The sequence below is a fragment of the Sarcophilus harrisii genome, chromosome 4, assembly GCF_902635505.1.
Source record: "Sarcophilus harrisii chromosome 4, mSarHar1.11, whole genome shotgun sequence".
In the NCBI taxonomy this organism is placed as follows: domain Eukaryota; kingdom Metazoa; phylum Chordata; class Mammalia; order Dasyuromorphia; family Dasyuridae; genus Sarcophilus; species Sarcophilus harrisii.
Genome location: NC_045429.1, coordinates 372,718,912 through 372,863,090, shown reverse-complemented (window position 1 = coordinate 372,863,090; position 144,179 = coordinate 372,718,912). Strand labels below are relative to the sequence as shown.

The window sequence follows — 144,179 nt, the reverse complement described above, 5'->3', positions numbered from 1 at the left end:
TCTGCTGGTGGTTTGTGAGCCTTACTCTACAATTTCACTATGGATTTTTCAAAATTCCTTAGAAGCTGTCCCTTTTTGTAATTTCACAATAATATTCCAATACTTTCACAGGCAGTGAGGTGGATGTATTAAACTTGGAGACAAGAAGGGAAGAAAAAAGAAACAGGTGTTAAGTACCTACTATGTGCCAGGAACTGTGTTAAGTGAATAATGAATAGTATTTCATTGGATCCACACAACGTCTGCCAGATAAATGCTCTCTATTTATGGTTGAAGAAATAGAAGCAAGGAGAGGTTAAATGATTTTCCCAGTAAGTGTCTGAGGTCAAATTTGAACTCAGGACTTCCTGATTCCCTCTCTTCCGTACTCTATCCACCGCCACTTAGCTGACAAACACAAAGCTAAGACTAGAGTACTATACCCAGTTAGGAAGACCTGAGTTCAAGTCCAGCCTCAAATACTTACTAGCTGTGTGACCCTGGGCAAATCACTTAATCTTATTTGTCTTAATTTCCTCATCTGTAAAATGGACTAGAGAAAAAAATGGCAAATCACTCCAGCATCTTTGGCAAGAAAACCCCAAATGGAATGATGGAAAGTCAGACAAAACTAAAGTGACTGAACAACAACAAATGATCCCAGAATCCAAGTCAAAGGATCACATGTTAATATCTAGAAGACACCTTACGGATCATCTAATTCAATCCTTTCATATTTTTTTCTCATAATTTATTTATTTTTATGTTAGTATTTTTATTTTATTTTGTTTCCAAATACATACAACATTCACTTTTGCAAAACCTTTTGTTCCAGATTTTTCTCCCTCTCCTCCCTGCTCCTCTTCTCCAAGACAGCAAGCAATCCCATATAGGTTAAACATGTGCAATTCATCTAAACATATTTCTATATTCATTATGCTGTGTAAGATTCATATGAAAAGGGGGAAAAACATGAAAGAAGAAAAAAAGCAACAACGAGAACAAAAAAGATGAATAAATTATACTTTGATCCACCTTCAGTTCCTATAGTTCTCTCTCTGGATGCAGATGGCTCTCTCCATTATAAGTCTATTGGAATTGGCTTGAATCACCTCACTGTTGAAAAGAGCCATGATCATCACATAATGTCATTACTTTGTGCAATTCAACCTTCTCATCTTAAGATGGATAAACTGAGGTTCAGTCAGATGAAAGGACTTGCTAAAGGTCATAAGTAGCAAGCATCAGAGCTGGGATGGGAAGCCAGCTCTCCCAGGTCCTCTGCAAATCCACCCCATCATAGCACAGAGCAAGCACTCACTCCATACCTACTGAGTGATTCAGATTATACATGTCACATTCAGCTTTTTACAGTGGTCTCATTAATCAGTCATACTTAACATTAAAAAGGAAGACAAGACCAGTTAACTGGCATGAGGCCAGTCTAAAGAACTGTGGTATGTTTGCTGCAACCCAACTCCATTGCCCAGGATTTATGGGAAGAATGGATAATAACACGATACCCAGGCAGCTGTCATATGGGGAGGCAGAGGAGACAATTGCAGAGAGGGAAGAAAAAATCTCTTTAAAGAGACATGGAAACACCACTTTAAATGGTGCTCCATGGATGTATGGACAGATGAGAAACAGGCAGACCAGGTCTTGCCAGTTCAGAACAAAGATCTAGAGACCAGGACTGGAAAAGGCAGGCCTTAGGGACAGATTCAAAAAATGTCTAAAACTGAAAACAAGGGACAGCTATAAAAGACAAACTATAAGAGACCGGAAGTTGAATTGATGTTTTACAGAATTTTATATCTCACTTAGCTTGACCCCCTATCGCTGTGTACTTGATAAATGCTTATTGAATTGGATTTAATTTACAAGTTAGTTTCTTCCATATTTTTCAATCATATTCACCAACAGGATAGTAATCATCATCAATTGTGTTATCCTCTATTATTATTATTATTATTTATAAGGCAAAAAAAGCCTCACGATCATTATTTGGGTGTTGACAAGTTCAGAGTGAGTGTAAATAGCAATTGTTTCTGTTTTAGTGAGAAATCCTGGGGGTCTTCCCCTCTCAGATGTGGAGATAGGTAGATAGATAGATAGATAGACAGGCAGGTATATGGATAGATATATAGAGAGATTTATTTATTTTTGTTTTTCCTCTAAAGAATGCATGACTTTAAGCTATTTTTTTCTTTTTTGTTTTTGCTTTATAAAGAAGCAAAGAACAGAAAAGGTGGCTAGTCAGCTGGCAAAAGAAAGTTTGCAAAGTTTCTCACAGCTGGGATTATATGGAGCACAAATGGGACTGGCAGTCTGATCTGCTATACTTTGCTTGGGTTCAAAGTTATAACACAGCCCAAAGATCTTGTAAATGTTCCCTTCTCACCAGCATACCTTGTGCTTATTTTACCTTATGGTTTTAAAGTTTTAACAGTCTTTTATGGAATCTGATAGAAAGAAATGGTCTTTCAGCTCTTCCTTCAAGTTTTTCTTGGCAAAGATATTGGAATGATTTGCCATTTCTTTCTCCAGCTCATTTTACAGATGAAGAAATTGAGCAAACTGAGTTAAATTATTTTTCTGGAGTGTTTGAAGGCAGATTTGAAATCATTTCTTCCTGACTCCAGGCCAGGGACTCTATCCACTGCATTACCTGATTATTGAATAGGAAGAGAACAGGGAAATGGATATGGGATGTAGAATCCCTGTAATGTGGTCTGCTGGAAATCTCTAAAAACAGTTGTATGCTAGGAAAAGAGTATTATACTGGAAAATAGAATGTAAACCATTTGAAGGCAGAGATTGTTTCACTTTTATTTTGGCACTTAACTCAGTGTGTGGCCCACACATAACATTTAATATATCCTTATTGATTGCACTAACAATAGACCTGGATTCTTGTCCTAGATAAGCCCTAAGTCCAGGGGTCCTCAAACTACGGCCCATGGGCCAGATGCAGCAGCTGAGGACATTTATCCCCCTCACTCAGGGCTATGAAGTTTCTTTATTTAAAGGCCCACAAAACAAAGTTTTTGTTTTTACTATAGTCCAGCCCTCCAACAGTCTGAGGGACAGTGAACTGGCCTCCTATTTAAAAAGTTTGAGGACCCCTGCAAGCTTTCTGAATAATCTTTTTATTTCTCTGGGTCTCAGTTTATTTGTCTGCAAAATGAGGAAATTAGGTTAGATGATGTCTAAGTCCTCTCTAGCTTTAAAACACGATGCTATATACTTTCCACCTCCTGACAGAGAGGTGATGGTGATGGACCTAGAAAGCAGGTTCTTTGGAAGGGCAGAGAAAGAGACAAATGTAGGAATTTGTTTTATTTGACTATGCATAATTGTAAGGCTTCTATTATTTTTTTCTTTTTCAAAGCAGCATTTTAAAATTTGCATTTCCTTAAAATAGTATAATAAAAAAGATGATGGCACATGAAAGTGCAAATCTATTATATACAATTTGCTAGTCCTTTTAAATATATAGTAAATTTATCAGGTAAATTTCTTTTGTTCCTATTTTTCTTTCCTCCCTTACTTCTTACCCTGCTAGAGATATCTATATGGAAAATTATTCTACACATACTTCTATTTATCAGTTCTTTCTCTGACAGTGTCTTTCTTCACACAGCCTTTATTTTTAATTTGTGTATTTATAATAGTCAAAACAATCAAAATTCAAAATTATTAATTTCTTATTTCTTTTCTTTATTTCAAACCTAAAATAGAAAAAAAGAAAACTGGCCATGTGCACAGTGTAGCATGGGAGAGGATTCAAAATACAAAACAATAAGTTTCCATTTCAAGAAAATCTGTGTAATAAATACTACACAATGTATTTATTCAAAGCTGTCCTTTTTTTTTTCTTTGCTTCCTTGTAGGTTTTCCTTTGCTCTGTACTGCACACTTTTTGCTTTACTCATTTTCCCTCTTCTTTCTCCTCCATACCCACAGGCTACAATTAGCATGGATATATTTATATACACAAATAATACCTACATATATAAATATACATATACATATAAATATATACAAATACATAAACATAGCTAACTGTAATCATCCACATATATACAGGTATACATTCACATACATTTATGTAAGACCATAAAGTTATTCTTAAAACAATATAGATAGGAGGGAGAGAAGATGGATTTTTGTCCATTTAAAAAAAATTCTGCATTGTACAATAGCACTGAATTTATTCCAAGTAGATGCAACTTCATTATTATCCTCCTCCCCTTTCTTCCTTACTAAAAGGGACTGGTTTCCATGCCTTAATGTTTCTCACAAATGCTAATGAGTAATTCTTTTGGAGATCTATAAACAAAATAGAGTAACAAAAGAACTTACTGCATATACAATTGAACCCTTAGTCCTTTTTAAACTTTATAATCTGGAATGATAATTTCGGGGTGTTCTTGCAACAGGAAGTCTAGAAACAATGTTGCAATCATAGAAACAAACTCTATTTGAAGTCACAAAAACAGGTTTATAATCTCCAGTTTGGTCACTTAGTATCTAACTTTGGCAAATTACTTCACCTTCTCTACTCTGGGCTGTTCTTTTCCCCAAGATTAGTTTGAATTCCACTTATTCTGTTTTCTGGGACTAGATCCTGAATCTCCCTTACCTACTAATTCTCTGACTGCCCTTTTTGCTTATAAATCTGATAATAATAATAATAACTAGACAAATCTTTATGTAGTTTCATATATGTATATATATAGATTAAGTTTTGCAAAGTACTTTCTGTCTATTATCTTATTTGATCACTACAACAATCTCTTGAAGTAAATTCTACAGATATTGTTCCCTTTTTTGATGAAAAACTGTGTAAATTAAATGACTTGCCCATAGTCACAGGTCCAGCACTCTTTCCACTTGGTCATGTATTCTTTTTAGAGCATGACTTGGAGACATAAGAGCCCAGAAGGTTATTGCTAATGACTGATCTGATGAATGAATTATTTCAGCTGTACAGTACAGTTGTACTAAATGGCATACTGTGCATTACAAGGCATCCTCACGTTGCAGTTGTGGCAGATGGTCCCAGATATTACTTTCAAAACTCAGTCAGCTATTCCTGCCAAGAAGGAAGACAGTATAGAGTGTCTCTGTAATGAAGACAATGCTCCTGTTTTATAGACATTGAGATATTTAATAAGCAACTGAACCATAAAAATATGTTACATTTAAAGTATTATTGTTCAGTTGTGACACTTTTCAAGACCCCATTTGGGGTTTTCTTAGCAGAGATACTGGAGTGATTTGCCATTTCCTTCTCCAGCTCATTTTACAGGTGAGGGAAACTGAGGCAAATGGGATTAAGTGACTTGCCCGTGGTCATACAGCTAGTAAATGTTTGAGGCTAAATTTGAACTCAGGAAAATGGGTCTTCAAAGCAGGTACTCTATCTGCTATCCCTTGTAGCTGCCCTATCTTTAAAGTAAGTTCAGCTTTAAAATAATCTTGGAATTGTCTAAGATAGTGAAAAGTTCATCTTTGCATATGAACTCCTTAAGCAAGAACAGTAGAGAAAGCTAGAGTAGAAACTTTAAGTTTTCAAATCTATCCTTGACTATTATCACAAAATTGCCAGGCAATTATAACTAACCCACTTACATGCCTTTACAAATTCCCTGATTCCATTAGTAAAAGAGGTTCTCCTCCTTGCATTGCTCCCAAACAGAAGGCTCTCCCGGCTACCCATGGTCACTTTAATTAAGGTAATTTTCTACTTCATGACTCATTCTTAATGAAGATATGTTGTCTCTTTGCCAATCACTGCTTCTTTTTCTAGCCATTTACAGACTTTTAACTATACAATCTAATATTTTGTCAATCTTATTCAAGCTAATTGTCCCACAGTTTACAAATCTATCCTCTTCTACTTTTTGGAATCAGGATGGCATTTGTTCAATTTATTCTACACCTATAGTAATTTTTCTATAACCTTTTAAAGCTTTTTGATAACAGCTCAATTATCACTTCTGCCAGTTGGCTTGGTGCATAGGATGTAATTCATTTAACTGGACCAAGTTTCTTGAGCACATTAAAGCATAGAGTGATTTCTTGCTATTTTCCTACTTTACTTGGGTATTGCTATTTTAAGCCATTTTTGTTCTGTTCTTTCTAGACCATTTTTTCTTCTTAGAAGAGAACAAAGAAAAATAAAAGTTGGGTAGCTCTTATTTCTCTCCACCGTTAGTTATCAGTTTTATCAATTTTTTTTAGCAGTTCTATTCCTTCTTAAATCTTCTTCTTTTCCCCACTATATAAAAATAGTAAAACAAAAATCCTTCTTTTTTGTTGTTTTCACCTTCCCTCTCTAATTTTGGCTTATTCTAAACTATAGCATTCTTGATACTAGTCTTAGAACTCCAATACAACTATGCTGTTGTATTTGTCCTATTGGCTAACCATGCTCTCATCTCCCATTCATGTCTTTTAAAAATTTAATTGGTTAATGAGCTCCCTATGCATCCACACCAATCTTTCAACTATTCTTCTTTTCTTTATGAGAAATATTTTTGTCTTCAAAATATCATGCTTAAGAACTTTCTGTCTCTCTGAGTTGATTTTTGTCATATAATTTTAGTCCATGATAACTTATCTAACTTTTCTCTGACAGCTTTGAAATAGGCTTATTTAAAATCTAAGGTGCAAGTCAGATTATGTGCGACTTTGTTTTTCCTTCACAAACTCCAGAGGGAACTATGGCTTGCCTCCCATCATTTCTTCTATAGCAATAATCTGATTCTTCCTAAGTGTTGAAAGGAATGAGGTCCAGAATAGTACTTCCTCTTAATGATTTCTCCAAATTTTGGAGGATGAAATTATCATTAAGGAAAGTTTTTAAAAATTAGCTATTCTTCTTTTGATAGAAATAGAACCTCAATGTTGTCTGGAGAAATGGAGTTCTCCATTATTATTTGGGCCCAGTGTAGAATATATTTCATAAACACTTAATCTATTTCCAGTTTTCAAACTGTGAAAACAACCAGCAAAACTCCCAAAGTTGGATCAGATTAAAATTTATTGGAAAATGTTTAACAAAATAAAAATAGAACACAAAATAGTTAAGTTGGTGTTTCTTAATATGTATCCCCCATTTCTATTTGAGTTTGATACTGTTTTATTAAGTTGACTTGGCTCTGCCACTACTTTTTTGTGAACTACAAATGGGGAAAAATTTTTTTAAAAGTAGATCTAAAATTGAATTGCCAAACTGTTCTCACCTCAACAAATTCTACTTTCTTTAGTAAATAAAAATTGAGTTTTAGTCAAATAGCATGTAAAGAAAAGGAAAAAAATCCCACAAAATTGCTGAGACTACATAACTACACAAGCAAAACATTTGAGCATTCCAAGCCAAGATTTGAATAATTCAGTAAAATCAGTGGATCTCCATAATGTTTCATCTTCAGTAGTCTGGGACACATTTCTTGTAGCACTCTTCTAGCTCGTCCCTGGATTTCACCCTTTTGCTTCTCAGGTCTGGTTTATACTCCATTGGGAAGCACTATGAAACAATAAATAAATAGAACCAGGGAGATGTGAGTTCAAATTTTGTCTCTAACAATTCATAGAGTGTATGATCTTAGGTAAAACATTTAACTTCTCTGGGTCTCGTTTCCTTATTTGTAAAATGGAAATAATACTTGCAGTGCCTACTTCATGGGGTTGTTGAGAAGTTCAAATGGAAATAATCTATTCCTAAGACTTGTGGAATCTTGTCTGACTTTGTGATTTCATTTGGTATTTCTTGGCAAAGATACTGGATTTGCCATTTCCTTCTCTAGTTCACTTTACAGATGAGAAAAACTGAGGCAAACAGAGTTAATTTGGGAAGAAGATTGAGTCCAAGTCCAGCACTCCATCCACTGTGTCACCTGGCCATCCAAAGGTGCTACACATTTGTGTAGTAATTACAATTATCTTTGGGTCTCACATTTATACCAGTTCTGTAGACTGTTTCTGTTTCTCCTATAGAAATTTGCCTTGGGAACACTGTTGTTCTTACTTATACCCACCAATTTGGTCTTGCCATACAGATAGATAAATAGATGAAAGCCATGTTATAGACAGTGAACCTAGAGTGTAATATCCCCCAAATCAACCTATTCCTCTTATACTTTTAGATCAAATAACTAGTTAGCTAGATTTTTTTTTCATATTTTGTCCAATTGTTTTGACATCATGTATCTCTAGTGTAAACATGAGGTGATGGAGGTTGAGGGAAGATTTTTTTTTTCTTATTTTCCGAGCCCTTCTTTTCATCTGACACTTTCCATCTGCCCTACTCACATACACTCCCACTCTCTCTTCACATTTGTAAACATGACATTTTCTTCCCCCAAGAGAGAACGAGGAAATGTGTCTTGTATAGAGTTGGCATATGGCAAACCTATCAGTGCTATGTGACAGCCCCACAGTATTTGTGCTCTGGACTGAAAAGCAAAACCATATTTGGAAAGAAATCAGTGGGTAGCCGATTGTTTTGGTTTCAGATTTTCTAAATGGAACAAGCTACATTAGATCTGTGTAGTCCCTGGGTCAGCAAGAATAAATAGTTAGACAAAGGACTTCTGCCAGTTTCTGAATCTGTAGAGCTTCATGGCAAAAAGGAAATTCACACATTTCACACAGAGTTCTGTGTCTTAAATTGGAGTTGCATTATTCAGCTCTGTCAGCATTTTTCAGCAGCCTTCTTCCAGAAAACAATTTTTTTGAACAAGATTCATGCTTTAGGGGGTTTTAGAAATCATTTATTAACCTACAAAAATATTATATTCAGTTTTGCAGAAAAATACATTACCGAATGCATTCAAAATGTAGCTTCCCTCATTGTCTTCCACAGTAAAATGGAACCATTTCTGTGCACACCTCCTTCCATCATCCAACAATCAACAAGCACTTATTAAGCCCTTATTATGCATCAGGAGCATGGCTAGATAGTTCAAGGGGTAGAGTGCCAGGTCAATTAAGAAGACTCACTTTCTTGAGTTCAAATCTGGTCTCAGACACCTCCTAGGATGTGACCCTGGACAAGTCACTTCAACCTGTTTGCCTTAGTTTCCTCATCTGTAAAATGAGCTGGAGAAGGAAATGGCAAATCACTCCAGTATCTTTGTCAAGCAAACCCTAAACGGGTTCAGGAGGAATCGACATGACTGAAATGATTGAACAACAAAACAAGAAGACAACCTCAAGGATTAACACTATAATTGAGCAAATGAAAATTCCATTATAGTCTAAATTAGGATGATTGTTGAGAACAATCTTATATACATGTTTCCCCCCAATTACTATTACTCTTCTGTAAGAAATCACTGTACTATATAGTTCAGTGTGTAGAAGGATGCATCTGGAGTCAAGAAGACTTGCGTTCAAATCCATCCCCAGATATATACTAATTATGTGATCCTGAACAAATTACTCTACCTCTGCCTCAATTTTCTTAAATCTAAAATGGAAATAATAATAATAGTAGTAGTATCTATCTCCCAAAGTTGTTATGATGATTAAATGAGATAATATTTATAAAGCATTTTAAAAATCTTAAAATCATATATAAATACTACCTACTATTTTTATTGTTATTATGTATTTTGTATTTAGTTTTCTGTGTATATTCTTTCTTCCAAAATAATATAAGCTCTCTGAAGACAAAAGTAGTTTTCCTTTTTATTTTTATATCCTCAATAACTAGCACAAGGCTTCTTATATAATAGATGCTTTAAAATACTTATTGAATAAATACAATGCTAAATATCTCCTCTGTGTTTGTTGTCAGGGAATAAATAAGCAGCTATTTATAAAGCATTTATCATATGTCAGGTACTATGCTAAGCAATTTACAAATATTGTTTCATTTGATCCTATTATTATTATTATCCCCATTTTATAGTCGAGGATACTGAGACAAATAGATCTTAAGTAATTTTCCCAGAGTCAAAGCCAATAAGTGTTTGAAATAAATTTAAACTTAATTCTTTCTTCCTTACTTCAGATCTAGAACTTTATCTGTTGGGTCAACTTGTTTTCTCTAAGCAGTAATAGGAAGGGTGATAGGAAGAAGGAGGAATGTGATAAGGGAATGTTTCTTAGAGAGTCTGAATCTTTGGCTAAGTCTTAAAAGACTAGTGATATCCAAATAAAATGAAAAGAAGGGGAAAAGAGTCATATATGCCATTTAAAAAAATTCATATTCCATGCTTTGTCGCTATACAATCTGATATAAAGAAATCATCCTTGGGTTGGGGTCCTAAAAATCAAACTTTGATATACTACTATTCATCTACAATAAGAAGTAGGTAATGATGTTTTCTGGTGATAAAGTGATTATCTCATTTGATATATACATACATATATATATATATATATATATATATATATATATCACCAAGGGATATCTCTATCACCAAGGGATATATATATATCACCAAGAGATATCTCTATTTATGCAAGGACATATAAACTCACATAAGCTACTCTGGACTCAGTTAAGTCCATATTCACTCAAAATCACAGTTCATGATTCCAAGCTCCCATCAATATATTTATTTTAACTAGTCACCCAAAGAACACAATTAGTATAATGCAAAGGCATTTCTTAAATTAGCCTAATATGCAAAGTGGCAATAGAACATTTTCCCCATAACCTTATGGCACAAATTAATAAGACATCAATGAGAAGAGTAGAAATGCAATGCTAACAGACATAAAAGGGCAGGCATATAGGAAATAATTATGACCAAAGTGCATATAAGGAGGAAAAGGTTTGTGTTTGGCCAGGACAGTTCATATCATTGATGCTGTACATCTACTATTGAGAGCTAGTGAAGTCATAGGAAGACCAACTCTATCTGCTGAACTAGGGTCCTTTGCTATACTATTCTCTCTGTATCACTACTGGCTGTTTCCACTGTTGTGGACATTTCCATATTTGCTGAATATCCATCCATTTTGATACTATCCTCTGCTGGATGGGTATCTCTACCAATTATGCCCTACTACCTTCTGGTCTTTAGCTGGGGAAAGGGGAGGGTCAGTCATCTCTTCCATGGATAGATGAATGGACCATCATTACCTCTTTTGTGATACAATCCTTTCACCCAGCTATAAGTCCTTAGTCTGTCTTTTAAATTGAATTTCTCTTACTAAGCTAGAGCTCTCTGATTCCAGTCTCTTAGCTGACTTCAGAATAGAAATTTCATACCAGAGCCTGATTTACTCTAGGCATTAGTCTATATTCTTTCAAAATTCCCAATTTCAAAACTGGGAATGACCCTTAGCAAAATAATACCTCTGAATGCCATGCAGATCAACTTGCAGCATATAGAGTCATATGCAGCAAGCATGAACATATGCATAAACACAATATATATATATATATATACATATTATACATATATATGTATATCACATAAAGCAATAGTATAAGTATAATGAAGTTACATCCTTTAAATTCAATAGATCTCATTTAATATAGAAAATGTAGCCTGGTGGGGAGGAGGAAAGCTTAGGAAATGACCAGACATGTTAGAGCATGTCTAAAAATACTTGCTATTGAGAAGGCTGAGACTGCTGGATCTCTTCTTCTCAGGAGTTCTAAGCCTCAGTAGGGGCAAAGCTGAATCTGGCACAGGCTATTTAAAAAACATTTCCCAATAGTGGACCAATTTAAAGTTTCTGTACTTCCCAGTGTTGCGATCAAGTTGGTAAGTAGTCATTGTATTTTCAGACTGGGTAACAGAAGGAAATCCAAAAGAAAAAATGAATGAAAAGAAGGAGGGAGAGAAGGAAGAAGAGAAGGAAGAAGGGAAGAGAAGCAGGAAGGAGTATGAAAAGGCAGAGGGAAGGAAAATTGTGGTAAAGGAGAAAAGAAAGTGAGGAAAGAATGGTCTAAAGAGGGGAGGGAAGAAGGAAAGGAAAGATAATAGAGGGAAGGGGAAAAGGAAGGAAGGGAGGAGAGAAAGGAAGAAAGGAAGAGAGAAAATAAAGGAGGAAAGAGAAGGAAGAGGGAAGTATGATAGGAAGGAAAGGAGAGAAAGAAGAGACTTCGGTACTTTTCTTTGACTGAACTTTTCACCAGGTTCTCTCTCTTGGTATCTTCCAGCCTATGTTCATTATTGTACCTGACTTTCTCCTTCCCGTGTTCATTAATTCTGCCTTGTGCCTTTCCCATTCCCTTCAATTCTCCTATTAGTTATATTGTCTCCTGTAATTTTGTTCTTTTAATTCTGATACCTCTTTATAATTTAGTAATAAAAAGGATGCATATTTTAAAAAGAAAAAAGAAGAGAGAAGAGAGAAAGGAGTAAAGGAAAAGAGAAAAAAGAAAAAGGGAGAGAAGGAAAAAAGGAGAAAAAGAAAATGAGAAAAAGAAAGAGATGAGGAAATGACTATGGTATAAAAACTAAAGGCATCAATACTTTTTTTTAAAAAGGTATAATATATACATACATACATACATATGTGTATATGTGTTTATATAAATATGTATATGTCTATATAAATATATATTTAAATGATTCTTGTTTTAAAGGCCCATACTAAAAGATCATTACTCTTTTGTGGCTTCTATGTATTGAGGAAAATCACTTCTATTACTAATACTCAGTATTCAGGAACCATTCTATAAATAGAAGAGAAATGAGATTTCCATCTTTCACTACAAAGCATTAGTACAAAAGCAGTTTTTCCACTACTCACTTCAGCCCATGTCTGAGCATTCTCATCTAATCTTGGCTCCAAAGAGAATGTTTCTGGGCCCAAATTTTTAATTGAATATTCCCATAGATTGTTGTTTGTATTGGCAGGATTAAAAACAAATCTATTCTGTAAGCTAGAATATTTAACAGTACAACTCTTAACCCGTTCAGCTCTTGATGCTGCACTTTTTGTCGTAGAGAAGAGACCAGGAAACACATGCATCCTCTTCCTCTTCACAAAATTACTGGTTTTTTTCCCCTTTTCCTCTCCAGGCAAACGCTAATTTTCCCCTCCTCCTTTAGGGGTTCAGAAGAATGTTTACTAAAACATTTTATTTGCCAGTCTTTCTAAAACCAGTTGCTATATTTCTAATAGGATATCCTTTGTGTTTTTCTATTTAAGATGTATAAGTATGATATGCAACACAGCCCAACAGTGGAATTTCAAAAGAAGCAAAGATTCTTCTAACTTCCTCTGCTCTACCTTTGATTTCTATGAGCTAGCAATTAGTATTTCAATTTGAAAATTACTTTAAAGCATAGATAGATAGATAAACAGTGGAAAGATAGATAAATAAAACATTTATTAAATGTTTATTACATCCTAAGAACTAGGAATATAGATATAAGTAAACAAGACAGGTCTTCTCAAGTAGCTTTTGTTCTAATGGAACCACTAGAGGTCTAGCAGTCAGATCCAGTAAGAATTACCATGAAAATCAGCCTGACAAATCAACCCTGAGATGCCATTGTTCTTCAGCAAGGAAGCAATTTTTTTAGAAGGTGCAAATAGTGGGGTGGGTAGAAGATGAATGCCAAAGAATGGTGTGGAGATGATAAAGTGGCCCAAAGCCTGGTGTCTGGCAAGATTATATGAAAGTTCATCTATTCAATCTTAGCTTCCAAGGTTCAGAGCCCAAGATTCTGGTGATATTAACATCAACTACTTTTTTATTTATTTATTTTTTTGCTAAGGCTTTTGGGGTTGTGACTGGCCCAGAGTTACACAGCTAGTAAGTGTTAAGTGTCTGAGGCTGGATTTGAACTTAGTTCCTCCTGACTTCAGAGTTAGTGTTCTATCCACGGTATCATCTAGCTGCCCCATCAAATCCTTTTTTACAAAAGGATATTTATTCAGAAGACTTCTATATAGACACATCTTCTCCTATTCCTCAAATAGGGCACACTCTTCCCTTTATTATCTCAATTCTGAGGGGATTGAGCTGAAAATTAAAGCAGTTGCTACAAAGCATGTGCCCCATCAAATCAAATCATAGCTGCTAAGTCTAAATGTGAAAAATCTCTAGATCTGGCAGCTGTTCATCAGGGCTGCACTCCTCCCTCAGTGGACCAGTTTGCTCCTGATAAATGCTACCATCATCTCCAAGTCCTGGATCTCTACTGGTCCTTTCAAAGTTCACAAGGTTTTATACTGGTCCTTCCATCCTCAACACTCATTTTTGTAAGAGCAGGAAACACAACAGACACACAAACCTAGCCATGGCACATGCCAGGGACCTCATGATAGCCCATCTGGAGGCATATCAGTGGTCTTTCACCATCAGGAAAAAAAGGATGATTTATTCTTTGGTACGCTCACTCAGTTCTGTCTCTCAGCGCTGTTTTCCTTATCACAGAGTAAATGCACTGGAAACAACCACTGCTCAATTTATCTGCTCATACTTTGAAGTAGAAGTCAACATTCTCAAGTCTCCTTTTTGGGAATTGGGCTCCCCAAGTCATCCACATGAGCTGCCACAGGGCAGAATAAATTAAGCACAATCCCCCATCACAAAGAAACCAATAAATGTTCTATAGTACAACCTGAGGTCCTTTCTTCCTTTCTGCTCAGCAAATGAATGGTGATTAACTGAATGTATATCTGGTAACTGAGTGACAGAGACTGAAGGGACAAACAGAAATAAAAAGTCGAAGTGCATCCTGGAACTTGGTGGTACCAGAGTAAAAGGAACACTAAAGATGTGGCTTTTGTGTTACATAGGATAAGATGGCACTGAAAGATAGAGAATTCAGAAGCTCTAGAAATTTTTTTTAATTTGAGAAATTCCATGGAGCAGGAAGACATAGAACTGAAAATGTATTGAGGAATGGTAAAAACTGAAAAGCAAGAGGAAAAATAAATTATACTTTCTGCTCTCTTGTCTTCATCTGCACAAGGAAAACCCAAAATTTGTATGGATCTTTTCTCCCAGAGGAGACTTTATATTTGAGAGTATAAATGCCACTGAAGAGTTATCAAAATCTTGGAACCAATTCATTGAGGTAACCAATGGTTACTCTCTGCATGGTTTTTTTCTTGTCAATAATGACTTCTAAGCCAAGGAGCATGTCATTCTTAGAGTTTCTGAAGTTGTGTGTATATAAAAGAAAAAATCTCAACCCTCAAAGTGTATCATGGATGACTGGTCAAGGGTTATGTGACTTTTTTATGTGATTGCTTACTTGTAATTAATTTGTTGAATGAATTACTGTGAAAATACTGATAGGGAAAAACTAGATAGATAGTTGGGAAAGAAACACACTTGAGTTAGATAAGGTATTATAATGGGTCTAATGAAACTAGTTATAGAGTGAGGGGAAATGAACCTTATAATAAATTACAACACAAATAAATATTAAGTATATAAGAAAGTTACAAGCAAATGTGTTAGGTAAGGAGGTCAAGAAAAGCTGAGTAGACAAATTGACTTTTGAATTGCCACTGAAAAATAGGATAGTGTGATAATGACTAACTAGCACAATAAGTAGCCAATGATAGATATATAGGGGCCTAGAGAAAAGCCCAGCAGAGCATGATGCTGTTCATCAGCAAACTTTTTACAACTTTCTCTGCCTTCTAGTGATGTACCAAGATATGGAGATGAATTTAGAAATATTAATTTTCATTGGAGTATTTATTAAAGTTGATTTTGACCACAAAAAAAGTACATAGGGCTTTTTATAGGGTCTAAAGAAACCAGCAAACAGGTTAGCCTGTTTCCTTATCTGACATATTTGCAACTGTTTGTTAAAGGAATACATAAAATACAGGGACAGGGAGACAGAAGTCGTGCATGAGATTTCCTCTACTAATGTTGTACAGGAGAGAAGACGACAAGGTGCAAAAAGCATTTGGGATTGCTGGGTCATTTTAAGTTCTCAAACCCAGTTTTCCTTGGGGGGTTGGGGCTATAGTTGTAAAACTAGAACCCCTCCCTTCCTGTAAGGTCAAACTGGAGAACCATCTTTTTTATAAGATATCTTTCTTGATTTCTCAGGTTTATTGATTTATTCCTCAGGTTATCTATTAGTCAGCTAATAAACATTTATTTAGCACCTACTATGTCCCCAGCACTATGCTATCTTCTGGTTATACAAATAATAAGAAGAAATTTCCTGCCCATAAGGAGCTTACAATCTAATGGGGGAAAACCACACACACACACAAAAACTTAAAGGGGGTCAGGAAGGATCAGGAAAGGTGCCCGTAAATAGAAAAGTTAGGAGTGCAGCCTTGTGAGAAATAAAGAGATGCCTGAAATGGTCACTTTTCTTAAATGGAGTTCTAGGAGGAGTTCTCCATTTTACCCTCTATTCTCCCCAGATTATTTATTTTTGAAATTAATTCTGCATACAAAACTTAGAAGGAAGCACAAAAAAAAGGAAGATAGCTTTGAAAACAATGTATAGTATTCTCCACATAATTTTTTTTAAAAATGAATATTCTGAAATAGAAATTCGTGGTTATATGCTAAATCCTCTGTGTTGTCCTGTGTATAGGGATGGGCAGGTGGGAGGACAATAAAATGTGTAGAGCAGAAAATAAAAGAAAATTTAGAAAGAATACATAAAGCAGAATAGCTTTGAAAATGATGTGTAGTATTTACATGGTTTTTCAAAAAAAATAAACTATATGAAATATAAATTCTTGATTTTATAATGAATCTTTTTATGTTATGCTGTGTATGTAAAAATGTTCCTTTTTGTCTGTATATATTTAAGTTCAAATTGAATAAAAATAAAATAAAGTAATTTTTTTGTACAGTCTTTTATTTACTTAATTTTGCACATATTTCTCTAAAGCATAATGTTAAGATCCTTGAAGGTAGAGAATTTTTTGATTCTTAATATCCTTGGACCATTAGTAGTAATTCTTAATAAACATTGTGAATTCAATTAAATTGAAGGTCTTTTCCTGGAAGGCTATAATAGATGCTTCTCTTCATCCAATTTCACTTATGTTTGAGAGGGAGTGCTATCTAACAGTCAGAGAGTTGACTCCAGAATTAGGAAGGTTCTGGCTTCCTACTGTTTGGCTGTGAAATTTCGGCCAAGTCACTTAACTAATCTCTTTTTGCCTCAAATAATTCCCTAAGATTATAAATCACAAAGCAGATGTTTATCTATATTGATATAGGACGATCCTTGAAGGAGAGTTACCTATACAAATAAAATTGGAGGTCCAGTTTAAGGGGAAAAAAAGTCAGGAGTTAGAATAGGTTGGACCCTAAATTATTATTCTCCCTGGAATCTGTACCTCCCTAAATATTTGCAAATGTTTCAGATATGTCTGATTCTTTTTGACCCGATTTGGATTTTCTTGGCAGAGGCATTAGAGTGATCTGCCATTTATTTCTCTAGCTCATTTTTACAAATGAAGGAACTAAAGAAAATAGGGTTAACTGACTTGCCCAGGGTCACGCAGCTAGTAAGTGTCTGAGGCTGAATTTGAATTCAGAACTTCCTGACTTAGGGCCAGTTCTCTATCCTTTGTGTTATCCTTAAAAGACATACCTGACCATAAAGCAATTATCTTCTTAAATGATGGTCTGACTGAGTCATTCCCCTATTCAATAAACTCTTGTGACTCCTTATTACCTCCAAGATCAAATATAAAAATCCTCTGTTTGGATTTTAAAGCCTTCCTAACCTGACCTCTTCCTATTTATACCTTATCTCCTTGTGATTTCTCAACAAGATATTCTATCTCCATACATTCTCCCATGTCTAAATCATCTCCACCTCCTGCCTTCCTTCAAGTCCTAGTTAAAACTTCACCTTCTACAGGAAACTTTTGCTGATTCACTTTAGTGCCCATCTTGTCCCTCTGTTGATTATCTTCAGTTCATCCTGTATCTATCTGGTTTCTACAATTATTTTCATGTGTTCATTGTGAACTGCTTGAGATCCCAGGGATTGTATTGATTGGCATCTAATAAGCACTTAAAAAATGCTGGCTAACTTGGCTTTCTCTCAAAGAATTTATAGTCTGAATAGGGAAAGAAAATAGACACATTGAAAAGAAAGTAAGGAAATATATAAGTAAATGCTGAGATGAATGATATAGCCATAAAATGCTGTAGGAGTTCACCGGGGCAGAGGTCACTGGAAACTGGAATGTTGGAAACCTTGCTCAGTGGGCAAAAGGGGAAAATCCAAATAAATCCAGTTACGTGAGTCTTGGGATTAGCTGCATTTCACTGTGCTACTCACTGTAGGACTCTCATTTCTGTTTAATTAAGCAGGTTACCAGTTTTTTCTTGATAAGACTCAGTCAAGACTAAGAAAGGAATTTTTAAATAACATTTTTGTGGTTGACTCTCCAAGGAAATCGGTAAATTTTTACACTTTCCCCTGAATTTCCTCTTCCACATAGAAAATTACTTTTAAATTCTCACTAGATCAAATATAATAATAATAGTGAGAGAACTTTATAATAAACAATATTTTGTGTTTCTGCAGCAATTTATACTTTAGAAAACCCTTTGACAATCTCTCATTTGACCCTCACAGCAACCCTGGAAAAAAAAAAGGGTAGAATAGCATCTACCCCATTTTACAAATGAGGAAACTGAAGACCAAGGAAATTAAATCACAAGGCCTGTTGGTTTTAAGAACTAGAACCAGAAATCATGTCTGTTGCTTCCTCCTCTTTCTGTCACAGTAGGACAGTCCTAAAAATAATTTTCTCTAATCAACATGGCAAAGACAGAGAACAAAGGTCTTTTTCCTTTATCTGTCTCCATTGCTTAGTTTTGAGATTGGTTTAACTTTTAAGTTTTAGATTACTTTGTACTTAAGGACACTCAATTTGTAATCAGTGTTTGAGTTGAGTTAGCATAGGAATTCTTTTACTTGGGACTGAACGATCCTGTATGCTGTTGGTTTTAAAGGCCCAATTCTGATAGGTAGAAGCTTTCTCCAGTTATTAGAAAATAAGCTCCTTTAACTTAGTTGGAGTTACCTGAGTATGCCACCATAATTTATAGAATGACAGAAAATTAAAGCTTTCAGAACTCTTAGGAATCAATCAATCAATCAATATTTACTAAATACCTATCCTGTGGGGGTGTATATTCTAGGTATTAGGGATATAAATATAATAATCATAATCAAATATCAATAACATTTATTGAGTGCCTACTATGTGCCAAGGACTATTCTAAACACTGGAAGAATGAAACAATTCTTAATCAAGATGAGTTCAAATTCTAATGGAAAGACAAGTATATATAAAAAATATATAGCATCCATAAGATGCTATAAATACATTCATAAATAATACACACACACACATATATATATATATATAAATACATACACATATTAATATATACACACAGAGAGAAAGGGATTAAATACAAGGCTGTTTGGGAGGGAAGGCATTAGCATTTGAAAAAATAAGGAAAGGCAACCTGAAAAGGACAGTGATTAAGCTACATTTTAAAGAAGAGAGACTTTCTAATACCTTCCCCACAAGATAATCTGCAATTTGCCTTTATATATTTTGTATGTATAGAATTGTATATTTTCTTCTTCAATGAGGGCAAGGCTTTCTTTGTATGTCCAGTGCTTAGCACAGTTCCTGGCACATTGTAAACCCTTATTAACATAATACCTTATATATAGTTTGTACTTAATAAATGTCCATTGATTAATAAATGCTTGTTAATTGATTGACTCTGAGGATAAGGTGAGAAGGGAGTGCATTCTAAGTACAGAGAAAGAATTCATTCATTAAAAGGCACAGAAAGGTCATTTTTACTTGATCGCAGAATTAGGAAGAGGTAATAACATCCAACAATCTAGAAAGCTGTGTAATGCTTTAAAAGCTAAACAGAGGAATTTATATTGTAACCTAGAGACAATAGAAAGACATTGGAGATTGACCAGGAGAGTCAGATCTGCATTTAAGAAAAATTACTTTGGCAGCAGTGCCATGGAGAAAAACTTGAAGTAGGGACACTAATTAGAAACTTGTTGCAATAATCCAAATTAAGGTAATATCTGTGTGAGTAGAGAGATAGGGCAAAGAAATCTTGTAGAAGAGAAATGGCAGCTAATTGTTCTGTGGGGTAAGGGAGGGAGAAGAATTCAATATGCTGCTCTATGAAGCTGGGAGAAGGGAAGAAGGGTGCCTCCGACAAAAATATGAAAATCTGGCAGAAGGAAGTTTTGGAGTGGAAAATAATTGAGTTGAATTTAGGACACGATGAGTTTGAAATGAGGAAAATTAGATCCAGATAAATTAGATGACTTGCCCAATGTCACAGATGTGACAGAATGTGGCAGAATTGAACTCAAACTCAAGTCTTTTGATTATACAATATATTTCCTTCTAAGAAAGGAGAAGATAGAGAAATCAGTTTTATTTAATGTGAAAAAATTCTTTTTAACTATTTCTCATCTATCCACAAAAGTTCATATTCCTATTCCAATCCATTTGATTCTTGCAGTGATACCATCTTATCTTTCCAGCCTTTTCTCAATAGCATAACCTTCCTCTGTATCCTATGCCAGTGCTCTCCAAACTTTTTTTGATCTGGAAGGCTTATCTAGAATGTATATATATATATATATATATATATATATATATTTACTTATTTATAAATTATAAACATGTATATAATTAATTATATTAATTGATCTATTAATATAATAATTAAACACATATATCAGTATTTGACAGTATCTATATGTATGAGTAGACATTGTCAAAATTAAAATATATAAAATGTCATTATAAATCAGCATTCATAGATGAACATTACAAACAATTTTGGTGATAGCAAACACTGACTTTGGACTCCAATTAAGTGAAATGTTGCTTATCTCAAAAAAGAATTCCATTCTGAACTGTATTACAAAAAATTATACTATATTATTATATTCTGAAATTCATCAATTAAAAATTGTGAAAATTAAACAAAAATAATTATGTGTGATGACCACATATTTTAAAATCATCCAGAGTCAGGAATTCAGGTTAAGGGAAAATCTTCAATCTTTATTCTTTGTGGATGTGAAGGGGGATCGGAGGTGAAGGGGGATTGGAGGTGAAGGGGGATCAGAGGTGAAGGGGGATCGTGATAGCAAAGTGAGCAGTTGCGACAAGACGCCAACCAGCAGTCTCTCTCTGCCTCTCTTCCTGTCCTTCTGCCTCCACCCATCCAAATCATCATTTCCTATACAACACATCAAGACTTGCACAAAGAGTGGCAGGGGCCATTCTTTATCCAAGCATATGTATTAATAGAGTATGGTCCAATTACTATTTAGCCTCACGTGCTTGGGACCTCAGTGCATCAACTTGAGCTTCAGCCCATTACATCTCCTGCTTTCTTTTGTTTTAGAATACAGGTTGTCATGCCATCCCTGATTCCTCAGGGAGGTCAGAGCCCCCAAGGGGAGGTGATCACACCCTTCTTGACTTCTCAGGAAAGGAGGTGAAAGTACCAAAAAGGAGGTGATCATGACCCCCCTGAGTTCTCAGGAAGGGAGGTGAAAGCACTAAAAAGGAGATGATCACGCCCTCCCTGACATCTCAGGAAAGGAGATGAAAAGCACCAAAGGGAAGTGAGACTTGCTAGCGGGTTTCTGGGTTGAAAGGTCTTATTATGCACAAACCCATCAGCATGGGAGGTATTACACAAGCACATAGCAATAATGCAGAGGTTATTAGTGATAACCCTCCCCTCAGTCAGTGTAGGCTCGATGTGGTGTAACAAACATGAATTGTACACACAAGTAGCGGTATAACAAACAATATAAATCAACATGGTGTTTAAAAGATTGCCAGAAGTCCTAGAAGGAGGGTATGTAAATAACAGTCACACATACACCTTCTTCAGCAGCCAAGAGATAGTCCAAAACCAATCTATTGTCCATTGCTTCATGTGTCAGGGAATCCAATGATCCCTGCAAGTTTTTGAAGTCCTGCAACAGACTTTTTATGTGGTAGGGAATCCAGTGATTCCTGCAGATTTTGAAGTCCTGCAACAGTCTTGTCATTTCTCAGAGAATCCAATGATTCCTCAGGGCTTTCAAGTCCTACAACACTCTTATGTCTCTGAGAATCCAATGATTCCTGAGGGTTTTCAAGTCCTACAACAATCTTATCATGTCTCAGAGCATCCAACGATTCCTGAGGGTTTTGAAGTCCAACAGTTTTCGATGTCCATGAGTCAAACGCCATAACTGCCATGCTCTTTCGATGGTGAGCACAACCAGCAACAGAACCATTTGATATTTCTTGGGTCTTCTTCATTTCAAGGGTCTCTCTGTCTCTCTGAGATGGACAAGGCGAATATGGCTTGTTGGCACCCATCTGATTCCTTCTCCACCTGTAGAGATACAAGCAAACCCTCTCCCCCAAGCAGTTAGCCTATCTGGTCCCTTCCATTCACCACTTTTTGGGTCTCTCCACATCACCTGGCAATTATCTAAAGATAGTGGAGCTGCTCTCACTGGACAATGACCTTCCGGTGGGTTATAAAACCTGTCTGCGGAGCCAGTGCATCTTTGTCAAAAATCAAGAAGTTAATAGTATAAAGGATTAGATTTAGAAATTCTCTAGGGTTACCTGTGGCTCCCCCTTTCTTTTGTTTTTGGAGGAGCATCTTAATGTCTCTGTTTCTCCTCTCTACTATTGCTTGTCCTTGGGGATTAAAAAGGTATTCCAGTGGTGTGTAAAATCTTATACTGTGCACAAAAGTGTGCAAAATGTTTGGCAGTATATGCAGGACCATTGTCTGTTTTTATTGCTTGTGGCACACCCATAATGGCAAATGCTTGTGTGAGGAATTCTCTTTTGCTGTCTCTTTTGCTGCTGGTATTGCAAAAGTGAATCCTGAAAAGGTGTTTACCACAATGTGAATAAGACAGGTGACCAAAAGATTTATAACGGGTCACATCCATTTGCCAGATTTCACTGGGTCTCAAACCATGAGGGTTCTTCCCTGAAGTCAGTGTAGGAGCGTGCAAAGGAAAGCAAGCCGTACAGTCTTTTACTATGCTCCTAGCTTCCTCTCTTGTTATTTCAAATTGTAAACGTAAAACTTGAGCAGCCTGATGATATTGAGAATGAGATTCTTGGGTTGCCTGAAATAAAGGAGTATTGACCAACATAGTTAGAAGGCTATCTGCCTTTGAATTACCATCAAAAATAGGACCTGGAAGTCCACTATGAGAGTGGACATGCAAGCTATAAATCTTCTTGGATGCTTTCTCACTTGCTCTTGAAGTTTCTTAAAGAGCTGATATATATATATATATATATATATATATATATATATATATATATATATTAAAGGCTGCAAATTTTATTTGGGCTGTGACAATTCTTTGTATCACACCTACTGAATAGGCTGAATCAGATATTATATTTATGTCTCCTGGATAATAAATAAGAGCTAGAATGATCACATACAATTCATTCTGCTGAGTGGACTGAAAAGGAGTTCTGACTACTCTCTTTATAGTTAAGTCATGAGAGTATGCAGCACAAATATTATGTTTGGATGCATCTGTAAAGATAATTGGTCCTTTAAGAGGAAGTTTACAAACTTTTTCTTCAAGAATCCAATGCCAATTATGTAATAGTCTGGTTATCTTTAATGGAGACCCATGTGTAAAATTTGTAGCCATGGCTAATAAAATTTGCCACTCTGGGATGGTCTCACAACACACATTAATTTGTGTATTGGTATAAAAGGTGTATATCTTGTCAGGTCTTGTCCCAGATAATTGTACTGCTTGCTTAATGGCCTTTAATAAAATTCTAGCCACAAGCACTGGGTAAGGAGTAAGGCTTTGTTCTGGTTGTGCTGGGAGGTTCACCAACTTTATCACACTGTCTCCTTGATGAAGGACTGCTGTGAGTGCCTCTTGTGTGGCAAAAGCTGATATTTCCAAGGGTTTTTGAGTGACTCTTTCAACCACATTGGATAAAGCCGGTGGCTGATTGGTCATGTCTGGGTACTGGACTTCTAGGCACTCTCTGGGTTCACCATTGGCTGTCATTATGCCCCAAGTGTTTTTTGCCTGGGGCCTGGGGCTTGCCCCTCATCCTGTTTCCCTGAATCTGTCTACCTTCTGAGGCCCAATGGAAGCCTCTGTTGCATTTTGGACATGGGATATTGGGTCTTGTTTTCCCACCCTGTTTTCTCATTCTGTCTCTATAGCAACATTGAGCTTTCAGATGCCCTACTTTACCACATTGAAAGCATTGACAAGTCTCTCTGGAAGTCCCTTACCAAAAGGGACCCTGTCTTCCCATGTTGGGATCTTGGGATGTCTGCATCATAGCCTGGTTATAAAAGGCATTTGTGCCCATTGTGGCACAGCGTCTTATGAGCTCCTCTAAAGGAGCATCCTTGCACAGTCCTAGTATAATTCTTCTGCAAACCTCATTAGCATTTTCCTTAGCAAGTTGCCATATCAAAAGGTCTATTACTGCATTTTCACCATTAGTTCTTCTGAAAGCTATCTGCAAATGTCCCACAAAGTCAGCAAAAGGGTTCATTTGGCCCTTGTGTTATTTTTGTGAAGACCTCACCCTTGTTGTCTTTATTGTGGAGAGAAGTCCATGCTTTGATAGCATTAGCAGCAATTTGCTCATATGCTGTTATGGAATAATTAATCTGTACTATGACGTATGCATAGGAACCTACACCTGTTAGTAGGTCATAGGTGATTGCAGCATGGACTGAACTTTGACTATTTTGTTGGGCTTGTATCCTACAGAGCTCACTATATTCAGAAAGCCACAAGTAGTTTTGTCCAGGTTCTAGGCATACCCTTGCTATGGATTTCCAGTCATTAGGGGTCAAGATTTCAAAAGCCAAATTCTGTAATAACATCTTAACACAAGCTGATGTAGTCCCATAAAGAGTGCAAGTCTTTTCAGATCTTTGAGGATTTCTATATCAAAAGGAGTGTATTTTCTACTTTCTTGACCTGAAGAGTTAAACTGTTGAATCACAGGAAAAATGTGAGCTTGAAGTTCAGTTACATCTCTCCCTTCTGCCTTGGCCTTAATTAGTCCCTTTTACAATCTAGTCATAGGAGTGGTTGGATGCTGGGGGGGGAGGTGCTGGTGCTATTACTGCCTCCCCCCACTACCCCTCCTTCCTCCATCCCGGAGGGTAGAGTTGATAGAGGAGAGTAAATTACCTGCTCCTTAGGTGGGGCTTAAGCTGCCTCAGATTCACCACATCCTTGAGCCTCACTTAAGTCTCCATGCCCTGTGGGGATATAGTCATTAATTGGTTCATTGTCTTCCTCCTTTTCCTCAGGCTTCCTCATTTGGCTGTTCCTAGAACTTTTCTTTTTTCTATAACTTATATGATTTTTTAAGGCCAACTGTATTATATTATATACATAGAATGCCTCAGTGGAAATTGAATGAGGACCGTTTTCGTTGTAATATGCGGAGATTTGTTGCCCAATTAATGTCCAATTATCTGGAGAGATTTGCTCTTCCTCTAAGAACCAAGAGGAGGTGCGTTTTAATGTACCCAGAAGTCTAGCTATCTGTTCCCAAGTTATAAGTAGCCCTTGGTCTTCTATCAGCTTAAGCATGCTTTCTATAGCAACACTCCTGGGTGGGAGTAGGGGGGTTGGGGGGAGAGAATGGAGAATCTTTAGCTAGCTACTGTCCCATTTCAGCCAAAAAAGGTTACCAGTTTAGTCTTTAAGAAAATAAGTTCCCTGTTTGTCTATTACAATACTCACCTAAGTTCCTGGTCACTGGAGACTTCTTCAGTGAAAGTAGGGTCCTTGGGCCCCATGTTGGGTGCCAAATGTGATGACCACATATTTTAAAATCATCCGGAGTCAGGAATTCAGGTTAAGGGAAAATCTTCAATCTTTATTCTTTGTGGATGTAAAGGGGGATCGGAGGTGAAGGGGGATCGTGATAACAATGTGAGCAGCTGCGACGAGACACCAGCCAGCAGTCCCTCTCTGCCTCTTTTCCTGCCCTTCTGCCTCCACCCACCAAAATCGTCATTTCCTATACAACACATCAGGACTTGCATAAAGAGTGGGTGGGGGCCATTCTTTCTCCAGGCATATATATTAATAGAGTATGGTCCAATTACTTTTTAGCCTCATGTGCTTGGGACCTCAGTGCATCAACTCAAGCTTCAGTCCATTACAATTGTGTAATTATGAAACTTATACAAGACTAGATATTTTTTAAAAGAATGGGGAAAAGGTGAAATAATATTTGATCTTTCAATAAGGAGCCACTGGACTTTACTGAATAGGGGAGTAAACTGTATAGACCTGCACTTTGGACATATTATATACCCTTAGATTCAGGAGTATCTCTACTGGATCTGTATTCCAAAGAGATTATCAAAAAGAGGAAAGGACTCCTATCTTCAAAGATGTTTGTTGTAGCTCTTTTTGTGGTAACAAGGAACCGGAAATTGAGGAGATGTCTGTCCATCAATTGAGGAATGGTTGAATAAGTTGCGGTCTATATAATGGAATATTATTGTTCTATAAGAAATGATGAGCAGGCTGATTTCAGAAAAGTTTGGGAAAAACCTATGTTGATGCCGAGTCAAGTGTCAAATCCAGCTTCAAACACTTATTAGCTGTACGACCTTGGGAAACCATTTAACCTCTGTTTGCTTGGTTTTCTCAACTGTTAAATGGGGATAATAGTAACAGCCACCTCCCAGGATTTGTAAAACTGCTTAGCCCAAACCTTGGCACATAATAGGCACTAAATAAATGCTTATTCCTTCTCTTCCATCTCCTGTTCAATGAAGATTATATCTCATTCAAGTCTGCTCCTCTAGTGTGACTCTCTTGGTCCCAAGTAAAATGAAAAAGGGCTGGGAGTGAAAGGCTATTACTCACTATTACTGCCCAGGAGTGAATAACTCATCTTTTCAAGTCTCCTATTGTACCCCAAGGTGATCTAGAAAGAGTGTAAGAGAAAGAAGTTCTCTCCTAGGGCACCCAGACAACTCCTGTTATAGGTACTGTGGTAGAAACTGCCTTTTAGGGGCCAGTGCCCAGTTCAGAGTTGGGATCTTTTGAGTTGGAGAATATTAGAAGTTAAGGATGGGTGTGAGTGTCTAACAGGCAAGACCAACAATTGCTTATCAAAGGGAGCATTGGGATGTTACCTGTGTTACTACTTTTCTTTCCATTTGCTAATTGTTTGAATCCTAGGATCATACCATGACCCCTCTCTGGGACTGAGAGCTCACTTTGAAGGCCAGTGCTCTATGCTAAATCAAATCAAACTGTTTGCCTTCTCCTGGATATGCCCGTATCTACTTCACTCTCTGAGTCTTTGTTTAAGCAATTTCCTATACCTAAAATCCTCTCCCCTCAATCTTATTCCCTAATTTCTATCTGCTGAATGTTCATGCTTCTTTAAAAAATAGAACTTGAATTTTATCTTCTCCAGGAAGCCTTCTTGGATCCACTCTAGTTGATTTTTTTATTCCTTTGACTTCATAGATCATTTCACTTACCTTACACCCACTATACTGCTCAAGGTCTCTATTGTTGCTCAGGTTAAGTACAAATTCCTCCATTTGGCATTTAAACTCCATCACAATCTGACTCTGACTTATCTTTCCAGACTGGTTTCACATTATTCCTTCTCAAACACTTTACATTCCATCCAGATTGGCTGTTCCCTTAAAACAAAGCTTCTTTAACTGTGGGTTGTGGCATAACTGGATGTGAGAAGTCACAGAATTATGATTTACTATCAATAAATGTTTGATTTATATATCTATTCTATATATCTATATATCTGGGGCCATGTAAAAATTTCTCAGGCAAAAAGGGGTCAACAGTAGAAAAGAAACCCTACCTTATGAAAAATTATCTGTGCTTATGTTTTGAAAATAAAAAGCTTAAAAAAACAAACAAACAAACAAACAAAAAAGAAGCCCTGCCTTAGATAGCAATCCATCCCTATCTCCTGTCACTGTGGGCTAAGCTCCAGGATACCTGGATTCTTCAACTTATTTAGTTCTATCTCTTGGATTTTCCAGTTCTTTTCAAGGTTTAATCATTATCACTATACACTGTTTCCTGATCTGCTCAAGTTGTTTACATTCCCTACAGACATTGCCTCATATTTACTTTTTATACAGTATTACTTAATTGAGCACATGCTACATCTTTCCTGTTAAAACATAAACTACAGGAAAGGGACTGGCTTTTTGCTTTGTATTTCTGGCACCTTTCATAGTATTATGCACAGAGTAGGCACTTAATAAATGCTTGTTGAATTGAACTGAATTTTGACGTTTTCATCATGAATTACTTTGGAATATAATTTTCTACGTATAACACCTCCCTCTAGTCCTTCCTCCATTCAGCTGTCAAACTGAAAAATCTTCCTACAGCCCACATCAGAGCATATCAACCCCTGTTTAATGATCTCTAGTGGCTCCCTATTACCTTTTGAATTAAACAGAAAATCCTGTGTTATTCAAAGCCCTTTATAACCTGGCCTTGTCTTACTTATCCAGTATTCTTATACTTTATTTCTCTCCTTCACTACTCTCTGATACAACGATTCTAGTCTATTCCTTGTTATTCCAGCTATATAGAATTCCAGTAGTTCTGAGGAAGGTGGACCCCTTTTCCTCAACGATTTCTCCCCTCAGTGATGGCTGTGGAGACTGAACTATAGTCAAGTCTCATGGTTTGGAGGACACTGTTATTCCCAAGGCCACTGAGTGCAGGATCCTAGATTATTTTCATCAGCATTTAAGGGAAATAGTAGTCAAGGAGGAAGAAGATTTGAATTAGCTGGCACATGCTTCCTCCTATTTCTTACTCTGTGTGTGTGTGAAAGAGAGATAGAGAGGGACAGAGACAGAGACAAAGACAGAGAAACAGAGACAGACAGAGAGAGAGAGAGACAGATAGAGAGACAGAAACAGATTCAGAGAAAGGAAGAGAGACAGAGAGACTAAGAAAAAAAGAGACACAGAGAGACAGAGGAGAGAAAGAAATTGAGAAAGACAAAGATAGAGAGACAGAGAAGGAGACACACAAAGAGAGAACAGAGACATATTTATACAATTATTTTGCTGTATAAGAAAAATCAGATCAAAAAGGAAAGAAAATGAGAAAGAAAACAAAATACAAGTGAACAACAACAAAAAGAGTGAAGAGCTATGTTGTGATCCATACTCAGTTCCCACAGTACTCTCTCTTGGTGTGGATGGATCTCTTTATCACAAGACCATTGGAACTGGCCTGAATCATCTCATTTTTGAAAAGAACCATGTCCATCAGAATTGATCATAGTATAATCTTGCTGTTGCCATGTACAATGATCTTGAAAGAAGAAATAGACAACAAAACTATAATAGTGGGAGATCTCAATATTGCACTCTCAGAATTAGGTAAATCAAACCACAAAACAAATAAGAAAGAAATTAAAGAAGTAAACATAATCTTAGAAAAATTAGTTATGATAGATCTTTGGAGAAAACTGAATGATGACTAAAAGGAGTATACTTTCTTCTCAGTAGTTCATGGAACCAACACAAAAATTGACCATATATTAGGACATAAAGACCTCAAAAGTAAATGCAGGAAGGCAGAAATAGTAAATGCTTTTTTTTCAGATCACAATGCAATAGAAACTACATTCAACAAAAAGTTAGGGGTAAATAAACTAAAAAGTAATTGGAAACTAAATAATCTCATCTTAAAGAATGATTGGATGAAACAGCAAATTATAGACACAATTAATAATTTCACTCAGGATAATGACAACCATGAGACATCATACCAAAATTTGTGGGATGCCGCCAAAGCGGTAATAATGGGAAATTTGTTATCCTTAGAGGCTTACTTGAATAAAATAGAGAAAGAGAAAATCAAGTGAATTGGGCTTGCAACTTAAAAAGCTAGAAAAAGATCAAATTAAAACCCCCCAATCAATTACTAAATTTGAAATTCTAAAATTAAAAGGAGAAATTAATAATATTGAAAGTAAAAAAAAAAAACTATTGAACTAATAAATAAAACTAAGAGTTGGTTTTATGAAAAAAATAAAATTGATAAACTTTTGATAAATCTGATTAGAAAAAAGAGAGAAGAAAATCAAATTAGTAGTCTTAAAAATGAAAAGGGAGAACTTTCCACCAATGAAGAGGAAATTAAAGAAATAATAAGGGGTTATTTTGCTCAACTTTATGCCAATAAATTTGATAACCTAAGTGAAATGGATGACTACCTCCAAAAATATAGGGTTCCCAGATTAGCAGAGGAGAAAGTAAATTGCTTAAATAGTCCCATTTCAGAAAAAGAAATAAAACAAGTATTAAACAACTCCCTAAGAAAAAATCCCCAGGACCAGATGGATTTACATGTGAATTTTACCAAACATTTAAAGAACAATTGGCCCCAATGCTATATAAATTATTTGATAAAATAGGGAATGAAGGAGTCCTACCAAATTCCTTCTCTGACACAGACATGGTACTGATACCTAAACCAGGTAGGCTGAAAACAGAGAAAGAAAATTATAGACCAATCTCCCTAATGAATATTGATGCTAAAATCTTAAATAAGATATTAGCAAAAAGACTACAGAAAATCATCTCCAAGATAATACACTATGATCAAGTAGGATTTATACCAGGAATGCAGGGCTGGTTCAATATTAGGAAAACTATCAATATAATTGGCCATGTTAATAACCAAATTAACAAAAACCATATGATCATCTCAATAGATGCAGAAAAAGCATTTGATAAAATCCAACATCCATTCCTATTAAAAAACATTTAAAGAATATAGGAATAAATGGAATTTTCCTTAAAATAATCAGTAGCCTCTATTTAAAACCATCAGTAAACATCATATGTAATGGGGACAAACTGCAACCATTTCCAGTAAGATCAGGAGTGAAACAAGGTTGCCCACTATAACCGTTACTATTCAATATTGTATTAGAAATGCTAGCTTTGCCAATAAGAGTTGAGAAAGAGATTAAAGGAATTAGAGTAGGCAATGAGGAAACCAAATTATCACTTTTGCTGATGATATGATGGTATACTTTAGAGAACCCCAGAGATTCTACTAAAAAGTTATTAGAAACAGTCCACACTTTTAGCAAAGTTGCAGGATACAAGATAAACCCATATAAGTCATCAGTGTTCTTGTATATTACTAACAAAATCCAACAGTTAGAGTTACAAAGAGAAATTCCATTTAAAGGAACTACTGATAGTATAAAATATTTAGGAATCTATCTGCCTAGGGAAAATCAGAAACTTTATGAGCAAAACTACAAAATACTAAATATTAAATGCTTTTGGATTGGGCGAGCAAATATAATAAAGATGACAATACTACCTAAACTAATCTATTTATTTAGTGCTATACCAGTCAGATTCCCAAAAAACTATTTTAATGACCTAGAAAAAATAACAACAAAGTTCATATGGAAAAACAAAAGGTCAAAAATTTCAAGGGAATTAATGAAAAAAAAAAATCAAATGAAGGTGGCCTAGCTGTACCAGATCTAAAATTATATTATAAAGCAGCGGTTACCAAAACCATTTGGTACTGGCTAAGAAATAGACTAGTTGATCAATGGAATAGGTTAGGTTCAAAGGACAAAACAGCCAATAACTATACAATAATCTAGTGTTTGACAAACCCAAAGACCCCAATTTTTGGGATAAGAACTCACTAGTTGACAAAAATTGCTAGGAAAATTGGAAACTAATATGGCAGAAACTAGGCATTGACTCACACTTAACACCATACACCAAGATAAGGTCAAAATGGGTTCATGACCTAGGCATAAAGAATGAGATTATAAATAAATTGGAAGAGCATAGGATAGTTTACCTCTCAGACCTGTGGAAGAGGAAGGAATTTATGACCAAAGAAGAACTAGAGATCATTATTGATTGCAAAATAGAAATTTTTGATTATATCAAATTGAAAAGTTTTTGTACAAATAAAACTAATGCAGACAATATTAGAAGGGAAGCAATAAACTGGGAAAACATTTTTACAGTCAAAGGTTCTGATAAAGGCCTCATTTCCAAAATATACAGAGAATTGACTCTAATATATAAGAAATCAAGCCATTCTCCAATTGATAAATGGTCAAAGGATATGAACAGACAATTCTCAGATGAAGAAATTAAAACTATTTCTAGCCATATGAAAAGATGCTCCAAGTCATTGTTAATCAGAGAAATGCAAATTAAGACAACTCTGAGATACCACTACACACCTGTCAGATTGGCTAGAAGGACAGGGAAAGATAATGTGGAATGTTGGAGAGGATGTGGGAAAACTGGGACACTGATACATTATTGGTGGAATTGTACCAGGAGAATACAATGGTGTTACAGCATTCTAAGAGTACCTGCAGCAATGTACTTTAATAATATAATCATTTTATGTACCAGGCATTTTGCTATGTAATGGTGATACAAATATAATTAAATAGAAAGGTAGTTTTTGCCTTTGAGTACCATATTTTAAAGGGAGAAGATAATACACTTCAAAAAAAAGAAAGTTGAAAAAATGTGAATATGTTGGAAAGAAGAAAATTAATTCACTTGACATTATGGCAGTGAAGTTGCACAATAAAGAGTGGTAAATCTGGGGTTCTCCTCAAAATGGAGGATGAAGGAATGAATGGAGAAGGCAGCTAAACAATAATTCTTTTCTTTTCATCTCTACATAAATTCTACATACATTCACATAAAAATGAGTCAGCTTAAAAATACTCACTGCTCTAAACATTCAGCCAGGGTTTTCAAGAATTATTTCATTATCTTTCCTCTAATCTGTTCTTAGCCTCTTCCATCTATTCCCCTCAGGCAAATTTATTGGATAAGCTGGAGTATATATTATATAATGTTATTGTATTTTTAAATGAAATAAGTTGTACATAATAGCCGTGCAGTTCATGTATACTTTTAAAATTACATTGTTATTGAAATGTTTGTAATTATAGTATGTAAGTCCCATAAATTAAAATTCATTAGCATGGCATTCAAAGTTCCAAAGGACTTTCCAGTCTTGATTCCTTCTGTTTTCCTTGAAATTCCTCCATGCTTCAGTCTAAACAGATTACATATTCTTCCCTGTCTTCTTCTGTCTTTTTCTCCTAGCATGTTGTTAGCCTTGATCTAGTAGACTCTTTCTTACTCCTAATGTCTAATTGTTAAAAGTTTTTCCTCTCTTTCAATAACTGTTACCAATTAACCTTTCTTGAGCTTTCCCCTTTAGTGAGAAATCCTTCCCTTCTCGAATTTCTCAGACAATTCTTTTCTCCCTTTCCTTCACACTTAAGGAATTTCTAACTTATATTAACAGCTATCTGTGTCTATGACAAAGATCCTTATAAGGACCTCAAGGACAAGAATGTTATATCCCTAATATTTAGAATAGAGCCTTGCACATAAAATTCACTTAATAAATCCTGGTTGAAATGAATTAAATTTAAATGACTATTAAGATTCCCCACCTTTCCAAATAGATTATAAAATTTTGGAAAGCAAGCAGGCAGACAACAAGTATATATTGAACAGTTACAATGCACCAGACACTATGTTAAGTGCTACAAATACAAAAAAGAGCAAAAATTACCTGTCCCTAACCTGAAAAAGTATTCATTCTAATGTGGGAAACAATATATAAACTAGGTACAGACTTAGTAACTGGACAACTGGGGAAAACCTCTTATAGAAGGTACATTTTGAGCTTGAAGAAGCAAGGAAGAGTAGGAAGAAAGCCAAAAATCAAGAAACAGAGATGAGGGGATATAACATTCCAAGCAGAGGGGAGACAGAAGGTTGTCTTTATGGAACTTAAAATAGGCTAGTGTATCTGGATCAGAGAGAATGTGTGCCTTTAAGAAGGCTGGAAAGGTAGAAAAGAGGCTGGGTTAAGAAGAACTTTACATATCAAACAAAAGATTTTATATTTTATTCTAAAGGTAATAGGAAGCTTTGGCAGCTCATTTAGCATTATGATATAAGCAGACCTACACTTTAGAAAAGTCACATTGCCAGCTGAGTGGAGGGTGATTGGAAAACAATGAGAGATTTGAGGCAAGAAGGGATACTAATTAGAAATCTACAGCAATCTTACAAACAAGAGATAATGAACTAAACTTATATGAGAACAGAGAAATATTGTGAAGTAGAAAAAGCAAGATCTGGCTACAGATGGGACATGTGAGGTTAAATTGAGGACATAAAGACAACACTTGTGAGCCTGGATAACTAAGAGGATGGCTGTGCTCTCAAAAATAAAAGTGAATCATGGAATTTAGAATATAATGTTGTTGGGCAGAGAAGAAGAGATAATGAGTTTTAATTCTGGACATTCTAAGTTTCAGAGATCTATACAATTCCATTTGAACTTGCAAGAGACAGCTGAAAGCAGGCAATTAATTTGAGAGATTAGAACAGGATATGAAAATCTGGGCATCATCTCCATAGAAATATTAATTGATCCCAAGGAAATTGAAGAGGTTATCAAGTTAGATGTAAGTTAGGTAGAGGGAAAAGGGAAGAGGGCAGAGACCTTACATCACATGGATTCATGCCAAAACTGAACACAGGCTGGACAAATGGTAGCATATAGAGTTTAAAGTGGTGTAAAAAATACTGGATTTGGATCAGATTACCTCTTTTACTTTCCATCTCTGAGAAGTTCTGGAAGCCAGGTAACCACATTGAACTTCCTCTATAAAATAAAAATCTTCCAGCTCTATATTCTGGGATAGCAGTTTCTGTTTTGACAGAAACCTTGAGGATCTTCCACTCCCAAACTTATCTATTTATTTTTTGACTAGGTGAAAAAGGCCATTCTTTTCCTCAATTTCTATTTATCCTAAATCACTAAATGGATGTGGCCTCGGTCAAACTGAGACCTGTTGAAGACCTTAGCTTAAAAAGGCCAAGGGCTCCCACTGCATCATCGCCGATTATCCCGATCTATATCTGGCTACGGGATCCAGATGGCTTTAGAGGGGAAAGTGAGGCACCTTGCACAACTCTCCCTCAAATTCAGTTCACAGCCCTGTTTGAAGGAAGAACAAACAACAACAGTATTCTAGAATAACTTCACACAGAAGATGCTTAGGTGATAAAAAGAACATTGTCCTGGCCGTTCCTTTTCAGACTACTAGCAGGAGATAGCACCTCGGAACTGCAACTGTTTAAAAAGTCTAACCTCGGAACTAGCAACTGTTTTAAGTCTACAGCTCCCGAGGCAATGGATATATGCAAGGGGTTGATGGAGTTTTATAAAGGAACCCTATTTGAAAACCAAAGAGAGTTCTACTTTGAAAAATAAAATCAATAGCCAAGCCAATTGAGGATTTGATAAAAAGTAAAACTTTTATCCAGGTCCAGAGATAAATCCTTGCGGGAGGGAACATTCATTTGCCTCCAGAAAATTTTAAGTCCCGTAATATCATGATGAACAGTAATGGGGTTCAATGACGAACGCTAGGGGAAAAAATGGGGAGAAAAAACTAGAAAAAGTATACAAGGAAGGGTCCCAAAGTTCTTTACTTCAGAACAGCTGCTGGACATGGGGAGGGGTCGGAGGAGTGACCCTTCCTTTCTCATTCCTATTGGTTCTTGCTCCTCTGAGGTTGATTGGGTAGATAGTCCTTTCCCCTCCTCTCTCCATGCCCCCTTTGGCTCCCTTCCTTTCCCGGTTTGGAAATTTCTAAACTGGAGGCGTGTAGGGGCTGTTGAGGGGCTTCTGATTACAGCTCGGCCGCGGGCGTCACCCTTCCTTTCGCCCGCTGCGGACCGGTTGAGCTTCTAGGGCTCCGAAAAGTTTGGATTTGGGGGGCGCCTTCACTGGGACATGTTGTCCCCCAGGGATCTTAAGAGGAAAAGGGGCAAGATGAGTGCCTGGACGCGGGTTGTGCTAGTACTGTCCTTGGCGCTACTTCTGCCCGCCGTGCCCGGGGGATGTCTGAGCCGGCAAGAACTCTTCCCTTTCGGACCCGAACAGGGGGACCAGGAGCTGGAAGCTGGGGATGACTCCATCTCCCCAGCCCTGGAGCTCCGCTTGAAGATCCACTTCTATGACAAATACGACGTCTCCTCGGTCTATGTGAGTGCAGCTCGTGTGTGTGTGTGTGTGTGTGTGTGTGTGTGTGTGTGTGTGTGTGTGTGTTGGGTCGGTGTGTAAGGGAAGATGGGGAGTTGGGGGAGAGATGATTGGGGGATACTCTAGCCAGAGGAAAAGAATGTTTGGAGAGATGAGACTCGACGTAAGGGACGTGTAGACCCAGACACTAGATGAAGGGCTCCTGAGGCAATCTCACGGTCTAGTGTAAGGGGAATTTTAGGGATCTCCCTTACATCCCTCGGGTTTCTATTTTCCGCGCCTCCACTGCCTCTTGTGCGCCGGTCCCATTCAACTCCGGCTTTGCCTCCCTCTCCACTTCTCCCAAAGCGTATCTTTGGGAGTTGCCCTTCAGTTGGTTTCCGCCGTCCAAGGAAGAAAGGAACTTGGGGAGCCACACTTTTCTCCCCTTTGGTATCCCTATCTTATGTTGCCCTTGCAATTCCAAGTCGGAGTTTGCCTCTCCTCCAGAAGAAAGGGCCTAATGTAAGGGAGACTTAGAGCCTGGGAACTTTGCTTGTAATTTTTCCATTGTGCTGTTAGTTTGGAGGAGGGAGCACACGACCTTCACTGTACAGCTTGTACACTGTACCAGCCCAGGATTAAATCACCCTCATCCGACTGCACGGCTGAGAGCTGAGAACCCAGGGCCATACTCAAATGCTCCCTGGTGCCCAACTCATATGAAGTCAAGAATGATTCCGCAAAGGGGTTAAGATTGATTCCTTGCCCCTGGGTAATTAACTTGCAGAAATCTCCTTGTACTTCCTAGCGCTGATTACGGAGGCATTTTGTGTGTGGCTTTCAAGGTATCTTTTGGCAATGATTTACCTCCCTAAGTAGGCTTATTTGAGAGTCCAGACTGCCGTATAATGGACTGAGAGAACCCTTGTGATCTAATTTCCTGTTGCATTGTATTGTCACTATTGAAGGTCCCAAAAGAAGATTGAAAGCTGCAGACCTTTAGAGTTCTAATGAACTTCATGTCTGATGATAGAAAATCTGTTCAGACTTCTAGTAAATTCTTTCTATATATTAAACTCTGGTAAACTTCTTACCGCTTCCCCTGTGAAGTGTTACTGATCCCAACCCAATCTCATCACTTTCCTCTCCCCTTCCTGTATATTTTATATTTATTGCATGCGTTCCAGAAGTGAGGAAAATAAAACAAAACACACATACCATTGTATCCTGCCTGTTAAATGGAAGTGATTTGTAAGAGGGCTGGTTGAACTCTGCCTTTGACAACGCCCACGTGTAGCCTGTCTCCTTTCCATAAGAATGCCTTAAGTCAGAAACTCTGAGAGAATGGACTCTTAGCCGGCTTTATTGCTGAACCCTCCAAGGATTTTCTCTAGCTATTATACTGCTGTCTGGTCTCTAAAATAAGCCTACTCCGGGAGGTGAATCATTGCCAAGAGATCTCTTGAAAGTCACACACCAGATGTTCTTGGAAACAGAGTTAGAAAGGGACTTTAGAGGTCACAGCATGACCCAGCAGATAGAGAGGTAAGTCTGGAGTTAGGAAAACCTGAATTCAAATTTGACCTCAGATACTTATTGACTGTGTGAATCATGAGTTACTTAATCTCTGCTTCAATTTCCTCAACTTCAAAATGAGGATAATAATAGCATTACTTACCCCTGGGTTGTTTCGAGGATTAAATGAGACAATATTTGTAAAACACCTGGCACACAGTAGCTGCTTAATAAATACTTATTTCCTTCTTCCTATAACAGAAACACAGTTTTAAATCTGGAAGGGATCTTAGAAGTTATCCAGTCCAACTTTCTCATTTTATATATGATAAAACTAAATCTCTGAGAAATTATTTGACTTGCCCAAAGTGATCAAATCCAGGTCTTCTGATTCCAGATCCACAATACTGGGCATCTTGTCTAACTCTTTCCGTTACAGATGAGAAAACTGAGGTTCAGATAGTCCCACAGATGACATAAAAGCTTTAATCGTTGTAAAGCATTCTAGATCTATACCTTCATTTGATCTTCACAGTAATCCCGGTTAACAATTACTATCAACATAATTATCCCCATTTTACAGAAAAGGAAATCAAGGCAGTTAGAGGTGAAACAGTTTACCTAAAGTCACAGTCTGAACCCACTTACTGCAGGATTTTTTCTGTGGTTCTTTCCTATGGCATTAATCTAAATATCTGGGGATGTTAAGATTTGGAAAAAGCTCTGGGATTTGATTCTCCAAAAGAAATTGCTATCGTCCAATTGCCTAAATGATCAAGAAGGTTTTTATTTCTTGTGTGTATATATATATATATATATATACATGAGAATTCCAAGTCCCTTTTTTGTATATTGAATAGTATATGTATAATAATATATTTATATTTTATGATAAGTGCTGGTAATCTTTTGGTATCTTAAGAGAGCAAAGTATGAGGTTGATCATTTATTCTCTGCTCTGTGTTGAGATCTCTTCTAGGAATGAGAGTCAAGGTCATCCAATTTACAATGTAGTATCAGAGGAAGGAAGTCTTTATGCTCAGGAAGTTAACAATTTGGTTGAGAAGACATGACTAAAACACTACTCATTTATATTGGTCCCAAGTACAGTAAGAAGTCATTGTGAGAGTTGATAGGGATTTGAGAAGTTAAGGAAGGCTTCATGTAGGAAGAAAAATTTAAGCGGGATCTTGACAATAAGACTAGATTTGAAGTATCATGGAAAGGGCAGGAGATTCTAAGTAGGGAGATCAGCATAAACAAAAGCATGAAAGCAGAAATATGTATGTCATATTGTGGGGATCAGTGATGATTGATTGTTCTTTTAAGGAATGTCAGAGATCATCTAATTGAACTCCTTCACTCTAAGGCAATCTGTCCAAAGTCACTCATATAACAGAGCAGAATTTGAACCTAGATCTTCTGATCTCTGATCCATAGTACTTTCTATACATGTTAGGGAGATATCAGGATATGAGATTAGATAGTTAAGATGGAGTCACTTGATGAAAGGGTTTGAAAGTCAGTTAGAGGAATTTGTGCTTGTGGGATAGGTTGTAAAGGAAGTTTGTTAGGTCCTAAAGACAAAATAAAAGCAGTGTTTTGGGAAGATTAATTTGGACGGGGTATCTGGAGGTGGGCAGACAGTAGGAAACTAGATGGAGACTATTGAAATAATCTGGGCCTAGGTCTGGGAAGTGGTAATAAGGAAAGAAAGGAATGTGAATCCTATATACATTTCAAAGAAAGAATGACACAACATAGTGACAAATTAGGTTTAGGAAGTGAGTCTAAAATAATCTCATTTGGGGGGATGTGAGGGGAAAATGGTGATACTTCCAGAAAGGGAGGAATGGGAAAGGAGTTCTGATTTCAGAAGAAAGATAAAGTCTTGTTTAGACTTGCATTTAAGGTCATGTATGACCTTAAGGTCTGCAGAAAAAGATATGAGAATTAAAACAATCATATTTAATGTTATTAATAAAATTACTTTCTACATGCTAGGTAGAACATCTTAGGTTTAGTATAATGAAAACATAAATCAAGGAAAATTTAACGCTTATGAATTAGGCAGGAGGCATGACTTGGTAACATATATGACGTCAGAGGACATAGTTTAGGATCTTGGTTTTGTTATTTAGCACCTGTGTGAACTTGGGAAAGTTATTTAACTTTGGGTTTCATTTACTGATCTTTAAAATGGAGAAATCGGGATAGATGAATCCTAAGGTCCCTTTCATCTCCAAATCTATGATCTTCTGTAATAGATAGGAGTGATTAGCCATTTTTACATTCAGCATTTTCTCCCTGAAGGCTTGTTCAATAGGCCCCTACATTATATTGTTCTAGTGTCTTCATATTATCCCATTCTATGAAAATGGAAGGTCTAAGTTCAATCTCCCTAGTGCTTGCTCAGCAGATGTGACCAGCTGTTCTTTGGATACAAGCCTATGTACTAAGAAAAAGAGGTTACGCCTGGATACTCATTCCTGAGCCAGATCACTGAGTCACTGAAAATGTCATATGGGATCTGCCACATTGATCAATGGTCAGTGATAATAGGTCAGTGAGCTTGTTTTTGTTTCCTAGGAAAACTCTAGATTGGATCACTAACTATCAAAAAGATAATCAGTGAACATCTAGAAAATGAAGTATTAATTACAAACAGCCAAGATAGCCTTATCCAGAAAAGGTCATACTAGACTTATCTTCTTTCCTTTTTTTCATAGAGCTGTAAAATGAGAGGGAATACTGTGAATATAATTTATCTAGATTACAGAAATGTTATCATAAAGTGTCTGGTGAAAAACATAGGGGCTGGATGATAATATACATATATGAATTTGAAACTAATTGAATAATCAGATTCAAAGAATATGTATGAAATTAATGACTTAATATCAACTTGGTCTGAGGTTCCAATGGAATGCCTCAGGCTTGAGTTTGTGTTAACTTGGATAAATCATCAATATTTATTGAAATATATATATCTATGTTGTCATTTAGTCATCTTTCTGTCCTGTCTGTCTCTTTGTCACTCTCTTTGGGGTTTTCTTGGTAAAGATACTATAGTGGTTGGCCATTTCCTTCTCCAGCTCATTTTACAGAATACAAAACTGAGCAAACAAGGTTCAGTGACTTGCTCAGGATCATACATCTAGTATCTGATTTCAGATTTGAACTTTTTTAGATGATGCTTCCTATCTCCAGGGCCGGCATTCTATCCACTGCACATGGAATCAAATCTTGCCTCTAACTCCAAGCCAGGCACTCTATTCATCCCACCTAGTTGTCCTTACAAAAATCCATCCATCCATCCATCCATCCATCCATCTAGATATCTGTCTATCTCAGATTTACAGATGATACAAAAATGGGTCAGATAGCACATTTTATCAAGGAGTTGAAAGTCAGAAGGACTGGGTCAAGTTTAACATAATGAAATTTAATAGGAATACATGTAAATTCTCTGAATTGGGTACCAGTCTAAGTCAGTGATTCTGTGGGATGAATGCTCCTCCAGAAATCATCTTTAAAAGGCTGAAATCTATTGGCTACTTATTCCTTACCCTCCTTTCCCTACTTCTGACCACTATAATTCAAAAGATAAACATTCTATTCCTCTGAGGTATCATAACAAGACAGATTGTCTTCATTTCGCTGTAAGTCATTTTCCACATATTTCACCTGTCAGCCACATCTATTCTAACATCAGCTTTTATTTATTTGTTTATTTATGGCTGGGGCAATTGGGATTAAGTAACTTGTCCAGGGTTACACAGTTAGGAAGTATTAAGTGTCTGAGGCTAGATTTGAACTCAGGTTCTCCTGGCTTCAGGACTAGTGTTCTATCCATTGCACCATTTAGCTGCCCCAACATCAGCTTTTATAGATTTTGGTGTATGACGTTTTTCAGATTAATTTTTTTTAGATTATCACAGTCATTTCCTAAATTTAAGATCTCATTATATATTTCCTACTTTGCATATAATAGTGTGGCAGAATTGTTCTACTACCTTGTCCAAGGTGACACAGGTTATAAGTACCGGAGTAGAGATTTGAATCTAGGCTTTCTGTCACTAATATTTTCTACTGTAATAGATTAATAGCTCACTTTGATGTATTGTTTTAAGATTTGCAAAGTTTTTTTTTACTTACCTTACTTCATTTGATCCAGGATACAACACTGTGAGCTAAGTGCTATTACTATCTCTATTTTACAGATAAGGAGACTAAGGCTACTAAGGTCAATAAATATTTGTTAAGCACCTTCTATATACAATTCACTGTGCTAAGTGTAGGGGATAAGAAGAAAGACAAAAGACATCCTTACTCCAAGGAGCTTCCAGTTTAATGGAAGAAAGATCATACAAACAAGGAAGTCAAAAAGGAAGGAAAAGTACAGGTTATAGAAGTATGATGAAGTCCAGAGGAGTGCCACCAGATAAGAAATAATGTAATAAATGGATTGCTCTGAGTGTTCTCATTAAATGGAGAATCCGGGAGCAACTTCCTAATAGCTATCCTCCACTCAGAGGGAGGGAAGGTGCAAGGGGCCTGGAAGGCAGAGATATTGAGGTGTTGACTACAATTATTTTGACTCCAGATCCAGCAGTCTTATCTATGGTAACATCCAGCTGCTTCCTAATTAGTATCTCTCCTACTGTTTTTCCTTGCTTCGATCCATCTTTCTACACAATTGCTAGAAACATCATTCAGCTACTTATCACCTCTCAATTAAACTATTGTTCTAGTAGTAGAACTACTATTCCCTAATCGGTCTTTCTGCCTTCATCTTGTCAAATTGATATTCCTTATTACTGTTCTGTAAGAAATGACCAACAGGATGATTTCAGAAAGGCCTGGAGAGACTTACACGAACTGATGCTGAGTGAAATGAGCAGGACCAGGAGATCATTATATACTTCAACAACAATACTAGATGATGACCAGTTCTGATGGATCAGGCCATCTTCAGCAACGAGATCAACCAAATCATTTTTAATGGAGCAGTAATGAACTGAGCTAGCTATGCCCAGAAAAATAACTCTGGGAGATGACTAAAAACTATTACATTAAATTCCCAATCCCTATATTTATGCACACATGCATTTTTGATTTCCTTCACAAGCTAATTGTACAATAATTCAGAGTCTGATTCTTTTTGTACAGCAAAATAATGTTTTGGTCATGTATACTTATTGTGTATCTAAGTTATATTTTAATATATTTAACATCTACTGGTCATCCTGCCATCTAGGGGAGGGGGTGGGGGGAGGTAAGAGGTGAAAAATTGGAACAAGAGGTTTGGCAATTGTTAATGCTGTAAAGTTACCCATGTATAAATCCTGTAAATAAAAGGCTATTAAAAAAAAAACAAATTGATATTCCTAAAGCACAAATCTGACCATGATTCTAGCCTGGTCAAGAAACATCAGGGGTTCCCCATTACCTCTAGAACAAAACAGAAATTTCTTTGTTTGATATTGGCACTAACCTTTCTTTACAAATTGGTTTAACATTAAATTCTTCAAACATTCTATGTTTTGAATAGATGACTAATGAACATATTGAAAGGGAAATGGTGATTACAAAAACTATCCAGAACACATCATGCCATACTAATCTCATTTCCATTTTTGACAGGATTATTAAACTAGTAGATAAGGGGAATGCTTGCATATAATTTACTTAGAAGTTAGCAGAATTTCTGACAAAATATATCTTTTTTGTGAGGACGATAGAGAGAAGGGAATAGACAATAATCAATTAGTTGGAATCAGATTTAGATAGATGTTTGGACTCGGAATTATTGTTAATGATTTGGTGTTATTGGGCAAGGAGTCCTTTAGTAGAGTATACCAAGTAATTTGTCCTTGGACCTGTGCTATTTAATGTTTTTTTTTTAAATGATTTGGATAAAGACATAGATGAATGTTCATCAATTTTGCAAGTGATACAACATTAAGAGGACATGATTTGGGGCAGCTAGGTGGTGCAGTGGATAGAACACCAGCCCTGAAATCAGAAGGACCTCAGTTCAAATCTGGCCTCGAACACTTAACACTTCCTGGGCAAGTCACTTAACTCCAATTGCGAGAGAGAGAGAGAGAGAGAGAGAGAGAGAGAGAGAGAGAGAGAGAGAGAGAGAGACAACATGATAGTTGTTCTCAATTCCTAATGGAAAGTACACTGATTTTGGAGTCCATAGATCTGAGTTCTCATCCTGGTTATAAAATTTACTGTCTCAAAAAATAAACCATTCAAATATTGTGGAACCACAGTTAGGATGACATACAATTTAACCGATTTTACATTAAAGGATCAGAGGGCCTGGGATATGATATTTCAGATGGAATAAAAGAATTAGTATTACAACCAAGAATCACCTATCCAGTGAAACTGAATATGAAGGATTGTTCAGGAGAAAAAAATGAATATTTAATGAAATAAAGGATTTTTAAGGAAAAAATGATTACAGTCTGTGGTGGCCCTTAAGTTAAGCCACTTAACCTGGTGGGGCCTCCATTTTCTCATCTGCAAAATTTTGAGGTTGGACTAGTTAATCTCAAAGGTCCTTTCTAGAATTGTCTTTAATTCTATTTAAAAAATTTTTTTTAAGATTGATTAAACTTGATAGGACTTGCTCCTGGCTTTGCCCATTTTCACAAATGGTGGAAGTTGCAAAGAAGTGAATTTAGTTTTGATATGAGGGATAACTTCATAATTAAAGTTGCTCAAACACAAAAAGGGCTGCTTCATGGGGTAGCAAAGTCTCCTTCATTGGAGATCATCAAGTAAAGGATTCATTATTATTTATCAGATTTTTGTAGAAGTGCTTCTTGTTCAGGGTTGACATCTGAAAGCCCACTCTGAGAATCTGTAATATAACACACGCTTCACTTGAGGAATTAAAAACCTAATTGTGGCTTGAAGATTAAAAAGCAACTATATAAACCTTTAGAATATATTAAGTGTTGGAAGAAAGGTATAAAATACTGTAGTTTGGTTTAACCTCTTTCCCTCTTCCCTTTCTCCCTTCTCTCCTTATCTACCCAAATGACACATTAGATTTATAGCTGAAAGGAATCATATAATCTTATTCATTTTCAGGAAGAAAATTGATAATAAGAATAATAAGGTGCTATCTAAATGCACCTATTATATGTCAGACACTATAATACTTTACAAATATTATCTCATTTGCCCCCCACAATAACCTGGAAGAGGGATACTGTAACACCCCCATTTTAAGGAAACTGAGGCAGAGATAAAGTGATTTGCTCAGAGTCATGCGCTTTCCAAATGTGAGCTCTTTGAGGGAAGGAATCACCTTTTTGTCTTTTTTTCTACAGTATTTATAGAACTTAGCAGACTGCCTCTCAATACAGTAAATGTTACGTTTGTTGATGCCGATAAAATAAATATGAGAGTCAGAATTCAAACCTAGGACTTCTTATTCCAAATGCAATTCTTCCCTGTCCCTCCCCCATAGAATCCCAGATTTCATTGCCTGTTCTCTACAAACCTGTCATATGCAATTTCTATGATCTTGTTTGGTCCACTCTGGGTAATCTCAGTTATTTATTTTATTTTTTTTTGATGAGTGAGTAGGGAGTTGGGGAAATATTGAGTTATTGCAGCTTCATTTCCATTTTGGGTTTGCCATCAAGCTAAATATATTTGCTTCATTAACCATTAAATTGATTGAAACTGAAGAATACAAAATCTCATTTAAAAAATTCACATATAAGGACCCACATGTGCAAAAATATTTGCAGCAGCTCTGTTTATGGTGGCAAAGAATTGGAAATTGTGTGAGCACTCATCTATTGGGGAATGGCTGAATAGATTATGGTATATGAAAGCAATGAAATATTATTGTTCTATAAGAAATGATGAACAGAAATAGATTCAGAAAAGCCTGGAAAGATTTACATGAGCTGAATGAAATGAGCAGAACCAGGAAAATACTGTACATGGCAACAGCAAAATTTGTAATGATCAATTATGAAAGAAGTAGCTCTTCTCAAAAATTCAATGATCCAAAGCAATGCCATCTGCATCCAGAGAAAGAAATAAGGAGACTGAATGTGAATCAAAGTATATTGTTTTCACCTTCTTTTCTGCTTTTCTTTTCTTTTTTGTGGTTTTTTTCCCTTTTGTTCTGATTTTTCACTTTGAGCATGATATGGAAATATGTTTAAAAAATGAATATGCATGCATAACTGAAAATAAACTAATTTTTAAAAGAATTTGTATGGCTATATTTATATTTAAAGAAAAAAAAACTTGAGACCAGAAGTCATCCAACTTCTTAGTGGTGGTCAGTTGGGTTTAAACAATTTTTAAAATAAGTGACTGCAGCTGTTACCCATTAGAAACATTTTTAGCTTTTAGTTTCTTGACCTGTGTGAATAGGATGAAGGATAAATATTATTTAAAGGTGTTTTAGGATTGTTTATGCATGTTTAGTAAAATCTCATTAATTCTGATAACTTAGACAAGATAAAGTTTAATTTTGCTAAGAAAATATGGTTTTTGTGGTATAAATTAATAAAGTGCTAAGAGAACAAGTTATTTTCAAATATGTTGGAACAATCCATTTCAGGTAACTACTATTTTAAAATCATTCTTTACTCAATATAATAAACCTAGGATCTTTACTAGATAATCTCAACTTCCTGGATGCTTAATGTTTCTTGAGATGAATAGTGTAGTAGAAAGAACACTGATTTGAGTCAGAAACTGTGAATTTGAAGCCCATGCCTGATACTTGCTAGGTGCAAGTTAACTTCACAACCCCAAACAAGTCACTTTGTCTCTCTTAGACTCTTTCCCCATCTCTAAAGGGGGGGGGGTTACATTTTATACTATAGTATTTCACTAAGAGGCAGCAGGATACCATAGATAGAGCGCCAGCTTGAAAACAAGTAGATCTTTATTGATTGTGTAGAGACAGGATGAATTTCTTTACTATAACTGAGGTATGGTATAAGGATAGTTTTACCTACTCTCCTCCTGGGCTCCCAGAAATCTCTCCCCATGCCAGTCCATCCTTCACTCAGTTGTCAAATTGATCTTCCTAAAACACGTTGGACAGTGGTATCCTTCTGTATAATAAACTCCAGTGGCTTCTCATCAGTCCAGATCAAATATAAAATTCTCTTTTTATTACTCAAAGTATTTCATAACATGGACCCTTCTTATTTTTCAGGATTCTAAGACTAGGCTCATCCCTATGCACTCTTCAAAGCAGTGATAGTAATCTCTTTGCTTCAAATAAGACTCTCCATCCTCTGGCTCCAGGCATTTTCATTGGCACTTCCCCATGCCTGGAATTCTATCACCATGCCATGGCTTTGTTGGTCCTTCAAGTCACAACTAAAATCTCATGTTCTACAAGAAGTCTTTCCCGGTTTTCCCATAATGCTAGTGCCTTTCTTCAGTTGATTATCTCCAATTTATTCCATTTATAGTTTCTTTGTGTATAGTCATTTGTATGTTGTCTTTCCCTTTACACTGTGAACTTCTTAAAAGTGGATATTTTTTAAAAATCCAAAACTTTTCTTTTTATCCCCAATGCTTAGCACAGTTCCCAGAACATAGAAAGTACTTAATAAAATTTTATTAAACAACTGATTATAAATCATCAATAATAAGAGAAATACAAATTAAAACATCTCTGAGGGTCCATTTCACATCTATTTGGTTGGCAAAAAAAATGAAAACATAAATTGTTAGAGAGACTATGAGAGGACAGACATAATGGTACATGCTGGTGGTGCTGTGGATTAATCCAAGCATTCTGGAAAATGATTTAGAACTAAACCCAAAAGTCACTATTTTGTGCAAAGTTTTTGACCTAACAGACACATATCTCCAAAGAGATCAGAGACAGAGGAAAAGTATTCATAGGTATAAAAGCATTTATAGTAGCATTTTTTTAATATTACGAAGAAATGCTATTTAATTGTAATGGAATTTTATTAAGAAACACTGAAGGTTCTATATTCAAAGAAACATGGGAAAACTTTTATGAATTCATACCAAGTGAAGTGAACAGATCCAGGACAATAATATAAAGAAAAACAACTTTGAAAGACTTAAGAACTCTGATCAATGCAAAGACCAATCATGATTTTAGAAGATTGGTGATAAAACATACTACTTTCCTCTTGGCAAAACATTGATGGATTAGAGGTGCAGAACAAGGAATACATTTTTAGATAAAATTAACATGTAGATTTTTGTGCTTACCTTTATTATTTATTACTAGGGAGGTCTTCTTTTTGAGAGGAGGGTAATATGTGGCTATTGAAAATTCTTTCATCACCTCCCAAAGAAAAAGAAAATAATATGGGGCTGTGGGATCACTGATTTTGAGACAAAATGGAACTTGAAATCCATGTAATCCAAACCTAGAATTTTGCAGATGGAGTAGCTGAGCCCAAAGATTGATTTGTCCAGTATCACACACCAAATGGCAGAGTCTGAATTTGAACCCAGATCCTCAGATTCTATATCTAGCATGCTTTCCTAGAGAGACAGCATGGCATAGTGGAAAAGGCTCAAAGCAATAAACAAGTGGAAAAAAAGACTTATGAAACTTTTTTTTAATTGAAGAGAGGAAAAGAAAGTTTAGAATGAGATACAGATAAAGAGATGAGTTTTATTATTACTATGTTCAATTTAATGTAAGGATTGGGATCAAGTAAAAAATATATATAACATATATATTATATTATATAATTTTATTCTCATAACCATCCTATGAAGTAGGTAGAGCAGTTATTAACTCCATTTTCTGGATGAGAGAACTGAGACTCAGAAATTTAATATGCACTTTAAAATGTTATAAAAGTTCATAGTTCCACATACAGCCTTCTTTTTTCAGATCTTAGTCACTTGAAATGTTCATGTTTGCTGATAATAAAAAAAAATTCTGAGAAAACAGAAAGCAAAGATGAGAAGGGAGAGGATTCTACACATTGAGAATAGCCAGTAAAAAAAAAAGTATGGATTTGAGAGGAGGATGGTCTTGTACAAGGAACAGCAAGGAGACAAGTTTCACTGAATTTCAGAGCAGAAAGAGGAGTGGGGTAGGGGAGTAAGATATCAGAAGACTGGAAAAGTAGAAGAAAGAGAATTATATCACTGGTAATTTTGGAGAGAGTAGCTTCAGTTGAATGATGGTGTCAGAAGCCATACTGAAGTCAGTTAAGAAGAGAGTGAGATGATAGAAAGTGGAAATATTTTTTTTCATATGGTTGTTGATAGTTTACATTTCTTCTTTTGAAAACTACCTATTCATATCTTTTGGTCATTTTTCAATTTGTGACTGCTTCTGATCTTATGTATTTCAATTAATTCTCTATATGTCTTGTATACAAGACCTTTAAATTTCATCTTATTAGTTATGATTGCTATTTCTGTCTGTGGAGATATTCTGTCATCCAGCTTTGTACTTCCATGTACCTATAACCTTTTTCATTTTTTTTTTTATTTTTTTAAAAGTTTATTAGGATCAGTAAGGGTATCTCTAGTTTTTTTTTTTAATAGCCTTTTATTTACAGGTTATATGCATGGGTAACTTTACAGCATTAGCAATTGCCAAACCTCTTGTTCCAATTTTTCACCTCTTACCCTCCACCCCCTCCCCTAGATGGCAGGATGACCAGTAGATGTTAAATACATTAAAATATAAATTAGATACACAATAAGTATACATGACCAAAACGTATAACCTTTTTCATGTAGGTACTACTTCAAACAGTACTAATCACTATATATATATATCCCTATGTGGTTCTTGTCCATGGTCTCCCTTAAAAGTCCATAAAGATCTACTTAACATGCAGAAGACTTTTGACATTTTCTTGATCTTTATAGGCAATCCACCATCTCTTCTTTAGATTCAGTGTTGGTCACAGTTCATGAAGTTCATTGCTTGTCCAAAATATATGGATTGATATCTTACCTTGATGGAGTGCTTTTCAAGTGCATATTGTAGTCTGAAGAATAGATATTCTTCATCTCTTTGATTCTTCCAATGTGACTTGTTAATTTCCCCTTAAGTTGCTTTTACTATTTATACACGCACAATTGTGTGACTTATAACCAACATTGTTTGTTGCAGAAAATTGTGCATGAATCTCCTTATTTTCTTCCCATCAAGAATAAAATTGATAAATGTGTAGGTCATTCTTATGAAGAGTTTATAGAGATGAAAAGATAATTACATGAGTTAGAGGTTATTATGTCTCATCAATCACTATTTTGGGCTAATATTAAATGTCTTTTCCCCAATCATTCAATATCTACCCTTCTTTAAAATATCTTGAAAATATATTTCTCAATACTTTTAAAACAGGTTCATTTCTAATAGTTTTCTTCTATGTGTATTTGGCCTGATTCAACCATTCTTTTTATTTCAACTTATTAAATGCTATTTCCATTTTCTCCATGAGATAATATTTGTAAAGTGCTTTGTAATTCCTCAAATTTAGTCAGCTATTATTACTTTAGAACATATTTGGTTCTGAGGTGTTAGAAAGTCCATTGTCATCAATAAGGAGAATAGATTGTCTTAGAGACTGGTAACATTTTTCTATTTTCAATTTTGGGGAGAGGAACAAGGAGAAAGGGATAAGTATATAGCACCTACTCCATAAGAGTCACAATGCTAAGTACTTTGTAGATATTATCTCATTGATTCTCAAAACAACTTTGAAAAATACGTACCCATTTAATTGTTGAACGAACTGAGGCTAACAGAAGTTATGATTTGTCCAGAAACACAGAGTTATTTCATGTCAGAGGTCAGATTTAAATCCATAACTTTTAAACTCCAGGCCTAATACTCTAATCTACAACATCACTACCAATTGTCATACCATCTATAGCTTAGCTTCATGACTTAGGAAAGTTTGATAATCATCAATCTATCTTGTCCCCATCTAAGTCATTGATTATAAATGTTTATCATAATACAGAAGATGGCAAAATAAATATCTAGGCCTTTTATTAGAGATGTGCCCTTTCTGGAATCAGTTGGTCAGTCACTTATGAATCCATATAACTGTTTATATTTCTCCATATTGACAAATTGTGAGAAATTTTTATCAAAATGCCATGCTGAAGTCTGGGCCACATTATATCTAGGACATTTCCCTGTTCAATCAGGTTACTAAACTCTTTAAATAAGAAAATGAAATATAGGTTACATGAGTGATATCTACCTCCAATAGAAGTAGATTCCAGCAACTTCATAATGACTTAGAAAACCACAACTAAACACAGTCTATATTGCATTGTGTCTTTAATTATTTTGTTAAATATTTCCCAATTGCATTCTAATCTAGTTTGGCTGAGGAACTTTTAGGCTCACAATTTATTGCCCCCAGGGTACATAATATGATCCATTCCACAATTGTAAAACCTATGACCAAGGAACCAAAAAACTTGTTCAATGGAACATTAAAAAAGATAATATAGGTAAATTTCATTGCAAACCTTAAAGTGCTATGTAAATGTTAGCTGATGTTTCTTTTTCTCTTTTTCTTTTTCCTCTTCCTTTTCTATCTTCTCTTCCTTCTCTTCCTCTGTCTTTCTCTTCTCCCTCCCCCCCTCCTCCATTTTTTCCTGCTCCTTCCCTTCTTCTCCACCACAACCTTATGATATAGATAGTTCATTTAGTTTTATTCTTATTGTACAGATGAAGAAACTGAAGTTAATTAGATTAAATGACTTAACTTTAGTTTATACAACTGGTAAATGTCAGAGCCATAACTCTGACCAGGACTTTTGTGATTGCATATCTAGTACTTGCCCAATATGCCACACATTTCCATACTCTTCCTCCAAGGAGTTTGTAATACTTTATAAATAATTATTTGAAAATAAAATTGATCTTCCCAGCATCCCAATGAGGAAAGCACATTTCAAGGTTGATGATTCATGTCTTGAGATTGCTACTCCTGAATCTTAGTTTCCTGGAGGCCTTAGAAGTATTTTTCAAAGTTACTGCACTGATTTAAACTCCATTCGGAAATGGCCATTTAAATGAAAACCCATGTGGTCCCTAGAAGCATATGCTACAATTACCTATGAGCAGCTTGTAGCTGCCAAATCCTTGTGCTTTAAGAAAGTGAGTTCCTTTCCCACACTCCCACATGTAACTTTAATTGCTGTTTATGCAACACTATATCTTTGGGAGGAAAGAGAGAAGGGCAAATGTGAGAGTGTCTGTGTGAAATTCCTTCCTTCACTTCCTTCTCCATAGCCTGTCCATTTGCATCTGGAAAATAATGTCTGTACCACTTAATTCTGGGAAACTGCCACCCGAAATTTGGTCAGGGAAAGTTTTTTTTCTAACCATCTTTGTTTCATAGGTTGCAAAAAATTTTTTTTCTACTTTGGAACAAACTTTGAGGCAGTTCAGATAAATTCAAATACTTCAAAGTTCTCAAACTCTTCCCACAAGTTCTGCCAAAATCACCCATTTTTTCCTCATCTTTTTTAAGGTCTCTAAGACCATTAAGCCTTTTTCAAGGCAAGTTTGTAATCTTGCCTTATTTCAGCTACCCTTCTTTTTCCTTCCTCCCATTATGAGCATAGAAGTTTTCAGAAGCTAAAGCCCACAGATGATAAAAAGAAAAGACAAATCTCTCAAATGTACAAACTTGCCGATCAACCCTGAAATAGAGTTGACTATTTAGATTTATGGTCTTGGTATTTATGTTATTGCCCTTTGAAGTGTGCATGGAATGTTAATTTTGATTCCATATGTTAGGGGAGGTCTAGAAAAATTAATTTTAAAAAATTATGGTCCATAGAGATTAAAAGAAAAAGACTATAAAAATGGGAGTTCTATTGCAATAATGGAATTTGTCACCATCTGTGAATCTGAAAGAACAGTGAATTGTTAGTTTGCAAACAAAATACTGGGGACACAAATAATGTAATGGGGGATTGCCAAGGCCTTTTTAGCTACTTTCTTACAAACTCAAGGAAACTAGTAATTTGTAGCACAAAGGAGAATGCTGAAATATGCTAACACATATAAAGGGCTACAGAGCTGTTTATACCCATTGACCACCCACAGAATTATTTCTTAAAGCTGTTACTAAAAGGAGAAAGAGGTTTATGTGTACAAACATATTCATGGTAGCTTTATTTTCAATAAGAAAAAATCTGACAGCAGTCTATATGTCCAGTGATTTAAGAATACTTGAATAAATCAAGGCATATCAGTGGAATGGAGTATAATTAACAAATTAATGAAGATGCAGGGAGATAGAGAAAGATTTTTCAAAAAATTATATAGAATAAAGAATCAAAACAACAACATTCATACTGACAACAATGATATTTTAAAAACAATAAAATCAATTAACTACCAAGCATTTTTATTAAAGCACTTCTATATATCAGACATTGCTAAATGCTAGAGATATAGAGAGCTAAGAAAAGATTCATGTAACAAACAAGTCAGATGTAACAAACAGCAAATACTTTGGAGTTTGTGATTTTATGTATGATTTTGTTCATTTTGTTATTGTGTTTGTTCATTTTTATTGAGATAGTATATAACCAAAAAATTATTTAAAGAAAAAAAATCCTTATTTCATTCATCTTACTGTGGATTCATCAAGTGGAAAACAAGTTGCTAAAAATCTTTCTAGTTAAGTAATTTTAAAAATATAGACATAAATTCTGAAGAAATTTGATAATAAGTTATCAAAGTCCTTTAGTATTCATATAAGTTGTTTTCTATCAACCCTGCTCTCTCTGATCAGTGGTCTTCAAAGTGTCTTACATTCAATGAGTACAGTTTTTCCCCCCATGAGTTTATGTGAGATGGAGAGAAGGCTCATTAGTGGCAGAACAACAGAGATTGCAATCCTCCTCAACTTCATAATAAAGTCTTCTTCTGCTTCAATAATTAAAGTTGCCTTGAATGTTATCTTTGAAGGACTCACCTCATTAATTATGTCAAATAAGATACTGTATTTAAAGTATTTTGCATATTCTAAGTGCTATATAAATGTCAATTGTAAGCATTATGTCATTTACATTCTGTGGGATGGCTGTCATGAATATTCAATGAGTTTTATGAGAAAAAAATGTCATACTCATTTTAAATTGCTTTTCACTTTTTTGTACAGATCACTACAAATGGCATCATTGCCATGAGTGAACCTCCTCTTGAAGAAGCCAGTCCTGGTCGCTTTCCAACTTCCTTTGGAGCTGTTGCACCCTTCCTGGCTGATCTTGATACGACAAATGGTGGAAAGGTTTATTATCGGGAAGATTCTTCCCCTGCTGTTGTTCAGCTAGCTGCAGAGTGTGTCCAAAAAGGTTTTCCTGAGGTCTCTTTCCAACCTAAGAGTGTGGTGGTGGTCACCTGGGACTCCATGGCTCCTTACCAAGGATCAGAAAGGGATCCTACCCAGGAAGGCAAGGTGAATATTCTGTTGGGTTCTAACACAAATTATCTTAACATACTGATCAGTTCCTTTAAGTTGTGAAAATGTGATCCCAAAAGATCTCATATATAATGAGGGAGATAATATGCAGATATCTAGATAAATAGAAGGTTTATACAAACATATGTACAATATTTATAAAGGCAATTTGAAAGAGGAAAATACTAGCTGCAGATACCACAACTAAGGAGAAAATTAATGAGGTTAAACAGAAAGTTTTCTTTAGTGAAAATTTATCTTTCATTGTGTCATCAGCCTTAGCATATTAGCTGACATAATAAATAATTAATATCTGTTGGTTGACACCAGCTTGTTCTTCAGTTGTCAATGAAAATAGTGAGTACATAAAATAAGTTTGAATATGATTGCCCATGGTGTAGTACTATCTCATGAATAAAATTGTTGTAGTGAAATTACTTTTTTTCCCTAAATTACTCTCCAAGAATGGAATCCAAGACAGAACTGCCTGGATCTGAATTCAGTGCTATCCTTTTTGAGAGTATTTCTACCTATACTCCTTTGTTAATTAAGCAGCATAGCTATACAAATTATCACTAGTCCCAAATTTTAATTAAAAATGATCTCAACACATCGGCAAAATGTTTAACCCATATAGAATTGATTGGTGGTCATGCTTGCTGGCCTGAATTTTTTTTTGGAGGGGGGGGTTACTTTATCTGAAAGACTGCATAAATTTATGATAACTATCTAGCTATAAACAAAATTTATATTTGATGAACATATTACTCAAATGGATCTGTGATTTCATTAATTTTTTCCATGAATATAGATTCCTATTCATCCTTGCCTGCCTATTGTGTTTTACTCTTATTTATCTCCACTCAAAGGTTCAGTGTAGCAGGTCCATTTCTTGTTACTTAACAAAAATGTGGCTGCTAAAAGCTTAAATAGTTTATTACCATCTAATTATACTTATAGATGTATAGAACATCTTTAGTGGTTTTCTATTAAAATATCAGATCAAAACCAAAGCTTAAAATACAGAAACTTCTGTTTTAATTTAGCTAATTTCATTCTTATAAAGAGAATAATAGTTATTCTCATTTAATTAGCATTTAATAAAGGTTTTTTCTACAAAAAGTGTGAGTATATATATTTTTTTCTATTCAATTTATTAAGTATTTATTAACTATTTATAATGTGACAGATACTGTAAGCGCTGGTGATATAAATAAGAAAAATATCAATCCGTCAACAAATATGTATTGAACTTTTATGCTTTGACCAGTACTGTTAAGCACTGAGGGAAATATAAAGATGTATGAGGCAAGGACTCAGACCTCCAGAAATTTACAGTATAATTATGAAAAACAACACACATACAATTTAAACAATATAATGTGATGAGTGAAATGACTGACGCAGACAAAGTGCTAAGAAAGGTAAGAGGAAGAAAACTGATACTAGAAGGGTGAGGTCAACTTTTTTTAGAGGAATTAGGACTTGAACTTGCCATTAAAAGATTTAACTAACGCCAATATTAGGTCTATATCCCAAAAAGAGAATAAGGACAAAGGAAAAGGACCTTAATGTACAACAGTATTTATAACAGTTCTTTTTGTGGTGGCAAAGAATTGGAAATTGAGGGGATGTCCATCACTTGGGAAACAGCTGAACAAATTGTAATTTATGCTTATAAGAAAATATTATTGTAGTATAAGAAATGTTTTGGGAAATGTTTTCTGAAAAACCTGAAGAGACATATGAATTGATAAAAAATAAAGTGAGCAGAACCAAGAAAACACCATACATAATAGCAGCTCTATTGTGACATTGATCAATTGTGAAAGATTTAGCTGCTCTGAATGATATAATGGTCCAAAAAAAATTCTAAAGAACTCATGAAGAAAAATACTATCTATTTTGAGAGAGAGAGAGAGACAAAGAGAGAGAGAGAGAGAGAGAGAGAGAGAGAGAGAGAGAGAGAGAGAGAACTGATGAAGCATGTTATTTTTCACTTTATTTTCTTGCTTTTTTTTTTTTTTTTTTTGCAACTTTAGCTTTTACAACCTACACCTAATGTTTTTCATAGTTTCACATGTAGAATGGGTATCATGTAGCTTGTCATCTTAATCAGTGAGAGAAGGGCTAGAGAGAAGGAGAGGATTTGAACTCAAAACATTAAAAAACAAATGTCAAAAATAGATTAAAAAAAAAGATCTTGTGAAGAGAAGAAAACCTTATTAGGTTTTGTTTTGTTAGGGTAAGATCCATGTCTTCATTGGTTCAAGAAGTTCTCAGTAAAGAACTTCTTCCATCAATAAAGATCGGCATACTTCTCTGCAAGAGTTTCCCGGGGAGCTAAGAGACTAAATGACTTGTGCAGGGTGACATAATTAAGATGTGTCAGGAAGGGACTTGAATCCAGGTCATCCTCTATCCTTTTGGAACATTGACATTCGTGTTTATTGTAAATAATTTTGGAGACAGGCTCAGTTCATCTTTGAGAAAAAAAATACATTTTTTTACTTGTTGATTTTGTAGGATTGTAGAGCTGAAAGGATTCTTGTGAAAAAATCTAGTTTATTTCCATGGCTTCAAAGACTTCATTTGTATTTAGAATGTCTGAGGCCTTCATGTAAGATGATTTTGATCTTTTCATGTTCTGTTTTGCCAATTTGTCAGCTTTTTGATGTTATATTGTTGACTGCTTGTTCCTGGAGAACACAGAATCATGTAGTACTTCCCTGGTCACCCTTTCAGTCTAAGGAATAAGAGGTTTTTAATAGCAAGGTCTTGTATCACATTCTAGAGGTTCCATCACTGCAATTGTGTGTAACTTTAGTATTATCAGGTATACAGAACTAACTGTGTGTGTATGTGTCTGTATGTTTTACTGTCTCTATCTTTCTGTCTCTCTCTTTCTCTGTCTCTCTGTGTCTCTTTGTTTTTATTTCTCTGTCTATCTCTCATACACACGAAGAGAGAGAGAGAGAAGGATTAATGTTAGCATAATCTTAGACAAAGTTTCAGTTTGGAATATAATGGAAGATGTGTAAATCACTATCTCTTCATTTGACAAAGATAAAAGTTTATGTTGAAATGAGGATTGTGAAACAAAATCAGTTTGCTGTTCCCTCACTATATACATGAGGTGCAGCCTGTTGAAGATTATAGGATTGAAGTTGGTTGGTTTGAACATTTGGGGGGTGTTTTTCTAGGTATTAAATTGAATTTTAACTTTTCTCCACAGAGAAACACATTCCAGGCTGTCTTAGCTTCCTCCGAATCCAGTTCATATGCCATTTTCCTTTACCCAGAAGATGGTTTGCAATTCTACACCACGCACTCTAAAAAGGATGAAAACCAAATTTCTGCTGTGGTTGCATTTAGTCAAGGCTTAGTGGGTTTCTTATGGAAAAGTGATGGTGCCTACAACATATTTGCCAGTGACAGAGAATCCATTGAAAATCTGGTCAAGTATGTTTTATTTGTTCTTGAGTAGACCGTTCTCTTCCTGCCATTGTCTGTCCCTTTAATTAATAAACCACCTTGGTTCTTCTCATTTTGGCGTGTATCATCAATGGCATGTAATGCCATTACACTTGAAATGTGCTACTTGAGATTGTCTGCCTCCTATGGATTACTTTTATAAATACTATAAATTAAAATTTTTATTGATATTGTTTTTATATCAGCTTTGTTTCTATTTATAGCCCTCTTCTTCCACTATCCACTGAGTCATTCCTTGTGTCAAAGAATAAAACAGAAAGAAAAAAAGAAGTTAAAAAAAAATCAGTTTCCTAAAACTGACCAATGCTTAGGATTATAGTTTTATAGCTGAAAGAAATCTTAGAGACCTTCTATTTCAACCCCTTATTAAATGTCACAGGCAAGAATTGAACCTAATTCCTCTAACCTTAGAACGAGTTCAGTGCTCTTTCCACTGAATCTGATATCTACAGTATTCTACACCATGAGCCTATTACTTACTTTTTAGATTTCTATATGCCCTATGTTTATAGGATTGTCTTGACTATTAGTAATATATTAGTGGCCCAAGGAATGTGAAGCACCAAACTCTTCTCTTACTATGAACCCAGGCTCTGAGAAAACAGCAACAACAACAACAAAACTTTCTACTAGTAATGGGTTGGGTTTTTTTTTTTTTTTAGGGTAGGAAGGAGCAGAGCCAACATGTTTCCTTGAAAAAGAATAGTGAATTGGAATTCAGAGAACCTGAATTCAAATGTTGATTCACTCACAACTTTTATAATCCTGAGTAAGGCTTTTAATCTCTTAGGGTGTCAGTTTCTTCATCTTTAAAATAAGAGTATTGGGTTAGATGGCTTAAGGTCCCTACTAGCTCAAAAATCTGGGGTCCTATTTTGCTGTTTAGAATAGGGCAAAAGGAAAAGATATTTAGAATAGAGTTTTCTGGAACCAAATTGGCTCTATCCTTCTGATTTCCTTTTTTATAATGGACTAGGCAAAGGGAAACCCTACCCAGTTTTCATGTAGCAAGTTCTGACTTATCCTTCACTTATCCCAGGAGACTTTTGTTGCTTGAGCTAAGGAATTTGGGTTGATCAGACACCCTATTCTAGACTAAAGTAAAGATCATCTTGTTTTTTCCAGTTTTTTCTTACTGTGCCTCTAAAACCTTCCTGATGGCATGTTCTCCATTTCTAATATGTCTGGCCTATGTATAAATAAAATCTGTGTTGAGCATTTTAAAAAATATCTATTTTTATAAGCAAAGTAATAAAGCTTTGGGGATTACTAAGTGAAATGAGCAGTACCAGGAAATCATTGTACATGACAACAAGAAGATTATACAATGATCAATTCTGACAGACTTGGCTTTTTTCAATGTTAAGATGATTCAGGCCAGTTTAAATGATCTTGTGATGATATCCAGAGAGAGGACTGTAGGAGTTGAGGGTGTATCATAACACAGTATTTTCACTCTTTTTGTGGTGTTTTCTTGAATTTTTATTTTCTTTCTCATTTTTTCCTTTTTGATCTGATTTTTCTTGTGCATCAAGATAATTGTATAAATATGTTAGCCTATATTGGATGTAACATATTTTTACCATGTTTAACATATATTGGATTACTTGCCATCTGGGGAGGGGGTGGAGAGAAGGGGGAAAAATGGAACACAAAGTTTTTTTAAGGATCAGTGTTGAAAAATTATCCTGACATATGTTTTGAAAACAAAAAACTTCAATAAAAAAAGAAAATGTAACCTTAAAAAAGTGAGGATTAAAGAGAAAGTAATCAAGAATAATCTAGAGTAATCAAGAAAAAAGGTTGGGTTTAAATAGAAGGGAGGATGAAATATTTTTAGTAATTGGCATTAATCATTAAGAAGCTAATTATATGTCAAGGATTTTCACCTATAATATGGGAATCAGGAAAATTTCATGGTAAAAGAACTTTTCTTAACTCCACATTCCAATTATTTCAAAGAAGATTTGTTTAATTAGGAAAACCTCTAACATTTGTGAGCAAAGAATTTTCTGTGCTCCTTACTACATAGCATAGCACATCACAGTAGCCTTGCAAATTCCTGGTCCTGTAGCAGGTTCAATATGCATCCATTTGAACCTATTCTCTCAGTCCCTGCCACTTTTGATAAGCGTACTATTTTGGTACACTATAGAAGATTTCAGACACAAGGGTCTCAATGGGGAGGGAAGAGTCTGTTTTATATCTCCATGGGCTATTTGTGATTTGTTTACTTATTTTGGATAGGAATGCTATCTGAGAATTACTGTCCTATTTTTGTCCCTAGGAACAGTAATGCAGGACGTCAGGGGGTCTGGGTTTTTGAGATTGGGAGTCCTTCCACTGCCAGTGGTGTAGTGCCAGCTGATGGCAGCCTTGGATCCGATGGCGGAGAATATGAAGATGAAGAAGATGAAGACTATGACCTGGTGAGCGTATCTGAGAGGTCTCTGGGCTTGGAAGATGTGAGCACCACAATTGACCCCTATGATGTCCCCAGGAGGGGTGATGAAGACACATATGAATTGTTAAATCCCATTTCCCCACGTCATGCGAAAACCGAGAGACCACCTCTGGAAGAACCCATCGTGGTGGATCAGTATCCGGATCCTTCTACTAGGGAAACCAAGTCACTCCTGTACCCAGCTGAGGGATTTCCCCAGCAGCATCCACAGGTCATAGATGTGGATGAAGTAGAGGAAACAGGGATTGGTAAGGTCGTTTAACTTGATATGGGTGCATGTTTAAGGACTTTAGTTTGAAAGGGGGAGATTAATGTTTGAGTTACCAATGGTATAAAATGTAGATAATTCTAGTGGAATTCATAGAATTTAGAATTGGAAGAGATTCAAGTGATTTTATAATTTAAATCTTTAATCTAAATCCAAGGGTTTAATCTTAGATCCAAGGGTTCCCCAAAGAGTCTGGCTAGATTTCAAGGGGTCTATGAATTGAGATTTTTTTAAAAGCACATCTTTATTTCCATTTACCTCTAACTGAAATTTAGCTTTTCTTTCAATTATTTAAAAATATTCTTTTGAAAAGGGGTCAATAGACTTTACCAGAATTTGAAAGGGGGCCATGACCAAAAAAAAAAAGTTTTGAACCCATGATGTAGCCTCCTCATTTGACTGACAAGGAGAATTGGGTAGAGCAGCAGTGTATGGTTAAATGTCTTAACAATTGACTCTCCAAAAACCCAAAAAGTGTATATACAACATGCTCTTAAGGTTAATCTACATAATTAACATATCCTCTCTCACTTTCTTAAATCTAAAAAAAATCAGCAAAACTATAAATCAAGTCCTGAATTGTAAAATTTGCTGATATTTAAGGTGTAAATGCTCAGATGAAAAAACTTAAAAATTGACTTTCTCTTATGAATCTACTTGAACTGGCTTTAACATATCCCTGTGATAGGACATGGACTTGGAAGAGAGCATGTGGTTTGATAGTTTGTAAAATCTACCATTAGAGAAAAATGATTTAGGTCCATCCCATTTAAATCTATTTTGTTGAATGAAACAAAAATAGATTTAAGTAGGATGGACCTAAGTCTTTTTTATATTATTTCTTTTAAATGATGGTAATTCATGACTACATAGTACCATATGAAGAGAGTGCTGTACATGGTATCAAAAGGACCTGGGTTTAAATTCTGCTTTAGACATGAGAAGTATGACTCTACACAAATCATTTAACCACTCAATGCCTCAGTTTTCTCATCTGTAAAATTAAGATGTTGGGCTCAATGATCTCTAAATTCCCATCTGACACTAAGTCTATACTCCTATGATCCAAAGTTATACAAAATGCTTTATTCATGATACTCCCATAGAAAGTTAAGACAATTATCTCCATTTTAGAGCTGAAGGACTAAGGTTTGGCTGAAATGACTTGCTTGTAGTTCCATAGCCAGTCTGTGTCAGATACTACCTCTTCTGACTTCTAGGCAAGGTTCTTTGTATTGTCTCACCCTAGCTTGCTAGTGGTGTTTGCATAGTCTTATCCTATAAAATTATGATAAGGCTTTGAAGAAGTTTTATTGTTCCATTTTCATCTACTTATTGTGATTTACTACATGGCCAACAAAGGCAGTCATGTCATATTTTGTGCTTGAACCTCATTTGAAATTCCCAAAGAAAGCAATAGGCAAGACGTGAAGACGTGATATTCTGAAGCTGGCAGAGGCAGAGAAAGGTGGTGATTTACTCCAGCTCACATAACAGATCAGTGTCAGGATGAGGAAAGACTGCATTGTTTTGCCTCCTCACTGAAAGCTCAAGGCATCAATGCCTTTCCTTTAAACATTTCAACATTGGTGTCTTACATGATACTAAAAGTTCTTAGGAACATGGCAATCTGCCTCTGAAAACTCTGTTTTCAGTTAATCTTCCCAGATGTTTTGGATGCATTTCCCTAAGATGTACTTATTCACTTGCAGATGTCTAGTTTGATTCTCATTTTATTTCCTGCTATGTTTCCACCCTATGTAGGTATGTCTGAATTTCTCATTTGTGAAACAATCCTATTTTAAGTAAGACCATCTCCACCTCTCCTAACTTATGGTGGGATAGTTTATATTTGTTGAAAGGAGATTTATACTAGTAAAACTGAAAACCAAAATCTGATCTAAAATCAGGGGTTATTCTTTCTCATGCACCTTCTCAGCTATTTTACTGTTTTCATTAGCAAGTGAAAAATTACTTTACCCAAGCCTTTAATATATTCATGATGTTATCCATGAAGGCCCCCACTGACAGACAACTGAGAAACTACTTGAAAGGTTGGGGCACAGTTGGAGATTGGATAATCAATAGCATTTACAAGTGTGTTTGTTCAGTTAAAGGTCTTGATTTCCTTTCTTCCCAGTTCCCTCTTTATTCCCCTATGTCCCTTATGTGACTACATTCCTGGAGGATTAATAGAAATTACATGTGATTAAATTTCTTTTGCTTTTGACTTCACTCGTGTGTTAGCTTCTAATTATACACAAGATTGTTATCACAGCCAGAAACATACCCCCTGTTGCGCTCAAATAGACCACATACAAAATTAATTTGCTCTGGATTGTTCAGTTAAATGAGCTCGTTCATAGTTGTGGTAAGAAGGAACCTAAAAGATGAGATCTTTAAATAGGAAGCTTATGTTTTTTTCCTTTTTCTTTGATCAGAGGTTTTTAAGCCTGGTATAACGATGTTTGTGAAAAACAACGGGGAGTGCCTTACCTAGGTGCTGACTTCTGATTACTGATTATGGTTGATGATCAAGGCTTTTATGTTGCCTATTGTGAGATGTTGTGGCTGTCCCCACCTGTCTGACTCTACCTTTAGATTTATTCTCTTAAATCTGGCATTTTAAGATTGATTTTAAGTGTGACATCTTTAATATCAACCCACAGAATGAATTTCTTTTTCAGTGATATTAAGTACCCCATATAACTGTAGTCCTCAACCTAAGCTTTATTATAAACTAGTAAAGAGCTAAATTCTTTATAGTGTACCACCTGCTCTCTCTTCTCAAGTAATATGTAGGGGTAAAGAGGAAGGAGTCATTAGGTTTGTTAAACTTCTTTAAGAAATAAATATCTTTAATCATAAAAGTCTTCCAAGTTGATAAAAATTACTGCACTTTAGAATTTGGAGAAAATATAACATTATAGGGTAGGTCTTATTTTAAGTTAGGGCATTTCAGATGGAGAGTTGATTTAGTCAAGATGTGTGGGGTTCAAGAACTGTCTCTGATACAGAGTGAGCAAGTCATTTAGCACCCCAAGCAACTCATTGATTGAGGGATCTTTTTTTCCTTGAAAGTTCTTTATGCCAATGAAATCACAGGTCAGGACCACTCTGTAGGTCCCCCCCCCAAAAAAAAAAATTGTTAATTACATTGTGAATTTCTCAAACTTTCCTATCTTCTTTGGTTATTTGATCAATGGTTCCATTCTCATTTCAGTGAATTCCTATTTTGTTTAATCTATGTCTAATTTTATTTTTTATGATTATGTTTAATCTCTTCTCTAGTAAGTGATTACAAATTCCTCTAAGTTAGAGATTCTTTACCTTTTTTTGTTTGTTCAGAGAGACTCATTTTGGCAGTCTGCTGAACTCTATGAACCTCTTCTTAGAATAATATTTATTGCTTACATTCATAATTGAAAAGAATGTTAAGTTTCAGTTAGAGGTTAGTGAAATAAAGGATGTAATTTTTTCCCCATCCAATTCGTAGACTCCTTAAAATCCAGTGTTTAAAACCCCACATTCAGAACCCTTGCTCTGATGAAATACTATTGTGCTATACAAAATGACAAAGGGAAGGATTTCAAAAAAAACTTAGGAAGACTTACAAGAATTATTGCAGAATAAAGTAAGCAGAAGTGAGTAGTGAGGGGGTTATTGTATACAGTAATAGCAATATTTTTGCTACTTATTTACTATGAAAGATTTACCTACTCTAATCAAGACAGTGATACAAGCCAATTCCAGAGGACTCATGATGAAAATGGCATCTACTTCCAGAAAGAAAACTGATGAAATCTGAGAACAGATTGAAGTATTTTGTTTTTCTTGGATCTTTTTTTTGGTGATATGGCCTAATATGGAAAAAATGTTTTATATGATTTTACATATATAATTGATATGTTGCTTGTCTTCTCAATAATTAGGAGTGGGACTGGAGAGAGAGAATTTGGAACTCAAAAGTTTTTTAAAAGGAATGATAAAAATAAATAATAAATTTAAAAAAAAACCTGTACTCTAGATGTGGTGTAGGGAAAGACCTCCCAAAGTATAACCAGAAGTAATACTCACAGAGGCCCTCACTGGAGTGTTTTTTTCCTCCCTTTAAATAGTTTTCAGATACAACACTGATTCTCGACAGACTTGTGCCAATAACAGATACCAGTGCTCCATTCATGCACAATGTACAGACTATCCAACTGGTTTTTGTTGTCGCTGTGTTGCTGGTTACACTGGGAATGGTAGACAGTGTGTTGCAGAAGGTAAGTAATTCACTTCCTTATAATGGATTTGATAGAGAATGAGGATTGGGAGATGGGAAGGAAGGGAATATTTCCTTTTAAATTGCTGCCTTCACCCAAGAGGCTGGAGACATTTAACACATAAAAAATTTTTTTTGCATTTATTAATAATAGCAAAGATAGTTTTCAACATTCGCTCTTACAAAACCTTGTGCTCCAAATTTTCCTCCTTTTCTCCCACACCCTCCCCTAAACAGCAAATAATCCAATATATGTATTTAACACTTTTAAAAGTGGGATGAAGGGACTTTGAACACCAGAAAGAAGGTTGGTCAGCAAGTGACGGAACTTTTAATTATGGGGCTTAATGAAGTATATCTCCTGAAGAGTGGAAGGGTTGTAATCTGCATTTACTCAGAATCATTGAAATCACAGATCCTTTAAGTACTAAAAAAAAAAATCTAAAATATGTCCAAATGATACAAGTGATTTTTGAATCTCCCACTATCGTTTGTATTTTGTTAGTGAGTTAACTTTAGATCTCTTTATTTTGGTTTTAGTAGCACCATTTCTTTCTCGTACTGTTTTTTTTTAACCTTAGATGCTTTGACCCTTAGGGTAGGTAAGCCTAATGCAAAGGCATTGGCAGAAATAATGAAATTAGGTAACTGGGGGTTGGAATCATTAATATCTTTTCATTTCCCCTGCTTTCTACCCTTCCTTACCATCCTGTAAACTCAATCGAGTTCTATTTGAATCTGCTAACAAAGCAATATGTTTCACAAATATCTTTTGGTAAACCTAATAAGTTGTTAGATTCTGGGACTGTTTTTTAAAATTGTGTGAGTTTATGTTTAACCTTGCTTACTGTCTGTGGGAAAAAGGAGGGAGAAAAATTTGGAACACAAAGTTTTGCAAGGTGAATGTTGAAAACTATCTTTGCATGTATTTTGAAAAATAAAAAAGTTATTATAAAAATTAATAATCCTGGGGAAAATCAGATGAAAATAGAAAAAAAAAGGAAGTAAGAAAAAAATAATGTTGTAAATTTAGCAGTCTGTTAAAACATACCTCTTTCTCTAGCTTCACATTTCAGTTCCTTTTGCCAGGTGCCCTTGAATCAAATAAAACAAATCCTGGGAGTATGGAATAGAAGGGGTTCTACACAAAATATTAGACTCCTAGATCAACCCCACTAGTATATGACAAGTGACTGATATCTGCTTTAGCTGTGTCCTGCCCCAGAAAGATGTGGTTTGGTTTTTGATTGGCCAATCATCAGAGGTAACACTCACAGAGGCCCTCATTGGAGTGATTTTTTTTTTTTTTTTTTTTTTTGGATAATAAAAAGGTTCCTGATTGATTGTATTGGTATCAGCCTCCCTAGCTCTCTGAAATACACTGGGGGCCCTAGAACCAGCTCAGCATTCTATGGCAGCCAAAATAGCTTCTGTGAATTAATAGCTTTAAGAGAGGTATTATGCCCCCCAAAATAAAAAGGTTGTAGTCCTCTGTATTCTGACAGTAACTGATCCTATCTTTATTCAGCTTTGATAGCAACATTCTAGGGAGGACATGGACCAGCAGATTTTCCTGCTTGAGGAGGATTAGAGATCATGCAAATGATGAACTGAGCAGAGGAGACTAAAGGGGACCAAGCTGCATGTCTTTAATTATATGAAGGGCTGTCATATAAAAAGGGCATTAGGCTTGTCTTTTTGGTAGGGCTAGTTTGATATAAAGTAAAACTTCTCAATAATTAGAACTATCTAAAAGTGGAAAGAGCTACTCTGAGATGTGATGGATTCTTTCTTACTGCAAGTCTTCAAATTAAGGCTATATGACTTTTTGAATATTTTGTGGAAGGGAGGATCCCTATTTAGATACAGATTGAACTAGATGACCTCTGTAGTATCTTTGAATTCCATGCTTTTGTAAGGAACCCTCAGATATAGAATAATTTTTTTTCAGTTTCCTACAATTCACTTCTTTTCCTTATTTTAAAAGTTGCCATCTTTCATTTTATATCCCAGTCATTTCTGAATGTAAGTATTCATTTCATTATGACTTTTAATTAAATATATAATTATATTCTCATATTATTTTTTTCTGTATAAGAGGTTTCTCAACAACAAAGAAAAAATAGTTAAATGACCCATTAACACACCAATGCAGGAATAGAAAGCTACTAATAAATCTTCAGGAAAAAAATCAACCTTATCAATGTTAGAGGTGAAAAAGACTTTTCTGTTTTATAGTAAGTTCAGAAATTAAACCCTCTGTAATTTATTTTTAAATTGCGCATACACATATACCCACACTTGTGCCAAAATAGTTTTGTGACTTAAATGTTTCTTGGCTTTCCTCTTATTTTTAAAAACTTAATTTTTTGGTTGAAAATTTGACATTTCATTTCTTCACCCTCCCTTTATTAGCTTAGCTTGGCTCAACTTTTTATTGTAATTGTTCCTAGAATACATTTTTTTGGTATTAGTCTACTGAATTCATAACATTCTCCAGTGTAATGAAAAATTTGTATGGAAAACTATGCCAAGCTCAAAAAGCTATACAGAATATTGTCTGCTACTTAGATATGGAAAACAACTAAATAATTGTGGAGATTTGGAATCCACCTAGGTGTAAATTTAATTATTTTATGCTTATTTATTCAGTTGTTTCTCTAATAAATTTTCATGAGGCAGCTACCATATTCAAGATATCACAATATTTCAGAGTTGGAAGAGGATTCTAAGATCATTTAGTCCAACCCATACCTGAACTCATACCTTAACAAGTTGCCCATCAGTCTTCCATTTGAACATCTCTAACTGTTTTCTATTTTAAAAAAATGTTATCTGATGTTGTTAAATCATTTTTTATTTCCAAAAATATCCCCCTCCCTCCTCTACCTAGCGAGCCAATTAATTTTTGGAACAAAGAATACAAGAGAAGTTAAAAAAATCAGTTTATCAAAACTAACCAAGTGAAGAAGATGCATGAAGATATGTGATATTCCACACTCAGAATCTTCAGCCTCTGCAAATAAGAGAGTAGTGTTTCTTCATTTCTTTTCTGAGGCTGGGCTTGGTTAACTAATTACACGGAATTCAGTTTTACTCCCCCTCCTACTTTCTGTTTACATTGTTGTAGTTCTTGTGCATATTGTTTTCTTGGTTATGATCATTTCACTTTACATTAGTTCATATTAATCTTATGTCACTTCTCACAGTTTAGCTAGCCATTAAAATTCATGCACTAAAATTTGTTTATCCATTACTAAATCTGGAAATTTGAACAGTATTATGGGGAAAGTGGGAGCTTTGGATGATAGGTCTAACTGTTTAGAGTCATTTAGAGATTAACTTGTCCAGGGAAAACTAAATTTATCATATTTCATTGTGTCAGACCACAGAATTCTTTGAATCCAGGACCAAGACAGAGAATCAAATGGAATGGAATGAACAGAAACATATTTAAGGGCTTTTTGTGTGCCAAGAACTCTGTTGTATTCTGGACATATAAATAGGAAATCAAGACAACCCCTGTTCATGAAGAGCTAATACTCTAATTGGGGCAGACAATACATGTAGAACAATTCAGCTATAGGATGTGTGGACAGTCCAAGTCGTCCTGAGAGTGCAGTCACAGGACTGATGGCAAGGTCCAGAGATCTTTGGGGTGTACTCTTGGGAAGGGGGGCCGGAAGAAGGGGTTCCAGTGCCAGGACTTTGGGGTTATTTCTGAGAGGGCAAGACTCCATCTGGGGACATTTTAGGATGAATGAATCCTCTTCCATTCAGAAGTAATGATGGATTAGGTGTGTCACAGGCCTTCCATTAATTTTCTGGATGACAGTGATAAATTTTGTTGTTGTTGTTGTTCAGAGACTTATTATAGGTGTGTTCCAAACTACCAACTGTGCTGTACACAAAGGAATTTCCCTGATCTCATAATAAATAGTTAAAGCCCCAATTGCGTAATGATGCTTTATATCATAGTTTTCATTTTGTTATCAACTTTTTCTTAAATTTAGTCTTGGAAAAGGACAAATTTCTTAGCTTATCCTAATGTAATACATTCTAGGACTGTTATCCTGGTTTGGGTTCTCCAAAAACAAGAACTTATGATAACAGATATTGTTTAACTCCCTTTTATCCCCTTCCCCTTTTTTTGAAACTACCTTGAAACAAAAATCTATGCCTATGTGTTGGGTTTTTTTCTTTTAATCTTTTGTTTTCTGCCAACAGGTTCCCCCCAACGAGTTAATGGTAAAGTTCGAGGAAGGATCTTTGTAGGGAATAGCCAAACTCCCATTGTCTTTGAGAATACCGACCTCCATTCTTACGTTGTGATGAATCATGGGAGATCTTACACAGCCATCAGCACCATTCCTGAGTCTCTGGGCTATTCTTTGGTACCTCTGGCTCCAGTAGGAGGGATCATTGGATGGATGTTTGCCGTGGAGCAGGAAGGATTCAAGAATGGATTCAGCATCACTGGTAATTTCCTTATATCATAATCTATGGATCAACTGGCCTTTTTCTAGAGTGCTTGTGGAGGGTGGAGATGGGGGTGGATATTGAAACATATTCCCTGCAGTGGGAAACATTTTGAGGATCATTTTGGTATTTGTAGGCAGAGCACTTTATTAAGTATATTTTTTATAATAGTATGAAGGCCAAAGGTACTCTCAATTTTCAATGAGGAATTCTGACAATGTCTTGATCTAGAGGTAGAGTAACTGGTAATATGAAATTTTTTGGCAACACAAGTGATTTCCATCAATGCTTACATAACAACATAATCCTCAGCCTGAGTTTATATAGACTGCCACATTTTGTAGGCTATTAGGTCTCAGGTTCAAAATTTAAGCAGCATTTCCATATATATAAAGAGGGAAAACCAATATTTATTCTTTTTTTTTTAATCTCTGGACTTCAGTTTCCTTAGATTCAAAATGAGTAGATTGGCCTAGATGATTTCTAAAGTTTTTTCTAGTTCTAGATCTTATGTTCAAAAAAAATAATTAAGCAGTAGCTAATTCTTGACTTTGTGAATAAAGAAAGCTCTTTTATAACTAAATCATTGTCTTTCAAAATCTCCATTAATCATTCAAAGCATAGAGAATAGTATGTGCACAGAGCTTCTGCTTGTTCCCTCCCAGATGAATGTAAATGGGTAAATCCCACATAAATTCAAAAAACTTGTCTTCAAGTCTCCTCCAACTTTAAGTGCTCAATGCCCCATACTTATTTTTTCCCTTTCCTTTTCTATCTACCAAAACAATAAAGTATTGGAAATCAATCTATAGATGTATCAATTAGATAATTGTCAAATAGATTATTTTCACTATGTTACCTCATCTAGCATCTGTATGTTGTTGTGTTTTCATCTCTAATTGTGGAATAAAAAATTTCTCTTCTTGTCTTCTTTCCTATCTATGCAAAAGGCAGGTTCTTTCCTCCCCTCACATTATCCCAGTGACTCTCCTTTCCCTCCTTCCCTTTTATTCTGCTCTTAAACTCCAAGTTACATACATCATGTTTCCTACCATTTCTGGCATTATTTTAGTTCCTACTTAATAATACTTTCCTGTTGGAACCTCCTGGGATACATCCTTACACTACCTGGATTACATTTCTCCTAGTACCAATCTTTCTTATGAAGAAATAGATCATTGAAATTCATCCTGGTTGTTAATGGAGCAATTCTTGAGTGTGGAATTAAAATTCTTCCTCTACCTCATTATATTATATCTGCTGAGTCTTCACCTCCCATAAATATTTGTCGATTAATTAGGACATGTCTTGAAACATAGTGCATCTTTCTTAAACATCCTCCCTAATTATCATCACAGATGTTCATTTAATAAACATTTATTAAGTGCTTGCTGTGTACATTTCATTTCAGGATACAAATGAAGCAGAAAACAGGATTTTCCCCCTTAGGTTGTTTATAATCTAGGAAGCAAGACATACCAGAAACAACTAGAGAATATAAACAAATTAAAGATAACATTACATTACTTCCTTAACTGTGACCATGTTTGTGAGGGGTCACTATGTGTTTTTTAAACCAACCATTTGGTTGGTGGTCCAACCATTAAGATATTCTAATTTCTAAATGTTAACATTATCTCTTCTAGGCTTAATCATAGTCCAAGAGTTATGTGATGATCTTATAATAGTTTAATAGTAGGAACTGATATTTTTGTTGTTTTTTAAGATTTATATGGATTTTTATGTATATTATCTCATTGGAACTTCACAATAGCCATGTGAGACAGTTACTACAAATTTTACTATCTCCATTTTTCAGATAAGAAAACTGAGGAATCATAGATTTTAGAATTTGGAAGGGGACCTTATGGTCATTTAATCTACCCCCTCATTTTACAGATGAGGAAACTGAGACCCAGAGAGATTAAGTGGCTTGCTCAAAGTCCCCTTGATGTAAGTACTAGTCAGAATTTGAACTCAGATCCTCTAATTTCAAAGGGAAAACTTTTTATTCTGTACTGCCCTAATAAAATTCTTATTGTTTGGTAGCACAGGATGAAAATTTGAATTCTCACTTCTCAAGAAAACTATATATTTTTTCCTCTTTGGGGTGATCAGAGTACAGCCTTACATGTTTTCTTTGTAGCCAAAGGTTTAGCATGTCTATCATGAAGTCCAAACCATATCCCTTTTCAAATGACTTTTGATGATTGCAAAATATTTCAGGGTAAACACAGAAACCTGAAATTGAGTCTTGTGTTTTTCCAACATGATATTTTGGAGAATGATTTTGTTACCCTGTTTTAAGCTAGTCTCCCAGCTTCACTGTCTTCTTCCCAAATGTCCAGCATATCAAAGGGTTGAGATATCATTTCAACTCAAATTTTTAACCTCCACTGAGGGCTCATTCAGATTTAGTCTCTTTTTAATAGTTAAATGTCAATCAGCTTTTTTTGGAAACACGTTATTGATTTTATTTTTTAGATTACTTTAATGACAATCATCTTTTATTGGAAATGTGTCATTGATTTTATTTTTTAGATAACTTTTTTTTTCCTACAAACTACCCTCCTACAAAGCTCTCCCTTGAAACAAAGAAATACTTTCAAGCAAGGCAAATTGATATGTTGACCATGCTTGACAATATACAACTTATTCCATATTAGTAGCTCAGCACCTCTCTGCCGAGATGAGGAAAGCATTCCATCCTCAAAGGTCAAGATTTCAATCATCCTGTCTCATCCCATTATTCTTTCTGTGCTGATCCCTCTGCCTCACGCAGTTCTGCATTTCAAAATTAAATATACCACCATCATATGACTTTAGTTTGCAGGCAAACATTAAACAGAACTTGTTTTATCTGAAGACATTTTTGGCTTGAAGAAGAACCTACAAATTAGGAATAGCAAAAGTACTTATAAGATGCCACATTGTGTGTGTGTTGGCTCTACCCATGTAGCTTCCAAATTTCACAACTTCCTTTGACTTTGAGTCATTGTATAGGCAGAACATGATGTTTTCTATTATATTATAACTAACAAATTATGCACCAAAAATTTTCATCTAGCCCTGTGTGTCCTATAATTTGAATGCTTTAAGAGCTGAATCTGAGGCAAAGTTTAACACATGAGAGTCAATAACTTTGGAATCTGAGTAAATTTAAGAAGATAGCTTATATATTCCCATCCATGGACTTTTTTGCCAGTCCAATTTGGTAGACAAAAAGAGTCTTTTATATTCACTAACAATATTTGTTCACTCTTATATTTCTATTCTCATTACTTCTCATCCTTCTCTATAGCCCCTGGACCTTAGCCTTATGGGTGGAGCTTAGGTAACAGTATAATGGGAATAGACAAATGTGGGAAAGACAAAGATAGGGGTAGATAGGAAAATTCTAATTTTAGTTTATTTTAAATTAACGTCACTCTCATATCTGAGAGGAAACTCTTCACCACCTCCTCCACCTCAACTCCAGATTGAATTCTCTTTGAAACAAAGAAAAACATTAGGGAAAAAATATTATATACAGCAACCACATCTAATGATAAATTCCTCCTTTTTCTCTAATAGTCCCCTGCCTCTTTTCCAGGAGGAGAAAGGTATGAGAAATTCATTTTTCAGGAATGGATGTTTCATCCTCCCTCCATCAAGGAATGTGATGTGGCTGGACCACTTTCAGAAGTAGTATGCTTTTTAGAAAAGTTCTGATAGTGGTGGTAGATTGTACTAAGCCATTATCTTGCTTTATCAGCTTCTGCTGATTATGCGTTAACATGCTTTTTGTAAAATCACTAGAGAGCAGGCAACTAGTAGCCATGTAGCAGAAGGTCAATTGGCTCTAGGAGAGTTAAACTCATGATTCCAGTCACTTTTATATGTGGTCTCTGACCAAATTAAAGGAGCCAACATAGACTCTTTTTTATTTTTAATTCCACAGCATATTAAACATCTATTAGACGTAAGAATGGACAAGATATGATAATGGCTCAAATTTCTATAATGTTTTAAGGTTTGTAAAATATTTTATATATGCTGTCTTATTCGATCCCAGAACAATCCTGGAAGGAAGGCATTAATTACCACTATGCATTTTTTTTAAACAAATGAGGAAACTAAGTCATATAAGAGTCCAAGTGAGTTGCCTTAGATCACAAAGCCTTTAAGTGCAACACAGACTTTTATAAATATATCAAGGTCTGATTTTTCTTATGCAGCAAGAGAATTGTGTGAATATGTTTACATATGTTGGATTTAACATATATTTTAACATGTATAACATATATTGTTATCACTTGCCATCTGGGGAGGAAGTGGGGGAAAGGAGAAAAAAATCTGAAACAGAAGGCTCTGCAAGGGTCATTGTTGAAAAATTATCCATGCATTTGTTTTGAAAATAAAAAGCTTTAATAAAAATAAAATATATTCAAGGAAAGTTCAAAACTCCCAGAAGATCACAAAGCCATTAAGTGCAACACAAACTTTTATAAATATATTCAAGGAAAGTTCAAACCTCCCAGAGGCTCAATGTGATAACTTTTTTGTTTGTCATTTGGAATTAAGCATGAGTTTATTGCTGCCTCAGTAATGGGATGCACAAGCTGATTACTCTGCAGTAATCATACTGGCTTGATTTTGCAGGAGGAGAGTTCACCCGTCAAGCTGAAGTGACTTTTGTTGGGTACCCGGACAAGTTGGTTATAAAACAGAAATTCAATGGCATTGATGAGCATGGCCACTTGACCATCACTACAGAACTGGATGGACATGTCCCTGAGATCCCATTTGGCTCCACTGTCCAGATAGAACCTTACACTGAGCTCTACCATTATGCCAACTCTGGTACGTCCATGTGTCTAAATGCAGTGATCTGTGAACCATACACTACTTAATTAAAAATCACACTTATCCTAAATTCAATGCAGGTTTATTAAGTGCTACTATGGGGAGAGAAAGCTATAATTCTTACCTTAGTAAGGGAAATAATATAGAGGTAAAATTATCTTGCCTATTAGAATTCAAGCACCTAGGCAAAGTAAGTCTAGAAAGCAATAATGTACTAAAAAAATCGGAGAAAGAAGGAATATGTAGAGGCAAAAATATCGATCTTCATAAAGGAAAAGTAGTTTTATTTCTCCTATTCCAATCTTTTAGCTGCAAGGATTATAAGCAGAAAGTATTTGGTCTGCTAAAGTCTTAGGATATCATTTCTCAAATCTCCTTCAAGATTTCCTTCCTTACTGTTAATACTTGTTATCTCTCTTCCTTTTACAGTTATCACATCTTCCTCCACCCGGGAGTATAAAGTGACTGAACCTGCTCAAGATGGTATCAGTTCTACAAAGACCTATACTTATCAATGGAGGCAGACCATTACCTTCCAGGAATGCACTCACGAGCAACAGTCTCTTCCTCCCACTCAGCAACTTTCTGTGGATAGTGTATTTGTCTTATACAATACGGATGAGAAGATCTTGAGATATGCTTTGAGTAATTCAATTGGTCCTATTGGGGGTACGTAAAGCAGTAGTTTTGTTTGTGTGTGTGTGTTTTAAATTCATGCTTTGATTTTCCTTACCCTTTCTTTGACTCTCAGTGTCTAGCATGATTTTGCAAGGTGGAATGAGGAGGGGAAGGATGTGCAAATACATCCTTTTGCCCAAAGACTAAAATACAGTGCTTAATCTAAAATGTGGGTCACCTGTTATCCTGTTCCATATCTAAGAGATAGTTAAGTGCTGTCTTAAGCAGAAATGAAGAGCTCATGTAGAACTTACCATCCTTCTTTTTCAAAGTCAAGAATAAAGCCAAAGGCATTCCACTGAGTGCTTAGACTTAGAAAATTAATTTCAACATCTCTGCTTTTTCAGATGGCTCCCCTGACTCATCTCAGAATCCTTGCTACACGGGTACCCATGGTTGCGACACAAATGCAGCATGCCGCCCAGGTCCAGGAAGTCAGTTTGTTTGCGAGTGTTCCATTGGCTTCCGAGGAGATGGACAGATTTGCTATGGTATGGCTGCTAATCCTGAGTTGGGAAGAGTTGGGAGAGTTGGGAGAGTTGGGAGAGGAAGTTAAAGACACAGGATCAAAACCATTTTACCACTTCTCACTAATTATGCTCATTCTTGAGTTCAGGGTCCATTAGCTTTTTCCTACGTGTTAGCAGAGACCACTAGTTCATGACTCAGAAGTGTCATGAATTTATTCATGTCTTTTAAAACATACCATCATTGTTCCCAAATGCTAGGATTGTTTATGGGAACTAGGATCCAGGGCCAGAATCCCTTAAGCCAGATATAGAGGCTCCCTCACTTTGGGTACAGAATAACTCTAAGGATTTGTATTCATATGCCCTTTCTCCCTCATAATCATTCCTTAAGGTTTTACTACCAGAATTCATATTTGGACAACTTGCCTCTTCCCCTCCCACTGACTCCTTAAGAATTTACTATGTGATGTTAAGTGTTGGGATACAAATATTGGCAAAAAGAAAGACAACCCCTGTCCTCAAAGTGTTTATGTTCTAATAGTTGAAGATAACATGAAAAAGGAAGCTGAAAAGTATATAGAGAGGTAAAGGTGAGAATGAAGGTTCCTGATGTGGTAGGAAACAATTTTAATGTTCAGAAAATAAGGAGAAAGGCTGGAAAGGAAATGAAGGCTGGCTAGCCTGGACCCCCCACAAAATGGAAGCCCTAGGAGGAGCGAGTCTTGTGGAGAAATATTTCAGGGGAAGAAGGTTCCAAGTAATAGCCAAGGAAATTAAATTTTTCAGGATAAGGAGACCTTAGGGAAATGCTCCCTGTTCTGTTTTTTCTCCCTCCCCCTCTCTCCTTTCTTCTCTACCTCTTATCCCCATCTCTCTCCAAGGCCTGCTGCCTACCGTTCCCCAGTATTCTCAATTTTTAATATATGAATGGAAAAAGTACCTCAAGTACCTCAAGAATCTCTAAACCTGAGTAGTTCTAAATTTGAGAGTCTTTTATTATATTTTGCCTGGCATAGTGTTTTCAGGAAGCAGAAAAGCAGGTAAATCCAAATTAGGTAATACCCTAATAGAAATGCTTGGATTTGTCAGGGATAAGTTGAATGAATTAATTTAACAAAATGCATATGAGAGGGTCAATTGGGTTCAGAGATTTAAAACTGGAAAGGACATTAGAGTTTATCAAGTCTAGTTTATTTTATGGAGGCGGACACAGAAGGCCAAGGATGTTCATTGATAGGACCCAAGTCACAGAGGTGACTTAATACTAAATACCAGAGGTACATCCAGAGTTGCTGCTCTTCCCACTGTCCCATGTGGTCTCATGGTAGCCTTTATTAATAGCCCTTTGTGAGACATCAAGTTTGATGAATAAAATTTATAGTGTAGTTGGTAAAATGATAACCATACAACAGCAATAAATGAAAAAGTTAAAAACATATGGAAGTTGCTGACATCTCTTCCAGGGGCACATTTCCCCTATAATTCCCCATTTCTTCCCTCCAAACTACACTCAAATGTGTTTCGCCTTTCTGCCAGATGATTTCACCTTCAAAGAGTCAAACTATAAGTTAATATCACATAACATAAACTTAAACTGCAGTTCCCAGATTGCAGCGTTTTGGATTTCATCTATTTTTCATACCTTACCTTATAGATGATTTGATTTTCAAGTAAAAAAGTTCCTGCCCTGTGACATTAATATGCGAGAGACAGCCAGTTATCTTAAAATTTCATTTGAAAGAAAATAGCATTTTCATCAATGCCATCTTGAAAAAAATTTTCTTGAGGTTATTATCTAGGAAGGCATGAACACATTTTGCCTTTTGTCCTATCATTATTTTCTCATTCTGGCTTGTTAACAATATGGAATGTTATTATTTTCTTATTCAAGCTATTCATTGTTCTGAGCTACCAAATCATGACTCAGAGTGTCAGAGACTTATGTCAAAAGGCCTTTAATCTGAAATTGCATTAAGCAAATCACTTTGTGTATTATTCCAACATAATATAGGGATAATAGGGGAAATAGCATTGAAAGTGAATTAAGTCTTTCCTGTCTGACTGGATGTGCTTATTGAATTTCATGCCTACAGCTAGCTATACTCTAATACAATAAAATCTGATGAGCAAAGTGGGACTGCCTTTGATCAGTCATCAGATGGGCATTCTATGGTTCGAATTGCCTAATAAGTTTAATTATCCAAGTTCTGCTACTTGACAGAATACATCTGTGTGTTTCTTCAGAGGTTAGGAATTTCTGAAAACGGTACTTAAATAGTGTTCACAGAATGTATAGCACTGGAGGCACTGAGCCCCAGTCCTAAAGTAGTTTATAATTTCTTAGGAGACAAAAATAGATAAGTATATAATGGATAAAATATGGGAAAAGCAAATATACCAAAGTAAAAATAAAAACAGGGATAATAATAACTAGCATTTATATAGTGCTTTAGGGGTTGCAAAATGCTTTACAAATATTATTTCATTTTATCCTCACAACAATCTCTCGTGTTGTAGATGTGGAAAATGAGACTTGAAATGAGTTGCCCAAAATCACACAGCTAATAAGTATCTGAGGCTATGTTTGAATTCAAGTCTTCCTAAATCTAGGTATATGCTGATAAGAGTAAATGTGTAGGTCAATGATTTTACTGAAGGTTGAAGAGTGATGGTTATGACAAGGAAGAAAGGAAACATGCATTTATTAAGTGCTTACTATTTACAGTTACTGTGTTAAGCACCGGGGAATCAAATGCAAATAAAAAGAAAGACAGTCTATGCACTCAAAAAAAACTTACATTTTAAAAGGAAACTGAAATGTTGGAGGGAGTGGGTACAGAAAGGTGGGAAATTAAATATAATGGGAAGGCATGATTTTGAAGTCCAGAAAATCAAGAACAAAGCTTGGAAGGAATGAAGACAGGCTGGCCTGAGTTCCAGAAGAGACTCAATCAATGAAAGAAGGTAGGTGACTCCTGAACAGGGACATTCCAGAGTGAGTAGGACACAAGTAATAGGATGTTACAGAGTGAGAAGGCCTTATGTGGTAAAGTAAATTCAGTGCTGAGATAGCAATAGAGGGCTGATTTCAAAGTTCAGAAAAAGAATGAAGGGAACTTGGCTTGGGCCCTTCACAAAATGAAGAGTTAAGAATTAATAGGGGAAATATTTTCCTGGAGAAGAAAGGATGTCTGAGAACTTAATTTTATGATCTATAAGTGTATACAATAATATGTAAGTGACAGTTATTTCTTCTCTCCCTTCATTGAGGCAAAAAAAAAAAAAAAGAAAAGAAAAAGATAATGATTCAAACTGAAAAAGGTCAAATTTTAATTAGTCCATTATCAATACCTCATATTATGAGGATTATTAAAGCTTGTATCAATGGAGCAAAAGCTCTGTAACAGACTATGTCTACTTTTTGAAAATCAGTCTAGATAAGTATCAAGAAGCTCATTACTTGTTGGCAGTTACTAGCCCCTAGATGATGAATTTTTTTTGCCTATGGTAATTCAGGAAAAGAAGTTAGAAATGACCTTTGGTTCAGTGTGACTCTTCTGTTTCTGTAATGTCAATTGAAGAATAGGAGAAAAGGGGACAAAGGGTGCTAAGATTCACCCTTCATAAACATTAACTTCTTTGTTGATATACCAAATGTAAGATTCTCATCCCCTGACTAACGAGTGGACATATTCATGGAAAGAATGGAAACACCAATCTTAATGTTCTTGCTGTAAATGAAATCAGAAGATAAAAGGAAGTTGCAGCTAAAAGAAAAATAGCTCACAGATTATACCTGAAGAGGCAAATGAAGAAATAAGTAGAACTGGTTTTAGCATGCCTCTAAAGGCAACAAGAAGCAACATGTGGTAAATATCTTCTAGGATTGCATTACTTGTGATAAATATTTTTTAAAGTTATTATGAAATAATGACAGCTTATTAACAATATTGGTGGCAATATTGCAATGTTGACTATCTAGTCTTATTACAAAAAAATGAACCTGATTATATTTTGATAGGAAATAACTGATTTTGCAGATGGAAGTGATATCTTAATCCCCAGTTCTGTCTGATGTCAGACGATTTGTTGGAACATTTAACAAAATCAGTATAAATTTGGAAGAAAAACTAAAACATGAGAAGGCATTATGTGAGACTAAAATAAATTCAACCTGACCTATTTGAATAAGGTGATGATGGTGAAAAGTAGGAAATGGATAAAAGACTTTTGAGGATATTAAAACAGACCAAAGAAAATGAAATATCAAAAGAAGCTAGAAACTACATCAGATAGCAGACCCAACAATGAACAGAATCCAAGTTCTATCCATGGTGTCTATTGTTAATTTTTAAAAATGCATTGAGCTTGGTAAAGGAAAACGTTGCCTTAAAGCAAGGGTTTCTAATACTTAACAAGAGCACCAGATTGAGTAGTGAAGAAATCCAAGGAGAAAACATAGCAAATCATCTTTTTTTCAGCCCAGGAAGCAGGAACGGAAGTCAAATAAATAGCTGTTGTGTCTGTCTTGATCCAAGAGCTGTACTGTGGATCTAGTATGGCCTTAGGAATGGATCTGTAGTAAGCACAGGGTTATTAACCTGTGTTCAAAAGTAAGAAGTGACCATAGATCCGGTAAAGATTGGGCCTGATTGCAATGGAATAGAAATAAGAGCTAGCCTGCATCTATAACGCAAAAATCTCAGATCAAAAGAGTAGTTATACTTCATGTTGCATCAGAACACTCAGGAACCACTGAAAATTTGCACATCTCCAACCTGAGCTGCTCCTGTGATCTTTAAAGAACCCAGCACTAAATGCCTAAAGAAAATAGTAGCACACTTCCAAAAAGTACAAAACAGTACTTAACAGGCTGCTGATATTCCCCCCAAAATTGTACAGAATCTAGATCTAATACAAAGCTCCATTTTAGGAACTGAAGTTTGAATAATGAGAGAGAGAAAGAAAAAAAGAGAGGGAGAGAGAGAGAGAGAAAGAGAGAGAGAGAGAGAGAGATTGAGAATCTTATGATGAAGAGCAGAATGCCCAAGACTCAAACTCAGAAGAATGATTTCCAAAATACCAATAAGCAATGCCTCAAAGAAGAACACACCTTGGCTATAAGGTCAACTGGGATTCTTGGAAGAAATGAAGCAAGATTTTAAATGTGTGTATGTGTGTGTATGTGTTGTAATATATATATATATATATATATATATATATATATATATATATATATATATATATATTTAGGTAAATAGATAGAAGAAATAATTGAAAAAGAAATGAGAGTTATGGAGGTAAGTCTTAGAAAGAGGATTAATAGCTTAATACCAAAGATACAAAACCTTACCCAAAACAACAGCTTTCCCTCTCTAAAAATGAACCAAATAGAAATTAATGGCTCTATGAGACAAAAAAAAGTACTAAAACAAAGTGAAAAAAACTTAAAAGAAAAAAAATTGTAAGCTATCTTATATAAAACATAACTAACAGAAAAGAGATCAAGGAGAGATAATTGTAAAATCACTGCATTATTTGAAAGTCATGACCCCAAAAAGAGAGCCCATATACCATACTTCAAAAAATCATGAAACCTACAACCTATTGGATTACACAACCTATTGGAATCAATGAGCAAAATGAAAATAGAAAAAATTCATCAGTCACCTCATGATAGAAACCTCTCAAATTAGAATGTCTAAGAATATCATAGCCAAAATACAGAAGCTTCCAAAACAAAGATAATATAAATATTCAAAAAGAAAGAATTCAGATATGAAGGGGTCATTGTCAAGATTTACCAGCTACTACAATATAAAGAATGGAAAGCTTGAAATATGATGTTCCCAAAAGCAAAAGATAGAGGTGTACAATCAAGAATATTTTACCCAGCAAAAATGAGTATAATTCTACAGGATAAAAAATTGCAGATGAAATAAGGAATTCCAAGCATGCTTGATGAAAACATCAGAACTGTGTAGAGATTTTAAAATACAAAAACAGGAGTCAGTGGAAATTTTTAGATAGTAGGTTGGTTTGCCATTTTCTTCTTTAGTTCATTGTTACAAATGAGAAAAGAGAAAACAGCTAAGTAAATTACCCAGGGTCACATTGTTACTAAGTGTCTCAGGACATTTCTGAACTAGGGAAGATGAGTCTTCCTGATTTCAAGCTCAGTACTCTATTCATTGCACTACCTCGCTGTTCCCAAATAAATGCAAATGAGCAGACAGGACTATATAAGAATGAAATGTTTATATTCTAATAGAGGAAACTGATATGAGTGAGCTCCCCAAACTCTAATTTTATCATGGGTATAAAGGGATCCAAAATAAACAAAGGGCTTTTGTTATGTTCTAATGATCTTAAAAGCAGTGATGTAGAGCAGGTAGGTGGAACAGCAGATAGAATACCAGGCCTGAAGTCAGAAAGACCCGTTTTCTTTAGTTCAAATTTAGTCCCAAACATTTGCTAGTTGTGAAACTCTGGACAAGTCACTTTAACCTTATTTGCCTTACTTCCTTATCCATAAAATAAGCTGGGGAAGAAAATGACAAACCATTCTATTATCTTTGTGAAGAAAATCGAACACCAAATTAAACATTGAAAGCACAATTAATTTCAGTATTATATAAACTGTTTATTAAAAAAGGGGGGAAAAAGAGATACTCCTAAATTCCTTCTCTGATATAAATATGTTCTTGAAACCTAAACCAGGAAGAACCAAAAGAATGTAAATTATAGACCACTGATGCAAAAAAAAAAAAAAAATTAAGTAAAGTATTAGCAAAGACACTGCAGCAATGTGTTACAAAGATTATATGCTGTTACCAGTAATGCAGAGTTGGTTCAATAATGTGAAAATTCTAAGCTATGCTATGATAATAAGAAAAAATATGTGATTATATCAGTAAATGTAGTTTTTGCCCAAATATGCCAATTTCTATTAAATTGCTAAAAATTAGAAATACATGAATCTTTCTTTAATATGACAAGTTGTATTTAATTTAAAACTAAGAATCAGAAATATATGTAATGGGGTTAATGTTGAGACTTTTCCTATAAGATCAGGAATAAGATAGAAATGACCATTATTTCTACTATTTGATATAGTGTTAGAAATTCTGGGTATATTAATAAGAAGAAAAAAGGGAAAAGGAAATAGAGGGGGAAAGGACACAAAATAATTGTTTTTTGCAAATCATTGGATGGTTTACTTAGGAAAACTTAGAGAATCAACTAAATTTAATTTGAACAATAAATTTATTATAGGATATAAGATAAATGCAAATAAATTATTAGCATTTTTGTAATTTGCCAAGAAAACTAGCAGAAAGTGATAATAAGAAATTCCTTTTAAAAGAACTACAGGAGGTATAAAATACCTTCTAATATTAAGAAGTGCCTATCATTTGGAAAATCTTGAAAAATAATAGTTCATTTTAGTGGAATGGAATGCTATTGAGTTATAAGAAATGAGGAAATGGATGGTATCAGAGAAACCTATGAAGATTTGAATGAACTGATGCTTAGTGGGGTAAGCAAAAGCAGGACAATTTATGAAATAATAACATTGTAAAGACAAATAGCTTTAAAGGATTTAAGAACTCTAATCAATTTAATAATTAGCAGGGGAACCAATGATGTAGATACTATTTACCTTTTGACAATGGAGGATGCTCTTAAGACTCAGAATTCAATCATACTTTTTTTTGTTGTATCCAAGGCAAGAATCTGTTTCACTTTAATGTATATTTGTTGTAAAACTTTCATTTTTCTTTTTTTTTTTAACTCAGTCTGGGGAGATGGGAGACAAAGATACATGCTAATTGAACAACAAAATTAATTTTTAAAAGAATTGTACTGTATTAGCTGAAAGGAAATGATCTAGTCATATAATGAAAGGAATACATAATTTATAACATAACATGATTGGTATTCATTCACTGTTGAATCATTTGAAGATAAGATACCAACAAGAATCCTACAGGATAAAGAAAGATAGATAGAAGAGTATTATGCCTTGTTCATTTTAATTCAATAAATATTAATTAAATGCTTAATACAAGAAGAATATTATGGTAGGTACAAAAGAAGATACAAAGATATAACATGCAAAATGAATTACTGTGTGGGTTTAAGGAAGGAACAGATGGGTGGTATGTCAATAGGCAAACATGAAGAGGAAAAACATTCTAGGAATAAGGAATATCATGAGCAAAATGATAAAGATGATAAAGTGCAGATCATGTTCACCTACTCTGTGAAGTAGGTAGGACATATAATTGGTATCTTTTGCATAGTGCTTTAAGGTTTGCAAAACACTTAAATATTATCTCATTTTGTCTTCACAACAATCCTAGGAAATAGGTACTATTATTCTCCCCATTTATAAATGAAGAAACTGAGGCAGGCAGTAGTTAAGAAGCTTGCCTGGGTCACACAGCTAATGAGCATTTGAGACTAGATTTGAATTTGGGTATTGTCCAGTTTTCTATCCTCTGTATCATTTAGCTGTCTCATTTTACCTCATTTTTAAAAAGTAGAGTAAACTAAGATTAGACATTGATTTGTCTGAATTTACATAGTTGGTGGAAGCAGCAGTATTTGAACTTTTTTTTTCTGTGTTCTGTACAAAAGGTTCAGAGAGACATCTGGGAGTGGAATTTTCTCCCAAGTTTTAGTGCAATAGAAAGTAGAAGACCCAAATGAATTCCAGCCTCTGTGTCTACCAGCAGAGTCAGCAGCTGGTGCCCTAGACCTGGTTATGAAATCCAAATTTGTGGAGCATGATTGTTAAGATAGAACTTCTAGTTAGAATTATGTTTTTGGAGCAACTTTGTTTCGTGACCCTCCAACTATGCACAACACATTCCTTTTGTCTCAGATGGTGTATTTTACATATTTCACAGGATTCTGGTTCTCAGTGTATACTTTACAGAGTAAAACAATTTGACTTGGACTTTTGCCTCATTGTGAAATACTTTATAGCGCTGATGAATCAAAAAATACCACATACAGATTTGTGGGAGGTCTTCTTGCCTTGTGTAGCATCTATTGTACCCAGATACACTCATCTGACAAATAAAACAACTGATTGCCACCTATTGATGCTTGATCATAGGAGTTGTATGCAATACACTCTTTTAAGTATTTTATATTGTTTACAAAACAATTTTTCAACCCTAGAGAACTTAGAATATTAGGAGAAAATGTCTGTTGCACTGAGGCGAGAATGAAATGTAGTCCAGTGCAGGCTATACCAGTGTAGATGAGGCCCCAGCAAACCAATAGCAGGCTGTCGAGTGATTGAATCAGTGATAGCAATAGTGGCTTGCAGAGCTCTCAGCCCACAGTTGGTGAAAGGGGGGTACAACTTGTTGGAAAAAGATTACTGGAGTCTCTTTGTTAGCACTGGGGGCAAGACTATGTTCTATTTCTTATATTTGGATCCAGATTGCAATTCTGGGTTATAGTCCCAGACACCATAGCATGCAGCCACAGGGGAATGGGTCCTCTGGTCACAGTTCTAGGATGGAAAAGTAATCTTGTGTACTCACAGATTGGAGCACAGTCTAGGAGAGCAGTAGCCTCATCTTTTCTTAGATCACATCATCTTTGAAGAAGTCAAAACTTCTAGTCCCCAGAACTTGCTCTGAAAGCTGAAGGAATAAAAGCCTTGGGACAGCGCCCCTTTCCTCCCAGAAGCAGAGCCCCACTCTAACATAGAAATAAAAATCAAAAATTTGGCTGGAAAAATGAGCAAACAACAAAAAAGTTCCTATGTGACAATGAAGATCAAAACACAACTCTAAAAAAGGCAACAAAGTCAAAACTTCTACATGTGAAGCCTCAAAATAAAATGTGAATTGGTCTTAACAATGATTTTAAAGATCAAATAAGAGATGAAGAAGAAAATTGGAAAAAGAAATGAGAACGATACAAGGAAAACATGAAAAAGTCAACAGCTTGATAAAGGAGAAACAAAAATAAAGCTGAAGAAATTAACCATCAAAAAAAAAATTAACCAAATGGTAAAAGAGGCATAAAAATCCACTGATGGAAAGAACTCCATAAAAAATATTATTGGGCAAGTGGAAAAGGAGGTACAAAAGTTCACTGAAGAAGATAATTCCTTAAAAATTAGAGGTGGTTAAGTTGAAGCTAATTATTCCATGAGACATCAAGAAACAAACAAAATCAAAAGAATGAAAAGAAAATAAAAGAAAGTGTGAAATATCTCTTTGGAAAAATACATGATCTGGAAAATGGATATAGGAGAGATAATTTAAGAGTTATTGAACTGGGGCAGCTAGGTGGCGCAGTGGATAGAACACCAGCCCTGAATTTAGGAAGATCTGAGTTCAAATCTGATCTCAGACACTTAGCTGTGTGACTCTGGGCAAGTCACTTAACCCCAGTTGCCTCAGCCAAAAAAAAAAAAAAAAAAAAAAAAAAAAGAGAGACAGAGAGAGAATTATTGGACTTACTACCTGAAATCTATAATTAAAAATAATTATATCACCTTTCAAGAAATGATTGAGGAAAATGGCCCTGATATCGTAGAACAAGAAAGTAAAATAAAAATGAAAAGAATTCACTGATAATCTAGTGAAAGAGATCCCCAAATGGAAACTCCTTGGAATATAATAACCAATTTCCAAAGATCCCAGTTTAAGGAGAAAATATTTCACATTCAGAATAATACAGTATTTAGCAGCTTCTGCATTAAAATATCAGAAGGCTTAAAATATATTTTGGAGGCAAAAGGCACTCAGATTACAACCAAGAATTACCTACCCAGCAAAGCTGAGTACAATCCTTCAGGGGAAAGTGGATATTTAACGAAATAGAGGACTTTCAAGTATTCCTGATGAAAAGACTGGAGTTGAATAGAAAACTTGATTTTTATATACAAGAATCAAGAGAATCATAAAAAAGTAAACAGGAAAGAGAAATCTTAAGAAATGCAAAAAGTTAAATTGTTTATATTCCTACATGGGAACATAATACTTATAACTCCTAAAAACTTTCTCATTATTAGGGATGTTAGAAGGAATATACATAGAGAGAGGATATGGGTGTTAGCTGAAACAATAGAATGACAGCTAGGAAACAAACAAATTAAGGGGTGAGAAAGAGAAATGCACTGGGAGAATGGGTAAGGGAGAACTAGAATGGGACAGGAGAACAAATTATCTAACATAGAAGAGGCCTGAAAGAGGCTGTTAAAGTGAAGGGTGGAAAATGTGGAAAGTGGGAAGAGTGATTGAACCTTACTCTCATTGGAATTGGCTTAAAGAAGGAATAAATATATATTCAGTTGGGTCTAGGGATTTTTTTTAATTGTACAGGAGGGGAAGGAGATAAGAGAATGGAGGGCAACTGGGGAATGTGGTAGTCAGAACCAAAACATTTGAGGACAGCATGAAAGCAGAGAGGAATAGAATAAATAGAAGAAAATAGGATAGGAAGAAATATAAAGGAATGACTGAATAAATGTTTATAACAAGTTTCTTTGATAAAGGCTTCATCTCAAATATAAAGAAAATTGAGTCAATTTTCTAAAATAAGAGTTATTGACACGAACAGGCAATTTTTAAACAATACTATCTATGATCATGTGAAAAAATAAATCATTGCTGATTAGAGAAATGAAAATTAAAATAACTCTGAGATACCAGGCTGCACCTATCGGATTGGTTAAGATGACAGAAAAGAAAAATGACAAATGTTGGAGGGGATGTAGGAAACCTGATGTACTAATGCATTGTTACTAGTTGTGAACTGATCTTACCATTCTGGAGAGTAATTTAGAACAATGCCTAAAGAGCTATAAAATCATGCATATCCTGTGACCCACTTCTCCCATCTTTCTTCCTCCGCTGAAGAAGCTCTTTCAGTCCTCTCTGTGTCAGATAATTTGTCCCATTCTAGTTTTCCCCTACCCATTCTTTCAGTGCATTTTTCTTTGTCACCCTTTCTAGTTATCATTCCACTATATTCAACTCACACCCATGTCCTCTCTTTATGTATACTCCTAACTGCCCTAATAATGAGAAAATTTTCAGGAGTTATAAATATCATCTTACCATGTACCAACCTTATATCAAGATTTCTTCTTGCTATTCATGTTTTTATGCTTCTCTTGATTCTCATATATGAAACCATTACTATGTCTGTATCCCAAAGCAATAAAAAACAAAACCAAAAAGAAAATAGATCTTTATGTACAAAAATATTTATAGTAGCTCTTTTTGTTGTTGTTGTCTTTTAAAAAAATTTTTAGTGATCACTTTATTTTTAACAGTATTTTATTTTTTCTAATTACATGTAAGGATAATTTTCAAAAATGTTCATTTCTTATGTTAAACATGTTAAAATATATATTAATTTCAATATATACATATTTATACTATAATCTTGTTGCACAAAAAAGTCATATCAAAAAGGGAAAAAAATGAAAAAGAAAACTAAATGCAAACAAACAACAACAAAAGGAGTGAATGCTATGTTGTGATCCACACTCAGTTCCCATAGTCCTCTCTCTGGGTGTAGTTTGATTTCTTCAACACAAGATCATTAAGACTGGTCTCAATCATGTCATGTCAGCATTCATTTTTATAAGATTTTGAGTTCTGAATTTTTCTCCCTACCTTCCTACTCTTCCCACTTCAAGATGGCAAGCAATCTGATACAGATTACACATATGCAATCATGTTGAATATGTTTCCATATTAGTGATGTGAAAGAAGAAATAGGAAAAAAAGGAAAAGCTGTGACAAAAGTCAAAGTAGTATGCTTCAATCTGCATTCATATTCCATAGTTCTTCCTCTGAATATGGATAGCATTGCCCCTATAATTCATTTAGAATTGGTAACTGTATTGCTGAGAAGGTTAAAGTTAATCATAGCTGATCCTCGAGCAGTGTTGTTATTACTGTGTAGAGTATTCTTCTGGTTCTGCTCTCTTCACTTAGCATCAGTTTATGTAAATCTTTCCAGGTTTTTCTGAAATCAACTCTTTATTTATTACAGCACATAGTATTTCATTACATTCATTTACCACAAATTGTCGAGTTGTTCCCCAATTGATGGACATTCCCACAATTTCCATTTCTTTGCCACTACAAAAAGAGCTGCTATAAATATTATTTATAAATATAAATATAAGAACTGCTATAAAAATATACAAATATTTTTGTATGTGTACGTCCTTTGCTCTTTTGTACTATCAATATTATACAATGATCAACTTAGCTATTCTCAGCAATACAAAGACCCAAGACAATTCCAAAGGAATTATGATGAAAAATGGTGTCCATTTCCAGAGAAAGAACTAATGAAGTCTGATTGCAGATCAAAACTTACTTTTTAAAAAACTATTTTATTTTTTCTGCTGGATTTTTTGTTTGTTTTTTCTTTTACAATATGACTAATATGGAAATGTTTTACATGACTACATGTGTATAAACCATATCAAATTCTTGTCTTCTCAATGAGGGGAGGCAGGGGACAGAGGAAAAAAAAAGAATTTTGGTACTCAAAATTTTTTATGTGTGGGCTTTTTAACATCAAAGTTATTATTTTATTTACAAAAAAGGGAGGGACAGTTTTAAGCATTCCAATTAGGATAAATGATATGAATTTGTTGTAGTCAAAAGAACTAACACAAAATATTAAGAAATCTTCATTGAAATCATGGAATATTCTGCCAAGGAATGAGACCAAAACAATGCAAAAAGCCCTGAAGAAACTAAAAAGCCTAAAGCTGTTCTGATGGAGGGGAGTTAGAGACCTCAGTGAGTTCCAATTCTCTTGAATTTAATAATATTTGGAAATATCATAATACAATAATAATTGCTTCTCAGGGATATATTGTTGGTTTTGAAAAATAAATGTTAAAATTGTTGTTGCATGTAATTTGGGAAAATAAAATGTTATATAAAATTTTTTAAAAAGAAAAAAATTTTCTATTTGAGGTCACCTAGTATATTTTCTTGTACAAGCTTATATTTAGTCAAATTTATGGATTGGTCATTCCAGCATAATTGATAATTGGAGAAAAGTAGCATCACTTTGAAAAAGAAAATTAAATCTTTTATTATGTTTTAAGAATTAAATCCAGTCTGACTTTATCATTCACCTAAATTAGGCCCAATTATGCCTACTGTGGTACAGTGGATAGAGGAGTCAGGAGGACCTCAGTTAAAATTTGACCTCAAACATCTATCTACTGGTTATATGACTTTAGACAAGTAATTTAGCATCTATTTGCTTGTTTCCTCACCTCTAAAATGGAGATAATAACAACCGCTCCATTCCAAGTTTGTTATGAGGATTAAATGAGATTATATACAAAAAACCAGTTAGCACAGTACCTGACACATAATAAATGGTTGTTCTTTCCTTTGCTATTACTTTGTTTCTATTTCTTCAAAGAAGATACATTTTTCCCCTGGACAATTTTAAGGCACTTAGTACACTTTCACTAAGAGTGCCTTGCACAAATGTTTGTTGAAATTAAATTTGACTCACCCAAAAAGCTTTTGCAATAGTCCAGATAAGAGATGATGGGGAGCAGATAGATGGCATAGTGGATAGAGCATCAGCTTTGAAGTTAGGAGGACCTGAGTTCAAATACACTTAACACTTAAGTTGTTTCTCTTAACTCTAACACTTAACACTTAAGTTGTTTCTCTTAACTCCAATTGCCTCATCACCCCCACCACCACCAATAAAAAAAACAGACAGATGATGATGGTGAGAGTTTGCAAAGGGGGAAGTGTCTATGTGACTGGAGAGAAAGAGAGACATTCAAGAGTTATAAAAATAGACCTGCTGAGAGTTGGAAAAATTGGACATGTAGGATGAAGATGTCATTGAGCTTTTAGTTACCTGGATAAAGCCACCTCTTAGTCTTTTCCATTTCCTTTTCTGTTAAATGGGGATAATTATACTTATGTTACCTCTTTTCCAAGGTTGTTGTGAAGAACAAATACTATGATTAATAGAAAGCACTTTATAAATGATAAACACTATTTGAATGCAAACCATTATGATTATTTTATTAGAAATTAAATTTTATATATGAGTAATTAAATTTTATATATAGGTAATTTCTCTTCGGTAGGTCACAATCTACCCATACTTGACATATTTTAAGGAATTGCTGTGGATAAAGAATTTATCACCTGGCAGCCAACCTTTTAGTGATAAGTCTCTGAGAGCCTAACCATGCTGGGTTTTGGATAACACAGTTGGCACATTCTTGAAACCTTTACTGGCTTACTCAGACCTAGCCACAAAATTGCATAAGAGGAGGACTTTGGTGGGAGAGGAAGGAACACTAGGTTGAAGCCTTCCTCTACACCTTATTACTGTGTCATTTGGCCCAATCCTTTCTAGGACTAAGTTTCTTCATCTAAAAAATCAGGGGGGTTAGGCTAGATAACATTTAAAGTCATCTTTTCCAACTCTTCTGCTGTGGTGTTATTATTGAATCATGAGTAGCAATAATAACCAATATAAAAAAAGAAAAATGGAAATCCACTAATTGAGTGGCCATGGGGAACTTTTTTTTCTCAATATGAAAATTTTTCTATTTTTTTCAAATGACATATGAAAACAATTTTTAACTCCTATTTTTTTATTTTGATTTTCCAATTCTCTAACTCTTTCCCTCCTACTCCCTCCTTAAGAAAATAAAGCAGTTAGATATGGATTATACATATGCAATCATACAAAATATTTTGATATTAGCTGTATTGCAAAAGAAAACAGATGAAAAAAAACAAAAGAAAAATTAGACCAAAAAGTGTTTTGATCTGCATTCAGACACTATCAATTCTTTCGCTGAAGTTGAATAGCATTTTCCAGTCTAAGTTCTAAAGAATTGTCTCTGATCATAGATAGTCATTCACACTTGATCATTATACAGTATTGCTGTTGCTATGTACCATGTTCTGGTTCTGCTCACTTTACTTTGCTCTAATTCACATAAGTCTTCCCAGGTTTTTCTGAACTCATTCTGTCGTAATTCTTATAACACAGAAAAATTCCATCACAATCCTACCACTTGTTCAGTCATTCTCCAACTGATGAATGTCCCCTCAAATTCCAATTCTTTGACAGAAGCTAGGTGGTGCAGTGGATAGAGCACTGGCTCTGGAGTTAGGAGGCCCTGAATAAGTGTCTGGGCTCAAACACTTACTGGTTGTATGACTCTGAACAATCAATTAACCCTCATTGCCCCTCCAAAAAAACTGAATTCTTTGCATAGGCAACTTTCTTAACATTTGCCTAATCCAAGTAAATCTGTAAGACTAAATTTCAGATATTTATTTGGTAGAGAGATTCTGTGCTGGAGATTTCTTTACATGAATGTAACTACAGAAATGGATAAATAAAAATGAAATCTTCTAAATTCTTATCTATTCTAGATATTGATGAATGCTCAGAGCAGCCAACAGTCTGTGGCAGCAATGCCATCTGCAATAATCACCCAGGAACCTTCCGCTGCGAGTGTATTGAGGGCTACCAGTTTTCTGATGAGGGCGTGTGTGTGGGTAAGTTATCAGAGTAAGATTTTAAGTATCTCCTGTATTCTTTTCCCTTTGTGGTTTCTGGATTGTCTTGAGATTAGCAAAGTTTCTGTAATGTTGAGGGAAGTGGGCTGGGTGCTGGATATTTGTTAAGTGTTTAATTATATTTTTAAATGGTGATGATGAAGCGGGAGAGACATGGAGAAGAGCCCAGATTTGTTCAAGATTTTTACTTTATTCCTGTGGGTATACTTCATCTCACTGGTTCCAAGAATTTTTAGTTCAAAGATTATACATCTAAAGGGGGAAGGGTGCTGGACATGACATCTGAGCTCAGCTCTTCTTCCCAAATTTAAAACAGTTCAGCCTTTTGTGCTATCCATGAACCATTTCTTTGTCTTTTCCCCACTGTTTGGCAAACTTGCATATACTTTATGTTTGTTCTGTCTTGGAGCCCTGGATGCGGCTTTGCTGAGGTCCCGAGGTGAGATAGGGTGGGAAGGAACAAGTAGTTCTCATTTGAGCAAGACCCAAACATCTGTGCTTCTAGGCCCTTCCCTTTCCTCTGCTCTGCCCTATGTATCTTCTCAGAAATTTGAGATTTTTAATCCTGGTACATTTTATTTTTGTATTTAAAAATTGATTTATTTTTCTTGATTTCTTCCCCACAATTTAGTTAAGCTTAAGCCTAAATGGGTGAGAAAATTCTCTATGTGTGATGATACTATGTTCTGTTATTAGGTGTATACTATGTCCAGACTTACATTGTATATAGGCCATTCAAAGAATTTTTTGCCTTCACCTGATTTCTGGATTTGATCCTATCGTTGATTCATTTAAGACAGTTAGGACCATATTTGGTTTCCTCTAGTATAATAATGATAGCTACATTAACAGCTTACATTTGTATAGTACTTTAAGATTTATAAGATGTTTTGCTTATGAGATCTTCATAATGTCCTTGTGAGTGATATACTATTATTATCCCTATATTATAGATAAGAAAGCTTAGGTCCAGTAAAGGTTAAATGACTTCTAGAGTCTTAAGTTAAGTGAGTTTCCCAGAGTCATAAAGCTAGTGAATAACTCATTTGGAATTAAATTTCACATCTTTCCTGACTACAAGCTGCATTCTCTCTGCTATAGCATATATCATAAAATAAAAATCAGTATTATGATGCTGAATATTATATAATCTTTTTTGAGATTCATGAAGAAAAGATATACTAATCTGTAATCTAATGGTTTAGACACTATTTATTCCAAATAGTCCTTAAATTAAAAAAAAAAAACTAACAGAAATAATTACTGCCCCTAATCGTGCCTCTTCCCAACTCCCAGCAAATCATCTTTTTTATTTTTTAAATCTCTTTTGTAGAACCTTTTAGATTCATTAAGAAGAAATGGAATTATCAACATAAAGCTCTTTTACTTTATTTTATTAGAAATTTTACTTCTCTATTTAATTGGTGAAATTGTTCATGCTGGATGTAAGCCTTAGGTAGGAATGCTAAGAGACAGAAATGATAGGAGATCAGAAAAGATGGGTGTGAGCAGTCAGAGTTGAGGAAGTTAGATATGCTTCCTGTTAATTGCAAAGGTGATTGTGTTTAACTCTACAGGATTTCGGGGTTTATATACATATACATATATGCAAATAAATACAAATACACAAATATTTTCCATCTACTATATATGTACTTTTTTGTGTTGATTTTCTTTTATTGGAAGTAGCTATTTTTGAGTATTGTTTTGCTTTGAATTTTCTATCAGTTTTCCCTTTTCTCCATTCACTGATGGCAAAGCTCAGAACTGTCATGCTTTATTTGAAAATATCAGTTGCATAATAATGTGACTGGAAGGAAAAAGGGAGGAAAAGTAGGATTAAGCTAGCCTTATGAAAATTTATCTCTTATGCTTCCCGCCCTATTCTCTTGCAACATCAGTACCCACATACCCTCACTCTTTGGCCCTAAAAATGTTTCAGTAACTAGGGATTCATATTTAAAATGATCACTCTTTCTACCCAAATAAGAAACTGACCTCCTCCAACACACACACAAAATTATATGTAATTTTACTTTCAACATTTTAACTTATTAAGTCATATGGTACATATACTCCTAATTAATTTCATTTTCATCTTTTAAAAAGTAGGTTTACTTTATTTTTCTTGATTCTCCCCTCCCTTTTCAGTGATTGTATTCTCCAAATTCCCCTGTCCCCAACCTGAAGAGAAAGAGAAAAAAGAGAAACAGTGATTGTCTAGGAGAACAAAATAAGGTGGGACTGGAATTTGGTAGAATTACAAGAAGAAATTAATTCATTCAGTCAGCACCTATTTCTTTAAATGCCCATTATGTACAGAGAGCTATGTTAGATTCTGGATGCTTAAGACACAGTCCCTGCCTTCCTGCAGAGTCACAGGTTAGATTTTTCCAAGTCAGAGCATATTCCTTTTCCAAGAATGCAAGAGAAAAGTCAAACCTTCCAAAGCATGAGTATTGTGTTGAGTTCTGGGCACAACAGTTTCAGAAGGATGCTGATCAGCTGTAAATGTTATAGGAATCAAAGATTGCTTGTTGTCTTTGGGGAGGTAGGGAAAAAAATTTAGAACACAAAGTTTTACAAAAATGTAAACTATCTTTACATGCATTTGGAAAAATAAAGTGCTATTGGGGGAAAATTGTCTATAGGAGGGAAACCAAGATCGGGGATGGTCTTGAATTTATATGAAGATCAGTTGATGGAACTAGGAATATTTAGTCTGGAGAAAAGAAGAAGCAAGGTTAGTTCTCTTCAAGTATTTGAAATTTTGTCATGTGGAAGAGGCTTGTTCTCGTTCTATTTGGCCCCAAAAATCCAGGAGCAATGAGCAGGTTTACAAATAAGTTTAATTAATAAGTTCAAATCCCTCTTCAGACACTCACTAGCAGTGTGACCGTGGCCAAGCCCCTTAATTTTTGCTTTCATTTTTTCAACTTTAAGAGAGGATCGTTATGATGATCAAATCAGGTAATATTTACTAAACACTTAGAGCACTTGCCAATTAATAGGTATTATATAAAGGCTTATTTTCTTCCCTTTTTCAACTAGAACTCATAATCTTTTGTTCCTTTGTAGACTCACTATATTGGCAAAGTCGATTAGTGATAGATTTCTTTTAGAGGTGGTATCTGGACCAAATTCCTCACCATCCTTAGCAATTTTAAAGCCTATAAATTTGGGGCCCAGAAGAAAGCCAGGTTCGCTGTGCTACAATAATTGTATCCTTTTAGTTCCCATGGAAATAGGTCACATTCTCACTTTGGAGATCAAGTTGCTAAACATTATAGGTTGGCTTTTGGTTCCCAAAATTCTTTGGTAACTTCCTTGTTTGGCAAAGGACTTTGATGTGTCTATTTGTTTGTGTCCTATACTGTTCCTAAAGAAAGGGAAGCATATCTAATCTTTGTTTATCTTGCCTTTGGTGGCTTGGCCCTGTTCCTTGAAGAAGAGGATTAAGAGTCCTGCTTTAGGAGTCACAAAAAGGAATTTCGGACTAACCTAAAGTTTTCTCTTTTTATTTTATTTTCAGGTCTGCCTTCTCTGTATCCCTTCCCCATAAAGCAAGAAGAAAATAACCACATTATAAACATGTATACTTTGCCAAAAACAAATTCCCCCATTAATCATATTTTTTAAAATTCTTCAATTTGTACTCTTGATTCATCACCTCTCATTCTGGAGATGGGCAGCATGTTTCATGAGATTTCTGGAATTATGATTGCTCATTGTGTTGATCAGCATTCCTGAATCTTTCAAAATTGTTTTTACAATATCATATGAATTGTTCTTCTGCTTCTTCTTGTGCTTCTGCTTATTTCATTTTGTGTCAGTTCATACAAGTTTTCCTAAGTTTCTCTGAAAACATCACCTTCATCATTTCTCACAGCAAAATAATGAGCCACAAAATTTTCATATAATATTTTAAAATTCCACATTATTACCCTGCTTCTTTGTTTTATAGAATGGTAATGGCCCCATAGAGGCCAAATGTTACTTTCAGAATCTCATAATGCTTGGAGCTGCCAGACATCCCAGGAATTTGAGCTGAGGGCCCTTTGTCTTCATCTTTAAACCACATTCCTATTTTTATGTGAAAGCCAAAAGATAGTTTATAATGTACTAACTCTTTATTTCTGGACAATAGATTTAGAACTGCAAGGGACCTTAGAAGTCATCTGATACAACATTTTCATTCCATAAATGAGGAAGCCAAGATCTGGAAACTTAGATAGATTTTTCAAGTTTTAGTAAGTAGTGGAATTGATTGAATTTAGAGCCCAAATTAGCCCAAGTCCTTTGCCTCCAGATCTAGAAAGTTATCTCCATTATATCATTGCTTCTTCCAAACTTCCTCCTTTTTGCTCCATTTTCCCTTAGCTATAGTAAGGGAAACACAGATAGTAGAATGGTACAAGCAACAGAATATTGGGCCCAGATTCAAGAAGCCCCAAGTCCAAATCTGATCTCAAACACTTATTAGCTCTGAGATCCTAAAAAGACATTTAAACCTCTTGTCTTCCTTAGTTGTAAAAGGGAGATAATAATAGTATCATCTCCTGAATTGGTTATGAAGATAAAATGAAATCATATCTTTGCAAACCTCAAAAGGCTATATAAATGTTATTGCTATTATTATTATGTTTCTGTTTCCATGTACGCATTTTGTGTAATTTCCTTTGGTAACTTTTTTTTTCTTTTTTTTGCTGAAGCAATTGGGGTTAAGTAACTTGCCCAGGGTCACACAGTCCTTTGATAATTTTTGAATGAATTTTCACAGCAGAAATCCCATCTACCCTATAAGGGCTAGAAAATATTATTGTAGATTCTTAAATTCTTGACATTGAATTGATCATCTCTAGCAAATGAACGAAATAGAGGTTTTTTATTATTTAAATGGAAATTTGATTTAGAACCTTCTGTAAATCTGTTTTGTAGCTGTTATTGACGATCGTCCTATCAACTACTGTGCAACTGGTCTCCACAACTGTGACATCCCACAGCGGGCACAATGTGTGTACACTGGAGGTTCTTCCTACCACTGTTCCTGTTTGCCTGGCTTCTTAGGAGATGGGCATGCCTGCCAAGGTACATGAATCTTCTTTTTCTTCCTTAAATTAGTGCATAAAAGCTAATACACAACAATGTATTTTAGCCTCAGTTCCTGTGGGAAAGTTCCCTGGTGACAGTAAATTCTCTGCCCGCCTCAACAATGCTTTATAAGGTCAGACACATTTATTATTTTAACTGTGTAAGATAAAAAATATGTTTGTTCTATGTATTTACTGTCCTTAAATAAAAGCATTGAGAATATCTGTTCTCATGCAAATTAGCATCTGGAGATTGAGTGCCTCCTAAATGAGTTGTGTTTTCTTTTTTTTGTAGCAGTTGTTTTTAAAGTGGAAGCACAAGACAAATATTAAAATAAATAAATGAAAGATAGGATTTTTCAGGGATGACATCCAGATGAACTCAAATTCCCTTTAAGACCTATATTTCTATATTTTATTTTATCCTCAAATCTTTAAGGATTCTTTTAAAGGTTGCTTTCAGTAAAATGACCTATGAGTACACTGCCCCAATTCTCTGGATATCCAACTTTCCAGTAAATTGATTTCTTAAAATTGATTCCATGATGCATTCAGATTTGAACTTTTCTGTTTATCTATTTTGCTTTGTTACACAAAAGATTTAAATTCAAGAGATAGTTTGGAGATTTACTAGGAAATGATTGAGGCATAAAAAACCCAAAAGTTATCAATAAAACTTCTAACAAATAAACACGTTGAATCCATGAATTTAGAAGGTCACTTCAGAGATGCTTTATCTTTGTTTCTAAATTAGTCTCCAATTATAAATGTCAAACACTTGAAATTTCTTGTTTCTAAAGTCTCTTTGTAAAGTAGTTACTGATCAGTAATTTAACACAGATTCATTGTGGAAGTGTAATAATTGAAGGATTCCTTTTGTAAAGTGAAAAAATCTTTGAGACAAAAAAGGTCTTCTTTCCATTCTCCATTTATCCTTTTCTGTAAATTGAGTTTAAAAATTTCCTTAAAGAAAGTCATCCTTTATAATTGAAATATAGTCCTCTTAGAAGGAAATCAGAGAGATGTTATACGTTGAGAATTAAGGCAGTAAATTCAAGAACTAGTTTCCCCTTCACAATAATGAATGATTTCACTCAGATTGTATGGGTAAAGGGAAGGGGGGCTTAGGGGAAAGTGAACAAGCATTTGTTAATGACAATGTGCCAGGCACTGTGCTAAGCACTTTACAAATATTGCCTCATTTGATCTTTTCAATGTCCTTGGAGGTAGGTGCTATCCCCATTTTACAGATGAAACTGAGGCAAACAAAAATTAAGTGATTTATCAATTATCACACAGTTAGTAAGTGTCTTAAGGTTGGATTTGAACTCAGGTCTTTCTGATCCCAGCCTCAGTGCTCTATCCAGTCATCACCTAACTGCTCAACTGAATGATGAAGAGATTAACCCATGATCTTGCATTTGTTCTGCAGATGTAGATGAATGCCAACAAAATCGTTGTCATCCAGATGCTTTCTGTTACAACTCTCCAGGCTCCTTTGTTTGCCAATGTAAACCTGGATATCAGGGCAATGGTTTCCAGTGTGTTCCAGGAGGTAAGATTTGGAGTTGAGATACAAACTTAACTGTGACTATTTTGATACTGCGGATTAACTAAAAGGAGGCTGAATTTTTTTCCCCAAAAATATAGAGCACAGGATGCAGGATCTTATCCCCCTAAAAAATAGGTAAAATGTTATCATTATCAATCAATATTTATTAAATTAACCTACTGTGATTGGACATCATGCTAGATATTTCCATTTAGATTGTTTTTCTAAAATTAGAAGTACGGAAGTGTTAGTTTCCAAGTACTGGTGTTGACAAGAAAATTCTGAGAATTCATGGAAACTAGAGCTAAGGAATTCTAATGAGCTTCTAAGTAAAGGGAAATCTTGAACTATTTTACCAAGTTACACTGACTATGTTTTGGATACCAGAATGATTTTAACATGTTAATATCATCCCTTTTCTCTACTTTTGGTATGAATTTGCATAGTATCCAGGTCACACTACAGTTGACTTTACATAAAGATAGAATTTGACATTAGAGAGTAATTTAGAAAATTCTTCCAGAATAGATGTATTTCTTTGATAATAGAAATTGTACTTTTAAAATACAAAATATCCCTGGCACATCTTAAAATGTATATCTTATTCTTCTTCTTGAATTCACAATATATCTAATAGAAGGTAGACAGAATGTTTCATATTGATTCTCTGTAATCATGCTTAGCTATAGTATTGATCAGAGTTCTTAAAGTTTTTCATCTTTATAATGTGGCTGTTATTTTATAATTTGTTCTCCCAGCTCTGCTTTACTTCTTTGTAATACTTCAAACATGTTTTGTCAGATTTCTTTGAAATTATTTCTGATGCTGTGCAAGGCTGAACCCCAAAAATATGTTAGGGATTCTGGTCAGTGTTTCAAAGTATCTCAAAAGAATTTGTAGGTTTAGAACATCCAAATCAAGAGGCAAAGATTTTACTATGCTACTGGCAACAATCTAAGTTCTGAATGAACTAGTGATTAATAAAGGGGAGGGGAGAGCCTTTTTTAGAAAAGGAATAATGTTGCGGGTTGGAATCCATAGCTTAGTCTCCTGATTGGATACAGTAACGATGGGTCAAGATAATGCTGTCAATGCACTTCCCTGCTTGCCTCAATGCTCTGGGAATTCAATAAGGATTCAATGCAACAAAGATCCACTTAAATTCAATAAGGGCGCTCTTCTGTCAGTGTCCCTTCCTGTGGGTCACCTGGCTACCACCTGGTTTTGGGGGGGTTCTTATTCACCCCATTATGCTCATTTCTTACAGCACAATAATATTCCATTACATCAGACATAACCCAATTTTCAACAAATAGATGCAACCTATATTCTTATGCATGTAAATCCTTTTTCTCTTTGATTTTTTTTGGGGGGGCCTAGAAATATTATTACTAGGTCATACTATATTGTATTCACAATATAGTGATTTGGGGGAGCATGGTTCCAAATTGATTTTCAAAATGTCTAGGACAATTTACTAATTGTAATTGTAATTAGCTTTACTAATAATGCATTTTAGTGCCTGGTTTCCCATATTTTTTCATTTGATCTACATGAGAGTTTCTCTAACTCTTAACAATTTGGAACATTTTTTCACGTGGCCATCATTGCTTGTTTTTTCTTTGAAAACTGCCTGCCAATATCTTTGGCCATTTATCAATAGGGAATGAATCTTTTTCTTATAAATTTGAATCATTTCCACTTATTTTAGAAATAAGATCTTTATCAGAGAAACTTGCTACAGAGATTGTTTCTCTAGTTAACTGTTTTCCCTTTTGCATTAAATACTTTGCTTTCATTTGTACAAAACTAATTTTATCCAGTCAAAATGTCTATTTTGTCTTCCATTGGTATATTTTTATTTTTTTAAATGAGGAAGGATGTGAGTCAGAAAAACTCATATTCTTGAGTTCAAATCTGGCCTCAGAAATGTACTAGCTGTGTGATCCTGGGCAAGTCACCTAATCCTGTTTGCTTCAGTTTCCTCATCTGTGAGATGAGCTAGGAAAGAAAATGGCAAAACACTCCAGTAATTTTTGCCAAGAAAACCCCAAATACAGTCACAAAGAGTTGGGAATGACTGAAATGACTGAACAACAATAAAGCTACAGCTTTATGAAAATGAAGAGAAAAAGAAAAGAAAGGGTGACTAAGGGTCTCAAAGTTGCTTTATCACTGTGCACATTGTAAGTTACAGAAGTTTAGCTAGATGGTGCAGTGGATAGAACACTGAGCTTGGAGTAGGAAAGACCTGACTTCAAATTTGGCCTCAGATATTTACTAACTCTGTGACCCCACATGAGTCACAACTTTTGCCTCACTGTCTTCAGTTGTAAAATGGGAATAAATAATATAATGTTATTGTGAGGATCAAATGAGATAATATTTGTGAAGCACTTAGCATAGTGCCTGGTACATAGTAGACAATAAATGTTTGTTCTCTCCCCCAAAGTTGTCTGTTGCTTAGCGGCTTTTATTATTACTTAGATATCCTAGTACAAGGATAAGATGGGTTAAGTACTGCAAGTTTCTTACAGAGAATCTCTGATCAGTACCCAGAATTTTAGATTTCACTTTATTGTTGCCATCAGTGAGATATCTTTGCCACTTTAAAGGACTTAATTACGAAGAGAAAATCTTCTCTGTCCTTGTTCTTATTAAGGTCAATAACCACAACTAGCTGTTGCATGAAAAACTTAATTGAGGGCTTAACTATATATTTTTCTTTCTTTTTTGGTCGGGTCTATTTTCTTTGGCTCTAAGGCAGTTCTAGGTTAATTGAAACCAAATTTATCTCTGACAGACTTTCATGGAAAAATATGTGAAGGGACAAAAAGTGACCTCTAACATCCTTCCTTAGCTCTGGTGCCAAGTTAGTTATCTCCTCCCTGAATAAGTTGATAGACGTATCTGAGATAGACACAGTCATGCAGTTAAGCAAAGAATTAATTCTGCAGGGAAAATTGACCTGTATGACTGACATCATGGTGATTAACTCTTTCCTTCATTCTAGCTTTTTTCCAAGTTAACAAAATAGCTGTTGTCATGGTAGTATCTTTAAATTTAATTACACATATATATGTATATATACACACATTTTAAAATTTAAATTACACATATATCTGTATATATGCATTTATATGTGGAGTTATATATGTGTTTGTGTATGTATATATATGTATGTATACACACACAGACATATATAATTACATTTTAAGTTCCAAACTGTCTGCCACCCTGCATTAGAGAAAGCCACCATTTGACAGATAGATATATGTGTAAAATCACATTATAGATATATCTATATATAAATGATGTAGATTATATATATAGATATAGATGTAGATATATATATATAATTATATATATAATTATAATTATATTACTTCTATTTATCAGTTCTTTCTCTGAGGAGGAAGCATCATTTTTTTTCATGATCCTTTGTGGTTGATTTGAGTATTTACAACATTCAGAATAACTTAGTCATTCATGGTTATTTTTTAAACAGTATTGCTGTTACCGTATATAGTGTTCTCTTGGTTCTGCTCATTTCACTACTCATTATTTCATGCAAGTCTTTCCTGGTTTTCCTAAAATTAATCCACTGAGCATTTCTTATATATATAGTCCAGTGGCATTCCATTACAATCATATGTTACAACTTGTTTAGCCATTCCCTAATTGTTAGATATCCCCTCAATTTCCAGTTCTTTGTCAGCACAAAGAAAGTGGCTATAAATATTTTGGACCATCCTTTTTCCCTGATCACCTAATCACTTCTAAAATTAGTATTGTTGAGTCAAATGGTATACACAGTTTTATAACTCTTTAGTTATAATTCCAGATTGCTCTCCAAAATGGTTGGATCAGTTCACAGTTCCACCAGTAATGTATTAGTGTCTCAATTTTTCCACATCCCCTCTAACTTTTATCATTTTCCCCTTCTATCATACTACATGCTAGTGTTTTAATAAAATGCTATTTTAATTATTTAAAAATAATATTTTAATAAAATATCTGAGGGAGCTTTGAAAAATGGTAACTCTTAGCTCTCCATGGATTATTTTTCTTAAACTATGGGTCTCGACCCCATATAGGGTCATGTAACTACATGTAGGTATTACAAATAATTTGGCAGCAGTAAAAGGCTCTGAATATTTCATCAAGATTTAATTATTTATTAATTAAATAAATTAAGCACATACATATCATTAATTTGCAAATTTGCTTTCATTATAATGTGGTAAAATTATATGTACACCAAAGAATTGTTTTAAATTAAATTTCTTTATGATTCATTATCAGTAAATATTTGATTAGTATACATATTTATATACCTATATACCCAAGATCATGTTTTGGTCAAAAAGGAGTCATAGATGGAAAAAGTTTAAGAAATCCTATACTAGATAATCCATCTGCAATTTAGTAGATAAGTCTTAGAGAGTTACCTGAAATTTAGCAATTCAGCAGTGATCACACAGGTAGTAAATATCAGAGACAATTGAACCCAAATCCTCCTTACTCAAGGTCCATTATTTTATCTTCTACACTAGAAGTTTACAAACTTTTTCATCTCAGGACCCTTTTACACTATTAAAAACAAAGAGCTTTTCTTTTAGATAGTAGAAACTGATAAGAAAACTGTTAAAATTTTAAAATATTTTATTCACTTTAAAATAACACTAAGTCCATTACATTTTAACATAATATTTTAAATGAAAATAGCTATGTTTTCCAAAACAAAAAATATATTGAAAAGAGTGGCATTGTTTGACATATTTTTGCAAGCCTCTTTAATATCTGACTTAATAGAAGACAGCTGGATTCTGTATCTGACTCCACATTTAATCTGTTCCTATATGTTGTTTTGTTTAAAAATATATGAAGAAAATCTGGCCTCACACATATATGTAGATAATTAAAGGAGGAGAATTTAATAGGCAATAACATTTTAGTATTATTATGAAAATAATTTCGCCTTCAGGGACCCTCTCACAAGATCTTGGGGAATACCAGACTTTCTTAGATCTCACTTTGAGGACTGTTTTTTTTTTTTTTTTTTTTCAGTAAATAAAATCTCCTTTGGTCTCTGTTTCTGTCTCTCCTTTCTCTCCCTTTGTTTCACTCCCTTTTCTTCTCTTTTCTGTTTCTTTCTGTGTCTGTCTCTTCTTCTCTCATTGTTTCTATCTCTGCGGTTATTAATTTCTCTCACTTCTTTCATAACTAGACAGTACTGCATGTATTATCTGTATCAATCAGGAACTTTTCAGACTACTAAAAGAGGTAGCTGAACTTCAAAGACCTGAATTCAAATTCTGCCTCTTATATTTACTATTTGACCTAAGTACCTACCAAGTATTATGAGTACCAAAACTTAGAATAATTGAAATTATAAGCTCTTAAACTGGGAGAAAAAACCTGCAAAATCAATTTGTAGACATTTTAAGTCCTCTGACCTTTCTCAGCTTTGATCTCCTCATCTGCTAAATGAGGGAAAATTCTATTTGTTATGTAAAAAAGGTTCTTGTGAGGTTCAAATGAAATAATATATGCAAAACACTTTGTAAAATACATTATTTATTACATAAATATCAGCTAATACTACTAGATTCAGTTGTTATATATTATACTCTAAACCATTGATGAAAACCAGTCTTCTTACTTAATATTCTTACCCTCATAAGTTCTTATTAATCAAAACAAAATGTTAAAGACAAGTATCTTTATATATAGACAAATAATCAGCATTCACAAACTTTACATTTTCTTATCATAACCAGTGCTTTTAAAATGAAAATTTAAATTTGAATATTCAAATTCTACATGCTATCTGAAATGTTTTGGTTCTACCAGAATTTATCCAGGACAAACTTTTCATTTCCTAAATTGTATTAAAGGTTTACAAGACTGCCTATGCATTCTGGAAGTAGTCAGCTTTTTAATAATGTAAAAGTTCATCAGAGTTTAAGCCAGAACATTCTAGCAGCTCTTTGGAATGACTGGAGTTCATTATTTCTTTTATGCACGCTTCACTTAGGCAGTTCAAAACAAAACAGATGTCTGATTTTTGCTTCTCTCTTTACACCCCCTGAAGACTTTGTTTATCAAACAGAAATAAATCCAGACATGTAGGTATGTGAGCTGTAGTGGGAGAACGGGGAAATGTTGTGATGAATTAAAACTTTTAGTAGAATTGTTGGTAGATTTAACCCTTCCCACTTGATAAGCTGTCTCTCTGTTGTCTGGCTTCTTGTTATGTTTCACTACTGATGCTTAGTGTGTGTAAACCTATCCATTTCTTCCAGAGGAATTCCTTGGCCAGCAGCTTCCCTGGAGCCTCACAGCTAACTACAGTCTTGACATGGGAGTTGGGGTGGTGTGTTTGGTCTGCAGAAGGAGGGACAGACCATGGGAAATTGTGGTAGGGTTAATCATGAACATTCCTGGTGAATGGGTGTGTAGGGAGAGCTTTCTGTCTTCAGAACAGGAATCTTTAAAGAAAAAAAAAAGACAGATGGAAGTGACAGTGACAACTCACATGGTGGAATCTCCCCACAAAAGGGAGAACCAGCTTAATTTACACTAGAAGTACATGAAGTAAACCCATGAGCTCTTGTAATATATATATTGCTGATAGTCAGTGATAAGAAAAAATGTTTATTTAAGTGACTACTTCCTGGCCATCTTCATGCTGTTTTGCTCCTGAACTCTAGCCTCTACCTCTGACCTGACACTCCAAGTTTCCCCTCTAGGTCCTTCTGGCTTTTGCTCACTAAATAATCACCATATGTATCTGGACCCAGAACTGAGCAGACTGTTCTCCAGCTGTATTCATGCTATGCTGCTGTGCCTTCCCCTTTCTCCTCTTTTCCAGATTAGATCTGAGATCACCAAACAAATCAACACTCCTGAAACATAATTCTGTGGCCACCATTTTTCTATAGATGTTATTTTCCTCTGTTAAAAAACAAGCTCTTTGAGGACAGAGACTCTCTTGCTTACTTATATCATTTCTGTGCCCAGGGCTAAGTACAGGATCTGGCACATAAGAAGTACTTAATTTTTTTTTTCATTCCACAGAGTAATTAAGTATTCTTTCTTTGGATATACTGTGAGGTCAGCCTAAAACTCTTGGTCATTTTATGAATAACTTGAAAATTGAATAAAGAACTCTTCCTGTACTTGCTGCCGCTTGCACGGAGTATTATGAGTAGCTGTTCTCAAGCCCAGGGCTCAGAGACCTGGAAATTACAATTTTTCAAACGTGGCTGATGTACATGGGGAGGGGGGGAATTATGGTGAGGGTCATTACAAAAACCAATATGTAGGTGCTTATGGGACAGACTAATAGATTACATGAGTTTATAAAGATTAAGTCTAGTTAGATTAACCTAATGACCTAGAACAGAGTGCCTGAGTGGATTGATTGATGGAATTCAGTAGTATTTACCTTGACACTATGGTTAGGCTTGGCTAGAGTAATCTAGGATGAACTCCACAACTTCTGGCAATCATATAACTAGTCTGAGAAGACTTAGAAGAGATTATCTGTGATTCAATGATAAAAGAGATCATGGATTATATATTGTATCCTCCTCATTCAAACCCAAAGTTTTAGAATCCAAGATCCTGCCTGCCTTTACAATGCCATCTCCAGAAGCATATTTAAAATACTGTTCTAATGGCTTTCTACTAAAAATATCCCTGAATATCCTTATTTAAATACTTCTAAGCATCTGTGATCATAATAATATGAATATTATCTCTGGTGGCACAAATTACAACTTAGTTATACTTTTTTATCCCATGCCATTTTTATCCTATGCCACCATAAATTATCCATCTATTAACCCTCAATCTCCATGTATGACTGGCTCACTTCCTTTGATGGTCATATATCTCTTTTAATGGTATCTTTCTTATGTTTCTTTTGTTTTGTTTTGGGGTTGGGCTTTTTTTTTTTTTTTTTTTTTTTTTTTTTGGTCATTGGTAATGTTTTTCAACTTTGTGTGTTGCCATTTGGGATTTAGAGGTTTTCTGAATGGGAAGTCTCAGCTCGAATTCATGGACTTCTTCCAAACCATGAAAGTATGAGTCAACATTTTCCCTAAAAATTGTGCTGGTCGCTCTCAGATTTAATGTACTTTGCCATAATTGTAAGCCCCAACTTGGGAAGTGATGCCCTTAATGGTCTTTAGTCCCAATGTCAATGCTTACTGAATTTTAATGGGAAAAATCTTTTTTGCTATTTCCCAAGCTATTGTAATGAAGAAGATAAAGTGGTACAAGGAGAGCTGAATTCAATTCAAGTTGTGCAAGAGATTATCTCTAAAGAAAGAAATATGAAGATTTGTGTGCTGTATTCCTACACATGTAGAACCTTTAAAAAGCTATTCACCCATTGCTTTCTCCCTAAATATGTCATTCCCTTAATTAATCAGCCTTAAAAACCAGTCAAGAAAGGAAATGAAATTATTCTGCTATTAGCTGCTCTATTAGAACCTATGCTGACTCTGAATGATCATTTAACTTTCTAAGAGCTCACAATTTCTTCAATAGTATATTTTAAAATTCTGTCAAGACTAGAAGGTTAATATAATACTTTTATCTTTGAGATATTTGTCTCACTTCAGTGCTACAGCAACTTTTAAAAATTTCCACTGATAATGGTTAGCTTAGCAATCACATCTACAGGTTCTTGCAATACTCACATATATTTATATCCCAGTCTTCTAAGATATGGCTTGTCCAGGCTTGGTAATTTGAAATCTCCTGACCTATCTTTGGTTTCAAGACTTGGATATTATCTTTATGTGTCTTTCCCAGTCCCAACGACCACTCTGTTGGAGAAAACAGTAACAAAATCAACATTGGATGATTCTATCTTTTCTTCATCATTTGTTTATCATTAGCCCAAATATCATAACTAGGACTCTATCTCTCCGTTGATATTACTCTTATTCCCAACTTAGCTTTTTTTTTTAATCCTTTTTAATAAATCCTCAGGATTTATCATACTGACATCCTTTTTACAGTATGACATCACCCTTTCATTTCATTCTCAGTGATCTATTTCTGCCTCCATCTTTCTTCTCTATGTGTCATTTTAAAAATCCAGGTGGGTAAATGAATTCTTTATACACCTATATCAGTCATTTTAGACAGTTCAACCATATCATTCCTTCATCTGAATCCATTATATTTGTGTCCTTAGAATTTTGTTTTTAAAAATAACTGATTTTATTTGGGCTGACTTCTTTAGCAGTATTTTAGGCTATAGGAGCCTACCTGTCCCATTCCTGAAACTTTTGAAACCTTTCCGAAACTATAAAACTCATAAGACTATGTTTGATTTTCCCACATTATCTAGTATGAACTCTAAAATAATATAATTATTGCTTCCCTAATTTCTCATAATTTCTGACTTAATAATTAGTTCTTCTTCCCTTTGGTCATTATCAGGTTCACAATCATCCTTTCTTATATTCTTTGAATAAATCATTATTACTAAGACAAACCAAGAATTTTAGTAGAAAGAAAAGTCTAGTTAATAGTGAGTTAAAGTCCCTTATTACTACTATATCATATTTCTATCCCAAGTGTATCATTGGTTTTCTGAACTCATTGTTCATTTCTCCCTTCTGTCCAAGTGATGTGTAGTAAATATCACTATAATATGACTTCTGTTTCTCACAATGTTGTGCATAATTCAAACCTGCTTTCTCATTTTAGATTGTGGATTTCTTTACATACATACATTTTCTTGTACTTACAATACAATGTTACTTCATTACTCTTTTAATCTATTACTTTTTTATTACTGTATACCTTCTATCAGATTCTAGTCATGGAATCTTAACAAGTCTCAGAAATACTTATGAAATCATATTCACAGTAAAATCTTTAATTTATATTTTTTCAGAAAATTGCATAGCCTAATTAGACTTCCCCTAGAAGAATCTGGGGATTATTGCAGGGGTCCTGTTGAGCAAGGCCATGACCATCTTATTTTGAAACTCATATGACATAGTCTCTGCATCAGCTTTTAGGGGTTTGAGAGCTTGAATCCTTGTTGATTCCAATGTATTTGGTTGTTCTGAAGTTTACTGACTATTGACTATTACTATTTTCCCAAAGTTTTTTGATTTTTAAATAAAGTCAAAAGCCTTGGTAAGGGAACTAAAAAACATTTAATGCTTTCTAAATATAATAAACTTATTGTTTCTGATATCAGGGATGTTGATGTAATAGTCGCACATCATTATTTAATAGAAATAAAATCAAATTACTCTTTTGATGAATTCATGAAAATTCATTTGACAATCAGGAATGAACTCAAAATTTTCTGGTAACCATCTTTGAATGATCTTAGGCAAATCACTTAACAACTGAACCTTTTCTGTAAAAAGAGAGGATTAGACCAAGATCATCTCTGTTATTCCTGCTGGCTATAAATATATAATCCTGTGAATGTAATGACAATGAACATAATTCTGGGACATAAAGAATCTATGATTTCATCAGTATAGGAATTTCTGATCTCCATAGGAACATCTTCCATGAATGCGAATTAAAACCTAACTATGACTTAGAAGGTAAGACCTAGGAAATTGCTTTAAAAAATTGCATAGCACTTAAGTGACTTGACCAAAGTCACACACAGAATTGACATGCTCAGTGATCATCTTTAGTGATCAACTAATGCCTTCAAGAAAGGCAAAAACTATTAACAAGGGCAGGGGAGAGGGGTGGGGAATAGAGACTGTATCAGATTGGGGAATGTGACTTAAACATTATATCTCCATCCTACCTATCCAAAGTGACATTAGTAACCAAAACTAATAGATTGTTGAATTCAATTAAATTGATTAGGAATTAAAATCACTCTTAGAACCAGTCCTGTAAGAAAATCTCTACAGTGGAACTATTCTCATTTGTGAATTTATTTACAGCCATGAAAAGCCAATTAATAAATGGTAGACATCATGTAATCTAGTCATTAAAATGGTGAATTTATTCATTGTATGTGACCTTGGATAAGTTATTTAACAGCAATGCACTTCAGGTAATGCCCTAAGTCTCTGGTCAGATGCATTAGAAAACAAATAGAAGGACTAGGCATGTCAATTGATACCAAAATATTATAATATTACTGTAATATTAATAAATTATTATATATTATACAATATTATATATTATAATATTAACAAATATTTTTATCCTATGATCTCTATTTTATTTGCTTTATGGATAAGATGAAATGCACAGCATCAATTGACATAGTTTGATTCTTCAGGGTATTCTTAAATTCCAGGGCTTCTAGTTCTAATGAAATAGATGTGCTAAATGAAGCTGGTCATAGATTGAATATCTGCAGATATTTCTGACTTTTTCTGTAAAATCATAGATGTGTTCCCAGAGAGAAAAAGAGGAAAAATAAATCAAATTATTGAAAACTCCTTCTGAAAATGTTTGATTTTTTCTCTGTTGATTGAATTTCTCAGAATAAGGCAAACCTCTATTTGTAATAGTTGCAAATTCTTATTGAGAAATAGGTAATCAATGAAACAAAAACTATCCTCTTGCCTTGGATTTATGCATGCCAGAAAGAGACTTTGTGTCTGACTGCCTATATTTTATTCAAATACCACTCTCTTCAAAAATGGATACTTTTTGAAAGTTACTTATTGTGGTTTTATGAAACCACTAATTTTATCCATCTGGTACAGTATAAAGGCTAGTGAACTAATCTAGTGGGATTTCAGAAAGTTTGTTTTTGCTGAAGTAAAGCATTGCCAGATTGGAAAGCAATAAATACTGATAAGATAATCCCCCAAACTTAGGCCGAGAAGAATTTTTTCAAGTTGAAAGTTTTCCATTTTGTGTCTGACTTCCATCAGAGTTTATCTCTCATAACCATCAGCTCATGTTTGACATGCACATTAGTTTATTTATCTACATCTCATTTGTGACTTCCTCTTCTGTTTCTTTTACCCTAACCATAGGGGTAGATTTCCACCCCTGTTATAGAGGGATAACAGTTTTTCCACATTATCCATGAAATTGCTCGAGAGAAAAAGTCTAATCAACTTGTTCGTTCATTCAACAACATTTAGTAAGAACATACCATATGTTAGTAGAATATAAGTTCTTTGGTAGCAGTTTGCGCTCAGAAGCATTCTCTCATGTTTTAGTCATGTCTAACTATTTGTGACCCCAGTTGGGATTTTCTTAGCAAAAATACTGGAATGGTTTGCTATTTTCTAATCTCTGGCTCATTTTACAGATGAAGAAACTGAGGCAGAGTTAAGTGACTTGCCCAAAGTCACACAGCTAGTAAGTGTCTGAAGCCAGATTCGAATTCAAATCTTTGAACTCAGGTCTGGTCATTCCATCCACTGGGTCATTTAGCTGCCTCATTTTTATATTTTTCTCTCTAGTACCTAGCAAGGAGCCTGATTTATAGGAGATATTTAATACCTATTGAAAAATTATGTGCTGGGCTCTGTCCTAGGACAGAGACAACAACCTCAAGACAAGAACCTTACATTTGGGGGCAAAAGAAAGCACAAAATGTACATAAAAAATTAAAATGTGCGCAAAATAATTTGGGTCAGCCAGGTGGTATAGCAGGATACAACACCAGACTTAGAATCAGGAAGACATGAATTCAAATGCATCCTCAGACACTTAGCTTTGTGACCTTAGACAAGTCTGCCTAACTCTATCTGCCTCAGTTTCCTCATCTGAAAATGGAGATAATAATAGCATCCACCTCCCAGGGTTGTGTGAAGATCAAATGAAATAATAAATTGTAAAATATTTAGCACAGTGCTTAGCATGTACTAAATGCTATATAAATATTAGTTACCATCATTTTAATTATTAATTTCTCAGGAAGGGCACTAGGAGCTGGAAGGGATTAACAATGGGCTTCTAATAAAATAGGTCACTTAATCTTAGCTGTAAAAGATGGTGGGGATTTTGTGAGACATAGATAAAAAAAGAATGGATTCTAAGCATGAAGATAAGAGATGGAATGTCATATACAAGGGATAATGGCATGTAGAATTTATAGATAAAATTTATCAGTTGATATATATTTATTGAGCATGTACCCAGAACTTTTTTTTAAAGCAATGTGAAAATATAGAATCAATCAGTATTTATTAAAAGCTTTTTAATATGCTAAGTACTGAGGATAACAAGTATAAATACCCACTATGTACTAGGTACTGGGGACAATATAAAGAATGAAACAACTGAATTCTAATATTGTCTCTGCTCAGGTCATTTACAATCTAGGTAAGAAAACATGAACATACACGAATCAACTAGAGATTACTTAGTACCACATGGATTGGGATTAATGATAGAGTGGCAAGTTCATATCTTGCCTTTGTCACATACTGACTATTACGTGAGCAAGCTATTTAACCTCTTACTGTTTTATGAAACTATTTATGACCATAATTTGCAGAAATGTTGCCGATTTATATTAGGAAAAGGAATTGTCTCAAAAAAAAAAGTTCTCTATTCCAATGAAATCTTAAGTCAACTTTTTTATCCCTGTTGTACTAGAAATTTAGAAAAATGAATGAGGATAGTCAAAAAATGATATGACATAGTATAAAGCACAGATGTCAAATTTGAGGCAAGCAAAGTTCTGGAATATCCAAAGCCAGATTGAAATGTAATTGGGAAATGTTTAACAAAATAAATAAAAATTTAATACAATACAGATAATGTTAATTGGTACTTTTCTAAGTCAATATATGCTCAATTAGGTGGCACAATGGAGAGCACACTGGGCCTGAAATCAGGAAAATTCATCTTCTAAAGTTTAAATCTGATCTCAGACACTTACTAGCTGGGTGACTCTATGTAAGCCTCCCAACCCTCATCTCAATTTCCTCAGTTTCCTCATCTGTAAAATGAGCTGGAGAAGAAAATGGCAAACCATTCTAGTATCTTTGTCAAGAAAACTGTAAATGGGGTCAAAAAAAGTTGGATACAATTGAAATTGATCATGACAATAATAAAGTTGATATGTACCCAGAGTATCCTTTTCTATTTGAGATCAGTACCACTAATGTAAAGAACAATACTGAATTTTAGTCCAGAGGACTTGGATTTATAATCTTAGCTCTGATATTTGGTGTAATTAGGAATTGGGCAATCCATTTCTCAAGACCTCAGTTTTCCCATTCTGCTTTGTGTGATAACATGATTTGACTTGGTCTATGAAATCACTTATAAATACTGTCTCATAGATAGGAAGAGAAGAGTGCTTATGGGGAGCATCAAGTGCAAAGTTGTGCTGAAAATATGTACAACATATAATAGTTAATTATATGCCAATGTATAATGAAGAGGTACTAAAACAAGAAAAAAAAATGGTGGTGTAACACCTTGGCCTTCATCTTTCTGAGCTGAGATTAATTCACTCTTCTCTATCTGTTTCCCATCTTGGAAAGATAGGATGGTGCAGAGGTGACTACAACTTCTTCTTGAGGTCCTGGCATAAAGCAAAATGAATGATTTTACTCACAATATAGTTGCTGGACCTTTTCTGGTTTGTTTACCATTCATACAAATCAGTCATCATTAACTCTTAACTTTTAAATTAAATATTAATTTAATTCATATTTAAAATAAACATTAAATAAAAGCTCAGAGCAGTAATAATCAAAAGAAAACAGTCCATCCCTTAATCTTAGCCACACTCTGACCAATATACAAGGAAATGGACATAAAATTAAAGAAACACAGTAAGACTAGGAAATAGTTATGACTACCACATAAGTCTGCATATCAGGACTGGATCTCTGTGATCTCTTTAGGGATCAGTTTTCAGCAAAAGTCACTCATTTATTTTTTGAATCTCTGCTTTTCTGCTAGATGAAGCCATTTCTTTGTTATTTTCTGGACACTGAATTTGTATTAAGCAACTCCTCTAGCTTAGAGCTAAAACAAAGCTTCCTATGTCTGATCTCTTATGCAGGCATTGAGGTACAAGTCATTGTTTTATTGAGAAGCAATTCCCTTATATCTAGAACTATTCAGGTCATCATTGTTCATTCATTTCAGTCATTACCAACTTTTGTGACCCCATGTGGGATTTTTTTTGGCAAAGATACTGAAGTGGGTTGCCATTCCCCTTCTTCAACTCAATTTACAAATGAGGAAACTGAGGTCAACAAGGTGAACAAGGTTATACAGCTAGTAAGTATAAGGCCAGATTTGGTTCCAGATCAGGAAGATGAGTCTTCCCTAGTCCAGCAAGGACTATCCACTGCACCACCTTGATGCCCATTGTTCAGATTACCTCTTTGTAATTGTTGAGGGCATCCCTCTACCCCTTAAATCATAGATGGCAGTAAATACCAATGCATACAAGCTTCTAAATGTTTTCTCTCTTTCACAGTACAGCTAGTAATTAGTTCTCCTGCTTTTTCCAAATAACTTGCGTCATTAAAGCTTTCTTCAATCAAATCAGTTCCCTGCATCAACTGCAGAGCTTATCCGACTGTAAGCTCTATTTAGTGCACATCAGCGCGCATATTTTTAGTCTTCTCAGCTGATTTCTTAATGATTTTCATGACTGCAATCAGGACTTCTTCATGTGCAGTTGTTTACTTCTCATGTTGAGAAATTCTAAATCCACATTTCTATCAGATATTTTCTATTGAAAATATTTTGAAATATTTTTGAATATTATTGAAAATATATTGAAAAGCACTTTTTCCTGATCCCCAAATAGTTTGTTGATTCAGAATTTCCTAGCGATAATGTTCAAGAGCTCTAAAAATAGTCATATTCAAATTAGTTGCTAAAAAACAATGCATTGTCTCTAAAGCTACCATCAGTTAATACCTTTCCTTCTAAAAAGTAAGTTTTGATTCTTGGTCTACCCAAATTTTTATATATCTTTTCAAGAAATGTTTTCTGGAGGGCAGCTTTTTTCTTAGATACCCTTAGCATTGTTTGTGTTCCTCCTCTAGATGTTTTTTCATATGTTTCAGTCAAAATGTCCTGTTTTTCTGTCCCTTTGGATAAATAAAATGTCCATAGGAAAAAAGGACAACCCCTCACACTAGCCTGGGAGTATACATAGTTTATCCAAAATATCTTGCTACCTTTGGAAGTTAACAAGCACTGATTATTTTATGAACTATGCAGATAATTCATGTTAAGTAGCATTTGGGGCTATTGTGAATCTCTTTCCTGTGAGGTAGGTGGTAGGAGTTTCATTACCCTTATTTTACAGAGGAGGATTCCAAATATTTGAGCAATCAGATGACTTATCTGTGGTCATACAGCTATCTAATCTCTGAGATGAGATTCAAACCCCATTCTCTGGTATCTAACTCCAATACTCCATTCTTTCTCAAGACTGTGTGAATAAGTTAAATATTAGCTTTCCTTTGTTATCATTTTATTAACAAGACATAAAGGATCCATATTCTTACCTTCCAATACTCAATGGAAAATCCCCCATAGAGTGATGATGACCTTTAGCTCAGAGGAAAGAAAAGCTTCATTTTCATTATCAGCCTTTCAGTTTTTATCTTTGTGCCTCTCCCCAAGGTCCTGTTCTTTAGGCAAAAAGAGGTTAGCCCAGTAAAACTGATAGTATCATAATGTCCATAAACACAATTGAAATTCCATTTCCTGAGTTGTAATTGAGAGGAATTTTTTTTGTATGTAAATGAGACACAACATTTAGTAGTAGCATTGCAATCTAAGATTTTGTATGGTGGCCAAGCATCACATTAACTCTAATCTTTTAATCAAGTTTTAACCATTAAAAAAGAACAAACTACATTCCTTTGAAAATTTAATTGTAATTAACTTATCCATATAATATATAGAAAGCCCCTCACTTTTTACTCAGAAAACGAATCCCCTTTTTAAATATTTAAAAATGATATTTTATCAGTTTTTGTCTTTTTTAATGTAGTCATTCCAGTTTCTACTTCCTTCACATCAAACTGTCCCTTGCAGCAAAGAAAAACATTTAAACAAAATAAACAGAACAACAAAACACAACAAAATGAATACATCTGCTAATGTGTAAATTCTTTTTTCTAGTATGGTAATCCAGTACAATGACATGCCAATGTTATCATCAGCAACACTGATCGAGCTCCTTCTATGTATTTGAGCACCAAGTCAAGCATCCCTAATAGAAATGCTGTAAGACACAAAAATAATGGCAATCAGGTTATGTTGATCAATTATTAACAGTTAAAGAGATTAAGGGAAGATATGTTTTATCATTATTTGTTCTCTATGACCTTCATGGATTTTTAAGTTACTCAGGATTGAGCCTAGTGATATAACCCACTCATTTTACAGAGGAAAAAAAAAAAAAACAGCCTTGGAAAGATTACTGGAATTACACAGGTAGCAAACAGGAGAGCCAGAATTTGAATTAAAATCCTAGTTTCTATGATTTTTTCACAAAACTTATGTTGTTTCTATGTATAAGGAGAGATTCTAAAAATGGCAAACAGGAAAATGAGGGTGAATAAATGAAGGTGCAAATAAAATGAATGTATGCTATTATAGCTATACATGTATATCATCAATTCCATTTCCTTCCTATATTCCTATTGCTTTAAAGTACTTTAATGCCTCATCATGGTATGGTGATAACTCTAAAGATATGTTACCTATATTTAATCAGCATCATGGAGATGATCTCTCTTTATCCTACAAATCCAGGAAGTCTTTTGAATATAAGCCCAATGATGAACTATATATATATATATATACATCTGTCCTTTCACAACTGACCTGATTAAATTCAGAAAGGTTCATCATTAAGTCACCCATGGGGGATACATTTTTCTTTCACAGCAACTCTTTGAATACAACCTATTAGATCAGAGAAGTTGTGCTCTATGTCTTGAAAGAATGGTCCATATGTGCTCCCTTCCCTGATTGTTGACATATCATGTCACAATCAGATTGATTTCCTGCTGTGTGTTTGAGTATTATGCCTAATAACACTGATAGAAAAATCTTTAAGATGCAGAAATGATAATTTATGTCCAATTCATGATTGACAGAGAGATTAAAGAAATGTTGATACTCTTATTCTAAATGATTTACTTATTTTATGTCTGATTTTGGGTACTCTTTCCAAAGCTAGTGTAGGGGAAGTTTGTTTTAATTCAATTTTTAAACTAGCTTAAGGAACAAAAACAAAGTTATCACTTGACAGACCCAACAATAATCTTGCTGTGCTGATAGCTTTTAATGAAAGCAGCAGTCATGTTAAACAGGACAAGAGCAGAAGAAGTATTCATATAAGCTCGATAGGATCATAGATTTGGAGCTGGGAGGGATCTCAAGAAGAACTTCTTGATTTTACAGATGAGGAACTGAGGCCCAGAGAGATTAAGTGATTTGCCTAAAGTCAGAAAGCTTACTAGCTTTATAACTTTATAACTTATAACTATAAAAGTTATATATATATATATATACATATATAAAAAAGTATAAAAGTAGAGTTGCTGTTGTCATTTTTCAGTTGTGACTGACTCTCTGTGACTTCATTTGGAATTTTCTTGGCAAAAACATTCCTTTCTCCAGATCATTTTTACAGATGAGGAAACTGAGGTGCACAGTTAAGCCCAGGGTCACACAGCTAGTAAGTGTCTGAGGTCAGACTTGAACTCAGGAAGATGAATCTGTGTACTATGGTGCCACTTAGTGCCTTAGTAAGTACCAACACCAAGACTCATTGCCAGATCCTCCAGTTATAAAGTCAGTGTTCTTTATCAAATATCTCATTTCTCAAATGAATCTGTGACTTCGTAAATTTAAATGTTCATTTCCACTATGTAAGTAGTGAATATCTACTTATGGAATTCAAAGCCAGATCTTTCTGTTTCCAACTCCAGTATTCTATCCGTCATATCAGGTTGCCTCTAAGACAAATATGTAGAATAGGATTAGCAAGTTATAAATTAAGTTATTAAATTATTAATTAACCAGTTATTAATGAACATTGGCTTATAGGACATTACTAAAGAAATGTATGTGTATTCAATATAATTTAGTACTTCAAAGTTTTTTTTTTATTTCATCGTTTATTATCGTATCTATACAGATCACCCACCCACTCTTCCATAACTTAGTAGATTTTGTGAGAGTTGTTAAGGCTGAAAAATTCAAAACCCTGCAGTCAAACTAGTGATGAAACTTCCTAACTTTATTAAGCTGGTAAGGGGATGAAAAGAGAGTTTGTCATTGAGCCCATGCTCAAGGACTTTCCAAAGCTTTCATTGCAGCCTTCAAAAACTCAGAGAACTCGTGAAAATCCAATCCAACATTTCATAATCTCATGAAAGCAGATCCAGTTTCCTAGAAGTTGTGCCAGCTAAGTCTAAACTGCCAGATAAAATCTGGAAAGGCCTTGAATAGCAACCTAGTGACTGATTGTTATGTGAGGAGTGTGATGTTTTAGTCTTTCAATACATGCATGATCTCATAAATATGAAAAGGAGGGAGGGATTCCCCACCAGGGTACTGAGAGCTCATCTATGACTTCTTATTCTGGGGGTCTCTAGCTTGTCTTCTCCCCTAAATCCTCCAGTAGATTGATCAAATGTGCTAGATGCTTTTTTTAGTGTGAATTTTTTTTTGCTTTTTTAAATTATCAGCTCTCAGGCTATTCCTCTTTTGCTGGTCCTAATTCTTTTTAGGCTGACTTTGAGTGACCCCCCACTTGTGTTCCAACTTTATATTTCTATGTGACATTTTTTACACCATGGATCGCACATAGATCATTTTGGAAATAGCAACCAAGGTAAAGCTGCTAAGAATCTAAGGACCTAGTTAGGTAAATTCAGAAATTCTCATCCCCAGAAGGCTGATTAATAGGTGACATTAGGTAACTCACAAATACCTTCTACCAAGGTGGGAATGGGAGCTGTGTTGATAAAATATTATCCACATAGCTGAAAATTATGAAGGATTGAAGTATATAATACTTTCTATCCATTGAATGCTGATACTAAAGCTATATAAAAAACACGGATTTCAAATCTTTGTAAAAATTATTTTTAAAATGTATTTTTTTTTATTACTATGTCATACACAGTGAAAATCTATTTGGATAGTATCAGGAAATTGTTGCTTCTCCATGAAACAGTCTGAGAAGATTTCACGGAAGAAAACTTAAGGAGCTATTTGAATGATATAAGCAGGGAACATCTCAGATATCTAAGGGTAGATGGAAGTAAGAAGGAAAAAAAATCTGATGAAGGGAGGTTTGAATGCTTGTTCTGACAAAGAAGGTGAAGACTTTAGGCAGAGTTGATGCTTACTTCAAGGAATTTCCCAGATATCACGACCATCACAGGGATTTCAAAAGAAGCATTACTTTGTTCAAAATAATGGTCTGAGAAGACAACTTTGGCGCAAAGATCAGTTAGGAAAAGTGATAAAGAGGAAAATGTTGTAATAATCCAGTTAAGAAATGACTAGAGAGTGCTCATCCTGTGACATCTTAAGCTCTCACTATATTAAAACAACAATCTCCTATTACATAAACTCCACAAGAGCAAAGATCATACTCCATCTCAGTGTTGTACCATTCTCAAGGCCTAGCACGATGTTTAGTGTATTTACATACAGTTTAATGTTTCTTGTATTTCACTGAATTCAATGTTCAACAACATTGGAAACAGAAAGGGCAATGGCTAAACATTATATAAAATTACATTATATATAAAATTACAAATACATAAAATATGATGAAATACTATTATAATAAAAGAATTAATGAAGGGGATGGTTTCAGAGAAACCTGGAAGGACTTGTATGAACTTAGGTAGAATGAGTTGAGAAGAACTCTAACAATTTCTACCCTAAACAATATTATAAAGACAAACAATTTTGAAGACCTGGAAACTTTGATCAACTTAATGTCCAACCATAATTACAGAGAACTTGTCATGAAATATACTGCTACAGCTGATAGAGATAGTGATGGTCTCAGACTGCAGATATTAGACATTTTTTGGACATGTTTGGCCAATACAGGATTTGTTTAGCTTGACTACATATGTTTCTGGGGATTTTTTTTTCTTGCTTACTTAATGAGAAGGGAGCAGGAGGAAAGGAAGTAGGAAGGAGAAAAAGCAGATATTCATTAGAAAATAAGCAAAATTTAATTCTAATTTTATTTGAATCAGAAAAGTCAGAGAAAAAGGCATTGATAAAGGAAATGTATAAAAGAACCATTGGATTGAAAGAGTGAAAAGAGCACTGGACAGAAAATCTAAGATTCACATCCCAGCTTTGATATCTTCTAGTGAAATGACATAAAACAAATCCTTTAATCTCTTACTCTCAGTTTTTTCATTTGTAAAGAGAGATTAATAATACATGTCGCTTCTACCACATAGATTTTTGTGGATTCAGATGAGCTAATATATATGAAAATATTTTGTAATTGTAAAGTTCTTATATAAATTTCAAGTCTGTTACCTCTGTGTGCTTTTTAAACCTTAAAAATGACATATAAGTATGGATTGGTTTTTATTGTTTTGTTATAATCATTACGATCATCATCATTATAATCAGTATTATATATTGTCAAAATAAAATTTCTTTCCTTTTCAAGGAGAGGGTAGGGGCAGGAAGGAAGGTGACAATTTGGAACTCAACATTTTAAACATAATTGTTCATTTCTTTACATGCAATTGAGAAATATCTAATGAAACAAATAAAAACAATTCCTATTTTAAAAATCATTATATGTGTTATGATAAAAAAAGTTAACTTTAGGATGACAGAAGAAACCCAGTCAGGTAGGGTGGTTAGGAGCTATGAACAGGGCAGTTAGGAAAGGTGTATTGCTTTGATTGTATCCCTTTTAGAATTAATGTGTAACAATTGGACCAAGTGTCTTGTGAACATAAAGCATAGAATAGATGTCTCATGTATTTCCCTTGAGTTTCAAGCAGTAGTGTTTGTGTGTGCTTACTTACATCTGTTTTAATTATCAGCCCTATTTCATTACCAGTCAATCATTTCTGCCAGATGTTCCAGCATTGTAGTGGCCAAGCCCATCTCTTTTCACCATCTTTCCTTTACACATTTAGTAAGCATACTTACACGAAAACCATTGCTTCATAGTTAGGGAAGTACATGAGAGTTCACCAGCACTACAGCTGATATTCATCTAAAGCATAGCATGAAACACAGATACTTAGCGGCAGATCATCAAACTGACACAAGAATTCCGGCTGAATTAATAGTTTTATGTGGCAGTTCTAGGCACAAAGATTACAAAGACAAAAATAAAATCATCCTGCCCCTCGAGAAGCTTACAGTCTCTCAGGGAAAACATGTCTCTCCAGGGGCAGCTAAGTAGTACAGTGAGTAGAGCACCAGCCCTGAAGTTAGGAGGACCTGTGTTCAAATCTGACTTCAGACACTTAACACTTCCTAGCTGTGTGACACTGGGCAAGTGACTTAACCCCAGTTGCCTAAGCAGAAAGAAAGAAAATGTCTCTTACAAAAGTAGAAAGAAGAAATATATAAAATAAATACAAGATAATCAGATACTGACATTATTAGCAAGTGGTAAAAATCCAAAAAAAAAAAAAAAGTTTTATCCTTTCTTCCAGCAAGTGAAAGTATGCAGTTTTCTACATTAGGATCCTATTTATATAACTGAGTGGTGCCTTGGATAAATGTCAGGCACCATGATCTGATAAAGGGAATATATACAAATGTCAGTAAAAATAATTTCCTACTTTATCACCAATACATTTTATCTTAGTTTGATATAATAAATGCTTGTTGAATGTAATTGAATTGATTTATACAATCAAGAACTAGTGACTATATAAAACAAAGATTAAAAGAAAATTTTTTAAATCTTTTAAGCCCAGACAACCAAACTGATACGCTAATGTTCAATTTGGAAGTAATGGAATATTTTTTGTGCTCAATAAAAATAGATTGGTTATTAGCAATGCTAACTACCACCTTTTCTTTTTACCTCTTTAACAGAAGTAGAGAAAACCAGATGTCAGCGTCAAAGAGAACATATTCTAGGAGCAATGGGTGTCACTGACCCAAGACGACCCAGACCCGTGGGGCAGTTTGTTCCTGAATGTGATGAACACGGGCATTATGTACCAATGCAATGCCATCACTCCAGTGGGTACTGCTGGTGTGTGGATCGAGACGGCAATGAGATTGATGGCACCAGAACCGGTCCTGGAATGAGACCCCCATGTAAGTTATTAAACTTCAAACTCAGAGGTCTTGTATGAGAAAACTCCTCACATCACACAAGTGAATCTGCTGTTTATCAGACTATACAGTAGAAACTAAGATGATTCAGTTCAGTGATTGCTGATTTTGGAATCAGAGTACCCACAGCCTGGCTCTGTTACTTACTATAATATAACATGAATTTAGACAAGTCATTTAAGTGCGCTGAGCTTCTGTGAAATAAGGATGGATTAGGTGATTGCTGATGTCCCTTCCTGTACTAAATCTCTGAAGCTATAATTTCTCTGATTTGTTTGTTTGTTTGTTTTTTGCTGAGGCAGTTGGGATTAAGTGACTTTCCCAGGGTCACACATCTAGGAAGTATTAAGTGTCTGAGGCCAGCTATGAACTTAGGTCCTCTTGACTTCAGGGCTAGTGCTCTATTCTCTGATGTTTTAATATAAATCTGATTAAAGACACAGATTCATTTCAATATCCATCAACTATATCTATCAGATACCGGTATATTTGCCAAGTCTACCTCTTCCCAGCTCTCCAACTATCCTTTCTACCAACACTATTTACAAACATTTGGTCTTAAAACCTCTTTATATTCTTAAAAATTATTGGGTTATACCTATTAATATTTATCATATTAAACTTAAAACATTTTAGTATTATTATGAAATGAATTTTGACTTTTCAGACTCCCTGAAAGGCTCTCAAGGACCTCTAGATGTTCCTGGACTCACACACTAATGGTGTCTCAAAAAAAATTTCAACCATACCATTAACCTAAAAAATTTAAGTGTTCCTGTCATCAGTATGCCCTTTGGCTAATGGACTGAAGAATTTTAGTCTTTGGTTTTAGATATTCACCTCTCTGACCTTTCTCCTTCATTGTAATTGGGATTAGTGCCAGTATTCTTGCTAAGGGTTCCCTGATGTGAATTTTCAGGAACTAAAAGCCCTGGGTTTTTAAATTCTCTTCTACTACTGATCTGTCAGCAGCTCTGATAACAGTGTGTGGATCTGTAAAGTCTTATTTAGACCTTTAATTGTTTACTCAGATGAGTGGGAGTTGATAGCTATTGAGTCTCAGTAAGTAATTTGGGGTCATTTGTTTGGTTTTTATTTATATCCTAAGACTTTTCAGATATTGCATAGATTTTTCCAAAGATAAAGTAAAGCCATAAAAGTTTCCAATGAGCTTAAATTCACAGTTCAATGACAAGGTGTTGTCATGGATCTGGAATCATGAGACCTAAATTGAGTCCCAGCTGTAGCACTAACTGGCAATGTAATGCTGGGGCTCTCTTCGCCTGACATTTTTACTCTTTAAATTAAGAGATATGGACAATAAGGACCATTTAATCTCTCCAATCCCTTGATTCTATCATAAATGAAATTCCAATTACTGAAAGTCAGTAAAGTCAACCTTTGATTACCTGTAATAATGTAGAAGCCATAAAATATCCCAAGATAATCCAGACCCTCTCCTGAACTACTAATCTTTTCTAGTCCTACACTAAACACTTTAAAGTATTAAGTAGAAAACAACACTAATTTAATTTTTCTTTGTACCCCTAGCCTTGATCCCTCTGTTATATACATTAATGAAATTACCAAGATAGGCAGTAATGGGGAAGAGTAAAACCTGAGGACCTAGCTAACTGACAAACTAAATAATCAGTTCCCAATTGTGTGTGTTTTTTGGTTCTTGCTTATGATTGAAATCCACCAATCTTTTAATGCAGAGAAAAGTTATTCTGATGTTGTCAGCCAACTTCCATCAGTCTAAAGCTATAAGGGATCGAAGAAATCTTGTAATTCAATCCTTTCTTTTTGTGGAAACTGATAGCTATGCAGGTTAAGGGAATTGCCTAAGATCACATAGGTATTATCAGAGGCAAGATTTGAACCCATATTCTCTGAATGCATAGCCAGTTCATTTTCTACTGTTCAGTACTATTTCCTATCTCTTCATATTCTTTTAGGACTCAATATAGAGGAAAACTAAGTCATCTCTTTCAATTTGTCTTTTATGTTCAATTCATACACATTGTTATATCTTCATAACAAATAAATGCCTATTGCTGGGCTGTGGGGTTTTTTTTTTTCTTTTTTGCTATATTCTGTCTTTGTCATTCTTCTAAAATAGTCTTTTTGCCTGAACCCTCTAATTGGAATTGGTTATCATCTTCTCTCATCTAGGTCTGAGCACAGTTGCTCCTCCAATCCACCCTGGTCCTTCGGTTCCTCCGGCTGTAATCCCTCTTCCCCCTGGGACACACTTACTCTTTGCCCAGACTGGGAAAATAGAGCGTCTCCCACTAGAAGGAAATAATATGAAGAAAACGGAGGCCAAAGCTTTGCTTCATGTCCCTGTAAGTACATAACTGCTGCATCTGATCATAACATCTGCTTTGGAATAGACTTAGAGAAAACAGTGTGGTCCATTTAGATAAAGGCCAGAGTTCTTTCCAAGGCTCTATTACTGAATGTGACATTTAGGAAGTTGCTCTGATTCAGTTTCCTGTTGCTAGAATGAGCACAAGTAGCATGTGGCTACCCAACTTCCAGGTCTGGTTATGAGGCTCATTTCTGGGATAATTTTGAGCTTCTCTTCTTGCCCTTTAAAAAAATATATATTTTAATTTATGGAATAAAACAAGCGTTTCCATAATATATAGTACAATAAAAAGATGATTGTTTTTGAAACTGAAAATGTATTATGCACAATTTGCTATTCCTTTCAAAAATACAACAAAATTATCATGTAAATTTCTTTTTTTTTTTCTTCTCTGCCTCTCTTCCCTCTGCTTAAGAAATAGCTACCATTAGATACCAAATAGGTGGAAACAGTATTCTGAAAAAGTCTCCTCATATGGTATACTTCAGTGATGAAGAGCTTGGTTCCTAGGAGTGTGTTTAATTTGTTTCTGTGTTTCTATTGAGCTTGTTCTCTTGCTTCCTAAAGACTAAAATTGTTCATTCCACTGTATCAACTTAACCTAGTATGCTCACACTTTTCAGAGTCTTAGAAATGATTTGTTGTTGTTGTTGTTTTGGATTTTTTGTTTCAGCAATAAATTCTAGGTATTTGTAATTTTCTTATTGTTTAGAAAGAACTGAAAATTGAGCGATATATATTAGATCAAATTATCTGACTTCCTTCTCTATTCTTGAGCAAAAAAGATCTGACGTATAATACCTATGGATCATTCAAATGCTTGGATTTAAAAAGTAGGCTTCTCCCAAAGTTGAGGATATTCATTGCTAACATCCCAACCTTTTGACAGCTGGTTTCTGTTCCATTGTTCTGTTCAAATTGTTCACAAGAAGGTTAACTATGAACCAAGAAATTTTTTCAGTTCCTCCTTGGCTTTTCTGTAACACTTTCTCTTAAATATACTCTTTTCTATCTCTCATCGCTGTCCAGATGACTCTCAAATTTGCATCTCTAGCCTTATTTCTTCCCTGGGTGTCATTCTAATATGCTCACTACTCATTGTCTCCATTTGAGTGTTCCATTGCTCCCTCCAGCTCAACATATATAAAAATGAACTCATTTTCTCCTTCCAAATCAGTAACTCTTCCTCATTTCCTTATTTCTATTAGTAGTACCACTATTTCTCTAAAGTCACTCAGTTTAGTAACCTCAAAATCATATTAAATTCATCCCTCTCCATCATTCTACAAATACCATATTACCAAGTCCTATTACTCCTAACTCTGCATTATCTTTCCTATCTATCTTATCACTCCATGTTAGCTGCTCATTATCTTACATCTAAACTACTTTACTAACTGCATAATCAGTTTTCCCATTCCACAGAATGAATGACAGGATCTCAGAGTTAAAAGGCGTCTCAAAGATCTCCTGTACAATGTTCTTAATTAATAATAATCTAATTAGTGTTGTCCAATGATCTATAAAAGTCCCTGAAAGGGAGTCTATGAGGTCAAAATTGTTTTGTAGTATTATTAAGTATTTTAATTTCTAATAATGTAAATATCAATAGCTATAACCCACATAAACAAGACCATCCTCATCAGTTTTTAAGTTTTAGTTTAAGGGATCCTGCTATCAAAAAGTTTGAGAACCACTGATCTAAATTATGCTTTAAAATCTTTAGCTTGGGTCACATTCTATTCAGAGGCAACTCATCCCACTTTTGAGCAATTCTGATAATTAGAAAGTGTTTCCTTTCATTAAAACTAAACTTGCTTCTGTGCAACCTCCACCAATTGGCCCTGATTTTGTCCCCTAGAGCCAAACAGGACAGATCTGATCTCTCTTCCATATGACAGATTTCCAAATACTTAATGGCAGCTGTTGTGTTTTTCCTAAGTCCTCCCTTCTGTTGGCCAAACACTCCTAGTTTCTTCAAGCAATCTCCCTGTTGTGTGGTTTCCCACCATCTTAGTCAGTCTCCTGAGTAAAGTTTAGCTTGTCACTGTCTTTCCTAAATTGTGGTGTCCTGAATGAAATACAATACTTTGGATGTGCAAGAAAGAGGAGAAAGAAAATCTGGTGCTATTTTGTCAGCCCAGGGCAGAAGACAATAGGGCTATCATTTGCTTTTTCTCTGGACCCTATTCCTTTATTAATGCAGATTAAGATTGCTTCATCTTTTTAAACTGCCATCTCATATGTTGCCCTAATGAGATGTAAGTAATTTAATACTGCCAGCTTTATTTTAAACAAACTTTTATCTAGGCTTCCCCTACCTCATAATTATAAAATTGATTGTTTAAGCCCAAGTATAGGACTTTATATTCCTCCCCATTCAATTTCATATTATTAGATTCAGCCTAGTGTTCTTATTTATCAAGAACTTTTTAGATCTTGATTCTGCCTTCTTGCATCATCTATAAATTTGAGAAGTATACTCTTTGACTTTCTCCATATCATTAATGAAGATATTGAACAGCACAGGGACAAGAATAAATACTTCCCTGTCATATGCCATTAGAGATCTCCCTTCAAGCTGGAATCAGTTCATTCATGACATCCTTTAGGTCCATGACATCCTTTGGGTTCCAGAGCTCCTTAGCTGAACTATCTTTCCATCTTGTCCACAAGAAGAGACTTTGCCAATGATATGCTAAAATGCAAGTATACTGTGTCCATAGCAGTAACCCAATTTATTTTGGTTAGTAATCTTGCCAAAAAAAGGATGGATTACAGAAGAAAATCAAAGGCAATGAGGATCTTGCAATAGTTATAGTAGATGGAAATAAACTCTTAAAGGATAATGGCAATGAAAAGAAAGAAAAAGGGACAAGATGAGAACTTAAAGGTACTGTGGCAAAGAACTGACAATATATGGCAACTCATTGAATGTGAAAGGTGAAGAAAAGGGGAAAAAAACAAAGATAGGGTATTGCCTGGCACATAGTAGGTAATTAATAAATGCTGATTGCTGTGATTATTTTTGAGCATTAGATGACCAAATATATGGTGGTATCAGAAGAATGGGTCAGATTACAGGCATCTCTAAGGAGAAAGATAATAAGGAACATAGATATATGTTGATTTTGGACATATTTAGTTTTAGAATGCTGGGGACATCCTGATGGAGATGTCCTGTAGATTCATTGATGCATAACTTTATAGTAGGTACTTAATAAATGCTTGTGAACTGGCTGGTGTGATGCTGAAGCACAGAAAAAAGATCAAATCTAAAGAGTTGACTCATCTCTACACAGGTCTCTTCATAATATGTAAAATAAGGAGCTAAATTAGAAAACATCTGAGATGATTTTCAGCTTTAGATATGTCTTTATAAACTACAAAAAAGTAGTAGTTGAAAGCAATGAATGGTGCAAATGAGCTTATCAAAGGAAAGAATATAGAGGCACAAAGCTCTGACCAATACCTACCATAAGTGTTCAAAAAGAGAACAGGAAGCCGTGAAGAAGACTAAGAGGGAAGTACCAGGAGATATTCAGAGGAAAATATTCTCTCTGAAACCAAGAGAGGAAAAGAATATGTAGTGGGAAGGAGTAGTCAACAGGGAACCATGAGAGAAAGGAAAGAAAAGAGGAAGATAAGCAAACATTTAGGAAGCTTCTAGCTCAGAGACACAGAAGCAGTGAAGAATATTTCTTCCTAAATTAAGCCATTTCTAGTCATATGAAAAAAATTGCTCTAAATCACTATTGATTAGAGAAATGCAAATTAAGAAAACTCTGAGGTAGCACTTTACACCTCTCAGATCAACTAAGATGACAAGAAAAGATAATGTTAATAAATGTTGGAGGAGAAGTGAGAAAACTGAGATACATACATTGTGAAACTATGAACTGATCCAACCATTCTATTGTCCAAATGCATCCAAAAAGCTATCAAACTGTGTATACCATTTGATCCAGCAGTGTCTCTACTGGGTTTGTTATCCTAAAGAGAGCATAAAAAAAGGGAAAAGGACCCTAAATGCTTGTAGCAGCCTTTTTGTAGTGGCAAGGAACTGGAAACTGAGTGAATGCCCATCAGTTGGGGAATGTCTGAACAAGTTATGGAATATGAATGTAATGGAATGTTATTGTTCTTTAAGAAACAAAGTAACCATAGTTAGCTGTGTATTTCTACTTATCTTTGTTGTGTTTTAAAACATAAATTCCTCAAAAGAAGGTATTTTCTTCCTCCTCATTATTTTTAACATCTAGATACAAGAAGTAGTTAATGTTGGAACAAGATAATTTGGTAAATTCCCTTTGATGAATAAAAATGTCCTCTAAATCCAGTCATGGGGCAAAAATTGGCCTGCAATCACAAAGGGCAGAGATTGAAATGGGGATATAGGAGTGGGAAACCCAAACCCTAGAAAGTTCTTTGTAGCTATTTTTTTGGGTTAACTTGCCTTCCCTACCACGCTAATGTTTCCTTATAGAATATAAATATTCAGAAATTCAGCATACAAAAAATCCTGTGTGTGTATGTATGTATGAGAGAGAGACAGAGATAGGGACAAACAGAAACAGAGAGACAGAGAGAATGAGAGAATATGTGTGTGTTATATTTTAGGTAAAGCTGGCTTTTCTGTGTCCCCAGGTTTCTAAATGAGCTAAGCCTTTCAGTGACTTACCAGAAATAGCGTCAGGTATCTAATGAAACAATATTAGATTTTCTTCTGAGTCATTGACACGAGTATCTCTAAAGAGATCAAATTTTTCTTAATGTCTGTCCAAGGAGAAAATTGATAACTACAGTACGCAAAGGGGTTTATTTAGATGTGATCTCATGTAGACTAGACAAACCAGCTGTGAGGATAGCATTCATTCATAGGAGGAAGGATGTTTGTTTTACATGTAGAAAATTGCTTTCCCAAGGCAATTAATGGAATCTGGCCCCCTATCAGATTATAAATCTCTTGATGCAAAAAACTATGTCATTCATTTTGTGTCCCTATAACCTATAACACATTGCCTCAGGCAGGCTATTGTACTATTTCTCCCAATATATAAAGATGATTGAAGCTCAGAGAAATTAAATGTCTTGTCACAAGGGTCTTAAAAAGCTCACATTTAAGTTAAGATGCTCTAATTCTAAGACCAAAGAAAAAATTCCTTTATAGTATATTGCCCAATGTTACTTAGAAAATTTATGGTGAATTAAAATAAAGTAAACATTTGCATTTATTTATTTTTTTTTGCTGAGGCAATTGGGGTTAAGTGACTTGCCCAAGGTCCCACAGCTAGGACGTGTTAAGTGTCTGGGGCCAGATTTGAACTCAGGTCCTCCTGACTTCAGGGCTGGTGCTCTATCCACTGCACCAACTAGCTACCCCTGTACTTTCTTGCACAAGAAGATGACAAAGAAGAGTATGAAATGGATAAAACTGATAAAACCAATAAAAAATTTGATTGATGGAGAGATTCTCAGGTTTTTTGAAAAATATCATTGCTGACATCATTAACATGATCTGTGCTACAGAAGAAGAACACAAATAAAGGAAGTATTCAAAATACTCCCAGAGTCTAATTAGTAATTGACAAACCATGTTAAGGATCACATTAGGATTATCAGCTAAGTTTCTTGTGGGGTTAGGCCCCATTACTTTTAGTGCAAATTTTACCCTTCAAGAAATTGTGCATATATTTATAACCATATGAAAAAAGTACTCTAACTCCTATTGATTGGAGAAATGCAAATTAAAGCAATTTTGAGGTGCTACTTTATTGGTTAATGGGCCAGAAAAAGAATATGACAAATGTATGAGGGGATGTGGGAAAAATGAGTTATTAATACATTGTTGGTTAATACATTAATACATTTAATAATAAAACTGATTCAACTATTCTGTAGAGCAATTTGGAACTATGCTCAGAGGATTATAAAATTATGCATACCCTTTGACCTAAAATACCACCATTAGACATGTTTCCCAAAAGAGATTTAAAAAAAAGAAGAACCTATAAGTACAAAAATATTTATAGCAGCTTTTTTCTTAGGGCAAAAGTTGGAAATTGAGGGGATGCCCATCAGTTAGGGAATAGCTGAATAAATTGTGGTATGTGATTAGGATGGAATACTATTGTTCTATAAGAAATGATGAGCAGGATGCCATTAGAAAAACCTGGAAAGTCCTCCATGAACTCAAGTAAAGTGAAACGATCTGTGTACATATTAATAGCAAAGTTGTGGTTTGATCAGCTGTGAAGGACTTTGCTATTCTCAGCAATAAGACTACTCTGAAGGACTTAACAATGAAAAATGCTATCCATATCCAGACAAAGAACTGATTGTATCTAAATACAGATTGAAGCATATTTTTTTTTACTATACTATTCTTGAGGGGGGTTTTTATGGGGGGGAGGAAATCTATGTTTTCTTTCACAGCATAACTTTCATAAAAATGCTTTGTATCACTTCACATGCACCTTCTCAATGGCAGGGAGAGGGAGGGAGAGACTGGAACTCAAAAGTTTTAAAAGCAAATGTAACGAATTGTTTTACATGTAACGGGGAAAAAATAAAATACAAAGTATCATTTTAAAAAAAGGAAATTGTACATGTGGCTCTAAAACACCTTGTGTTCACTTATAGGATAAAGTTATTATTGCACTTGCCTTTGACTGCGTGGATAAGGTGGTTTATTGGACAGACATCAGTGAACCTGCCATTGGGAGAGCCAGTCTTTATGGTGGGGAGCCAACAACCATCATCAAACAAGGTAAAAAATGCTTTCGGTTATTTCTGTTATTATTCTGTCTCTACTTCCATGATATAGCACAAGTAGATAAATATATATAGCATTTCACAATCCAGTGCATCAGGCAAGGGCTGCTGGTCTCAAATATCCTTCTATAGGCAACTTGTTTCAAGGGTTCTCTTAGAAAAGGCATCTTTATCTAGGAAAAATCATAAGATTATAGACTTAGTGCTAGAAAGGACCTCTGAAATTATCTAGAACAACTCTTTTCACAAGTGACCTACTTTCACTGTTTTTAAAATAAATTTGAGAATGAAGTTGGGAAATGGGATCAGTTTCCAAATCACCCTGTGTAAATGTCTATTATGCTATATTTCCTTTGAAAGCTCCTTTTCTTTTCCCAACTCTCCATTACAGTTGAGAAAACCTAGGCCTAAAGAGAAAGGTTAACTAACTTGCCCAAAATCACCCACGTTAGGTAACTGATCAAGAAAAATTGAAATTCAAGCCCTCTTCCTCTAAATCCAGCATATTTTCACTGAACCAGGCCAGATCCCATCATAGTGCAATCTAAAGGTCTGTGTAAATCCTGTCACTGCATAGGAGTTTTCATATCTTGACTTTGAAATAAATGAACCATTAGCTAGACTCAGAGACATTTTCATCCAAAAGACCTGTATTGAAATGGCATTGCTTCTTTTAGGATTTGATCTATAATTTGGATATAATATAATAGAAAATTACTTTGCTTCCAACATGGATTGCTAAATCATAACAGCATGCCTTTAAAATAGGCTTTTGGCTTTTGGTTTCTCCTAGCATGAAACAGAGCATAGCTTTCCAATTTCCATTTTGACATTTCACTGACCATTCGTATCCTGAAAGGGTCCCAGCACTTTTGAAGTAGACCCTTGGGCTTTTTCCCTTCAGTTGACTTTGCCAGAGGTTAATGTGGCAGGAATTAAAATTGAATTAAATGCATTTGGCCATGAATATAGCCACTGAGTTCTTCGCTGCAAAACTCTATTATCTAAAATATTATTGAAATTTGAAAAAAAACAAAAAACAAAACTCTGTTATCAAGAGGACTTTTGCTATTTTTTCCATGATTGGGTTGATGAATAGAAACTTTCCAGATGCCATTTTGTATTTATCCAGTCATCCTTTTTCCCAAAATGTTGTGACTATTATCTTCATTTCGAGTTCAAAACTCAGTGGGCTATGCTAGGCTAGTAGGTCAGTGTCAGCTATTTCCTGTTGCTCTTGGACCCGATAACCATCCAAGACAATTCTGCACAGTAAGAAATATTCCCAACAAAAGCCTACTTACTTATTGCCAAAACACTGGATGAAAGAAACCCAAATCTGATCCTCGTAGATGAAAAGTCACTGTGGGAGCTATTCACCAAAAGCAGAGAAACTTCACCATATACAGGTTGTTGCTTAATATGCCTGTTCCTTTTGCCTGTCTTATACTCTGTCTTTCTTCAAGTCCCATCTAAAATCCCACTTTCCAGTGGAAGCCTTTCTCCATCCTTCTTACTTCTAGCACCTTAATCTGTAAATAACTTGTTTATACATAGTTCCCCCTTCCCTTCCCCATTAGAATATGAACTCCTTGGGAACAGGAACAGTTTTTTGCTTTTCTTTATATCTCTAGTGTTTAGCACGGTGCCTGGCATAAAGTAGGTGCTTATTTGTTGTTAAGGCTCTATCCATTCACACTCAACATTGTTTTATCTAAAGGCCCAACCAGATATTTCTAAACATCATTGTTACTATTATTTTTAATTTAAACATGAGCAAGTAATATAAAATTTGCAGCCTTGTCATTCCACCCAAGCTGCATGTTGGTTGACATTTTCCAGATCTCAGCACCACAGGCTGTGAGCAAAATGTCTCTGGGGAACCTGTATTTTCTTCGAGTTTGAATTAGAACCAAGATTTTTACTGATGAGATAATGAGATGTGGAGCTCCCTCTGGGACTTCTTCAAGCATCCTATAAAAATATTAAACTCTTAACAGTCCCTCCTCTCCCCACCCCTGTCAGTGTGAGCATGTAAATGCTTTAAGTATCCCACATAGCCCATGCAGGATGGATTCATTCCAAACTTACCCCACAGTGATTTATTCTGATCCTGTCTCATGGAATCAAAGGGTGGGACATGACCTCAAAAGGTCACCCTCCTCCTCCCTTTGCCTCCAGGGACATGTGAAATATTTTAATACTTTACAAATCCCTACTTTCCTTTGAATAAAAAAGACTTTACCCCCACTGCAGCTTTTCATTTGTAATGAGCTTCCTCTGGAAGGGGGTCTGAGGTGGCTTTGATGTCTCCAACATAGAATGGCATGGTTCCCATCAGAAGTCTGAGGGGAAAAAGGGTGGGGGGCAACAGCCTTAAAGTTAGGATTCTTTAAAATTTAATGAAAGTTAATACATACTGAATTAAACATTGTGCTGAGTGCCTCACTTGCCCAAATCACCCAGGTAGGAAGCTGAGTAGAAACAAAGAACACCATAGGGGACATTAAAGAACAAGTTCTTTTTGTAGAAGGGTTATTTTTTTCTCCTTAGTTCTACTTTAAAAAAAAAAAAAAAAAAAGTTGCGTTGCTGACTTTAATTTCCTACTTGTCAATTATTTCACAATGTACTCCCTGACTGAACCCTAACATAATAAAAATTGTTAAGAAAATCTAGCTTATAAAGCTAGTCTGAAGACATTCATTATTCTTCTCCCATATTCTCATTATTCTCCTTCATTCATAGGATCATAGTTTTAGAACTGGAAGGTACTTAAGAAAATGTATAGTTTAACTCTAATTTTATAGATGATGAATCTGATGTTCAGACTGGTTAAATGACTTATCAGCTAGTATCAAAGGTAGAATTTAAACTCAGATCTTCCTGACTCTGTTTGGCAGTCTCTGTCCACCTTCATACCCTCTAGTATAACCGTTCTCCATCCCTCTTACCTCTAGTGCCTTCCTTTTAACTTTTTAAAGTTAGTGCTTTAAATTTTGCAAAGAATCACACAAATATTATCTCATTCGATATCTACAACAAGCCTGAGAGTTAGGTTCTATTACTATCTTCATTTTACAGATAAGGAGTCACACAGCTAGTGTCTCAGTCTATATTTGAATACAGGTTTTCCTGAATCGAAGTTCAGTTTTCTATACAGTGTGTCACCTACCTGCCTATTAATGTGAATAGAGCTGTTTTTTTTTTTATCATTTACATTATTGTAATCATTTATTGTCTTCATCATTTATATATGTTATATATATTTATAAATTCTTCTCTGTATCAATTCATAGATTTTCCCTGTTTCTTTTTATTCCTCATATTCTTCAAATTCAAATCAACAAATGAAAAAGAATAATAGCTTCAACTCCATATGGAATGTTCATGGACAGCACTAAAATTTCATACCATAAGAATTGGAATTGTCTTAGCATCAAACTTGAACTTGAAATAGGCAAGCAAGGGCTTAATAAAGACAACTGGGCTTAGTGCATGCATTTATCCTAATAAATATGGGACAGGCATATACAATAATAAATGCTGAATGTACTGCTTATATCACATTTTGTTTCTTTGAATTAGATCAATTTCAAAGGTTTTCCAGGGATTAATGAATGAACCCTAGACATTATGGTATATGTTAGAACTGATCTTGAACTCTAGGTTTAGGACCTATCTTTGATAGAACTGACCATGTATTCCTGGGAATGTTACTTAACATTTCAGTGTGCTCTTTCAGATTACTCTGGTTTTAAGTTATAGGTAAGCTGCTGATTTGAATTAGTAGAAGGAATTTCCACACTGGGAGTTTTACTTTTATCAATAAAATCACAGGGCTAGATTTATTCCCTTCCCCTCTCCTCTCACTATCTAAAATGAATGAACAGTTTTCAGAAAACTCTGGATTTTCCGGAAGACTGCAGGAGATCATATCGTAAAAGTCCATGCATGATGAAACTAGCTTGTATTAGATTGAGAGTCAGTTGTTAGATTTTCATTGTGAACATAGAAGCCTCAGAATTTGGCAAACACTACAAATCAGAGATCTATTGTTTTGTTGATTTTCTAAACTTAAGAATAAGATCTGAATAATGCAGATTAAATTTAAAAGTATATCATGTATACATTAAAACATTTACCAACACATTTCTGCTCATTAAGGACCAGGATTTTTTTTTCAAACTGTGACTTTATGGAAATGGTAAAATTGTGAATAACATGAGTTTGTACTAAGCTCAGGATACTGTAGCAAAGAGAAACCCATCAGTAACCTCATAGTCTTATCTAGTTTATGAAAGTCATTTGTGATTTTTTTCATGTTTGATTCTAGATCTTGGAAGTCCAGAAGGACTTGCTCTTGATCATCTAGGTCGCAATATTTTCTGGACTGATTCTCATCTGGATCGAATAGAAGTAGCAAAGCTCGATGGCAGCCAGCGCCGAGTGCTCTTTGAAACAGATCTGGTGAACCCTAGAGGCATCATAACAGATTCTGTTAGAGGGTATTTTTTGTTTGTTTAAATGTGTACGTCTCTCTGGGATATTTTCAAATAGAAGGCTCTTAACACTAGTCTTATTTCCCTTCCTAAATATAAGACCCCTGAAAATAGTTGATATTCTCCAGAAAATTTTTTTTTCTTTTAGAAGTTTTCAATTTGTAGAAACCCTATTTAGGAGAAACCCCTCCCTATGTATCATGGCTAAAATATAACATCTTCACACTGCATTATTCTACTGAAAAACCATGCACCAAGAGATTTTATAAGTTTACAACCTGGAAGTATATTCCTCACTTGCACTGAATGTGAATAATATTGGAAGTATGACTAAGATGGACAGCTCCAGAGCTCTTACCTGAGTTTCTGGTCCATCACTAATGGCAGTCATTTGTTGTTATTAGTATTATTGTTCTTTTGGATATCAAGCAATACAACATTCTCAAATAGTACTTTGTCCTCACTTCTTACGTAATTTGGACTTTATTTCACTACAGAGTCAGTTTTCTTTCCCTTTACACATAGTGAACCTGTTTGCAAGTATCATTACCCCTTTCCCTATTTAAGTACTCATCTTTTGTTTCACCTTCACTCCCCAAAATCTGAAATTCATTCTGGGTTATTGTAGTATATAGTAACTATATATGATGAATGATTTTGAAAGTAGCTCTATTAGTAACAGCTCAGACTATGGAATGAGTTTGTTCTTAAACTAGCTGGCTCTGTTGGCACTTGGGAAGAAATGTAAACTTTGAAAAGTTAAGTTTACCCTTTCCCCATTCTCTTCTTATTTTGTCCCATGATTTATTTAGTATCTACTAGTATTTTTTTTTTACCATAGACTCCTTTTTTAAAAAAGAATTTTTAAATTTGTTTTTTTTTTTTTGATCTTCATTGTTCTTTTGTTTTCTTCTTTCTTCCTCCTACTGATTTCTTTCTTCTTCTAGAAATCTCTATTGGACAGATTGGAACAGAGAAAGTCCTAAAATTGAAACTTCCTACATGGATGGCACCAACAGAAGGATCCTTGTGAAAGATGACCTGGGATTGCCCAATGGATTGACTTTTGATACTTACAGTTCACTGTTATGTTGGGTAGATGCAGGTAACTTGAATTCCCTTAGGTATGATGACTAGAGAGCAATGCTGGCCGTTGGCTTGGGCAGCATACTTCAAAAGTACCTACCAATAAATAAAGGGGTTGGCAATATACCAAATGCAAGTCATCTCCCCCAAAGAGCCTTTACAAACATGTCACCAGAATATATTTTTTTAAAAACTGATATATTTATAGCACTTTAAGGTTTGCAAAATGCTTTAGCTATATTATTTCATCTGATCCCCACAACAACCTGAGATTTACCCCACTATATAAGTGTCTGAAACAAGATTCAAATTCAGGTCTTCTTGACTACAAACCCAGTACTGTACCATACCACTCAGGTATTTCACTAAAGAATGTTTCAGATCCTATTATTCTTTATAGCAGTAATCAAATTATATTTCTCAACTACACTTAATAGACACAATCAGGGATCATATCATCACCTAAGTTGAGTTTTTTGCTGAATTTATTCATTTTTATTAAAGCTTTTTTATTTTCAAAACATATGCATGGATAATTTTTCAGCATTGACCCTTTTTTGCTTTATTTTTAATCTCAGTGAAGTCCTAGAAGACAGCTTTCTTAACCAAGCTGGGGAGAAGGAACTCACCACTACCATCCCTCAAATAAGAGGTAGATCTAGGTCCATCAAGAAAATTCAATGCTGGATCTCCTCTGATTAAAAAAAGAAGATGACTTTATGAATGACAGCAGTTCCAAACATTGATCTGGAAGTTCACTTTTTTAATAGTTCATTAGATGGTAGTTATCAGCTGCCATTGATCTTTGTATTATCTATTTCATAGAGTTATAGTACCTGGTAAATAGTGAATTACTGTAAAAATATGAGTTGTTACTATGATTGTTAACAACTGTTGGAAATAAGAACGACCTACTGCAAAGAAGGCATGTGAATCTGAAACAAAAAGAAAGCTGATTGTGTTAGGGAAAGCTAGGAAAAATACTTTTTTAAAAAAAGTTGAATTTATTCACCAAGCTATGTCATTTGTAACACTGACTCCTTCTCACCCATGCCCCGTTTTTGACACAAAAGGACCATTTTTCATGCACAAAGAACAAATTGTTTTCTTTATATGCAGGCACCAATCGGGTGGAATGCATGAACCCCAGTCATCCTGGCCAGCGCAAGATCCTTGAAGGGCCCCAGTATCCTTTTGCCGTTACAAGCTATGGGAAGAATTTGTATTACACAGACTGGAAGACGTACGTCAGCTGTTACAGTGTTGGGGCCCTTGCTGTGTTTGCAGCCACAGACCTTCCCATCTGTCCATTTGGCCCATACTTTGGCCTTCTGAGAAACTTCTTCCCTACTCTCTGGGCTGTCAGTGGCTTAGGAGGGAGGAGGGGGAGGAATAGGAAGAGATAAAGGAAGAAGAGTCTAGAGGGAGAAAATGCAGCCATTTTTCCATCAAAATGCTTTTGATTAACAGAATTTACCCTAGTTTCCAAACTAGGCTTTCTTAGGATATAAGTCCAATTCACAGAGGTTCTTCACCATTCGGGATGAATAATATCACTTTTATTTTTTCTTTCTTTACCATAGTACTTAATTAATCATTTATCCCTAAACTCTTTGCTCCTTTGTTCCAAGAGAAAGGGAGACCAGAGAGATAGCTGCTCAAAAAGGCTTAGAGAACCTTTATTTTAAGCCAGAAAAGGGTGGCAAGAATGTATTTTGATCTTTGCTTACCTTCAAGAAGTTGGTACGAGGCTTGAAACTCCCCCTGGGAGGAATATATTCTTGAGTAGGAAAAAAATTCCATAACTGTTGCTTAATGACTTTCCTCTGGCAATGCTGTGTTTGCAAGTTTTCACTGCAGAACAAATAGATAATATTTTGTATTATTTTCTTTGCTGGTAGGAATTCTGTGGTGGCAGTGGATCTTGCTATCTCCAAAGAGACAGACAGCTTTCATCCTCACAAACAGACCCGGCTGTATGGCATAACGACAGCTTTTTCTCAGTGTCCCCAAGGTAACTGCCATTAACACTCCTGGAGCTTAAAGGCCAGTGGTGTTGTCAAGCTCTTGGAAGCTGAAGGGAAGATTGAAGTAGGTTTGTGGGAGTGGGGAGTCCTATGATCACATTCAGTGATGGGGAAGAATTTATAGTAGAATCTTTGGCCAGATTCTGCCTAGGGAGGCAGATAAATGGTGCAGTGGATAAAGTACTGGGCCTAGAGTCAGAAGGCTCATATTTATGTGTTCAAATCGAGCCTCCAATACTTACTAGCTGTGTATCTCTGGGAAAATCACTTAATCCTATTTGCCTTAGTTTTTTATCTGTAAAAGGAACTGGAGAAGAAAATGGCAAGCATTATCTTTGCCAAGAAAATATGGGGTCATGAAGAGTTGCATACAACTGAAAAACAACTAAACAAGGAAGAACTATCCAGCCAAGTTTTGGTGGTTTGAGGAGATGAGCTATTGTTCATCTGCATAGCTTGCAAATCAGAAGATTATTATATTTTATTTCCTAAATGAGATTTGTTTTGTATGCAAGAAAGTAAGAAGACTCCCAAGATAAGACTTGTGCAATTCTGAGCATCCTAGACCAGCTTAACATATTAATATTCTTTTTTTCCTTTTGTCTTTTTCTAAAAATCAGGATTCGTGATTTAATTAATGTAGTGAATTGTTATGGAATTTCCTGTTATGGAAATTCTTTTCACTGGTGTGACTCAGGAACTCATTCATCTATATCTTCTTTAAGAGTTGCCTGAAGCATTGAGAAATTTAGTGATTTAACTGGACACATAATTTAGAAGTGCAAGAGAACTCAGAGTCCCTAAAAGATATTTTAATTTGACAAAGCAGAAATTAATTGACTTTCCCAGGATCACACAGCTTGTGTCTGAGACATGATTTGAACTGAAGCCTTTCTAACTTTATTCACTATACCAATGGTTGTCAAACTTTTGTTCTCAGTATCCCTTTATATTATTTTTTTAAAATTCATTGAGAATCTGTCCAAAGAGTTTTTATTTATGTGGGTTGAATTTATAGATATTTACCATGTTAGAAAGAAAAATTAAATTTGAATTTGTAGATCCCCTGAAAGTTTTTCAGAGATAACTCTCAAGATTCTCTGGACTATATACTTTAATATACCACCTATAGCTGCCTCCAGGAGCAAAATTTGAACCCAGTTTTTCCTGACTTCAAGGCCAGCCTTCTTTTTTTTTCCTCCTGAAATTCATAGAAGCAAAGAAAAAAAAAAATCCTCAGTAGAAAGGCCATCTTGTTAACATTATTGCCTCTTAAATGACTACTCTTGATGCTAAAATGAACGCACTTTTGCCTTACAACAGGTCACAACTACTGCACCGTGAATAATGGAGGCTGTACTCATCTCTGCTTGGCTACCCCAGGAAGCAGGTCCTGTAGGTGTCCGGACAACACCCTAGGGGTTGATTGCATAGAGAGGAAGTAATGCACTGGAAACAAAGAAAATAAAGGAACGCCACTTAGATTCACCACATTTTCAACTGCAACACCCTACCTTGACATGGGCCAGACTGAAACCAATCTTTCCGAGCCAAGTTATAATTGACCCAATGACCAACACAACTTAGGGACCTTCAGTGTTCCCTTAGCTACTTAAAAAAATATTCATCCTGTGCACTCTGTAATAAGAAAGCCTCAATCCATATTCTAAGATCTTAAGGACCTTCTTGGTGGAGGCTCCTGAAGAAATACATGAAGCCCGCCAGCTGTGTTTTCTGGCTTTTGGGTTTTGTCTCAGCCCCTTGATACACAGCCATCCTGAGCCAATTTGGGAAGAATTGTGAGGTAGGCTAAGTTCCTCTGTGGCAGCCTCCCACCTCCCTTCCTGGTGCTCTCTTTCTCTGTTTCATTGCCCTTCCTCTCTACTAGACTTCTTCCAACAAACTCAGTTCTCTCAGGCTGCCAAAGGCTTCCTACTCTAATATCTAATAGAGGCAGGACCTTTGGGTCTGCTCTTTCCTTCTGGACAAAGAAAACCTTATCCATGTTTAATTTTTTTTTCCATTTCCCCGGGAGTTCCACTGTCTACAAAGGAGTTTATGTCATCTGCCAACAGCAAATATTAGCATTTTAAAAACGACATGAGGTAGAGCAGGCTTTAACCCATATGAATGAATCTAAACGTGGATATTTTAGGGCAACAAGAGAGATATTTAGATATAAATATCCGTCAAGCCAAACCAAAAACGACCGTCTCTAACGTAGCTACCCACATGTACTCCCCAACAGTAATTGAGTATGTGAAGACCATAGAATGTAAGAGCTGGAAGGTGATCTTGGGTCCAACTTTCACATTTTACAGACAGAGAAACTGAGCCCCAGAGAGACTACATAGGCAACAATTCATTCCTTGTCTCAGTATTTCATACAAGCACTGGGCTGCAGATTTCTCTGTATCAAGGCCAGAGAATGAATGCTATGGAGATCATTTCCTCTTCCCATACCTGGTTCATTTAGCAGACTAATCTTACTCATAATTAAAACTCTCCTCAGATCTACTTTTCCCCCTGATTTGATTTCTCTGATTTTAAATGCTTTATCCAGTATGCTTACTCACTATTTGGCTTCCATTTTCTCATTCTTGAAGGATGAGTCTTACCTTCTCATGTGAATTGATGATGCTTCAGAGGGAGACAGATGAATATGAGAAACAGTGGGGGAGATATCAACAGTCTCTTTTCTTTAGCATATGGTGCTGGGCACATCTCAATGGTTTAGGCATCCCAAGAAATGTATGGCTATAACATTTTCAATTTAGCATTTATTTGGCAAAATCTCTGTTATTGTTGTGCTATACAGACAGTTGGTACTTTGTAAATATAAACTAAACTGAACTCCTGGTTTAAAGAACCTAATTCTTAATTTTTTATTGATGAAGACTTATTAAAAGGGCTCTTGTCACTTTTTTATCCTCAATGTATAGCAGGCATTTTATTAATGTTTATTGATTGATTGCTGCCATTTTTTTGGAGATATTTTCAATGACTGGTTCAAAGATGCTTCTTAAAGCTGTTTTAGTAGCTAGCATGTGATTCTTATATCATCTACTTTTCAGAGGTCCATTGCTAATATCACAGTAGAAATATGGGTCCAAAGCTAAATTTCTGAAGTTAGGGGTTTTGATGGTGTAAAGACCAGGGATTTTAAATCTATAAAAGGAAATATAGTGATTGACTAAATAGCTTTAGATAAAAAATAGGAGAGGTAAAAAGAATGTGTTAACATTATCAACAAAAAAGTTTTGATGTAAAAGGATCCATGTGCCAAAGAATATTCTCTTCCTCCCCTCCCTCCCTTCCTTTCTCTGTCTCTCTCTGTCTCTCTCTCTGTCTCTCTCTCTGTCTCTCTCTCTCTCTCTCTTCCCCCCCCTCTCTCTCCCCCTTCCCTCCTTTTTCTTATACTTTCCTTGGCAATGCCATGGAAGATAATCAGTCAAGTGCCAAATGGATAGTATAGTAAGTTCTGTAGGAGTCCAAAGAGGACAGTGGACTAAATTGTTCAGGAAAAACTTCATGGAGAAAGTGGAACTTTTTGTGGATGATGAGCTTGAAATGGGGGAAAGTTAGAAATTCATAGAATTGGGGACGAGTTCAGTACATTTGCAAGACATTCAGCAGATAAATGTGGGTAAAACAGTTTGTATAAGAAAGCAATGGGAAGAGCAGCTAGTTGGTGCAGTGGATAAAACATCAGCCCTGAAGTCAGAGGACCTGAGTTCAAATAAAGCCTCAGACATGCAACACTTCCTAGTTGTGTGACCCTGGGCAAGTCACTTAACCTCAATTGCCTCAGCCAGAAAAGAAAGTAATGGGAAGTAAAATTAAAAAGGAAGCTTGGTGTCAGCTTGTAGAAAGCCTCAAATGCCAAGGAAAAGAATTTGGATTTTATTTTGAAGGTAAAAAAGGAGCTTTCACATTGTTGGGGGAGGGGATTTCTTCCTCTGAGAAGGAAAGTGAAATAAGTTAATGATATTTGAAGAAGATTAATGTGCAAGTGAACTTGGAGGGGCAGGGGAACAAGAGTAAGCAGGGAAAATTATGAGATGATTGTAGTTGCCCAAGCATGATGCTAAGGACCTTGGCCAGGGGAATGGTACTTGTCAGCCTATGGAAGGAGATTCCTGTTTAGATGTGCTTTGGTCTAGTTACCCCTGAGATCCCTAAAATGTTAACAGTTATTTTCAAAATTTCTTTTAATAATGGTATTGGCTGGTAAGGGTTTATAGTGTGAGCCTTCTTGGGGCCATTTGCTTTTTTTTTTTTTTTTTTTTTTTTGTAGGGGACTCTTGGAGACAGAGACATTTATGCCTTAAAGCAATTAAGCTATGATAGCAAAATAGCAAGTGGGTTTTTCTATCACTGGAAGTCTTCAAGCAAAGACAGAATGATTATTTTCTGAGGATGATAGAGACAAGATCTGTACCTTGGGTGGGGGGGCGTCCTAAATGAACCCTGAGGTCATTCCAATCCTGGAATACTATAATTCAGTGATTTTTCCTTCTCAGAAATGGCCTACTCCCACCATCTCCTTTCTATGTTCATGACAGTTCCTAGCCCCTTTCCTTTCTCTCTTTCTCTACATCTATACAAGAACCTTCAGACCCACGTGAGGAGAGAACCTTTCCTTAAACATGATAATATAGTTTTATTTTGTGATGCAAGTGATACATCTCCAAGAAGCACAAGATTGGGGAACCTTTTGGTCCCTCCAGTAGTGTTGGGGTTGATTTGAGGCCTATCCTACAGATGAGATTCCCTTTGATTTATATTTATCAAAACATATCCAGCTCTATATAAAGTGTTCTTCATGATTTTGTATAACTTTTATAACTTCATTTTATTCATATTTTATCAGATACATTTTTCAAAAAAATTTTAAAACAGTCAATTCTAAAAAATGCAGAACATTGAAGGTGCTTAATAACTATGTTCCCCCAAAGTTATGCAATTATCAGGTGACTGACTCCCTAAAGTTTACATCTGTACCATTAACAGTGCAGAAAATAATAAAGTGGTTTTTTTGTAAAAAAAAAAAAAAAAAAAAAATCTCCTTGTATTCAATGGTGTCAGCTTTTCTGAATGATGAGTTTTAAGACCTACACTTTTCTGATTACTGGTTAGTTAATAATTTAGTTTACCTTAGTTAATAAAAAATTTTTAACATCTGAGCAGGAAATCTAATGTAGGAATGAGATTTTCACAACTTGAGTAGGAAACCTGATTTAAGAATAGGATTTATATTTTTAAAATTCCATTTCAATAAACTTGTTTCACAGAAATTCAACTCATTTAAGTTCTCACTTAAATGGCTCTGTTTTGTTTTGTCTTGTTTTGCCATTCTTTATATTTCCAGTGCTTGGCACATGTGTACTTAATAAGTACAAGTCGACTAGCTGATTGATTGTGCATAGTGCACTAACGCACAGGACGTATTCTTATACAGAATTTTCCAAAGATTGTAGTTTTGTGATCTTTGGGATTTCCTTGGTAAGATATCTTCTGGAGTTGAATAATTCTAAAAAATAAGGGGGAAAAAACAATTCTTGGATAAATGATGCAAAAAACAAAATAAAACAAAACCCTGAGGTTAACTAAGTAGTATTTGGTTACCACTCTTTTAAATGTATATTCTGACCAATTAACTGGTTAGAGGACAATTAACAGGAATTGAGGGGAAAGAAAGGAAACAAGCATTCATTAAGTGCCTATGTACCAGGTGCTGTGCTAAACATTTTTAGAAATATTGTCTCATTTCATCCTCACAACAATCCCTGGGATTGGGATTGGGATTGTGGTATTATTAGCTCTCTTTTACAACTGAGAAAACTGAACTGAATC

General features: G+C 35.0%; 1 protein-coding gene across 1 annotated transcript; it reads left to right on the top strand.

Annotated features, from left to right (window-relative positions):
* Positions 1 to 35,685: 35,685 nt before the first annotated feature.
* On the top strand, positions 35,686 to 143,387 carry NID1 (nidogen 1). The gene is made up of 20 exons (XM_031966945.1): positions 35,686 to 36,110; positions 53,774 to 54,070; positions 57,309 to 57,535; positions 59,856 to 60,280; positions 64,419 to 64,568; positions 68,795 to 69,046; positions 73,688 to 73,888; positions 74,321 to 74,560; positions 74,917 to 75,060; positions 91,485 to 91,610; positions 96,570 to 96,719; positions 98,154 to 98,276; positions 121,317 to 121,544; positions 123,738 to 123,910; positions 130,579 to 130,705; positions 135,045 to 135,216; positions 136,158 to 136,315; positions 137,416 to 137,539; positions 138,198 to 138,310; positions 139,647 to 143,387. Exons 1-20 carry the CDS (start codon positions 35,859 to 35,861, stop codon positions 139,766 to 139,768), a joined length of 3,804 nt encoding a protein of 1,267 aa, XP_031822805.1. The 5' UTR covers positions 35,686 to 35,858; the 3' UTR covers positions 139,769 to 143,387.
* The last annotated feature ends 792 nt before the right edge of the window (positions 143,388 to 144,179 follow it).

Bases quoted from the DNA above. Each gene is read 5' to 3' on its own strand.
- NID1 (XM_031966945.1), top strand. From the start codon at position 35,859: ATGTTGTCCCCCAGGGATCTTAAGAGGAAAAGGGGCAAGATGAGTGCC. The intron at 74,561-74,916 runs GTACGTAAAGCA...CTGCTTTTTCAG, and splicing joins TTCAATTGGTCCTATTGGGG to ATGGCTCCCCTGACTCATCT. The intron at 96,720-98,153 runs GTACATGAATCT...TTTGTTCTGCAG, and splicing joins AGATGGGCATGCCTGCCAAG to ATGTAGATGAATGCCAACAA.